The sequence below is a fragment of the Tiliqua scincoides genome, chromosome 3, assembly GCF_035046505.1.
Source record: "Tiliqua scincoides isolate rTilSci1 chromosome 3, rTilSci1.hap2, whole genome shotgun sequence".
NCBI lineage: Eukaryota > Metazoa > Chordata > Lepidosauria > Squamata > Scincidae > Tiliqua > Tiliqua scincoides.
In genome coordinates, this window is record NC_089823.1 from 112,921,548 (window position 1) to 113,043,443 (window position 121,896).

The 121,896-nt window shown below is 43.1% G+C and overlaps 1 protein-coding gene across 3 annotated transcripts; it reads left to right on the plus strand.

Moving 5' to 3' along the window:
• The first annotated feature begins 33,151 nt into the window (after positions 1-33,151).
• On the plus strand, positions 33,152-121,255 carry MBNL2 (muscleblind like splicing regulator 2). Of its 3 annotated transcripts, none has more exons than XM_066618887.1 (8): positions 33,152-33,256; positions 58,073-58,830; positions 82,993-83,157; positions 86,729-86,929; positions 88,077-88,340; positions 95,551-95,604; positions 96,223-96,376; positions 117,404-121,255. In XM_066618887.1, the coding sequence occupies exons 2-8, from the start codon at positions 58,657-58,659 to the stop codon at positions 117,529-117,531; spliced, it is 1,140 nt and encodes a 379-aa protein (XP_066474984.1). In that variant the 5' UTR covers positions 33,152-33,256; positions 58,073-58,656; the 3' UTR covers positions 117,532-121,255. The 3 variants fall into 3 exon arrangements, with proteins under 3 accessions (XP_066474984.1, XP_066474986.1, XP_066474985.1); XM_066618888.1 differs by lacking the exon at positions 33,152-33,256 and adding an exon at positions 46,499-46,693; XM_066618889.1 differs by lacking the exon at positions 95,551-95,604.
• Positions 121,256-121,896: the final 641 nt, after the last annotated feature.

The window sequence follows — 121,896 nt, forward strand, 5'->3', positions numbered from 1 at the left end:
TAGAAAAAAATGTGGGGGATCCTTAATGCTGAAGACTTCAGTAGGATATCTGGTGTATGCCTTGATAAATCTGTAAGACCTAATTACCAACAGTTTGGTAGCTAAATTGAGAATTTTAATTTTGTATTTTTTTTATGCCCTTGTCTGATAAGTTTGCCACTTCAAAGCTGAGGTTCAAGAGGCAGGGCCTTATGATGTCATATAGATGCCAACTATTTGCAACCATTTAAAATATACTGCCAGAGTGGAGCCCAGTAATAAAGGGATGAAGGACTTTGAGGGGTGAAGAGCCCGAGACACAGAGAAGTTTTTTGGGGGGACAGGGGCTGTTTCTTGCAATTAGACATAGGATGACTATATGCAACCTCTAGGTTTTCTAGGTAGCTTATCTCTGAATGGCAGGTGGCTTACAGAGGTACTTTGTAGTCTTGTGTGCTCCCTGAGGCATCTGGTGGGCCACTGAGGTACAGGAAGCTGGACTGGATAGGTCCTTATGATACGCATGCCTGCCTTCATCTGTGAAATGTTGGAGGATATGGTGTAGTTTTTTAGTTAGTTAACCTTTATTGGCATTATAAATATTACAGCAAACAACTGACAACAAAGTGAACAATACAACCATTATCCACTAGACTAGTTCAGAAAAACTAAATAGAGAAAAAAGAAAGAAATAGGGTCTAGAAAGAAAAGGAGCCAGAAGGGACAACCTTATCCTTTCAGTGAAACAGGTGTTAGATGGAGAAAGGTGACTACAAAAATTTTAAAGAAGATTTTATAGAACTAAAGTCCGGCGTTTTTTGTAATATATAGGCCAGAAAACTAGCCACTGAATACGTCAAGGGAGCAATAGAGTCTTCCAACAACTGGGGAAGGGGTGATACCTGAGGGGGGAAATTAGAAATCCAGGATTCTAAATAAATCCTACGATGAGAATCGTGAGAGGGACAAAAAAGCAAAATATGTAAAAGAGTATCCGGGGTCTCCCCACAGAATAAACATAATCGTTTCTCGCGAGGAACTCGCATGAAACGACCATAATGAACAGCTGAGGGAAATATGTTGAGTCTAGCGAGCATGAAGGCTCTCTTCAGTCTAGGATTAGTGAGGTGAAAAAAATAGTTTGAAGTGGCAACAACATGTTGAGGAAAAAGACCTAGGGAAAGGGGGGAACAGGTCAAATTAAGAGAATTTTTTAAAGTATTGAATTCAGCTAGGAAAAGATGGTCTTTGATAATTTTATAAGCTTGAGATAAGTTTAGATCAGCAAGTAATTCTACTGATAGGTTAATAGAGTGGAGTTTAGTTTCCACTATTTTAAACCAAATAAAGATATACGTGTCACTCATTAATTCTGTAATTAAAGAGTCAGGGGAAGGAGATAAATGAATCCTTAACCAAAACTTAAATGTAAAAAGCCAGGCATAAGTGGAGGGAAGGTGTAAACCAAGTTCTAAAAGAATAGTGGGCAACCGTATAAGATTAGGAATACCTAATAACTTTCTAAAAAAGGAAGAAGCAATATGATCCAAATCCTTAGAAACTGCCTGTATCCATATCGGGATACCGTATAATAAATGAGAAATAATTTTTGCTTTAAAAATTTGAATCGCTGCTGGGATGTATTGATTTCCTGCATTAAAATAAAAATTTGTTATAGCCAAAAGGTGGGTAGTTGTTGAAGAAATAACTGACTTTTTATGTTGAATCCATGATAAATTATAGTGAAAATGTAAACCTAGATATTTAAAAGATTTAACTTGAATGTAAGATTGGGAGTTGATTGACCATTTAGAAGGAGCCCAGGAGCGGGAAAAAACCATAATTTTTGTTTTGTTGGCATTAATTACAAGATCATTTGAATAGCAATAAACTTGAAATTTGGAAATGAGCTCACGAAGACCGGATTTTGTGAGTGAGAGAAGTACTGTATCATCGGCATAAAGAAGAATCGGAATTGGCTTTTTATTTATTACAGGAAAGGAATGAGAGGTGGTGGTTAAGCTGGCAGGAAGATCGGCAATGAATAGATTAAAAAGAAGAGGGGCAAGGATGCAACCTTGCCTCACTCCTTTATTGATAGGAAAACTAGAAGAGAGAATATTGGTAAAAGGAAGACGGATTTGACATTTATTATGGGAATGAAGTTGCTGTAACAAAAACAGAAGCCTCTGGTCAATGCCCCAGTTGGATAACTTTTTCCATAAAAGGGCTCTATTTATCGAGTCAAAAGCACCTTGTAGGTCGATAAAGGCTACATATAGATTTGATTTATAATGTATGGAATATTTCTGGGCTAGAAAAGAAAGTGCAAGGGCATGATCCAATATGGTGTATTATTAATCCAAACAAACCCACTAATGTTATCATGTCCAGGAAGCTGGACTGGATAGGTCCTTATGATACGCATGCCTGCCTTCATCTGTGAAATGTTGGAGGATATGGTGTATTATTAATCCAAACAAACCCACTAATGTTATCATGACTAACTTTACTCCTTTTTTAAGCCTGGATCTAGGAATCTTGTAACAGAGTAAATGACTATAATGCTATTTGTAAATAAATAAATAGGGTTTTTTTCCCTTGGAAAAATTATCTCACTCCATAGGAATGTTTTCATGATTTCCCCCTATGTTCTTGGGCCCTCACATTTCAACGGTCACTCCTTGTGGGGTACCTGCTGTAGTACCAGATTGTTCAAGGGCTTGCAGCCTCATGATATCAACAGGCCGTTTGCGGATGTTTCTGACTTTGCAACTCCAGATCATCATCTGTCAGGGCCCTGCAGACCTATGTTGCATGAATCAGCTCCTATTATAGTCAAACCTGAGGATTCTTGTTCTGGGATGTGATTTGTATGGGTTTAAGCTAGATCTCTACAGCTTGACCCATCAAGATGAGCACAGCCCACCTGCCATGTATCTTGAAATTATAGAGCAGGGGCTCTAGAGCAGGTGTATTTTAGAGCAGGGGCTCTATAATACACAAGAGTGAGTGCTGCTAATTACTTAGCAGACAGTGCATGATTGTGTGCTGTGTTTAGTGGAACACTGGTTGTGCAGGCCTAATCTAAATACTCATTTCATTCAGGAGATGCAACAGAAAATAAGTATTGATTAACACCATTTTAATAGGGTCTGCTGACATTATCACTGTATTTTAAATTAGCAATCAATAGAAACTTAAAATTGTAGGCTGTTTATTGAGGTGTATGTTGGTGTTAAGAACAGCAGGTCACTCTTCTCTTCCAGTATAGGTCTTCCAATATTTTTCTTGGATTAATGTCAGTCAACTACTTCTCATTCACCTAAGGAAGTAAGCTTTTCGACTGTGATTCTTGGGGTTTTTCAGTGCACTGAATTCACAAATGAGTACCCAAATACAGACTCATATGATGAGAAGCTTCCTTCCAGCTACCAGAATCTAAGGCTGTGTTCTTTTTTAAGTTAGAAGATATGAGGAAGTGACATTTTTAGCATGCTACTAGCATACTTTCTAGCAAGGTGCGATTCTGGCGAGGTTAATTTAAAAATGGAAGTTAAATAGTGCTGAATGTACTTTGGGGTGTTTGTGCAACATTTAATCATTGCCCTCAGTCAATAAAGGTACCTTAATGTTATTTACCTCTGTATACTGCTTTTACAGTCCAGAGAATGAATGGCTAGCATGAATGGTAGGCTGCTGTGAGCTACAGGAAGCTGGACTAGATGGGCCTATGGCCTGATCCAGTGGGGCTGTTCTTATGTTCTTATGGCTCCTTGTGTGCAAGTTCAAAACCCCCTCCTCCACTGTCTCCCCTACTTGCCGTACAAAATGGCTGTGACCTTGGAGCAGAGACATAAGATAACATTTCTAATTGTAGGCAGCCATTTTTTCTAGCTCCAAGCTTGCTAGGAAAAATTCTACTGTGACTAGCACATTTGAACCTAAAAAAGAATGCACCTATAGCATGCTAGAAGCTTAAAAAAAAAAAAAAGCTCTCTATTGCTTCTTGCTGCTAGCACTAGAAGCTAAAAAAAAGAACGCAGCTTAATGCAGTGGTTCCCAAACTCCTGGGGAGTTAGGAACCAACTAAGTACTTGCAGTGGCAGGGCTTATGGCAGTGACACAATACTAAGGACTGCGCAACTGCCAGGGATAGAGGGGGGGTTTCTGCCTTACCTGGCAGCAGTACCAGACTCCAGGTGGTGCGGGGAGCCTTGTGGATGCCTCCACAGGGTCCTCCAATTAACTGAAATAAGCAATTGGAAACCAGTTTCAGTTTTTTATTGCAAAACTGGAAGTGGTTTCTGATAGCTTTTTTCAGTTAATCAGAGGCTTGGGGAGCCCTGTGGATGCATCTGTGGGGCTCTCCAGACCCTGCGCTACTGCCAGGTAAGGCAGAAAACTTCCCTTTGTGCCTGGCAGCAGTGCAATCCTCAGGATTGAATTGCTCCATCCCTGCACAGCATGCAGCTTAAGGGGGAATGCCTTGCTTCTGGTTCCCCTGGTGGGTCGTGAACCACTGATCAAAAGTCCTGCTTGCATCTGTGAGAATTATTTATTTATTGTCTCTTATAAATGTATACCCCGCCCTTCTCCTTTTGGATTCCTTGTGACTTTCAAAAATTAAAAGCATACATATAAACAATAAACAACCAGCAGCATAAACTAAAAAGCATAACATAGAGAAAAATGAAAAACATACATCTAACAACATTTAGTGCCCAATCCTATACCCCCACCAATGGTGCCGATGCAGTTGCACTGGCCGAACATGCGGTGTATCCAATGCTGTGTGTGTGGAGGGGTGATCAGATAGGGCCCAATCCTATCCAACTTCCCAGCACCGATGCAGCTGCAATGCAGCCCTGAGGTAAGGGAACAAATGTTCCCATAGCTTGAAGAGGCCTCTATGACTGCCTCCCCACAGGACACAGTGCATGCCCCATTGGCACAGTTGCACTGGCACTGGAAAATTGGATAGGATTGGGCCCACAGTCAGCAGAAGGTAAGTAAAAATATTTGTAACCAACCTCCCAGGAGCCTGCCCAGTTGCTTATGGGTCTCTTTGGACATATAACAGCCATTTTCCTGGTGTATGTCTAAGGATAGAAAAGAGGCAGGACAGCTTGAAGAAGAGGCGATAAGATCTGGCATGCCAGTGCCACTGAGATCCATCTCCCTCCCTCCCTACCCACTTCTCTCCCCAATGTTCCCTGAAACTCCCCTGCCCTTCCCCTCCCTGCCCACAAAAGACCCCTGCCTCCAACTTACCAGCACTGACAGAGTCCTCTGGAGCGACTGCTTTGCACTGCTGCCTGTTTCTGGCAGTGGCCCAGAAGCTTGTGACAGTGGCCTGGCACTGCTGGAAAGCACTCTGCACTGCTGGAACATGAATTCTGGCAGTACAGGACGAGCATAGGATTAGGTTCTTATAATAGCATGGCACAACCTGACTGATAGAAGCTCACAGTGCCGGGAATTCCAAAGGGTAGGGGCCACCACTGAGAATGCCCTCCCATAGGGAACTGTGAAAATGATTGGGGAACTTTCACTTTAGCCTCATCAGTAAATGGGAGTGGGGTTTATTTATTTTATTGCAGTATTTATTTGCCGCCTTTCTCATCAGGTTCTTCTCTTTCTTTGTCTGAGAGTGGGAGGAGAAAATGCTGCCAAAACTGAAAATTCCCACCTCCCAATTTGCAGACAAGTATATTTGGAGGACTCATCACCTGCCAGTGATGTACTAAGGGGGTACAGGGGTACAAGGTACCATGGGAATACCATGGGTACAAGATACCAGTGGAGGATTTTGCCCTAGGGTTCCTGTGACTTTTCCCTCAGTTCCTGGCACTGAGCAAGGTTCTCCTTACCTCCTTATGTAAAGAAATTAAATGTACATTGGCAGCAGAATGAATGCTTCGGCTCTCCCAATCAGCACCTGAAGAGTTTCATATTCCTTTTCCCAATGGATCAGTTTATATCAGCATTTCTCAGCATTTGTCCCCGCTGTACTACTTTGAATGATCCAATTATTGGAAGTACCACTGGAAGTAAGTGGTGATGATATCATCACCAGTTACTTCTGGAGTGGGAGGTGAGATATGACGTGACAAACACTAGTAAGAGGCTCAGGGTTGATGGGGAGAGCCTTTTTCAAGCACGTGAAAAACTTGCTTTGGAGCTCTGCCTGCCAGTTCTCTTACTGCTGTTTTTTTGGTGTGTGTCATTGGTCTTGCTGCAGGGAAGCAGGTGTCTGGAGGTCCCACAAGTACCACCAGACAACACCTCACGTACCACTGGTTGAGAAACACTGGTTTATAGAATCAGCCAAATTAAGTGGTAAAGTGTTTCCAGGTCTGTACTTTTATAGGCTATGGGTTCTGTGTGGTCCCTGTACAGAAAAACTTCCTGCATGCAGAAAAATCGCATCTCAAGAAGAATGGGTCAGCCTGGACGTTCCCCTGACATGCTATGTATCTGTGCAAGGAGAAGTATTTTTGCATGTAGGAACACTGCAAAATGAGATTCTGCAGCCTGAAGTGATACAGGTCAAACGAAATGTTAAATTCAAGAAATTTGGAGTAGACCTTTACCAATTGTTCTAATGCCCAAATGCCCCATACAATCCTTCCTTGCATTTAAATACATTTTTCCTTCTTTTGCTTACATTCTCATGTTTCCTTTCTAACCATAGCTAAGCCTCATTTTGTTTTGATATCACTTGTTGATTAATCTTTCCCCAGAGATGCAATAAAAAAGATTCCTTTCGTTTGTCTGCATTATCATGATTTACAATAAGTTGTACTGTGAGTAATCCAGCCTAGAGAAATGAAACTCCACTTATCTTTGCATTCTTTCTCCATCCATCTGCAACAGTGTCTTTATGCTAATATGCTTTCAAGACAGCCTCTGCATAAAGGGGTAAATCCACATGGAAGGGAACTTGCTTTTATTACTTTATTTCCGCATACATTTACTAGTGAGAGAAATAATAGCATTTTCAAAACCATGGGAACAAATGGGGCAAATTGGCAACTAATATCGTAATAGATGTTTTCATCTGGCTACGAAAACATGTTAGCTATGCTTATAATAGTTGGAATGCTGAAAAATTGAGACTGGTAATGCACAAATGAAAAAGGACAAGCTTACAAAACTTCTGAAAATTGTAGCACTCTGGTTTTGAAAAAGAATCTATTTCTCCTACAAAGAGTACGAGCCTGTGCTATACTTTAAGCCTTTAAAAGGGGTCTCCAAACCTTTTGGCTGGACGGCCTCATCAAACATCCGGCAAGGTATCAAGGACCGCAAAAATAAATTTAAATACATTAAAGACAAAACTTAGGTGACTGAGGACCCAATCCTATACATTTTTCCAGTGCTGGTGCAACTGTGCTAACGGGGCATGCACTGCATCTTGTAGTGGGGCAGCAGTCACAGAGGCCTCCTTAAGATATGGGGACATTTGTTCCCTTACCATGGGGCTGCATTGTGATTGCACTGGGGCTGGAAAATGGGATAGGATTGGGCCCTGAATAAATGAATGGGCTCAAAGTTCCAGGTTTTCTCTAAAATCCAACACACCACAGAAATACACACTTAAATGGATCTCAATTCCCACCACCACCATCCCCCAGCAGCTTCCTTAAATGTGCATGAGTAAATATCTCAGAACCAGCAGATCACAGGCAATTTCTAGGACTTCTCCAAACCCCAACACACACCACAGAAAATAAAGAACATACTTAAATGGACTCCCATTCCCTCACCTCACAACCCCCCCCCCCCAGCAGCTTCCTTAAATGAAAAGAAATGAATCTCTCACAACACAATTCACTGAAGAATTGCAAACAACTGAGGGAGGGGGAAGCAAAGATCACTTGAAAAACCAGCCCAAAGCACTTTGAAAACAAGGGAGAGGGTGGAAGCAACCCTTAAATGTAGCCCTCTTGTGCAGCCTCTCCTCCTTCTGCCCACTCCTGCAGGCTCTCCAGCTTGACCCTTCAAAGGCAAGAGCAGCCCTGCTCCACCTGCAGCCTCATATCCCTGGCAAGCTTCTGGCCCTCCAGAGGCTCCTGGCATTGCTGTCAGTCAGGGCCATGTAATCCTCTGGAGGCGAGGCGAGCTCTCCTCTGGGACCTCTGGGAGACCTGAGAGATCTGGTTTTTCGGAAAAACCAGAAGTGATGTTTTAAAACCTTAAAAGCTCTTCAGCAAGCTAGAGAGGGCTTCCCTGGCCCTCCGAAGGCCTTTCAAGGCCTTAAAATGTCATCTCTGGTTTTTTATCTGAAAAACCAGAAGTAACCTTCTAAGGCCTCTGGACTTTGAGGGCCAGGGAGGTTGCGCACCAGAGGCAGAATATCCTCTGGAGGTGAGGGGAGCCTCCAGAGGATTACAGGGCCCTGACACTCGACAGGTGTGGGAGGTTCACCATGGGCTGGATGGAGGCTCGCTGCGGGCTCCATCTGGCCCATGGGCCAAAGTTTGGAGACCCCCACGTTAAACCAGTGATTCCCAAATACTGTCATGCGAAGGACTGAAATGTGCCTTGAGACAATGAGAGCGCAATCCTAACCAACTTTCGAACACTGGCTTAGCTGTGCCAGTGGGGTATGTACTGCATCCTGCAGTTGAGGGGCAGTCACAGAGGCCTCCTCAAGGTTAGGCAATGTTTGTTCCCTTACGTCATAGTTGCATTGCCCTTATGACAGTACTGGAAAGTGGCTTAGGATTGCGCCCTGAGCCATTATTTTGGATACCTCCATTGCTCTATGCCCAGAGGCCCCTTCCAGAATTTGTCATTCTCCCCCTCCCCATTATATGGAGAGTGAAATCATTCTGAGGAAAAAAGTAAAAGTGCACCTGGACTCTGTGATTTGACACCAGAACTGCAGCTGAATCCTATTCCCCAGCTCTGCAGCTCTGCATTCCTGCAGCTCTGGTCTGTGGTTGTAGGTTGGTAAGCAGTGGGATGTCCTCGCATAGCATAAGAGGCTCCAACAGAGATATCTCCTTGGTTGAAACTGATGCTAGAAGTGCTGCTCCTAAGGGCTCTCCACCTGGTGAGTCCGCAGAATGATGGGTATTTTTCAAGTATGGGTCATGCCTCTGGTTTTCTCCCCCAACTGTTCTGGGCCCATCACAGCTATCCCCTAATTGCAAAGAAGTCACCTGCTCATCATTCTGGGACCAGATAGAGAAAAAAAAAATGTTTTTCCCCCTGTCTAAGAGTGAAATGCATCTCCCATTCTGATTTTGGAAAATCTTATATGTTCAGTGTGAACAGCTGGGCTTTGTTGGTAAAAACTTAAGGAAGCTGGGGTTCTCCTCTAAGAAATGTACAGTACTTCCTTGAATGGGTGGTGAGCCTGATTTTACCTTGGCTTCAGGCATGTCTGAACATAAGGGCGCAAAAGGGCAATGAGTCCACACTCTGTATATTTGGTCAATAGCTTTCAGCAGCCAGATCCATCTCTTTCATGCTTTTAAGTGTAGTGAGATAGCCAAAGCAGACTATATTTTTTTGCTTTCCTTGTGCCAACCAAAACAGACAAAAAACAAGAGTGTGAACCTTCAAGAGATACATCTCTTCTTTCACATATCATTTTCTTCTCATTTGAACTCCCTATCTGCTTCTACTTCAGATTTTAGCCACAAATGCAGCAACTGTTACCCTGCACATGCCCAATCTTGTCTGATCTTGGAAGCTAAGCAGGGTCAGGCCTGGTTAGGACTTGGATGGGAGACCGCCTGGTAATACTGGGTGCTGTAGGCTTATACCATAGTCTTTCGAGACTGAAGGTTGCCAACCATTTTAGCCACAAGCTGAAAGTGCTTCTTAGGGAATTGCCTGAAATTGCCATCAGTTAACACAGTGGAATTAGCATGGATCTTAATAGAGCCCTTTGGGAATCCTAGAATAGAGAGACTAGAAGAACATCAAGCAAGAACCTGCCTCTGCCCCCACAAAGAAAACTGCATGTGTTCTACAAGCACAGAGATGTGCCTAGTTGCTACTAAAAGTTCTCCACCCTAGAGTATAAGGACTGTTAAATAATGTGAAATTATCTATTTGTCAGACTTCTATTTCCTGGCTGTCAATGCAAATTTGCTCTTCTCCCAACCCAAGGAAGGTTTGGAACACCCTACAATTACAGTATTTTCCTCCTATGCCTTGGTTTGCTCTGTGCTAGGGAACTGGTTGCTTTCATGATTCAGATTTCATGCCTTAAGTTTCAAAGGACAGAAGGAAAGACATTCAATATCCTGGTGTTTCTGCTAGCATTGATCAAGATCATGCCCCTTAGCTCTTTCTCAGAATTCCACCACCTCAAAGATCAAGTTTGCATGGAGTATTTAGAGGGGGGTAATCAGGGTCATTCCTGCCAACCTAGCAGTTCAAAAGCATATAAAAATGCAAGTAGTTAAATAGGTACCACCTCGGTGGGAAGGTAATGGCGTTCTGTGCGTTTAGTCATGCTGGCCACATGACCACAGAAACTGTCTATGGACAATGTTACATAAGAACAAAAGAAGAGCCCCACTGGATCAGGCCAAAGGCCCATCTAGTCCAGCTTCCTGGATCTCACAGTGGCCCACCAAATGCCCTACACAAGACAACAGACACAACCTGCATCCTGGTGCCCTCCCCTGCATCTGGCAATTAGAGGCAGCCTGCCTCTAAAACCAAGAGCTTGCACATACAATCCCCTCTTAAAGGCATCCAGGCAAGATGCCATCACTACTTCCTGTGGCAAAGAGTTCCACAACCTAATTACAAGCTGGGTAAAAAAATATTTTCTTCTGTCTGTCCTAACTGTCCCAACACTCAACTTTCATGGATGTCGCCTGGTTCTGGTGTTATGTGAGAGGGAAAAGAGCATCTCTCTCTATCCACTCTGTCCATCCCCTGCATGATTTTGTATGTCTCAATCATGTCCCCCTTCAGGCACCTCTTTTCTAGACTGAAGAGGCCCAAACGCTGTAGCCTTCTCTCATAGGGAAGGTGCCCCAGCCCAGTAGTCATTTTGGTTGCTCTCCTTTGCACCCTTTCCATCTCCACTATATCGTTTTTGAGATGTGGCGACCAGAACTGGACACTATACTCCAGATGTGGCCTTACCATCGATTTATACAATGGCATTACAATATTAGCTATCTTATTCTCAATGCCTTTCCTAATGATCCCAAGCATGGAATTAGCCCTCTTCACTGCCACCACACATTGGGTCGACACTTTCATCGAACTGTCCACAAGGACCCCAAGATCTCTCTCCTGATCTGTCTCAGACAGCTCAGAACCCATTAGCCTATATGTAAAGTCTTGATTCTTTGCCCCATTGTGCATGACGTTACACTTACTTACATTGAAATGCATCTGCCATTTTGCTGCCCAGTCTCCCAGTTTGGAGAGATCCTTCTGGAGCTCCTCACATTCGCTTCTGGTCTTCACCACTTGGAAAAGTTGGCCACCTTGCTGCTTAGCCCTGTCTCCTGGTCATTTATGAACAGGTTGAAAAGTACAGGATGAAATATTCTCTTTGGCTTAGAAATGGAGATGAGCACCGCCCCTAGAATCAGAAATGACGTAGGCTTAACGCCAGGGGGAACTTTTACCTTTACTTTTTTAATCAGGGTCATGCCTGCTGGTCCTTTTCCCCCAGTTCATGCATTCATGTTTGCATGGCAGTTACATGCAATCCAGTGCCCTGCAAATGAAGGTTCTGGATCAGGCACACAAGGAGTTGAACATGCTTGAAAGGGGAGGTGCCTAATGACCCTGATCTATACTGAAATAAACCACCTGGACAGGTCTAGAATTGCCTTGGACTGCATGTCAATTGAATTTCAGTTTTCAATAGGAAACTGCGTTTAGGATAAGCCTTTGAATAAAACGCAGACTGCAGCTGCAAAGAATGCAAGATGATCTATTATTTAGTTTCCAAAGTGCGGCTTAATCCAGTTGGCATTGAGGTCAATGAGAAACATTCCATTCCTGTCAACAAAAGCTGGATCATTCAAGAGCACCCGCATTGTTGCCAGTGATGAGAACATGCTGGTGTCTAAGATCTAACAGCAGAGTTACCAAAGGTCAAAATTTGCAAGTGCAGGTTTCGGTTGTCCTTTGCTGAACACATTTGGTCTAGAAATAGGCACAGCTGCATTTATAGTGCAACATGCAGCATTCTAGTTCAATTAATTCTGTGGGTAATTAAAATGCCTACTTTCATGATTTTGTTTTAAACAGCAGGTGTCTAGCTCCCATGATACTAGACCAATAGAGCACCTGTTGCATGCAGAAGGTTCCATGTTCAAGGCTCTGCATCTTCAGGTGGGACTGGGGGAAAATCCCTGAACCTGAAATCCTGGAGAGCCACTGCCAGTTAGGGTACACAGCTCTGACCTAGAGGGACCAACTACTCAATATAAGGCAGCTTCATGTGTTCACAAAGATGGTGGAGGACGGAGCGGTCACAGAATGAGGTGGTTTGACGAGGACGGTGGAATGGGAAGAAATGAGTGGAGGACAGGAGGCATGTTGGGGGCAGAAGGGGATGGAATATGCCATGGGTGACTTGCTCCAGATGCAGTTCCCTCCCTCCCTCCCTCTTATATATCTCTCAAGCCTCCCAGTCTTCCCCCCCCCCCCCCAAGGATACAGTGCAAGTCTTTTTGGCATGGCTGCATACGTGGGGAGGGGAAGGATAGAATTCGGCTGAAAAATACAGCTTTGCATAGTAGAATTAAGATGTTTACATTCATAGTAGGATTAAGATGTTTGCATACAGAGAACAAGGCCTCCTTCAAAGTTACGTTTTGTCTGAATCTTGATCATTGCGTGCTGCCATGGATTTGAGAAGTCTGGGATTTCAAGGTGGAAAAACAAGCATGCTTATGAAAGTGGCTATCTTACCTCTGTGAGTCAAGAGAGCTTTGACTGTTTCTTCTCTCCAGAGGTCATGCTCAGAGCAGAGGGTGCTTCTAAGTAATTAAAGTCAGTTGGGATGGATGTGACATTGCTGTAACTTTTAGAAGCCAGCTGCATAAGCACTATCAGATGCAGTTAAGGATGAGGTTTGCCAGCTTTGTCAGAGACTGAAACTGGAACCTTCTGCATGTTAAGCAAGTGCTCTAACATTGACAGCCCTTAAATGTGCCTGACTTGGAGCAAAATATCTAGTACTAGTTTAGTAGAAGTCCCCATGCAAGCAAGACTGTATCCTACCTATTCAGGATGAAATTCTGTAGTTCCAAGTTGAAAACCATTTCAACTTAAATAGAGAAGTCATTTAATCTGAAGGGCTGTCCTTACAAAGAAGGGGAGGACTTATACCCAGGACTTCTGTGGCTCCTGAGGGTAAGACAGGAATCAGTGGTTTGAAACTAACAGACCGATCCTATCCCCCCAGTACTCCGTAGCATGTAGGTATACCAACAGAGTGTGCACTGCATGCTAAGGTGAGGGGGGGCGATCAGATGGTCAGCGAGAGGTAAATAAAACACTTTTTACTGGTGGACTGCCTGCTTGCCTATGGGTCTCCTTGGAACCATGCCAGCTATTTTGCTTGTGTAAATTTTAGGAGAGGAAGGGAGCTTTGAGGGTTGGAGAATTGGGGATAGGATCCAATGTGCACTCTTGCAGTTGTGATCCACCTCCTGCTCCCCACCCCATGCGCTCCCCCTCCTCAACCTGAACGCTGCACACAAACCACTCCCTTTGCTGCCTTACCTGGGCTGGTGGAGTGTCTGTGCAATTCCGGTATGCATATGGAGCCACTGGCCATTTTCATCAGTGGCTCCATTGCATGCAACAATGGTGCAAGGTTTGCTCCATCATGGGACCTTTTACGACAGCAGATCAATAGAACTTCTGTTGTAAATGGCTCATAGAATTGGACTGCAAGGGAAACAGATTAGGTTAGACATGAAGAACTTCCTCATAGTAGGAGCTGTCTGGCACTGGAGCGCTCTGCCTTGTATAGTTATGGGCTCTCTTTGATTGAAGGTTTTTAAGCAGAGGCTGGATGGCCACCTGTGAGGGATGCTGTAGTTGTCTGTACTGAGCAGGGGGTTGGAACAGATGACCTCTAAGATACCTTCCAACTCTTAACATTCCATGATTCTATGATATTGTCTGGTTTGGCACTTCTAACGAAGCATGCATAGAGTACGGCTGCACAGGAAATGGAGCTAGATATGGTAACTGAAGAGCGAAGACATTATATGTCTTCTGTTACAGTACAGATATAGATGAAGGAAGAGAGCACAGTTTAGGGGATAATGGTACTTTTTTCTTTTTCAATAATCTTCTCAAGAAAGGACAAAGAGGAAGACCGGGGAGAGGAGCTTAAGAAGGAAACAGAATGTAGAGAGAGTTGACAGGAGATGGTCAGTAAGCTGATTAGAAAAGAAGAGGGCAGAGTTGAGAGTCAAGACTCTGAGCTTAAAGTGGCGGAAGCTGGCAAGGCCTCCAGACTTTCTCCAGAGACAGTGAATAAGAAGCACGTGTGGGCAGAGTAATTTTAGGACTGGCTATGGTTGTCTCTGAAAAGACACACACACAAAACGCATTTCAGTGTGAAGAATCATGAATCAAGCTATTCTCATTCTGTATAATTTAGGGGAGTATGTTTATTCAACCTTGAGTCCCATATTGATTTATTTTCAAACTGTGCGCCACACTCAGTTACTTCATGAGCTAGCAAGTTGTGATTGCTCGCACAAAGAAGGCGGCTGCTTGGCAAGTGTGTTTTTTTGGGGGGGGTGGACAGTTGTCACAACATATTTTCCCCTTTAAAGCCACAGAAATTAGAATTTTCTGAAATTGTGATATCAAAGAGACCTGATTAAGCCAATCATGTGTGTGTGTGTGTGGGGGGGGGTGTTTAATCTTTGCAATATCAGTGGTGGCATGATGCAACCTTTGAATAGAGAGTGACTAGGCCAAGTCTAGGCCAAGTCCCAAGGGACTAGGCCAAGTCCCAAGAAATTGGGAAAGGTAGGGTGATGGGATGTGATAGACGGTTTGGCACAATGAGAGGATGTGGGGACAAAGGAGCGAATAAGCAGCCCATCCTGGGGCATTCCGTGTATAAATGCTTTTATGCGAATGCCTGAAGTCTACGAGCAAAGGTGGGAGAACTGGAATGTCTGGTGACAAGGGAAAATATTGACATAGTGGGCATAACGGAAACCTGGTGGAATGCGGAGAATCAGTGGGATACCGCAATCCCGGGCTATAAACTCTACAGGAGGGACAGGCAGGGGCGTGTTGGAGGTGGGGTGGCCCTTTATGTTAAGGAAGGGATAGAATCCAGCAAAGTAGAGATTGAAGGTGGGTCCGACTCCACCGTAGAATCTCTGTGGGTTAAATTACCAGGCTTGTGCAGCAATGTAATACTGGGGGCGTGCTATCGTCCTCCAGACCAGAAATCTGATGGGGACCTTGAAATGAGGAAACAGATCAGGGAGGTGACAAGGAAGGACAGGGTTGTAATCATGGGGGACTTCAATTATCCTCATATTGACTGGGTCAATTTGTGTTCTGGTCACGATAAGGAAATCGGATTTCTTGACGTGCTGAATGACTGTGGCTTAGATCAGCTAGTCAAGGAGCCCACCAGAGGACAGGTGACTCTGGATTTAATTTTGTGCGGTACGCAGGACCTGGTTAGAGATGTAAACGTTACTGAGCCATTGGGGAACAGTGATCATGCTGCGATCCGTTTTGATGTGCACGTTGGGGGAAGAATACCAAGCAAATCTCTAACAAAAACCCTTGACTTCCGACGGGCGGACTTCCCTCAAATGAGGAGGCTGGTTAGAAGGAGGTTGAAAGGGAGGGTAAAAAGAGTCCAGTCTCTCCAGAGTGCATGGAGGCTGCTTAAAACAACAGTAATAGAGGCCCAGCAGAGGTGTATACCGCAAAGAAAGAAGGGTTCCACTAAATCCAGGAGAGTGCCCGCATGGCTAACCAGCCAAGTTAGAGAGGCTGTGAAGGGCAAGGATGCTTCCTTCCGTAAATGGAAGTCTTGCCCTAATGAAGAGAATAAAAAGGAACATAAACTGTGGCAAAAGAAATGTAAGAAGGTGATAGGGGAGGCCAAGCGAGACTATGAGGAACGCATGGCCAGCAACATTAAGGGGAATAATAAAAGCTTCTTCAAATATGTTAGAAGCAGGAAACCCGCCAGAGAAGCGGTTGGCCCTCTGGATGGTGAGGGAGGGAAAGGGGAGATAAAAGGAGACTTAGAGATGGCAGAGAAATTAAATGAGTTCTTTGCATCTGTCTTCACGGCAGAAGACCTCGGGCAGATACCGCTGCCCGAACGGCCCCTCCTAACCGAGGAGTTAAGTCAGATAGAGGTTAAAAGAGAAGATGTTTCAGACCTCATTGATAAATTAAAGATCAATAAGTCACCGGGCCCTGATGGCATACACCCAAGGGTTATTAAGGAATTGAAGAATGAAGTTGCAGATCTCTTGACTAAGGTATGCAACTTGTCCCTCAAAACGGCCACGGTACCAGAAGATTGGAGGATAGCAAATGTCACGCCTATTTTTAAAAAGGGAAAGAGGGGGGACCCGGGAAACTATAGGCCAGTCAGCCTAACATCCATACCGGGTAAGATGGTGGAATGCCTCATCAAAGATAGGATCTCAAAACACATAGACGAACAGGCCTTGCTGAGGGAGAGTCAGCATGGCTTCTGTAAGGGTAAGTCTTGCCTCACGAACCTTATAGAATTCTTTGAAAAGGTCAACAGGCATGTGGATGCGGGAGAACCCGTGGACATTATATATCTGGACTTTCAGAAGGCATTTGACACGGTCCCTCACCAAAGGCTACTGAAAAAACTCCACAGTCAGGGAATTAGAGGACAGGTCCTCTCATGGATTGAGAACTGGTTGGAGGCCAGGAAGCAGAGAGTGGGTGTCAATGGGCAATTTTCACAATGGAGAGAGGTGAAAAGCGGTGTGCCCCAAGGATCTGTCCTGGGACCGGTGCTTTTCAACCTCTTCATAAATGACCTGGAGACAGGGTTGAGCAGTGAAGTGGCTAAGTTTGCAGACGACACCAAACTTTTCCGAGTGGTAAAGACCAGAAGTGATTGTGAGGAGCTCCAGAAGGATCTCTCCAGACTGGCAGAATGGGCAGCAAAATGGCAGATGCGCTTCAATGTCAGTAAGTGTAAAGTCATGCACATTGGGGCAAAAAATCAAAACTTTAGATATAGGCTGATGGGTTCTGAGCTGTCTGTGACAGATCAGGAGAGAGATCTTGGGGTGGTGGTGGACAGGTCGATGAAAGTGTCGACCCAATGTGCGGCGGCAGTGAAGAAGGCCAATTCTATGCTTGGGATCATTAGGAAGGGTATTGAGAACAAAACGGCTAATATTATAATGCCGTTGTACAAATCTATGGTAAGGCCACACCTGGAGTATTGTGTCCAGTTCTGGTCGCCGCATCTCAAAAAAGACATAGTGGAAATGGAAAAGGTGCAAAAGAGAGCGACTAAGCTGATTACGGGGCTGAGGCACCTTCCTTATGAGGAAAGGCTACGGCGTTTGGGCCTCTTCAGCCTAGAAAAGAGACGCTTGAGGGGGGACATGATTGAGACATACAAAATTATGCAGGGGATGGACAGAGTGGATAGGGAGATGCTCTTTACACTCTCACATAATACCAGAACCAGGGGACATCCACTAAAATTGAGTGTTGGGCGGGTTAGGACAGACAAAAGAAAATATTTCTTTACTCAGCGCGTGGTCGGTCTGTGGAACTCCTTGCCACAGGATGTGGTGCTGGCGTCTAGCCTAGACGCCTTTAAAAGGGGATTGGACGAGTTTCTGGAGGAAAAATCCATTATGGGGTACAAGCCATGATGTGTATGCGCAACCTCCTGATTTTAGGAATGGGTTAAGTCAGAATGCCAGATGTAGGGGAGAGCACCAGGACGAGGTCTCTTGTTATCTGGTGTGCTCCCTGGGGCATTTGGTGGGCCGCTGTGAGATACAGGAAGCTGGACTAGATGGGCCTATGGCCTGATCCAGTGGGGCTGTTCTTATGTTCTTATGTTCTTATGCCCAATGAGATTGGAAACTGAGCAGGGATTTTAACCAGGTGGTACTGTTTAGTATTGTCTCCCAGTAAATTCCAAACTGTGGTGTTGGGCACACTGCTTCACTACAAGACAGCTGCTAATGTGCCTTGTGAAATTAATTCCTTACAAAAAACTTGATCCATTGCTCTGTCTTTTACTATTGTAGTAGTAGTAGTAGTAGTAGTAGTAGTAGTAGTAGTAGTAGTAGTAGTAACAATTATTATTATTATTATTATTAGTAGTAGTAGTAGTAGTAGTAGTAGTAGTAGTAGTGGTAGTAGTAGTTAGTATTCTTAGTATTCCTAGTCATCTCTAGACAAAAAAAGAAAAAAAAGGAAAGGTTGAAACGATTTGCCAGTGACAACACTGTTTCCCAGGTGATGCCTGAGTGCCCAAAAAGGTCAACTAAGGCAATCTTTGAGGGGGCTCCTTTCATGTTCCCCAGTGTGTTTGCCCCTATGTTGTTTAATATATATAGTGTATATATATACACTAATGATCAACCATTACCAGAAGCTACTAGAAGTTTTATTTATGCTGATGATCTGGCAATCACTACACAGAGTGCAACCTTTGAGGCCGTTGAGGAAAGACTGACTGAGGCTTTGAATCTACAGAATATATACCATAGGGATAATAGGTTAAAACCAAATTGTTTAAAGACACAGCCCTGTGTTTTCCATTTGAAAAACTGAGAGGCATCAAGAACATTGCAGGTACGGTGGAATGGAACTAGCCTAGATCATTGTGCCACCCCCAAATATTTCGGAGTAACTTTGGATTGTACACTTACTTTTAAGAATCATTGTTTTAACACCAAACAGAAAGTTTTTGCTGGAAATAGAATACTTTGAGGAAAATAACGGATACAAGATGGGTGCCCAACTACATATATTTAGGACTTCTGCATTAGCATTATGCTAATCAGCTGGAGTATATGTCAGCTTTGTCTGGTATAGATAGAAACATGCAAAACAGGTGGATGTGGCCTTAAATAAAACAGCAAGATTGGTCACAGGATGTCTAAAACTGACCTCAATACAAAAGGTGTATCATCTAGCAGACACCCTCCCCCCTAAATTTCATCAGGAAAGTGCAGTGCAGAAAGAGTGGGTTAAAGCAACATCCTTAGAAACACATCCACTATATAGCCATCAACTTCCACAGTCAAGAAACTTTGGATTGCGCCGCCGCCCCTCACAACCAGTTGTCACAGACTGCTCTGGAATTCTGGAAAGCAAGTAAGGAGCTGCAGAGTTAATGGGCACAAACATATGCCTGCCCACCGCCTGGCCAATTAAACCTTGGCCTGTACGGAAATCTTTAAACAGTTTGCTTGCTGGGGTAGGAAGATCAAGACAATTTGAGGAAGTGGAGTTTCCCCATAAAAGACACCTTTTGTAAGTGTGGAGAAGAACAAACCGCCTCACATATGTTACAGTGTATACGGTTCCCTTCATTATGTACGGAGGAAGATCTTATGTTGGCAAGGGGGAATGCTGTTGAAGTGGGCAAATGATATCTAGTTATAACCTTTTTATAGATATTGTTATTTTATATGTATAAGATTATACTTTTGTAGGTGCTTCTGACACACATAAAGAATTTACTGCTTTTCAAAAGGAATGGTTTACAAAACAGTCTACATAGTAAAATGAATCAGTAAATGGTTCCCTGGCCCCAAAGGCCTCACTATCTTAAAAAAATACAGAAGAGACACCAGCAACAGCCACTGGAAGAAACACCATGCTGGGGTGAAGAGGGACAGTTGCTTTCCCCCTACTAAATATAAGAGGACATCACTTTGAAAGATGCCTCTTGGCCCAATTAGCAAGGGTCTTGCTTCCTTCAGTTCGGGTCTTGCTTCCTTCAGTTCAGCTCTTGCTGGTGGTGAGTAACATACACCAGATGTGATTAAATCATTCAGTTACTTCTGACACCAAAGTGCAAGAGAAGGAGTCTGCATGCTGTGTCTTTGTATGAGTCACTGCTCAGAATTTGTCAACTTTCAGTCAGGTGTTATTCCCAGAACACGGGTACAGGGATTATAGGCATTTTCCAAATCCTTATGCCGTTGCAGATCCATTAAAAGAAGTGCTCATTTTGGCCTTGGCTTCAGTAGACTGCGCATTGCGCCCAACACATTTCCTCTAGGATTACCTACTATAAACATGATTTTTATGAGATTTATCAAGGATACGCCAGTTTCAGCATCACAAGCTGGCAGTGCTGCCGTTACATCATTTTGATAAAGACCCTCAACTACTCTGCTTAGGTGAACTGAAGTGTGGTTTGAATGGTGGCAACCTTCAGTCTCGAAAGACTATGGTATAAGCCTACAGCACCCGGTATTCCCAGGCGGTCTCCCATCCAAGTACTAACCAGGTCTGACCCTGCTTAGCTTCTGAGATCAGATGAGATTGGGCATGTGCAGGGTAACAGTTGTTACATAATACACAGTCATTAAAATAATTATACAATATTATTAATGACTGTGTATTATGTATTATAAAATACATAATACACAGTCATTAAAATATTAGTAGCTGTGTCTGTTCTGCCCATTATGGAATATCTCGTGCATTTAGAAACATTTTTAAGAACCGCAAGAATGATGCAGGAGGGGGAGGCAGAATGAGGAGGTAACAGGATGGGCAAATTGGATCTGGGAAGGGGCTGGGTTCAGCAGCAGCAACAGCATCAATTTCATTAGTGCAGGTCTGAGTTGATGCCCCCCCCCCCCCCCCCGCTGTGAAGGCTTACCTCCAAATAAGGGAACAATTGTTCTCTTAGCCAGAGGAGACATCTGCAACTGCCCTTGCTAACGGATCTTTGAAAGCAGCTTGCAATGCAAAATAATGACAAGATTATTTTTTCTGGCTTGAATGGGTTATTTAGAATTTAGCATGAAGCATAAAGATGTTAATTATGCTACCACTGAATCAGTTGCACAATGAAACATTTGAAAGTCAGAGCACTCTTTCCGAGAAGGCCGATGATGGTGGTAGATGATATTCCTCACCAACATTAAAATGACTTTTTGCCTTCTTTCACTTTCTTGGAGGAGAAAGAACAGAGAGCAAGAATGCTCTATACTTGACAGCCTGTCCTGGCCCATTGTTTGAGCACTTAAATACACTTAAATCACATGAATTGGGGGAATGAGCTAGCAGATAAAAAGTTTATGAATTATTTAACATACAGGAGGGGCCTCTACAGAAGAAACTAAATACAGTATGTGCTTGAGGTGACTGGGTTTTGATTTTAAAAAATAATGTTTAATGCCAGTAAGTAATAAAGAAGGGGAAATAGTACAGTGACTAGCAGCTCAGTTCTACTGGGCTTGTCTGCTTCTGGAGCAAGTATTTCGGAAGTGGAGACTGCCTTATGGGAGTCATAAAAACCACTGGCAATGCATGAAGCTGCAGACCGTTGGAACACTTGTAGAGAGGCCACAGAGGTCCACTCTACTCCAGAGGACAGAGCAGTGCCCACCGACAACAGTGAGTCAGGGACAGAAGTGGGGGGAAGGTGGAACAGGTGAGGGCAGGAGGCATGTAGTGAGGTGGGAGGGATGGCACCTTGCATAGGAAACTTGCACCGGATGCTATCCCCTTCCTTGCCTCCTGACATGTTCCCTTTCTCTCCTTAGACTTGCTCCTGCTGAACAGCTGGCACAGGTCCAGTGGGATCCACTGGTGAGCAGGAAGCTTGTGGGGGAGGTAAGAGAAATATTTTCCTTCACCTAAGTCTCCAGAACCTTTTTTGGTGTGGATGAATGGGGCGGAAGAGGGCAGGATTGGGCCCTAGGAGTTAATATTTAGTTGACTTATTTAAATCTTTAACAGAGCAATAGAGACCAGCAAGCATCAACCCAAGATGACCTTGTATTGGGTTGATACCTGTGTAACTATACAATTATTCAGGAAACAGGAAGGTGATACTGTAGCTAAGGGCACTCAAGGGATCTTCAAGGGTCCACTTCTGAATTTTCAGCACTGTTCTGGTAATAATAATACTTGCATCGTCTTTGCCCTGTTATCATAACTCTTGTCTGCTAACAGCCAGCTCTAGATTTGAGATTGTATTGTCACAGCTGAACTGTAGGCAGCTATCTGGTCAGCTGTTGAGTCAAACCAAGAGCTAGAAAAGACAACTTCCCCAGAAAAAGTCACAGCCAGAACAGGTAGGCTCTGTAGCTATCCTGTTGTAATATGAAAGGAGGAATTGCATACATGCATATACTTTTTTCAAAGTCATTTATGACCCAATCCTATCGAGGTCTTACGGAATCACAATGAGTGGGCTCCCAGTAGTCATTTTGGACCCGCCATCTGAAATGGTTGAACAGTAGTGGCCCATTCCAGCTCCTGGCTCTGCATGGGAGCATAGCTAAGCCGGCACGATGGACAGAACAGGGCTGATACTGCATATATCAGAAGGAGGTGGGGGCAGCCTTAAATTATCAACTTCTTACCAACCTTACCAATATAAATCTGATCTGGATGTGCAAGTGTTTTGATAAGTTGCTGCAGTCTTCTGGCCAGCACCATAGATAGAATTTCTGCATCCACATTCATTAACGATATTGGGGGGGGGGGTAATTTGCATAGTCAGTATGATCTTGGTCTGGTTTTGAAATAAGCATAATGTAAGCTTCTGCTGTGGAAGAGGATAAGACACTTGTAGCAAAAATCTCATTATAAAACAAAAGCAACTGTGGAGCTAAGATATCAGAAAACATTCTATACTATTCCACAGGAAATTTGCTGGGCCCTGGTGATTTACCTATTGAAAGTTTAAAAATAGCAGTCTTGGGACCCGATCCGGACCAGGCAGTGCAGGCACTGAATGTCACAAAACGTCTTGTAAAGCATGTCGCAATGCTCACTGCTGGCTTATTGTGGGCACTGACTGGGCGACCAGCGCTGGGTAGGAGACCAGCGAATGCCAGCTGGAGCTCCCGGTGAGTGCCGGGTGGCAGACTGGTAAGTCTGGGCAGGGGAAGGCATTCTGGGACAGGAGAAGGCATGGTGGGGGCGGAAGGGGGTGGAGATGGTGACAGGTGCTGCCGCCATATCCTAACTCCCAGCCTGTCCTGGGAGACCCAACATGGGTCTCCCCGAATGTGCAAATGGTGAGCGCAGATCTGAGGTGACCCATCGTAGGCTCCTTTGCCCTAAGTAGCCCCAGCGCTGCTTCCCAGCCCCTTAGGATGTCTTGGTAGCCATTTTGGTGCCACTGCAGCCCTGGCCACTAGGAAGCACAGGATTGGCAGTTGATTTCCTCTAGCTTAATTGATTTAGCCAGGAAATGTTGTTGGTCTGTATTTAACCCAGGCAACTTCAAGTTTAGAAAAAAAGTTTTTATCTTCATTCAAAGGTTCCTTGTCACATCTATACAGCTTAGAGTAAAATACTAAAAAAATTGCTTATTTATTCCATTGAGATTAGAACAAAGATTACCATCCTCATCCTTTACAATAGGAATGTAACTATTGAAACCTTGCTGCTTTAAATGATGAGATAGAATCTTGCCTGGTCTTCACCACTCTCCCAGTATTTCCAAGGTAAACAAATCATTGCTTATTCTACCTTCTCTGATATTATCTCTTCCAACTGAACTTTCACTTCTTGTAATTGAGCATAGGTATCAGGCGAGGGCAATATGGCCAATTGGCAGATTAACAGTTGCAATTTGTTTTTTTAATGTCTTGTCTTGCATTGCCTTAAATTTTTTCTTCTCGGAGGAATATGAAATAATTTTACCTCTCAGTGTTATCTTATATGCCTCCCATATACAAACTTGTGATGAAATGCTTCATTAAGTCCAAAAAAATCTTTAGTTTCATTATTTATCACAGGGGTGAACAAACATTTGGCAGGAGGGCCAAATCATCTCTTTGACACTGTGTCAGGGGCTGGGGAAAAAATAATTATACATTTCAAATCTGAATACATTTACATCAGTTTACATAATTGAATATATTAGAGAGGGAATTTATATGAATGAATGAATTTTACTGAGCTTATTTATAATAAACACGAAAATTATAATACAGGCATGTGGAACCATGGAAGAACTAGGAACTGTCTGCCACACAGCTCTTGCACAATGAAAACATACGGACCAAGCCATAAACACATGGAGACATGTGTTGTTCAGAGCCAATAAAGGGGAGGTTAAAATAATGCCCAGGGAAAAGCGGAAAACACATGGAGACTATAAAAGGAGTTGCTCTAACTTGGCCAGCAGCTCGCATCTGGTGGTTGCGACCTGTAGTCGCAGGCCAGCTCGGGCCTCCACATTTTCTAGTGGGCCAGAGGCTCTTTGGAGACAGGTGGCTTCTTATGGGCTGGATTGGGGACCCTGAGGGTTTGCCCTCCCCTGATAACATGTGCTTGAAGCTTTCATCATTTAAGGGTGTGATCCTAACTCCCCGTTAGGCTGGCGCAAGTCTCTTGCTCTGGAGAGTCACAAACATGCCGTAAAGCACATTCACTCTTCCTCGGAAATAGGTTGGGCCGGCGCAGGGACACATGCCAGCCTGCGGAGGTTGCATTCAGCCTCCACGCTGACTTGGAGAGGGAGGGTTGCGTTGGCTGAGCTTGGCCAATGCAGGGATCTGGGGAGGAGGTGTTCGAGGGCAGAGGGAGGATGGGTGGAGGGCAGTCCTGGGGGAAGGTGGGCAGGGAGTGGGAGGTAGGGCTGAAACCTGGCAGTTATGCAGGATCCCAACCCTGTTCCCTGAGCAGCGCGGAGCAGCTCGAAGCTGCTCTGTTCTCCTCGAATTTGCATCACCTCCTGAGGTGGCGCAAGCCCGAGGAGGCCCATCAGGGCTGTGGTGGCTTACCCGGGGGTAAGGGGAAGAATTTCCCCTTGTCTCTGACTGAGTCACTTCTGGCCCCAGTCTTGCACTGGATACAATGCAGGCCTGTTTCTGCACAATATAAGATTGTGTTGCATGGAGGATGTGTCTAAATGCCATGGTTTAAATAACTTCACCCAAGATTGTGAAAGATATCGAAACTGGAGAGTGGTCTAATATAATACAGCAAGGTCAATATCAGTCTGTGTAATCTTGGATTAAAAAAAGACTTGGATACCAGAAAATGACCTATTCTAGAACAAGTATGATGGACCAGGGAAACAAACGTGTATTCTCTAACTGAATACTGAATGCAATGTGCATTCTTGGTCAATCAAACCCAAGTCTTCAGTACATAGTTTAAGTGTTGACCTGACTTTAGTGTTAGTTCTTGAAGAGGAGATACTATGATCAAAATATGAATCCAAGACCATTAAAATCTCCAACTATATGCCAAAAATTATAGTCTACATTGGCCAGATATGTAAAACAATTGTGAAACACTTGAGGGTTATCTTGATTAAAACCGTATACACTGATAATAGTAAATATTACACCTTGCCACTCGACCACTAAGATTATATATCTACCTTCTGCATCTCTTATGGTCTGGAATACGAAGTGATAATCGTTGGTGAATCAGAATAGCCACATCTCTTGAACTCCTGGAATCACCTGCAAGATAAGCCTCACCCACCCATTTATGAATCAAAAAGTTTTTCTCTCCAGGAAAAAAAATGCATCTGTTGCAATAACACAGTTCCTGGTTGCATTTCCCAAAGCTTTTGATATTTTTGTGTATCTCTAATGCTCCTCACATTCCATGAGACCATTTTAAACCTGACTATCTATTACAATATCATTACAATATCATTTATATATTCTCTCCTGAAGTTGTCCCTAAAATTATAATGTAATGATAATTTGGAAAAATTGCCCATATTACATTTTTCATAATTTAGAAAAATTGTCCTTATTCCATTTATACATATTAAGTTATAAGTAATATCTAACAGCCCAATCCTGAACTACCTGGGGTGCGTGGCTGCAGCGGCACCAAGAACGGCTGCTGCTGCATCCTGTGCACCTCAGCCTGCCGCGGGAGGCTCCTTGGGAGAAGGGAACTTTCGTAAGAGAAGCAGCCCCGCAATGGGACTATTCGTTTCACCACTGACCAAAAGGTGAAGTGGTGGTGACCAAAAGGTCAGTGGTGAAGGAAGAGCGCTCGTGTCGGGTGGCGAGCCCCGCACAAACGCTTTGGATTTGGTAGAGGGGAGCCCCACCGGACCCGCCTCCCTGCCTCTCTGCTCCCACCCCCTGGCACACCTCCCGCTCGCCCTCACCCTGCCCTCCACCTTCCCTTCACGCCTCCTCCCCACCCTCTCTCTGCCCTCCACCAGCTGCCCCCTCCCCGTCATGGCTCCCCTCCTCACCTCTTCCCCGGCCCCGCTTTCCTCTTCATGGCTCGGCAGTCCGTGCGACCGCCGAGCAGCGGAGGCTGTGCACCTGCCAGGCACTAGCCCAGTGCCAGCCAGCGCTGGGCTAGCACAGGCGGTAGCCCAGTGGTAAGCCTCACACAGTGGGCTCCGGCGGCAAACCAGAGCGCCAAGCCTGCATGAAAATGTGTTATTTCAAAAAATACAAACTGCAAGTTGCTCTAATTGTTAATTTAGACTTCATTTAAAGAAATATAACAGAATATAGAAAAGAATATAACAAAAACTAAAATAAAATCTGTGTGTGTTAATAATAATAATAATAATAATAATAATAATAATAATAATAATAATAAAACTTTATTTTTATCCCGCCCTTCTCCCAAAAAGGGACCCAGGGCGGCTAACAACATATAAAACAAATTAAAACATAATTTCACAGATAAAAACATATTAAAAAACACATTAGCAGAACCCATAAAAACAGTAGTCAGAAGAGTCAGAATAAAAGAGCATAAAACAGCTTTAAACAAAGAGAAAAAGTAAAAACCTTAGGAAATAAAACCGGATAACACACCACCACCCAAAGTGAAAGAAAGGGAAAAAAAGAGAAAAAAATCATAATCTGAAGTCTTCTGTGTGAGCTGTCCGTACAGATAAGCACAAATGGCATCACCTCTATTGAAATTATGTACGGGAAGGACAGAGTGGATAGAGAGATGCTCTTTACACTCTCACATAACACCAGAACCAGGGGACATCCACTAAGGGCACAATCCTAACCCCTTATGTCAGTGTTTTCTAGCACTGACATAAGGGCAACGCAGCTCTGAGGTAAGGGAACAAACATTCCCTTTCTTTGGGGAGGCCTCCATGAGTGACACCCAAGTGCAGGGTGCAGCACAAGTCCCACTGGCTGGAAAGCACTGACATAAGGGGTTAGGATTGCACCCTAAAGTTGTGTGTTGGAAGAATTAGGACAGACAGAAGAAAATATTTATTTACTCAGCGTGTAGTTGGTCTGTGGAACTCCTCCTTGCCACAGAATGTGGTGATGGCGACTGGCATGGACGCCTTTAAAAGGGGATTGGACAAGTTTCTGGAGGAAAAATCCTTTACAGGTTACAAGCCATGATGTGTATGTGCAACTTCCTGATTTTAGAAATGGGCTATGTCAGAATGCCAGATGCAAGGGAGGGCACCAGGATGCAGGTCTCTTGTTGTCTTGTGTGCTCCCTGGGGCATTTGGTGGGCCACTGTGAGATACAGGAAGCTGGACTAGATGGGCCTATGGCCTGATCCAGTGGGGCTGTTCTTATGTTCTTAACAGATATGAAAAAAATAAAAGGACTAATAAAAAAAGATAAACTGCTTGTGATATGAGCTAAAAATAATATACTCAAATAATATACTCAAATTGTTGACGTATTTTGTTGGGCTGCTAAAGTTTAAGAAACGCTGCCTTAAGCTATATCGAACTCTGCCCATATTTTAGGCATCAACCCACAACTGACAAGGAAATCATCCCAGCCCACTATGACTGAACATAATTCCTTTCTTTCCTTGCCTGTTCATGCTAATAAAGGGATGAACACTTGTCTCTCAAGCGCTTGCCTACTTTTACTTGGCAGAGGCATAGAATAGTGGCATAGCTAGTGGGGCAGGGGATAGGCTGCTTTGGGTGCCACCCTCGGGGGACACACCACTCGTGTTCAAAATTGCAAAAATCACAGTTGATAGGAACAATACCATCATGTTATATATCATTCAATGTGATCTGATTTCCAGATGCATGGAAACTGGTCAGTAACTATTTGAGCAAGTTGGCAGTAGAAATGTCCAAAGAAGAGAAAAGCATTATGTGAGCTTTCCTATAATGAAAGGGAGACTCTTGGTTCTTGGTGCTGCCCAGTTTTAAGACTTTTCACTTTATTGGTGAAACAAATTAATGATTGAACAAACTGTGTGCATGTGTGCACACGCACATCAGAATTTGTGTATGCATGTACTTGCAGATCATTCATTTGCCGTGTGTGCATGCATGCAAACTAGTATAATAGCATGTACAAGGTGCAATTTGTAATATTTCAGAGAGCCAACTTTGACTATCCCTCCCCCAAGGCATGTAATCATTTGGAGCATGTTAGAAAATATCATTAAGACTGCTTAGCATTTAACTTCAATCACTTTGTATAATCCCATCTTCTACCTCCTAGTATGCCTAGAATATGCATTTCCACATACCCCAAGGAGTGCTCTTTTGAATTCTACCCATAAGACAAAAGGCCATTTCCATTAAATATTTCTGGGGCCAAAAACAAGCAAGCAGAAGATTGTGAAAGGACCAGCGTTCTGATCCACTGTTGGATTGAGAATATCAGCTGCCCATTTAATGTAAATTAGTAACATCTTCCTAAAATCTGGTTGATGCTGGATGAGAAACTCCACCTGAAAGCCACAAACAGCCCACAGGAGTGAAAACAGCAAGTAGCCATAGCTGAAGACCACCTGGTCCCAGGAACTACTTGGTAGAGCCAGGGAGCAGTCATCTGCCAACTCTGTGGGAGGGAAGACAGATATCCCTTCTTTTCAAGCCATGATAGTATTTAATAACCGAATACGAGAACACTTTTCAAACTTTTCATAACACTTTTTGTAAGAATAGCTTTGAATTAGTGAAGAATAACCACTCTAACATCAAGCAGTGCTGTAAAATACTGAACTGTTACAAAATGCATAACACGGTATCTCATCACTGAACCACACAATATTGATTAAAGGTGTAGGTATTGATTAGTTAAGATTTCTGCAAATAATAATGACAAGATAATAGGAAATGTTCTCTTGAGTTATAAGCACCACCATCAGCTGCTAAGCCAGCCATTTTCAACCACTGTGCCGTGACACACTGGTGTTCTGCGAGTGGTCCACAGGTGTGCCACCGGAATTTGGGGGAAGGTCATTTATTAATAAGGCCAATGGGAGATGCGAGCCCCCACTGGCAGTATGGTGTGCCCTGTCAATTGTCAAAAACCTGATGGTGTGCCTTGACCATTTTAGTGCCTTGCCAGTGTGCTGTGAGATGAAAAAGGTTGAAAATCACTGTGCTAAGCTGTGAAGTGATGTATCAGCAGAAGAGGCACTGCTGCATGTATGATGCTGGAAAAGCCCAATTATCATGCAGGCCACCTTTTCAGCAGTGCCACTTCTGCTGAAGTGTAACTGCTGAAAGGGGTGGCCTGTGCCTTCTAACTGGGAGGGAGAGAGAGGAGGAGGCCTCAGAACAGTAGGGGGGGGGAAGAGGCAGATCAGGAGGGGTAAGAGAGAAGCTGTCAATGGTACTAGAAGATCCCTTATCACATGGGCCACCCTTTCAGCAGTGCCAGTTCTTTCAAGGCATTACTTTGCAGAGCACCACTAAGCTGTCAAGTGATGCCCTGGAAGAAGCGGCAATGCTGAAAGGGTGGCCTGTGTCATAATTGGGCTCTCCCATATCTTGAAAACTTGATCAATATCTGCACATATTTTCTTCTGTCATTTGCAACTAATGAGTTCCTAAGTGAGAAAAAACGTGCTTATTTTTGGTCACCACCTGCTTAAGGATGTCACTTCCTGTTTAATGACATCACTGCCAGTCCTCAGCTGATGCCATGAATGCTAATTGGCCCACTGTATGAAACAAGTCTGACACTCTTAAGGTAGGTGGTAATGAAGTGTAACAGCTTTGTGTCAGCTATGAAAGATTTTTTTAAAATTTCATTTTGTACCTAGAACTAAAGCAGTGTTTCTCATTTGTCCCTCACTGTACCACTTTGTATGGTCCACCTATTGGAAGTACCACCAGAAATAAAGAGTGATGTCATCACCAGTTACTTCCAAATTGGGAGGCTATACACAATACAACGAACACCAGTACACTGTGCAGAGTGGAGGGGAAGGCTTTTTTTAGTGCACAAAATATACACACTAGAGCTCTGCCTGCTGACCTCCTACTGCTGACTGTCATGTTGCATTGCTGGACTTGATGCCAACTGGCAGGGGTCTGGGGGTCCCACAAGTACCACCAGACACTACCTCAAGTACCTACCACTAGTTGAGAAACACTGGATTAAAGACTTAAATAGCATGTTATGTCTTGAACTACTGCATGACATAAAGTGTATGTTGTGCTGGTCAGTCCTATGCATTTTTACTCAGAAGTAAGTTCCTCTGAGTTTAATGTATTCCCCTGTAAGTGTGAATGGCATTGCAACGTAAGAGCCCAATGTTATCCTTGCCTCCTCCCCACTGCTAGTGCAGCCATGCTGAAAAGATGTGTGCTATATCCAGCAGGGGAGGATTGGTAGGCTTCCAAGGGAAAGGGGATTTAAACCCCTTATCTCTCTGTAAGCCTCCTGGTTTGCAACAGGTCTCCTCGGACTTGTGCCAGCTCTTTAGCTGAGGCAAGTCTGAGAAAAGGGGTGGGGAAGCTGCAAAAAAGAAAAGGATCTGCCACATGCCCTGGCAGGTGGATCCAGCCCTCCTGCAACCTCTCCAACCTCTTCCTTCCTCCCTGCCCCCACCAATACCTCACCTGCTCCAGCAGGTCAAGACAGGTCCATCAGCAGCCTCACAGCCCAATCCTATGCATGTCTACTCAGAAGTCCCATTAAAGTCAATGGGGCTTACTCCCAGGAAAGTATGGATAGGATTGGGCTGTCTTGTCAGCAGCAGCACTTTACAACAGCTGAATTCAGTTCCTGAATTCAGGGCCACTGCTTCGCAGCCACACTGGCTGCCAGTTTGTTTTCCGGCTGAATTCAAAGTGCTAGTTTTGACATTTAAAGCCCTACGTGGCTTGGGTCCAGGGTATTTGAGGTACCGCCTCCTTCCATACCATCCGACCCATCCTCTCAGGTCATCAGAGGGGGCCCTTCTGAATATGCCATCACCAATGGTGAAGGGGGTGGCGGCAAGAAAGAGGGCCTTCTTGGTGGTGGCTCCCCATTTGTGGATCTCTCTTCCCCTAGAGCTGAGAACAGCTCCCTCTCTAGAGTCCTTTTGGCGGGGGCTTAAGACCTTTTTATTTACACAAACCTTTTAATGATGACACAAGGGGGCATGGCCTTTTCTTCTCCCTTTTTTTTGGGGGGGGAACCAATTGTTTTGTTTGTATTTATTGTTTTTAAATGTTTGATTTTTATACTTATTTATTTTTTCATGGTTTTCATATTTTATTTGTTAGCCACCTTGAGTGTTCCTTTCTGGAGTGGAAAGGCAGGATATAAATTCTTCTAATAAATAAATAAATAAATCCCTCTCAACAGCCCAGTCCTGGATAGGATATTGCCTGCCTTGAAGACTGAGATATTGGAAGTGCACAGGTATGTTCAGGTCAACTTTCTATGTTGCCTGCTCGAACATCTTTTGACAACCCACTGGTCATTTTCAAGAGGGAAGCTGTAACAACAAAATGCCATTGCATTCTTAAAAGCATAGAATAAAAATGAGGATTAGAAAGTGGCGTGTATGTTTCCAGTACTAGAAGCTACCTCAAAGGGAGCAGGAGTAAAGATGCAAAGTAGATTATAATACATGTGGTACAAACAGTAATACATAAGTAAAGCAAGGCCTCGGAAACACTGTACTTTACAAGAACCTTTTTCCAACCTGTGTTTTCCCTGTGAAGAGTGTGCCTTTACAGTAGTAGAAAGGGGAAGCAATTTCCATATATGGTTGTGTTTTTGCTTTTTATAAGGGGCCAAAAAATGTTAACCTTTTAAGGCAAGGACTGGATGTCCTCCTGCAGGGAAGCACCCAGGCTGCAATGTATTTTCACTTTCCTGGGAGTAAGTACCATTGAACACAGTAGGACTTACTTCTGAGTAGACCTGCATAGGATTGTGCCCCCAATCTTCTTTATGACATGTTAATGGCTAACCAAGCTGCTGAAGCAGGATCTGGGCTAGTTGGTGTCCTTCCCCCCCCCCTCATGTTTGCACCCCTTCAGAAACAATCCCCTGCACCCAGCTTGGCATTTTGTTTTCAGCTCAGCTAGGCAGACTTCTGCATTGTAAGAAGCATCGGCCACATCAGCAAATCTTCAGCCTTTTTGCATCTCCTGGCACACTGACAAGGCACAAAAATTGCCAAGGCACACCATGGGGTTTTTGACAATTGACCAGCCACACCAGGCTGCCAGTGAAGGCCATTGGCCCTACTCATAAACGACCTTCCCCCAAATTCCTGTGGAATACCTGTGGACTGCTTGTGCCACACCAGTGTGCCACGGCCCACTGGCTGAAAATGGCTGAGCTCCATGAAACAGAAGGGATTCTGTTTCTGCAGTACTTCACTCGCAGCCCAAGCTTATGCCTGTCTACTCAGAAGTAAGTCCCATCAGAGTCAATGGGGCTTCCTCCCAGGAAAGTGTGGCTAGGATTGGGCTGCCTGCCTCCTCCCCAGCACGGACCATGCCCTGCAGCGGCAAGCTGGCAACCCTTTCCGCAGCCTGCAGCCCACATAGCCGTGTGTGTGTGTGTGCAGCAGGCTGCGTGCGCGCGTCACGGCAGCGGTGCGGTGGCGCCCGGCTTGGCACGGAGAGAGGCGGTCGGAGCGCACTGGCGGCAGGACTGTCTCCGCCGCAGAGCAAGCTGTTCCTGGTTCACGCCGCACTGTGTCTCCCGGGCGGCCTTAGACGACGCGGAGGAGGAGGAGCGGGGAGGTGGCGCCACAGCTGGGCTCTGCCCTTTGGGGAGGGGCTCCTCCGGCCAGCCTGTGCTCGGCGGCCGCCCTCGCCGCGCCTGGAGAGCTGACAAGTTCCTGCCTTTCCCGCCGAGCCCCCCACCCCCTCCCCAGGCGCCGCCACAGCTCGGACTCCCCAGGCAGGTGAGAGCAGTCGCGGGGACTCTGCTGGGCTGTGCCAGCCCCTGCTGGAGGGGCGCCCTGCTTGGGCTCTGCCCGCTTTGGTGCGCGACCAGGTGTGGGTGGTGGGCTGGAGAGAGGAAGCACGTAGGGAACATTGGCGCCTGCCCGCGCGCGCTCGCGCGTGTGTGTGGAGCGAGTGATTGAGGCTGCAGTGCTGTCCACACTTTCCTGGGAGGAAGCCCCACTGACCCCAATGGGACTGACTTCTGAGGAGACAGGCACAGGATGGGGCTCTGAGGCTGCAGTCCTGTCCACTCTTTCCTGGGAGGAAGCCCCACTGACTCTAGTGGGACTGACTTCTGAGTACACAGGCATAGGATGTGGCTCTGAGGCTGCGGTGCTGTCCACACTTTCCTGGGAGTAAGCCCCATTGACTCTAGTGGGACTGACTTCTGAGTAGACATGCAGAGAATGGGGTGCTGAGGCTGCAGTGCTGTCCACTTTCCTGGGAGTAAGCCCCATTGACTCTAATGGGACTGACTTCTGAGTAGCCAGGCATAGGATTTTTGTGCCCTGAGTGTTGTCTCTTGGTCTACACCAGCGCGCAACGGGTGCTATGGAGATGAGTGCAGCAGGTTCCCTGCGTAATGGATGTGGCGAGGGCGAGCGGCGTTGCCAGGCGTCCTGTTTACCCTCTAGACTCTGCCTTCGCATTGATGTTCGTGCTGATGTGGTGCCGGGCTGGGAGGGCATTGGGGAAGCACAGTTCACGCCCAAGGTGCTGATGTGTTTAACCCCTGATTTGCCTGTGGATTTCTCCTACCCTGGAAACAGATATCCATTCAGTTAGCAACTAGAAACCAAACCCAGGGATATTTCTTGCCAGAAAATGTGCGGAGAAGAGGGGTGCCAGCCTTGGGGGAGGGGGGGAATTTCTACATAGAGAGCATGTTCAAATCTCAGTCAAAATCCGTGGGAACTCAGAGCTCAATCATTTACATATCTACTCCGAAGTAAGTCCAATTATAGTTAATGAGACTTACTCCTAGGAAAGTGTGGAAAGGATTGCAGCCTCATTCCCATAGCACCTTCCTTGATTGGGAAAAGCTCACTTACAATCCAATCTTATGCAAGTCTGCTCAGAAGTAAGTCCCATTATGTTCAATGAGGCTTACTCCCAAAAAAGAGTGAATAGGAGTGTGGCCTTGTTCTCTCCCACCATTGGGTTTGCCTACAAACAAACAACATCCAGCTCTTCAGAGGAGAGAAACTGAGGAAGGATTTCCTTTGTCCCTCTTCCCCCCCCCCCCCAAGTAATGAGTAGCATATGCAAGCTAAACTCTTTGGAATTGTTTGAGTGAAAGGCAGAAGCATTCAGCAATTCTCCAGGAAGTTAAGGATTATTCCGACTGTCCTTCTGTTTGGGTAAAGAAGGAAAGTTATGTGCTTGTCTGACCAGGATTGAATCAGCCTCCTGCTTCTTGAAAAGAAGAGAAAGAGAAAGAGAAAAGAGAAAGAGAAAGCAACTTACTGCTTCTGTGGAAACTCTGTGGAAAGAGAAAGCAACTTACTCCCCTATTACGTTTGGTTCAGTGCTGATTCATAGTTTTGTTAACTCAGCAGTTGGCAATCCGGTGGCTTTGGTAGGCAGCAGCAGTGAGCAGAACTAATGTTTGCGTTTCACTGAGTTCTTTCTGGCTAGGGAGGAAGCCTATTTGTAAGGTGTTTGCAAGGCAATCCTGTATGCAACTGTGTACAGAAGCGCTTCAGTGTTTCCCATTTTTGTAGCTCCACTTGATGGTGAGGTTGATGCAAAAAGTAACAATCTGTGAAACTCAGTGCTTACTGATTTGACAAATGTGAAATATGGAGGCAGAGGCAAACCACAGTATTTGACAGGAGGAGAAATTTCAAATGCAGTGTAAGAGGTAAAGGAATTATGTTTTAAAATACAGTTCCTTGATGGTGTGGAAATTTGCTAGCTAACACAAGATTGATATTTCTGGTTTTAGATCTAATTTACCATTTTTTAATTTTATGTTCTGTAGTTATCAAGGATAATTTTAGGCTTTGTTTAATCTTATAATCTGACATTGTTGTATAAAATTGTAAGAAGTCATTACCCTACTAGCAATACTTCTTGCTGGGTTGTTATTGGGGTGTATGCCAATAAAGGTGATTCTGATTCTGAAATACAGTTTCAGATGTTGAGGCATTGGAGGCTGTGGCTTTTCAGACTCTTGGAATTCATGAAATCCTGGTAGTGTCAAATACTGTATATTGTAAACAGTATAGTCTGGTTTTGAATGGAAAAAGATTATGGGCATGAAAATATAGTTAAAGTTGCAGTTCCGTATTCACTTTATATAGGAAAAAGGGCCCATCTAACTTTCCAGCGCTGATGTAGCTGTGCTAATGGGGTGTGCACTGCATCCTGTGGTGGTGGTGCAGTCATGGAACACATTTGTTTCCTTACCTGGGAGCTGCATTTGTGGCTGCACTGGTGCTGGAAAGTTGGATAGGATTAGGCCCTAAGTCTTGTTGGGGGGGGGGGTCACTGAGATTTCTTTCTACTTGCATAGGATTGTGCATCTCTCTCCCCCTCCCCACAATTTGAACACAGTACAGAAACTAACATTAGTTTTAGTGGAGATGATTTGCACCCTTTGTTCCAGTGCTGATACAAAGTTGCACGCAGCTAGTGGGCTAGAACAGTGGGTGTTTGATTCCTGTATGCCATGCAAGATGGATTGGAATGTGCACCACATCTCCACTATGTACTGTTGATAGGTGTCATACTGAATGCCTTGTACGTGGATATGTATCTGTATCCAGTCTGTCTGATGGTTCCTAGTCCAGCAAGAGCATCCATTTGTACATTAGACTCCTGCTTCTGTGATCAGTTGGGACAAAAAAGTGCAATCCTACCCATATGGAAATGGAAAACAAAGCTTCTGTTGAATTTTGTAGAATATGTTTGCTGTCTAGATATGCAGTGTTTCCCAAACTGTGGGTCAGGACCCACTAGGTGGGTTACGAGCCAATTTCAGGTGGTTTCCCATTCATTTCAATATTCTGTTTTTGATGCATTAGATGGTACCATGGTATGTGACTGCATCTGGGGAAATTTTACACATCTGTACTTCTAATATGTTACATGTTAAAATACATAGTATTTTACAACAGGGGTGCCCAAACCCCGACCTGGGGGCCACTTGCGGCCCTCAGGGACTCCCAATCCAGCCTATGGGAGACCCCCATTCTCCACTGAGCCTCTGGCCCTCCAGAGACTTGCTGGAGCCCATACTGGCCTGATGAAACTGCTCTCAGTGTGAGGGCGACTATTCAACCTCTCATGTGAGCTGCGGGATAAGGGCTCCCTTCACTGCTTGCTGTTCCACGCCTGGAAAGGCCGGCCTTGCTTTGTGCAAAGCCTTTTATAGGCCTTGAACTATTGCAGGACCTTCATTCATTCATATAAGTTCCATCTCTAAGATATTAATTTATGTAAATTTATGCAAACGTATTAAAATTAAAAATGTAAATTGATTCCTTTTTTCTTGGCCCCCGACACAGTGTCAGAGAGATGATGTGGTCATCCTGCCAAAAAGTTTGAACACCCCTGTTTTACAATGATAGTAAATGGGACTTACTCCTGGGTCAGTGTGGGTAGGATTGCAGCCTATGATTGTTAAAAAATTTCCTTTTTGATGATATCACTTCTGGTCATGACATCGCTTCCGGTGGGTCCTGACAGATTCTCATTCTAAAAAGTGGGTCCCAGTGCTAAAAGTTTGAGAACCACTGATCCAAGGAGATCTATTCGGGCAGTGAAAGCTTGCCAGGAGGAGACATCTGCAACTGATCCCACATTGTAGGATGAAGTGTGCTTTCTGTTAGTGTGGCTGCATTGGTGGGGGGGGGTAGTTAGAATTGGGCTGAAATGTAATATTTTAAGTTTTTATGCCAATAAAGGTTAAAATAAAATAAACATTTTAAGTGTCATACTAATGTGTGCTACAGAAACAGTCCTTCCTCAAGTTGGTAAGACAACTTTTGCTTCAGTAATGCTTAAACATGCCATCAAAACCTCAGATATATTCTTATCCAGGTTACAACTTGCTGCACACTTTTTTATTTCTAGATATTTCATTAAGTTTTTAAAACCACAAACACACCCTATCCACTGGCACTGGAAAATGTCAATGATGAAGAAGGAGTAGATTCTTATGCCAAGGAGATTCTTATGCTTCATTCCACATGTATTAACCTGTTCCTTTAAGCTGGTATCAGGGAATAGAACATTAAGCCATTTCTGCCCAATGTTGCATATACACAACGGGGATAAAATGTGTACACCTGTGGGCTGGGCAAAAATGGGTTAATGCCAGTTGCCAGATGCTACAAAAAGACAGACACCTTTTTTCCTTGAGCATCTTTAGAATTGCATAGATCCTAAAGATATTGTGTGGAAATAAGTCCTGTTGATTTAGTGAGATTTACTTCTTTGTGGTGTGTTGTGAAGATATGTGCACAATCAACCCAAAGTTTTGTCTTCTTGTCTGCATTTTCTCTGTTGCATCCTAATGTTGTACATCCTCTAGCTGGGACTGAATGTTAGTCTCTAAACTAGGTGTTGAAAAGGACACCAGGATTCCCATTTGAAAAAGTTGGCAAACTCTAGTAGCTTTAGCGTTCCAGTTCTAAACATATTTACTTGGAATCTGATGCTCTGCACTCACTCAGAAACAGGTGCTCTGGTTACTGGATATTACTTACAGTGCATAGTCCAAACTTCAGTTCTGAATGTTGAGAAAATAGCTCTAGCAAAGTTATACCATATACCAGGAGTGGCTACACTACAGCTTGTGAGCCACATGTGACTCTTTGACATATAATGTGCAGCTCTTGGAAATATGTTGGCTGAGCTCCTTTTTGCATTATAATTTATATACAGTAAAAGGTAAATAAGGAATTTTCAAGCTTTATAATCATTTAGCGGGTATAAACTTTACCAGGTATAATTATTTACCTGGGCAGAAACCAAGTCCAGCGGATTAAAACCAATTTAATGTTCATGGTGAATAAATATATTTGAGACTTCAAATGCTTTCTAAATATTGCAACTCTCAAACATCTCTCTTGAGGTTCTCAAACATGTGAAGTTTTAACTTATGTGGCTCTTAAGCAAGTTTGGCACCCTTGTCATATACCCTTCTATGGGTTCAAATCTTCCCTGCCTCTAAAGGGCATTGGACTTCTATTGAAATCCACCTTTTATGACTCTCACGCACATGCACAGTGTGCCATATTTGTGGCAGTGGTGGTGAACTCTCTTTGCTGTTAGACCATGTGCAAATTACTGTTCATTGGATCTCTTCCAGTTGGTGAAATGCCTAACGGCCTCAGCTGTTCTCATCCAGAGGTTGTTTCTTCCAGTTCACTGTGATGAATGTTCCAACCGCTTTGCAAACAGAATTACTTAGAGATTGAAGTTAATCATAGGACTGGTCATTTGAATACAGAGTAGAAATTTGACATGTTGTGCTATAGACCACGGCCAAAATTCTATGTACAGGTCATCCCGTTCCAGAACCCCAGTGGATAAAAAAAAATCTGTGGATTAAAAAAAAAGTGGAAAAATAGATTTAAAGGCCCACTTTCTGGTTTCTTGCTCTCCATTGCTCCTAATAAGGTTGTGGCTCAACATCTACAGGGGTTTGATTCTGGGACTCCCTGTTGATACCATAAAATAAAAGCAGTTTAAAAAAAAAAAGTGCATCCCTTTACAATTGTGGTTTAAAAACAGCTTTTCTTACTGTTGTAGAGAGGCAGGCAGCAATTAGAAATGCAAAGGATCCCCTGCCTTTGCCTGGCTCAGCTGAAGAATGGAATGATCACTTGCATGAGTGTCTCTACAACAGTAAGAAAAGCAGTTTTTTAAAAACTGTGATTTTAAAGAGATGCATTTTTCCCCTTCTCCTAGGATCAGCACATTCCTTCTCATTGTAGAGAGAAGACATTCCTTATCATTTGCAATGACATTCCTTGCAATGACATTCCAAATTACATTTGCAAAGACATTCTTTATCATTTGCAATGGCCATTCATGTTGAGTCAAATCCGTGAATAAAAAATCAGTGTATAACAAGGCTGTACCTGTATAGTTGCTTGTGAATTATTGCTCCATCTCAGTGGGAATTATTTAATAGGTGACATGCACAGGATCTGGCTGCACAGGCTTCTGCAGACGACAAAGACTTTTTCAGGGTGGTGAGTGGGGGTAATGCTGCTGGCTGCTAGTACAGTAATAACGGCAGCAGCAGTGATATTTGTAACTGTGTTTCACCACCACTGTTGCATCTGCACAATATCATCCAGCAAGCTTTTCAAAATTGTGAAGAATCTTTTACACTTGGGTCCAAGGGAGCAGTATGCTGAACCTTTTGTAGCTTGCTATCAGGGCCTCTGAGAGGAGTTTTATCAGGGAGTACAAAGTTTCTTTTGGGCCCCTTCCCAAAGAGGGAGGGGGTAAAACAGAGGGGGGGGGTTGGACAGAATGGGGGCAAAACAGGCAGGGGGAAAGTGGCAACAGCCAGAATAGTCTTTGGAGTCCAGGTCTACCAGTCTTCCCCATGCAGAGCTCAGATCTACCTGCCTTCCTGGCATTGGTAGCTAGATACAGCACCCCGCATGGACAGTGAGCTTGGTTAAGACTGGAAAATGGAAGATCCCAGGAAAATTCAGGGCCCCCTCCTTTGGCTCCTGGGCCCCCTTTCTGACCCTGGGCCCGGATACAAATTACCCTCTTTACCCCCCTCACCTAGGCCCTGCTTGCTGTGACTAGTTTGCAGTACATTTTGCAGATAAGAATGCTCACATCCATTCCAGCTTAGACTCTTATACTGGAAGAGTCAGAAGTGAATGTGTCAAGTGTGCCATCTGGTCTAATATCGATAGTTTTTGTTGTGTTCACACTGAATATGTGAACAGGCTGCTTAGACGTTTGGGGCCAGCCATCTTTGATCTTGAGCCTTGCTGTTCCAGATCTGTCAGAGGGTATTCAGGTCTTACGTAGCTAATGCCTCATCAAGGTTCCCACTCCTTTAAAATTTGCTTTTTAACTTGAGTTTCGGACAGAAACTGCCCTGGTTAGTGTGGTGGGTCCCAGGAGATAGAAAGGAGTGCAACTCTGTTGGTTCTTCTGGACCTCTCAGTGCCTTTTGACCCTGTAGTATCCTTCTGGATCATCTAGCTGGGTTGGGTTTGGAGGCGTGATGGTGGGTTGGTTCCTGTCCTTCCTGGAAGCTTGTACCTAGAAAATGGTCCTGGGGAGCTCAGCTTTCCTTCTTAATCTGATCCAAGAAAGTGGTAGCAATCTTGAACTAGTGTCTGGAGGCAATACTGAACTCAATGAGGGTGAATGAACTGAAATGTAATCCAGGTAAGCTTAGAGCTCTGCTGACCTGGTTGGAGTTGTGTTCCCCCAGAAGAACCAAATACACAAACTAATCACAGCATTATCTTTGGATATTTAGTCAAGGACCAGTTTCAGCTTGTTTGCCAGTTGTGATTTTACCTAGAGGAAATAGACCTAGCTTCAATTACAGAAGATTTTACCTAGAGGAAATAGACCTAGCTTCAATTACCCATGCACTGATCACATCCAGACTGGACCGCTTAAAGTGCTGTACAATGGACTACTTTTAAGGATAATTTGGAACTATAGTTGGTTCAAAATGTGGGTTATCAGGATGTTGGTAGGAGCGTGGCAATTTGCACACATTACACCAACTTTGTACCAGTTACATAGGTTGCCTGTTTGTTTCTGGGCTCAATTTAAAATGCTAGTATTGACCTTTAAAGCCTTAAGTGGTCTGGATTTAGGTTACTTTAAATATTGCCTTGCACATATGAACCTACCTGAGCTGTAAGGTTGGCATCTCCATCCCTTCTCCCTGACCTTCCTGTAATTCATTTGGCAGGTACCAGGGACAGGACCTTTTGGTGGTGGTGGGCCCAACTCTGGGATTCTCTCCCCAGGAAGACCTTTCTAGACTTCTAGATTTTGAAGATCTTATTTTGCAGAGTTTTTAAAAACAGAATTGAGACCAGTCTGGTCTTACGTGGAATATGTTGCTATGTTTTATTGATGCTGTGGTTTTGTTTTGTTTAAATTATTACTACATTGTATGTTTAATGTTGCACATTGTGTTGTGAGGATATAATTCTTAAGGACAGGATACAAATACAATATATTTAAAAAATAAATAATGAAAAGGATGAAAGTAGCCTTTTTACCTTGCTGCCGGGAGACAGAGCATTTTTAAAAATTCTAGGTGTATAGTTGAGTACTGAACAGGCTGAGTTCAGAGCCTTGGGGGAAAAATTTAAAGTATGGAGGACAAGCATTTTCCTATGACATGACACTCAGAATGGTAGAGGGAGACGACAGACTTGTTATGTGCTTAGCACTGATATAACAGGCAGCATCCATTAGGTGTCTGTGAAACTAGTGCAATCTTTCTCTGTACCAAAAGATGTGTACCAGCCTCACTCATTGGAGATACCAGTGCCTCTAAGTTAGTGGTACGATTGCTTGTAAACAGTAATTTCCCTAAGTGGGACTGTTTGATCGGTTATTGTCATCTGTGGATCATTGACTGGGAAAGGTTGATCTTGTCTGCTGTTCAGTTGTATGGCCTCAAAATACCTCCTTCTCTCTTCTCCTTCCCATCTTTTGATTTGCTTGCATAGCTACTTACTGATCCATTTCCAAATTTTGAAAGAAAGGTTATGGAATTGATAGTTCGCAATTTCAGGCATATCTGATGCTGCAAATATGCTGCTACTTACCAGTCTGGTTTTTAATTAGTGAATTACATTGAAATTGTACTTGCAGTTTTGACAAACAATTTTCACTAGTGACTGATACAAGTAATTGTGTACCAGTGGTCTTGTTGGGTATCTCTATGTGCTTTTGATACTTTCATTGTATGAGATCCCAAAGGTAATGAATGGGTGGCTGCTCGTTATTTTTCCATAAGGGGACCAGTATTGCCCCTTATTAAATGTATGTAAAGCTGTCAGATGACTTTATCAGAGTGGACTGGGACCCATATGACAGTGATGTCCATGACAGAATCCCCCATGTTACTCAGACTCATGTCACATTTTATACTGAGACAAATCCAGGTTTGCCAACAAGTGTATACATAACAGGACGTGCCAGTGTGTAATACACATTTGCAGATACTTGTTTGTCAAATTCACATTTTTAGCTGCACATATAAAATATTTTAGGTTTACCTTAAAATATAACATGTGAAGAAGTCTTCAGATCCTAAAATGTCATGTGCTTGCATTATTCTATCTGGCCACAGTGAAGAATTCCATGCTGTACTGCTTACCAAAGCAGTATCTAGATTAACTTGAAGTAATGATGATAGACAGGCATTGTGACCTTAGTGGGAATGATAGGGATACCCATCACAGATGGGAATCATCCTCCCCTTGTCACTCAGGTTTAAGACTTGGAGAACTTCAGAATCTACTTGTAGCTGTAACTGGTAACAGCAGACTGCTGGCCGGGAGTGTTTTCCTTGCAATTTCGTTCAGTTTTAGACCTACAACAGCTGTTCATGCCATTGTAATCTTGTGGTTGTGCTACTGTAATGCACTCTATGGGGGTTGCTTTTGAAGGCTCCTTAGGCTTTAGCTAGCATAGATTGCTGTGGTTCTTCAGCTGATGGGCCAGGTCATCAGAAGCAGAATATGCATGAACATTTCCATCTTCACATGTTTTCGCTAGCTATCAAGGCCCAATTATAGTACTGAAATCCTAGGTACTAAAATCCTTAATGGGAGTAAAGTATCTTTAAATTCCCAAATGTCTTGGATCTTCATACTGTTATAATGTTTAAGATTTCCCTACCCCTCCATTTCCTTTTGAGGAAGTTCAAGGATCTCATGCAATGATGGAACATGATCCCAGCGCAGATTTTAATTGTTGTGGGTGGTGTGCAGTAGGTATGTAGGAGCCATAAAGGGTTTAAAATGCTAAAAAACCAGCAAATTGAATTAACCTTGGAAGACAATCAATAGTTAGTGCAACTGCTGCAGAGTTGGTTATATATTTTCCTATCTTCCCACCTCATTTTAAACCTGATAAGTTTCTATGTTTTCTTCAAGAGCAGTTTCATGTAGTATGTTGCAGTAGTTGGCTTGAGAGGTTATGATGCAATGTATAAAGGTATGAGGAATGTAGTCTATGCAGTAGATGTGTGATAGGACACCTCTGCCATTGCTGTCATATGCACCACCAGACAGAGCATTATGTCCAGCAAAATCCCTAGGCCAGTGGTTCTCAAACTTAGAGGGAGGGAGCATTACTCCCTCATTAAGTTCTTGCGGGGGAGGGGCTAGGGCAGCGACACAAACCCTGGGATCATGTCACGAGGGGGGGCAAGAGCGAGTGCTTTGCACTTTTTACAATGTAGGGCTTCAGCAGGCTGCAGCAGCTGCGGGGAGTCCTGCGCAGCCCTTTGCAGTGCTCCCCGACGCTTGGAACCTGCAATCAAAGTGGACGCAAAGCACCTCCTGCAAAATGGAAGTGCTTTGCACCCACTTTGATTGCAGTTTTCAAGCATCAGGGAGCGCTGCACAGGGCTCTCCGCAGCTCCTGCAGTCTGCTGAAGCCCTACATTGTAAAAAGTAAGTTCAAAGCATCCCGCCTTCCCCCCTTAGCAACACGATCCTGGGGATCACATCACTGCCTCCCTCCCCTTCCCCTTAAAGGGACGGGGGAAGTGTTACACGAGCTGGTGGGTTGTGACCGACCAGTTTGAGAACCACTGCCCTAGGCTATGAGCTCTTTTTGATCAGCTCACCCATTTACCAAAGCAAAATCAACTTTTCTGAAGCATCTGGTATTTCCATGAACTTGAGCTTTATATTTGTCTAGATCAGTGGTCTTTAAACTGCAGCTGGGGAGCAACATTCGTCTCCCCCAATTTTATCTGTCCTGCAGCAACTTAAAATATTGTTAATTTTTTTTGCTAATTTTTCACATTTTTACTTGTTATCATTTCTCAGTTAAATGTGTCCTTCTGTTTAAGACTGGAACCACTCAAGTCCAGTAACCCTCACCAGATGTTATAATCACCACAGCAAGATATTAAGTTCACAGTTCTGAAAGATCTAGAAATACCAACTAGGACAGATTGCCTACCAGGGCTACCAAAGTTGTCTCAGTACCATAGCCTCACTAGAAGCAGCATTGAAAAGGGTCAGGAAAGGCTTTGAAGTGGCATTGAAAAGGCTACATTCACTTATGACAGAAATTGCTTTGCCACCATGTTTTCAAAACTTTACCTCAAAATGGGAAGTTGTAAAGTCTAGAGATAGGTCTGAAGTTTGCCACACCATATCTGCTCAACAATGTTTTTTAAGTAGAGGCTTGACTGCTGTCTCATTTACAAAAGTTCAGTCCATATGTCAAATTATGATGATGGCAGTTAGGAACAGGGCCTTCAGTGGCCCCTGGTTCTCTTTATTGTAGTAGCCTCCACTAGCAGCCTCTGCTTGAGGAAGTGAAGAATTATTATTGAGGAAGTGTTATTATTATTATAATCTGTGGGATGACAAGTTGCACCTGCTGAAATTCTCTCTTCTATACACTTGTTAAAGGTCCAGCATCCCTAAAGTTGAAAGTTTGAGCACCCCTGTTATAAAGAAATCCAGATCCATATTAGAATTGTATAATCTTCTCTTGATACAGGCATTTGGAAGAAGTAGTGACTTACATGTGCGTAGTGATGTGAGTGCACATCTGTGTGTGTGTTTATTACCATTGCTCCAATGCATTTGGAGTTGTTGGAATAGTGCTCCATAACAGTGCAATCCTATGCATGTCTACTCAGAAGTAAGTTCAGTTGTATGCAATAGGGCTTACTCCCAGGAAAGTGTATATAGGAGTTTATCATAAATGTGTTAAACAATCATAAACAAATGATTTGTTTTTTCCATGTTGCACATTGCTTGTTGTGCTTAAGCAAACTTAAAGGGGTGTGATATTGGGGAAAACGGAGTGTTTTTAAGTGTGAAGTTAAGTGAATTTGCATTGTAGGGGACTAAGCAAATGCCAATGTGATAAATTGCATGTTTATATGAAAGAAGTTAGAACTTCTGGAGGAAAACTCCATTATGGTTTACAAGCCATGATGTGTATGTGCAACCTCCTCATTTTAGAAATGGGCTATGTCAGATGCAAGGCAGGGCACCAGGATGCAGGTCTCTTGTATCTGGTGTGCTCCCTGGGGCATTTGGTGGGGCTGTGAGATACAGGAAGCTGGACTAGATGGACCTAAGGCCTGATCCAGTGGGGCTGTTCTTATATTCTTATGTTCTTAACTTCTGGAAAGAATTCCAGGCCCATTTATATTATGCCACAGAAATTTTACTTCAACCTTAGTATTTCATACAGAAAATTATTTACTGTATTTTGTAGATGCCTCTCCCTTTTACTACCTCATGTTTCCCAGATAACTTAAAAATATTGTAATTAGCATCTTTTTAACATTTGGGAAGAAGCAAGTGAATTGAATGGATGACACACTGGCAAAATTATATTTCTAAGGTAGAAATGCATTTGCCACAACAGTGTGAAGATTATGAACTTAGAGTTTGAATTCATCTGTATCAACTCGGTAGCTTTTATTTAGTGAATGTTACAGTACTTAGATTAATATACATGAACAAATCTCTGCACCAACAGATGGTATCCAGTTAACCACAACCTTTTTACTCCAGAGTAGTTCTATGATTGCCAATGGGACTGCTTCTGAGAAAATGATTAGTGGATTGTATTTGAATCCTCACAAATAAATTTAGTATATATTTTCTTCAGTTATGGATAGGTTTGTCTTTACATGTTTTCTTTTAAAGCTATCTAAAATTGCCTTACAAATGAATCAGTGCAGCATCATTTAGTGACATTGTTTTCTGATATTTCTGTTTTTTGTAGGTGTTATTTTACCTTCTCAGAAACACCATTTTCCAAGGAGAGGGTGATTTCCTTTTTCATTGGCATGGATGCATTGTTTTTGCACATTAGGCAAGCTGTACTGCCTTGTCAATCACTGTATTCTGACCAGTTTAAGACCAGTAGAGCTGCTGAACTTTTGTGTGATTGGTTACAGTTTTCTGGGAGGAGTTTTGCTAGAAGGAAGGGCTGCAGTTGTTCACCAACAGAGTTCAGGCTGTCTTTGCTTCATCATCTAAAGGAAAATCCCCAGATAAGGCATACGGCTTTCAGAGAGGCAGGAGAAAATAAGCAGCAATAATTATTTCACAGTAGACTTAGTCACCTTCATCATGCAATTGAAAAGATATGGCCACTGTTACGTTAGAGGTTTCTGTTTGTGTGATTAAAGTGTCGACTAGGCAGAGCTATACAAGGTACGTAGGAGGCTGGTTTTCTTTTACTGAATCTTTAAAGAGTTTGCTGCAGTATGTTGCATACCATATGTGTTGCTTAGGCGAGTAAGGGAAATGACATTTTTTCCCCTGTGTCTGAAGAGTAGGTGTTTGTATGTGTGTGTTGTTGCTTTTTTAAAGTGAATTCAGTTTAAAGCAATTTCAGTTGTTGTGTCTGAATAGATCACAATGAAGGCAAGTGTCCCATTTAACTCTCTCTCTCTCTCTCTCTCTCTCTCTCTCTCTCTCTCTCTCTCTCTCTCTCTCTCATGTAAAGCAAAGGGCTGCTGATATTATCTAAAAAGTATTACTTGTCTGAATGAATTCAGAGAACTGTACCTGGGGGGGAAAATCAATGAACTGTGCAACAGACAGGTTGGAAGGGAGTTCGTGGAATTAAAATATTTTGTCCTTAGGGACTCAAACTACTTGTAATGGTCTTAACAAAGCTCTCCAGTAAAATTTAATAAACATCTTTCTTGTTCTTCTATAAAAGAAATAAGAAATAGTAATGTTAATAGTGAACATTAACAGAATGTGATGTTGCAGAATGTGAATGTGATGTTACCAAGTTGCTGGCCATTTTCAAACTTATAACTACTGTGGAACCCTTATATAAAAGCTGAAAAAGCTAGACTGGTGGTAGTTACTGCAGTTTTCTGATCTATATACATTTTTAATGAGAACACACAGCCAACAGAATAATTTAATGAGTAGGTCTGGCTTTTAAAACAGTTGTTTCACCATGCTGAAATGTGATGGCATATTTGATAAGAACTGGCTGTGAGCAGCAACAGAGGGGATTTATGCTGAATACCACTTATGAAAGAGGCAGAAGCTGCAGTTGGGATGGTAGTCTTTTGATTTCACAAGGAATAGTAAGTTGGCCTCAGAAAGAAAGAATTTGTAGTTCATTTCACTGTCATCAACCTTTCTTTCAATCAGAAGTTAGTCAGTGGTAATCAAAGAACATTTCTCTTACATGACTTAATCTTTTTAAAAAAATTATTCTGAATGAAGAATGATTCTATGGATGAGTTCTACTCTCTTGAGAGCTCACTGGGCTGGAAGGGAGGTTTCTACTAGGTCAATTAAACTGGATAGCATTGGGAGTTCCATTTCTGTGTAGCACAGCCATTTTCAACCACTGTGCCATGGCACATTGGTGTGCCGCGAATGGTCCCCAAATGCGCCTCAGGAATTTGGGAGAAGGTCATTTGTTAGTTGGGGCATTGGGGATGTGAGCCCCCAGCCGGCAGCATGGTGTGCCTTATGAGTTGTAAAAAAAACTGATGGTGTGCCTTGCCCATTTTAGTGCCTTGCCCATGTGCCATGAGATGAAAAAGGTTGAAAATCACTGGTGTGGCATGTGCCTCAGACCTCTTGCTAATTGTCCACAACTGTTCAGTCTGTAAGTAGTTGTGTTCAGCTCTCTGCTTGTGAGAGCTCTCAGCTTACCAAGACAGATGATGACTGAATAGTCCTGTCATTAGGCAAAAGACTAGGCTAGAACACTTGTGGTAACTTTCATCTCCATGATTGCCAAGATGGGAACCCTTTCTGTTATGTATCTGTTAACTACAGAGGCAATAAATTCTTTCTGTATAGAAAACACTTGAGGTTATCTTCATATTACTTCCCTGAGTGGAATCTACTTTCAGAAAATGGGAAAAAATGTACTATTAATAATGTTTGAGCAGTATAAAAGTAATATGTGGCATCCTGAAGGGGAAAAAAAACTCTATAGAAGTATTTAACTCTGTTTGTCTTTATTCATCTGGTTGTAGAATATAATTATTCTGGATGGAGAAGAGTAGTGCAAATATCGGTCATTTTGCTAACTTATGAATATATCTGGCAATCCTGAACATTCCTTTATGCACTGATTACTAGAAAGGGGTTAGAAATATCTATTATACTGTGCTTCACTATTTTGAGTGGAATCTTGTGGTATGATGGTCCAGCATATAGAAAGCACTTTTGCATCCCATTGATTTTAACTGGGGACTTGCAGTCCAATGCTATTGAATGGAGGCGCCAGCACTGGGTGTCGTAAAAGTGCCGTAAAGCACTTTCACGACACCCTGCAAGTAAGCAGCACCGTGCCGCCCTATGGGTACAGTATCCTGCCAGATGACTGCTGGGGCAGATGCCAGGCGGCAAATGGGCAGGGGAACAGGATGGTTCAGGCCCAGGAGGGGGGCAGGGACAGTGGAGCAGGCCTCCACCGCATCCTATCCTGCATCCCAGGCCTGTCAGTATTACATGAGGCTAGTTGATTGGCGCAGATCTGAGTAGCCCCATTGAGCAGGCTGGGTCACTACACGGGGTAAGGGAACAAATGTTACTTCACTCCGAGGAGACCTTCCACCTGCTGTAATCCAACACTGGATATAGTGTGGGCCCAGTGGCCCCACTCCACCAGCGGTGGATTGGGCTGTTAATCATTTGTTTAAATACCTTCTGTTGGTTTCAATAAAATTTAAATGTATTTAACTTTGGCTGGATCATGCCCTTGGTTTGTCTTCTACTGTTCATTAACTTCAAAAACTGGAGAGTCAATTTTTTTTTAAAAGAGGCAGTTCTACATCTTAAAAATATAACCCATGCATATATGTCCTATTTATCTTAAAGGGCTTTACATGCCTATAAATTTATAATAAATGTCTGTTCTAGCTCTGTTATTATTATTGTTATTATTATTATTAGGTGATATTTATGTGGTATTGATTTAGAATAAAATACATTGTATGGATACTTGTGAATGGCACTGGTATAATACTTTTGATTTTAAACAGAAAATTGCCTGTTGCAGAAAGATGACCTGAAACATGATTAGTGCCACTGTTTCAGAATGTCACAAATCTCATACAGTTATTGTTACATAATTCCATATTTACAGTTTTAGTTCCTGAGTTAATTAACAAAGGCCCAAATCCAAACCAACTTTCCAATGCTGGCATAGCTGTTGGACGTTTGCTGGATGTTTGCTGCATCTTGCAGTTGGGGAGTACTCACAGAGGCCTCCTCAAAGTAAGGCAGTGTTTGTTCCCTTACCTCGGAGCTGCATTGCCCTTATGTCAGTGCTGGAAAAAGGGTTAGGATTGCGCCCAAAGTGAACTTTTAATCTTTGTGATATATTTTTCTTAGCTGTTCTTCTCTTGATAACATTGATCTTAGTTTCTAGTGTTTTGCTAATGGAAATTCATAGAACATTAATTCCTCTGTGTTCTTACACTTTCTCTTAAGATAATACAAGATTCTTTCCTGATCTCACTCATTTCAAAACGATTGGCCTAGCTGAGATATCACAGATTGCCTCCAAATCCAGTTTTGAAGCTATGGTTTGACATGGGTTTGCAAACAGTTGGTTGGAGGCCTTCCTGGTTAGTGCTAATCTGCCTGACTTGCATGTAGTGGCAAATTATAGTTATTGCAAATCATGGAAAGGAAGGGTGAATCTGCACTCAAGGGAGGAAAGAAGAATCCGCACATTTCCTATCTCCATACTGTTGCTAGATCAGATTAGCATGAGATCTGAACCATGGAGTGTTAAGAATCTTAACACCTGAAGAATGTTAAAGAATTAACTTGAAAGTCTTGACTTTTCAGCATGCAAATTGATGAATAGAACATAATTTCTCAATTATCTTGCACTGGTTTCAGTGATCAAACTTATATAGACATCCCCCATCCCTCTGTCCACAGATATCAGCAATTTCATTTATCCACAGTTCTCAAATCTCCCCTCCCTTTGCACTCGTGACTCACCTCTCTTCATTTACAAATACAGTACTTTTTAAAGGCAGCTTTTTCTTTCATTTCCTTTGGAATGCTTTGGAAAAGAAAGCAAACAGTGAGAATCTAGACTTGTAGCTGCTAGAAGAAAGCTAAAGGAGGTAACAGTGAGAGGTAATGTTGGGTATAGGAAACTGAACTTTGAATTTGCTTAATCTATTCAATTTGTGGGTAGTGTTGACCAAGGAACACTGCTAATGAGAATAATAGCCCACAATTCTGGTTGTTGATCAGCACAGATTTGTTTTGAAGAATTATCCCCCCCACCCGCATTCAGTTCTTAAGGGAGGGAAGAAAGGTTTGTAAGTGGAAGAGGAGCAGACCTTCAAAGGTAATCACTGGAGGTTATAAAGAACTGGTTAATCTAGTTTCCTAGAGTAATCTCTAGTTCATCATGTTTGACATCTTGGTTTGTTAAACAACTAGAGTTAGAACAAAACCCAGTATCCTAGGTTCGCATGTAGCATGAAATTGTGCTTTGTTCTAATGTGAAAGCAAAAGCAAAAGCATTTACTCCATCTCTTCCTATATGCAAGACAGAAGGAGAAATGAATTGCATAACTCTCCAATATTCATTCATATAACTGTAAACCAGTAGTTCCCAAACTGTGGACTATGGCCCACCAGTGGGTCCAGACTCAATTTTTGGTGGGTCACAAAACTGACAATTAGACTAGCTATGACTAGACAATAGGATAAGACTAAGGTTAAACAATCCGCTACTTGGGGGGAGCACTATGGCCAAATAGCCTTTATAGCCACTGAGGCTTGAGTGGTTGGTGTAAAGTTTTTTTAAGGTGTGTCACAAAGCTAAAAAGAACCACTGTTCTAAACCATGATTGAGTGTTACATTTGAATTGAGCCAATGTGAAGAGAGTTAACTACACATGTTGGGAGAGCCGAATTATAATGGGACTGGAGAAATTGCTTCCATGGGCCACATCTGGCCCTCAGGTCTTATGTTGAATACCATTGCTCAATAAAGTTTTCTTAGGGCACAATCAGACAGACAGATGACCTTTATTAGGCATAGAACTTGGCAGCTGCCTGAGCAACTTACACAAAGGATTGCATTCAAGCAGGTCATCAGAACAAAAATAATTATAGATTCAAATAAAATTTCCCTCCATTTTACATTTAGTTAAAATCTCATATAAAAAGTCTGCCATTGGTTTTACCATTTTCTCATTTGTAAGTAATAACTGTAATTTCAATTCACCATGACAGTCAAAGTGATTGACAAGAAATGAGTCCAAATAAAGCGGGCAGTGGAGCACTATGTGAATCAGAAACTCCCTGGATCTCAACTCACAGGAACATGTCAATCACTGTTGCGTAGTTTTATTAAATTTCAGATCCAGTTCCTGGGAAGGGAACACATTACATCTGGCGAGCGTAAAAGCACGACGAGATAAAGGATTATCTAAAATATATAAAAATCTAGAACACTGGCCCAAAGAGGGAAAAATCTGAAAATGCAAAGGTCAGTGGGTTTTTTTTGCTCAGCAAGGAGTCCCTGATATTCAGCATCTTTCAATCTAGAGATTATGATCTTTCTGGCCTGCATCAAAGAGTCATTACCTACCAAATCCTCTGGTACACCAATCGATCGTAGCTTACTAAAAAGGCGAATATAGCCCGAGTAAGTCCAAGAATCAGAAAGCAAATCCTGAATCAGTGAGTTATTTCACCTATTAAAACAAATACTTATCCAAAAACTAATGAATCTACACCAAGCTGTACATTCAAGTCTTTGTTGTCCTGCTTCTAAGCAAAGTGCGGTGTAAGGGACACAATGGGGTATGCCAAAAATCTTATAAAGAAAATTTGAAAGTACTCTTTCCATTTCCTTATTGAAAACAGCAATCCAAATTGGTATCCCATAGAATAATTGGGCTACAACTTTGGCTTTAAAGATACGCAAGGCTGCAGGAATGTAAGAATTTCTCCTTGTGTAGAAAAAGCGTAAGATGCCCTGTAAAGATAGTCTAGCAGATTTGAGAGCGGCTGTGCGCTGCGGAACCTAGGACAGACTATGATGAAAGGTCAAACCCAAATATTTAAAGGTTTTCACCTGTTGAATAGCCTTGCTATTAAAGACCCAAGAATGCTGTTTCCATTGCCTTTCAAAAACTAAAATTTTAGATTTCGAGTAATTTAGCTGTAGAGCATTGTCTGAAAAATATTGGGTACACCTAGAAATCAAGCGCCCTAGGCCAACTCACGTTCGCGAGAGTAACACCATGTCATCAGCGTAAAGTAAAAGGAAAATAGGGCGTTGATTAAGTCTTAGGCAGTGGGAATCAGTCTCTAACAAAAAAGAGTAGAAATTCATTCTACATTAATGAATAAATTAAATAAAGAGGGGGCAAAGACGCAGCCTTGCTTAACCCCCTTATTAGCTGGAAAAGGATCTGTTAAATCACCCTCAGAGTTCACCCTGACCTGGCATGAGGTGTTTGAATAAAGCTTCCTAATTAGGAAGAGTAACCAGGGGTCAGTATTTAATTTATCGAGTTTGGACCACAAGTCTCTTTTAATAGAATCAAAAGCTGCCTTTAAATCTAGGAAGGCTACATACAATTTGGAATGTGCTTTATCCAGATATTTTTCGGCTAAGTGGGCTAGGACTAAACAATGGTCTAACCCAGATTTGCCGGCTCAAAAGCCTGCTTGCTCATCCCCAAGGATGTCATTTTCTGTTATCCAAGACGTCAGTCTGTTCAATAAAAGAGAGCCATATAGTTTCCCAGGTAGGGAAAATAGGCTTATAGGGCGATAATCTGAGGGTAAATTCTTATCCCCTTTTTTGAAAATTGGTACAGTCAAAGACTGTCCATTTTGATGGCATAAGGCCAGTTTTGTCAATCCAATTGAATAGTTTGACTAAATGACAAGCCCAGCACTGTGGCGCTGCCTTGATCATATCCAATGGAATATAATCAGGCCCAGTGGCTTTATAGGGTGCAGTCTAAAAGAGCCCTTGGGTTGGTGCAAGTCCCTTGTGCCAGCCTGGGATTGTTGCATACGTGCCATAAGGCACATTTGCACCGACTTGTAAGTCAGGGAGGCTCGCGCAAGAATGCATTGTCGGCTTTCCCGTGCCAATGCAGGCCCCAGGTAAGGTAAGTTTGTGCTGGCCTTTCTAGGTCAGCGTGGGGGTCTGTGAGGGCGTTGGGAAGGTTGAGGGAGGTGCTTCAGGGCAGGGTGAGGGTGGGTGGTGAATAGACCCATGGACAGGAGGGTGGGGAGCGGGAGGCAGGGCCAGAATCTGGCGCTTATGCCTGATTCTAGACCCGATCCCAGGCAGCCCGGGGCAGTTCTGGGCTGCTCTGGCCTAAATGCCTGCCTATTCCAGTGCAAGTAAGAATTGCACTGTTAGTGTAATTTTGCATGTCCACTGTGTGAGCAGTTAGCATTTCTTACTGAGTGAGATTTCTAATCTCTCCACTCAAAGCAAACTTTGTGAGCTATATCTGGTAGAAGCTTGAAAACAGAAAGGTGCACTGGATGCAGTGTGATCTGTTTTAATTTCGTGATAGACAGAATACAAAAGTAGATGCTTAGGCTGTATTTTGTTTTGTCTTTGTAAAATAGCACATGAAAGAGGCAATCTTGATTGGAAGTATGGCTGAGGGGAGGGGGCCTGAATAGCCCCCCCCCCCAGTCACACTAAGGTCTCCTGTTGCTGTTATGTGACCAGTGGCCAACCCTATGCAACTTTCCAGCACTGCTGCAGCTAGGATGTGGCCCTGAGGCAAGGGAACTTAAGAAGTCTTGCATGACTGCCCCCTCATAGGATGGAAAGCACACCCCATTGGCACAGCTGAATCACCACTGGAAAGTTGGATAGTGTTGGGTCCAAGTGATGGAAATACATATGGGAGCAGCTTAAATCCATAAGTAAACAGAAGCAAAAACAAATACAGGCAGGAGATCTGCAGGAGATCTTTCCCAGCACGCCTACTGTGGATAGGTAAACAGTGGATAAAGGGGGACACTATGTACAGTGTTTCCCCTACACACACATTGTTTTTTATTTTCTTATTTAACAAACAGAAATAAGATGTTGCTTTTATAGATGCTACAACACGACAAGCAGGCAGCCTGCACAGTAGGGGGACACAATCAGAATGTTAACAGAAAGCAGGAACTGTCCTGCTTCTTGTTAATGTTCACTTAGTCTCCTCTCCCTAGTGTGCAGGCTGCCTGCTTGCTTGTTGCATTGCACTGATAGCATCTGTAAAAGCAAGAAACATGCCTGATAATGGGCTGGGGAGGGTGTGGTGGCACAGAGAACTGTGGATACTGAATCTATGGATATGGCAGCATATGTACTTCAGGGGGCATCCCAAATAGTACTGCAGTGACCTCTTGTAGTGACCTCTTTCTGCAAAATAGAAAGGACCCCTTCTTTCGTTCACAAAGAAAGCTTCAATTTGTGGAGAGAAATCCCAACAGCGGCAGTCCAGATGTCACTTTTAGTAATCAACAGCCTACCTTATCCAAAATGCTTTGTGAAATAGTCATGCCTTCACCAAATGCTAGAAAGAGACTAAGGTCAGACCAAAAGGCCTTCCAATGGGAGAGAGTTCAATTTTGTTTGAACTAGCAAACTTTGGTTCCTACTTGCAATTTCAAATCTTAACTTTCAATCCTGATTTTTATAGCAAGTTCAAACCGCAGTTTTCAAGTTCAGAAAAATAGCAAATCATGATTTGCTAGAAACCAGGGGAGAGAAAGAATGGCCACGTGTGAGAGGAGGAAGTACATGAACCTGAGGTTCTCTCATTAATAGAACACCAAACCTTAGTTTTCCATTTTTTTTTTAATTATCCCAGTGTTGCAATGAGAGCAAAATGAATATTAAAGACTTTTTTATTTCACACCCCCTTCACGCACCACGCATTTCCCCATTACTACCAACATTGCCCTGAAGTGCCCTGAATAGAAGCAGATCAGGAGATGCCAAGTTCACCAAGAGGAGTAGCACTATATAGGCCATATTGTTAGATACCTGAAGTTGCTAGTGTAGCAGCAAGAAATTTGGGTGAGATAGTTGTAAATAATATGGTCTACAATGGGCAGGAGGGGTAGTTTGGAGGTAGTCTGCCTTGCCCGAAGAAGCTAAGTAGGAGTAACCCTGACCATGATTTAGAAGAGAGACCAATGCAACTGATAAATCATAGTGAGTAGATGGAGTCAAGAGGAGTTGCTGTCGCTGCTGATCACTGGGCTGTGAGAGGGCAGTCAGGGCGATAAGACACAAGGTGGAGGAGTGTTGAGGTCTGCTGGCAAGAATGAATAACACCTGGCTGATTTGTGGCTGCTCCTGCTGAAAGCTTGGATGATGTGTCAGCAAAAAGAATGATGACCACACCATGAGGGAAATGAGGAGTTCTATGAGTTTCTCATAGAACATTAATTGTAAAAACACCATTTATAAAAAACAAATGGTGATTGGTGGTAACCTGCCTATGTAAACCACCTTGAGTCTTTAAGACTCTCACTCATTGTGAGAGTCAGTGAGAAAGACAATATTATAATAATAATTAATAATAATACAATGTGGGGACACAGAAGTATTGGTGGTTAAAAACAAGTGAGGGTACTGGAAATGCTCACGTTCATCATCTAACAAATGCAGATAACAGAAATCAGTAGATGCCTACTGGTTAGTGCTAGATGCGCAGGGAGCCTTGAACCTACCTCCTAGTTCACCTTGAAGGAAGAGAGTACCCGGGGGACCCACTGTGAGTGATGAGGACCATCAGCCTGATAGCCAAGCATGGAACATCTTCATATTCCATCCACCTAGAGGGATAAACAAGTGAAGTAGGGATGTCACAACCCCAAATCTCCTAGAAAAGCATTCAGTTTGATGAGTAGATTGCAGAGGCCTGAACACTACACACTGTTCCTTTGACAGGTCAGCACTCTTTGTGGGGCCACACATAAGAACACCATAGCCTAATGCAGGGGTGTCCAAAGTTTTTGGCAGGAGGGCCACATCATCTCTCTGACACTGTGTTGGGGGCCAGGGGGAAAAAAGAATTAATTTACATTTAAAATTTGAATAAATTTACGTAAGTTTACATAAATGAATATCTTAAAGATGAACTTATATGAATGAATGAAGGTCTTGCAATAGCTCAAGACCTATTAAAGGCCTTTCCTTTGCTGCTGCTACAGTATCACAGACATGAAACAACAAGCAGTGGAGGGAGCCCTCATCCCACAGCTCACGCGACAGGTCAAACAGTTGCCCTCACACTGAGAGCAGTTGCATCGGGACGGTGTGGGCTCCAACAAATCTCCGGAGGGCCAGAGGCTTATTGGAGACTGGGGGCTCCCTGAGGGACGCATTGAGAGGCCTCGAGGGCTGCAGGCGGCCCCAGGGCCGGGGTTTGGGCACCCCTGGCCTAATGCAACCTGGAAGGCCCTGGTCTAGTATAGAGAGGTGTGCAGCCTTCCTGCCCTCTGTGTTAGGCACCACATGAGGGCTTTAGCCATGGTGAGAAGTGTGGAGGAAATAATCTATGATATCCAAACATTCATTACTGGGGCAGAAGGGGTGCCTGTCTCTATCATAGCAGATTTCAGAATACACTCACTATGCTGACCCAGTACACAATTACCCAGTCTTGCATAAAGGAATTCTAGTCTGAGTTTCTGCCTTGTAGCTGCGTGAGGCTACTTCCTTTGCAGCTGGTGGTATACTTTTCCTCCTGCTTTCCCTCATGGCCTAAGTATCACCAGTGCTATTATAATATAAAGCCAGCTTTAAAGTAAACCCAATAGATTTCCTTAATAAGCTCATTGCTATCCTGTAAATAGCATGAGGCACATTAAAAAACTTGAACCTCACTTATAGTAGCTAATGGATCAGGATATCAGATTAAGTAATCCTGGCAAAGCAGTTACGATTCATTTTAATGAAATTGTTATTTTTAGGAGGTTGTAGTCATGAAGAAGAAATTAAATTTAAAAAAATACTTGATCAGGATTTAAGGAAAATAACTTTGTAAAGTAGTTTTGTCCAGTTGATTTCTTGCACAATCTTTGTCATCTTCTTGTTTTTGTATAAGCTGATCTTAATTTCAGTGGCACTGAAAGAAAGTAACTGAGTCCTTGCCAGATCTGTCTCAGGACTTTCAAACAGGCATGTGATCAGGTGCTTAGATCTTTTGATCTTAGTTCTGTGAGGTCAGTTTCATATAATTCTTCAATGAAATGTTGCAAATGCCAGTTCTGCTAAAGGGAAGAAGCCTTACTTCTAAAAGAACGTAAATTCAAAGAGCTGAAAACTGTTGTCTGAAAACAGAGGCTCTGGGTGCGGAGGAGCGGAGTTCCACTGGTTCTGCCTCCCTCCTACTCTGCTCCCTCCCCTGGCATGCCTTCTCCCTGCCTTCTCCCTGCCTCCCTCCGCCCCAGAATGCTGCCTTTTTGATCAGATTTTTAGATTTTACATCTGTAGCCTACGGCAGCATTCAGCTAAGTAGCTTTCTAGAAAAACAGTAATTTTAATTTTTTTTGTAACATTTCTCTTTTTTTCCTTTACAGGTCCTTACATTGAAGTGCCTTGTGAAGTCACTTGCACAAGAGACATCTGCTTTTTTCCAAGATTTGATCGCTACCAGCTAGCTGTACCCTTACTTTATATGTCATCTGTTTGCCAGCTGTTTGAAAGGAAACTTACTCCAGCATTTATAGAGCCTGAGAAAACATTTGGTTGGGCACGAAAACTGCTGAATGTGTAGTTATACCTATGTAATCAAGGCCAACAAAGAGGACAAGGCTGGCTAAAATGTTATCAAGGAGTACAGTTGCATGAAAATACATTTCACAAAGTTGTGTCAACAAAACAGTCAAGGGGCTCATGTTGCTTAATAACCAGAAATGCTACTGAACATGAACACTGTTACATGCAAAAGTCTACCAGTGGCACATATTCATGACTGACATGCTTTTTGATATAAATAGCTCTTCGCTCAGTTTTGTGTGTATTGGACTCTGTAAAGCAGTTATTACATCATTGCTGCCAGGAGCTATTTGAATTGAAAGGGTTTCCTTGAATTATTGGAATACTTCACTGGAGGTGATTTCATTAATAGTCACTCTCAAAAAATCTAAGCCACTGTAACATCATGGCTTTGAATGTTGCTCCTGTAAGAGATACAAAATGGCTGACGTTAGAAGTGTGCAGACAGTTTCAGAGGGGAACTTGCTCACGTTCTGATGAGGAATGTAAATTTGCACATCCACCCAAAAGCTGCCAGGTTGAAAATGGAAGAGTTATTGCCTGCTTTGATTCTCTAAAGGTAAGAAGAAAATGTTACATGCCCTAGTTATTGCAAGAAGGAAAGATACAGCTAATTGTTCGAAGATATTTTTTATGACAAATATAATAGGTTGTCTAGATAGGTGCTTTTCAAGCCATATTATGAATATCACCAGTGGTACTTCACAGTATGTCAGGTGATACTTGGTCCTGCTGCATGATAATACTCCACCAGACCTGACTGTACTGGAAGTGGAGGTGGCTGTGCTGGCCAGTGTACTGACATCAAAGTGTTGCTGTCCAGTGGTTACGAGTCAGAAAAGCAAAGAGTGGAGGAGAGATCAGGAGGTGGCGGCAGCTGAAAATACTTCTCCCTCGCTGCAGGGATGACTATAGGGAAAGCCACCCACTCCTGCGCACAGCTGCTATCTTAGGTTGCAGCAGTGGTATTCATAAAAGTGGTAATCACAGAGGTGGTACTGGGATGGGGGCTGGTACTTGCCAAAAAAAAAAAAAAAAAAAAAAAACTGCTGAAAACTCCTGGCCTAGATTGTCAGTTTGAAAAATGGTGTATAATTTTTTTTTTGTCAAGTTGGTTGAAGCCTTGGTGGGGGGGGGGGAACCATGTACTGTACTGCTTGCATACTTGTATATGCGTAACCTTGGGTCTTAGACTCAATGACTTGGTTTGAGGCTGGGGTATTCTACTAAAGGGTTATGCGTGCTCACCTTCGGATCCCTCTTCAGTCACAAAAGAGAATAAAAGTATGATCTGACCCTGTTAACACATTTAACATCAATAAAAGAGTCATTTTTGCATGGGCACGCATATATCTTTACATACATACACTTTCTGAAAAGGTGTGCAGTGTTGCAACTTTCACTGAAAGAAGCGAAAGCCTGTTTCTGAAAAGAAACTTTTCATGCTAGATTGGCACAATTGTTGAACATCAATTTGAAGAAGCCTATATAAACGTATTTAACCAGGAAGCTAGTCTCTTTGAACTCTGTGGAGTGTGTTTCTGAGTAAACATGCATAGAATGAGGCTGCATATCCATACACAAAGTAGTAACAGAGGGGAAAATACAAAACTATACCTAAGGTTCAGTTAGGTTCCAGTAGAACCATGAGAGTGTAGCTGTTGATTTCATTTTAAAACAGCCCAATCCAACGTAACTCCCTGTGTGCTGATGCAGTGGTGGTAACACAGCTTCCACTGTACCGTGGGGAAGTTTTGGCTTGTTGAAGCCTCCTCGGGGTAAGCCACCACGGGTCAGCTTGGAGTTGCACAAGCTCTATAGCTGGTACAAGGGTGCATTGACCCATGAAGGTGGATCAGGCCTAGGAAGGGGGGTTAGAATGTGGCAGGCACCGCTGTTGCCAAACCTGCCCCATTCCTGGGCCCAGTTTGTTCACTCTCACCTTGTTCCACCCTCCCAGCCTACCTTGCACCCTTGGGGCAGAGTGTGGGTCAGGGTGGGAGGGGGAAGATATTGGTGGCAGCCATGCACCCAGAGATCCTGTTCTCCCCTTCCTGGTCTGGTCCTTCTCCCAGGAGTCTTTTCAGACTCATGCCAGCAAAAGAGCTGGTGTCAGTCTAAAGAAATCCATTAGAGACCAGGCTGTCTATGGAGAGATAAGTACACATATTTTTAGTTACCTCTCTAGACTGTCTGTTGCCCCCACCATAGCATGCAGTGTGGGCTGTGTCAGCAGTGCTTCATGCTCCGGGTTGGTGGATAGGACTGTGCCCTTGATTAAGAATGGTAGAAATATTAAAAGATTAAACCATATCCTTTTGGAGCAAGACCACAGATTCTGGCAATATCTTCTTAATGTCAGTCTATCCCTATCCATACCATACCGATTTGTATTAGATCATATTTTTGCAGTTAAATTGGGACCAAGCAAACCATGACGTGTGCAAACCATAGTTTGTCTCCAAACAAGATTTGTAACAAGGTTTGTCATGAATCTGGAAGTTGGGTAGGGTATAGGAACATATGAAGGGAGGGGGCTTGTAAGCCCAAGACATACTACCAATACCCAAGTCATGGTGTGGCCACTAAATCTGAGTGGACCATAGTTAAGTTTCTTTAAACCATAGTTTGAGGTGATGTTGGAATTTAACCTTTGCAAATAAATTAATATTTCTAAATCTTACCAAGTGTTGGCCCAGACTACAATTATATTAAATCGTATATCATTCTCTGGGAAGGAAGGCTATCATTCCTACTGCTAGGGATGCCCCTCCTCCTGGAAGGTAGGATTGGAACCTCTATGAACGAATACTCCTCCCACCTTCGGGGCGTCCCATGGTATTCCCCAGTTCTGGTTACCTTCTAGGATTGAGGACAGACCTCACCCACGCCAGCAGCTGCAGCAGCAGCAAGGAGCACCGGAGCCACATGGCGGGTGCCATCTTCGGCCCCCCTTTCCCTGTGGGAGTGGCAGCCCAGCAGTGGTGCGCTCCGCAGAGGCTCGCCGGGGCGGTGAAGCGCCCATTGGTTGCTGCTCCCCCCCAAGCGGCAGCTGAGCGGTGGCAAGGAGGCGGCAGGCAGCGGGGTCCCCCTCAACCGGCACAGCCCCCGCAGACCTCCAGTAGGCAGCTCCGCAGGCCCCAGTGACGCTGCGCCCTGCAGGAGGCCCACCGGGGTGGTGAAGCACCCATCGGTTGCCGCTCCCCCAAGCAGCAGTGGAGCGGTGGCAGCGAGGAGGCGGCAGGCAGTGGGGTCCCCCCTCAACCAGCGTGGCCCCCCGCAGACCTCCAGTAATGGCAGCTCCGCAGGCCCCAGCGATGCTGCGCCCCGCAGGAGGCCCACCGGGGCGGCAAAGCTCCCATCGGTCGCTGCTCCCCCCAAGTGGCAGTGGAGTGGCTGCAGCGGCGAGGAGGTGGCAGGTGGCGGGTTCCCCCCTCAACTGGCGCAGCCCCCCGCAGATCTCCAGTAACAGTAGCAGCGGATCTGGTAAGCCCCCAGATAGCGCGGCCACCCCTTTTCTGCAGCGGTGGGCAAGCGCAGGGGGGAGCAGGAACAGCAACGGGTAGCGCGCCAGGCGGGAGGCCCTACCGCACTCCTCACAGCATGATTACCGCAGGGGAGGCACCCCTCCCAGGCTGGTCGTGGTGAACGCCCCCCCAGGCAGCACCTCCCACATGGGCTACCTGCCCTACCCCGCAAGACAGGCTTGCTAGGCAAGGGGGGAAGTCCGGCAGACTGAGCTGACACCCTCACCTTTTCCAGTTTTTCAACTTTGCAGGCCCCCCCCATGGAGGACGGGAACCTGCAGCACCCGCAGCCAGAGCCCCAAGGTGGACGGGGGGCGTTCCAGGACTCACCTGGCACCGCAGTTACCCCGGGGGGTCATGGGCCTACCATAAGCCAGTATGGGCCAGTCCAGGGGGGGATGTCTGTGCTGCCCCAGGTCCAAATTGAGGCCATGGTGCGACGGATTCTGGGGGAAACCAGCAGCCCCGGGCCCACGGGGGGCAAAAGGAAGCGTAAATGCCCCCCATCCTCATCCTGCTCCGATTCCAGCAGCCCCAAGAAGGAGCCCCCCCCACGCAAGCGGCATAAGGCCAGGGGTACAAAGGGCGAGTCAGACAAGCCCAACCGCCACAAGCGGACCAAGGAACCCAGCAGGGCAGTCTCCTCAGCCCCCTGGGAGTCAGTCACCCCCGACCTGTCTGAGGACTCCAGGGAGGAGGGGGAGCTCACTGGTGATGATGAAGGGCCTCCAGAGGAAAGTGGGGGCAAGCTTTTCCCTTTGGACTTGTACCCACGCCTACTGGCCAAGGCAGCAGGCATCTTGGACTTGGGTAACGAAGGGGAAACTGAGGCAAGTGAAGCTTCAGAGCCTCGCAGACCCAGCTCCAAGTTCCTCCATCCCCAGAAGGCCACCACCAAGGCTGTGGTTCCCTTCCCAGACCCCTTCAGGCAGGCCCTAGAGGCTGAATGGGGGGCACCCACCAGGTCCAGGCGTACCCCACGCTCTGCAATAAACTCTGCCAGCTGACGTTATGGAGCAGCTGAAGGTCCCGGGCATGGACTCCCCGGTGGCAGCACTATCTTCCTCAGCTGTGCTGCCCTCAGAGGGGGAGGGGGGCCCCAGGGACCCTTGCAACTGACGGGTGGAGAGCGCCCTCAAGAGGGATTTTGAGGACTCTGCTTTAGCCATTAGGGCATCAGCTGCCACCTCCCTTATGACAAGGGCTCTTATGGTCTGGGTGGAGGACCTGATGACCTCAGACAAGTCCCTGTCTAGGCCCACACATAACACCCTCAAGAAGTTGTCGCTAGCAGCAGCCTCCTCAACAGATGCATCCCTGCAGGCCATGCAGTTCAGCGCTAGAGCGGTGGCTGCAAATGTAGTGGCTAGAAGTGGCTACGTTCCGACACTGGACGTAGACCAGGGCTCCCAGGCACGTCTGGTAGCTTTCCCCTTCACGGTGTCCATACTGTTTGGTCAGGCCCTTGACCCCTTGCTGGTAGAAAGCAGGGACAAGCATGAGGTGCTGACCTCAGCACACAAGGAGGCAGGCAAGTCAACAAGGCCAGGCCGGCCCTTTCGTTCACAACGCCCACATTCAGATCTAGAGGCTAATTCAGGGACTCCTCCCCCCCCCCGCAAATCCCGATGGACCAAGTTGAAATTCTTCCCTAAGTCTCGCCCCCCCCGCGGGAGGAGATTCTTCTTCCTCTTCCCACGGGGCTGCCAAGCCCACCCACTCCGCACGATGCCAGACCATGGACGGAGGGCCCCCAGATCGGAGGACGCTTCCAGCACTTCACAGTGTATTGAAGCAAGGTCACCACAGACGCCTGGGTGCTGAAGATAGTGACCAAGGGCTACTCTTTGGAGTCCAAGACCAAGCCCAGGAACCGCTTCTGGAGGGCGCCTCGGTACAAGGTGCTGGAGAAGTACCAGCGCATGCGAGTGGCGATTCGCCACCTGCTGGACATCAAAGCAGTCAAGCCAGTCCTGCCGGCACAGAGGGGCAAGGGAGTCTACTCCACCTTCTTCCTGGTCCCAAAGAATAACGGCAGCACGAGATTGATCCTCGACCTCAAGTGGCTGAACCAGTTCCTCTGGAAGTGCAGTTTCAAAAGGGCATGTGGGCCTGCTCCTGGACACTACCGAGTACACTACAGGGTCTCTCTGTCCCCGGAGAGGCGCGAGAAGATGTGGCAACTTCTGGAGACGCTGCTCGCGACCCAGCAACAGGATGTGTTGATGCTAGTCAGGCTGTTGGGCATGATGGTGTCTTGCCAGGACGTTATACCATGCCTGGCATGCTTTCGTGCCAGGGCGCTTCAGCGATTCCTTCTGTGCTTTCAGCAAGAGATAGAGAACAATGTCCACTATAAGACCTCCATCCCTCCCAAGGTCAGGAAGGAGCTGGCATGGTGGAGGAGCCACTCCAAACTGGCAGAGGGTTCCTCACTCTGCAACCCGGAGTGGATAGTGATCACCATGGATGCCAGCCTTCTGGGGTGGGGATCCCACACAAGGGGGGTGGTCGCCCAGGAAGCCTGGTCCAGGGAGGAGTCCCGCATGCACATCAACCTGCTGGAACTTAGAGCCATCTGTCTGGCACTGGGCAAATTTGCCCGCCTGATCCAAGGCCAGCAAGTTCTATAGTGAGGATGGACAATGTAACCGCCAAGGCTTACATGAACAAACGAGGTCTACGATCCATGGCCCTCCACAAAGAGGCGGCAGCCATCATCACTTGGGCTGAAGCCCATCTTGTAGCCATACGGGCAGAGCATGTGGCCGGAGTGGACAATGCCGCAGCGGATTGGCTAAGCAGGTGGCGGATCCTGGGGACAGAGTGGCAGCTAAACCCGCGGGTCTTCAGCCTGGTGAGAGAGAGGTTCGGGACCCCACTCATGGACCTTATTGCCACAAGAGAGAATGCGCAAATCCAAAGATTCTTCGCAAGGGTTCCACAAGAGGGGGCAGAGGCCATAGACGCTCTAAGCAACCCCTGGCCTCAGGGTCTTCTGTATGCCTTTCCACCAGTACTCCAGTGTCTCCTCCACAGAATCAAGCAGCTCCGGGCTGAAGTCATTCTGATCACTTCCAAGTGGCCCAGACGTCCGTGGTTCCCAGAGCTCCTACGCCTGTCAACACAGAACCATTGGACATTTCCACTACAGCAGGACCTCCTGCTCCAGGGCCCGATGGCGTGTCCTCAGCCACACCTCTTCAGTCTGACAGCAGGGAGGTTGAGCAGAGCATGCTAGTCAGGCTGGGGTATTCTTATAGGGTCACTGCCACCTTGCTGGCCTCATGTAAATCCTCCACTAGGAAGATGCCAGTCCACCTGGCGCACCTTTATTAGGTGGGCAGAGGCTAGGGGGGTCATGGCTGTCATGGCTGGGGTAAAGCACGTCTTGGCCTTCCTGCAGGAGGGCCTGGACAAGGGTCTGCCCGCCAACACACTCAAGAGGCAGGTGGTGGCCCTCGGCAGCATCCTGAGAGCGGGCTCAGGGGAATCCCTATCATCCCATCCTTACGTCTGCAGGTTCCTGAGGGGGTGGCACTGCTGAACCCTCTGACAGTACACAGGTTCCCTAGCTGGGACCTGAACAAGGTTCTGGAGGCCCTCACTCTGGCCTCAGTTACCATTAGGGAACTCACGTTCAAGGTTCTCTTCCTGGTGGCGATTACCTCAGCCAGGAGGATTTCGGAGCTTGGGGCCTTGTCCATAACCCCAAGCTGTGCATTTTCCATAAGGACCAGGTGGTACTCTGCCTGGATCGGACCTTTGTCCCAAAGGTCAACTCCCTATTTCACAGGGCCCAGGAACTGATTCTCCCATCCTTCTGATCCAAGCCGGTGCACCCCAGGGAGAAAACATGGCACACTCTGGACATGCGTAGGGCCTTACATTATTACACTAGGCGCACTAGAGACTTTAGGAAGTCAGAGTCCCTGTTTGTAACCTACAAGGGCTCCAACCAAGGCCACAAGACCTCAGTCAGTTCGCTAGCGTGCTGGCTAAAGGCGCGCATATGACTGGCCTACCAGGCCAGAGCGGATGTTCCCCCAGAAGGGATCACGGCCCATTCCCTCAGGAGTGCTGTCACCTCGGCGGCGTTCAATGGGTACGCATCCCTCATTGAAATCTGTAGGGCGGCTTTCTGCTGAAATCTGTGGTCTTTGGTCCACACCTTCACCAAGCACTACCGGATAACCACAGCCGCTTCATCGGATGCCGCTATGGGGCGCAAGGTGCTGCAAAAGGTGGTGAGGCTGTGAATGACCCCTCGCTGGACCACCCTTCTGGTTGGTTCTGGTATATCCCAGCAGTAGGAATGCCAGCCTTCCTACCCAGAGAAAATAGGAATTTCTTACCTGAGAATTCCAGTTCTGGGAAAGGAAGGATGGCATTCCACCCGCCACTTCTTCAGCTCAGGGGTTTCACTGCTACTTCAGGCCTCCCCATGGGGGGGGGCAGGAAACCCTAGCGGGTATTCTTTGCAAGGTTTTTGGGCTTGGTTGGTTGTTGTGGTTGTTTGTAGTTACTCCTACAGTCGGCTAGGTACTCCTACAGTTGGCTAGGTATTGCCATAGTCAACCCTCATGGTGGACACGCCACAAATCAAGGGCCAGGCCACTGCGGAGGAGCAGGGGGGCATCAGGTCTTTTCCTGCTTGTTGAGTCTGAACTGGGGAATACCATGGGACTCCCCCAACATGGGAGGAGTATTCGTTCATAGAGGTTCCGATCCTACCTTCCAGGAGGAGGGGCATCCCTAGCAGTAGGAATTCCATCCTTCCTTTCCCAGAACTGGAATTCTCAGGTAAGAAATTCCTACTTTTGATGCTCCTTGTGTGTATTTATTAGTTAAACAGCTGTGGGGGATGCATTCAGGATTGGGACAATGGCATGAGGGGAGAGAGCATTTCCTGGTATAGCACAGTCCTGATAAAAATTGTCCTTCTCCACCCCCTCTGTAGTGGTTATCTACACAGGCGCTAGCCTTAGCCTTAGTATGTTGGCAATAAAGCAAAGCATACTTTGCACATGCGCAGAGCAAACTTGCGTGGCCTTGGCGACATGCTGAGTCTGAGGCTCTGTGGCCTGTCAACAAGGCGATGTTATAAAGAATCATATCTAGGAATGTGATTGTGGTTAAGCTAGAAAGTCAGCTGGTTACAGCCAGTGTGAGTCTCAGCTTCCTCTTGGAAATTTCCCTATTACGCAGACTATTGACTCATGGTTTAGTATTGTAAACAAGATCAGAGAATGGAAAACCCCAGCCTGTTGTGAATTGTATGAGAAGGAATAAAAGGCAGAGAAGGCTGAATCCCAGAAGCTTTTCTTCTGCAACTGGCCTTCCTTCTGCATCTCGCTACTATACTTGTCTGTTGTTTTATTCATTGCTCTAATGCTTTGCTGCCTCGAGATCTAACTTTCAAACCCTCAGAGTGCTTCTGCTTTTAGCACTCTCCCATCAGGCCACAAGATATAGTCTTGTGTGTCTCCCACCAAGCACCAAGGCCCTGAAAAGCCTTGGGTGCTCCCCAGAGCAGCATCTTGCGCTGCTACACCCCTCTCCATTGCTATTACACCTGTAAGGGAAGCTTTGATTGACTGCTTTCCTTCTGATGCTAACAGCAGTTTGAGGATGTGATTTTTGTTGAGATCACAGCAGAAAATGGTCAGATAACGCCTCTCACCTGCACTATAATCCAGAATCTAATTCCATCCCTGCTGCAGCTGCTTTTTTTGTTTAACACACACACACATAGCCAAACTGCAGGTATAATGGACCTTAGGGGGTCATACTAGGGTGCTATGAGAAATAAATTGATGAAATAATTAAAAGCTCTTCTGAGCCCACAATTCTCAGCTCAGACACGAAGCCCAATGTATGTACAATTCACCAGCCATGCCACTTTCCCAGCAGCCTCCAGTAGGGGCATGGAATTCTTATATATTGTCTTATACATTGTGATCAAATTCATTAAGACCACTTTCACAAATGAGGCTTAAACTGGTTTTGCATTTAAATCTTTCCTCAGTGCAAATATAAAAATTGCATTGACTGGAATATATGTTCAGTTATTGTTCTGGAATCTCTCCTGCATTAACATGAATTTCAGAAAGCGCAAGAGGCTTCTTACTGTCATATATATAAAAACACATACTTTAATGTTAATGGTGAGTAAGTATGAGTATATTTAAGAAATGCTTCTTAAGTATTGCAGCTCTCAAACATCTGGTGTTTATCGTGTGTGGCTCTTATGTTAAGCAAGTTTGTCCACCCCTGATCCAGTGGGTTTTCAGGAACCCCACTGCCCTTAGCATGGACGTGAGCAACCAAAGAAGGGAATTATGGCTCTTTCCAGGGTCTGGCAGCAATTGATTATCGCACTTAAGCAAACTACAGAGATGAGTTGGAATTTATAGAGAACTTAGGGAAGCAGGTGAGAAGTGGCTTAGCTCAAACTTGCATATTCGTGGCTGGCTGATTTTGATAGGATAAGGTGATGAAATGCAGTGACAAAACCTCAACTCCATTACTCAAGATTCATTTTCCTCTCTGGGAATCTGTGGGTGAAAACTTACTTTTTAATGTAGTGGGCTCTCAGTTTATATCTGGTAAATAATTATAAAGCTTGATTTTTTAAAATTTGATATAAAAATAATTGTGATGCAAAAAGAAGCTCAGCCAATATATTTCCACGAGTCGCGCATTATATGTCAATGAGCCATATGTGGCTTGTGAGCTGTGGTTTGGCCATATCTGCATGAGATTATATCCCCTGCTCTCAGATCATCTAAGTTTTAAGATCAGTATGTAGTAAGAATATGCTCATTCCTATACATGCTGTTTTTATTGTAATGGTTGTTTGTACAAGTTTTTAAGAGTCAGATTCTTAGTTTTTTTCCTTCACACATCCTGTTTAACTTTTAAATAATGTAATAAAAGGCTCAAAAGGTTTGATTCTAGTTTAGTTTGGTCCTTTGGTTAGTATGTAGTTCTGTCATGTTTTCAAGGAATTGCAAGCACTTTGCCTTCCTTGCGCGCTTCTCTCTCTTTGCCACACTCCCAGGATTAGGGGTTTATCTGTTATGTGTTTTTCCTCTCCTAAAGACTAAGGTTGCAATCCTATCCACACTTACTTGGGAGTAAGCCCCACAGACTACAATGGGACTTACTTCTGAGTATAGACATGAATAGGATTGGTCTGTGAAGTGTTTAGATTCATTTATCAGTTATTGTGCATGTATTTATGTTACTGTTACGATGCATGTTGGGGAAAACCCTGGAAGCCAGTCGATTTCTAAAATGTAGGGGCAGAGAATAGGCTCATGATAACCTTCCTTTAGGAGATTTCTGAGTGTGTCTAGTCTGAAGTGTGTGTATGTTTAAAAGGAACCTCAAAAATGGCTCTCAGAAGAAGAAAAGGTCCCTTAAGGAAAAGATATCAGCTTTATACACGGCAAATCCTTAACACAAACAATTGCCTTGTCATTGTGCACTATTAATGACCTTAATCCCTGGATTATTGTATTGAATTGTAACATCTTCTTTGGAGATGCTCTAGTTCTGCACAGGCAATGGAAATGAACATCTTTGAATAATGCTGCACACCTGCCCTTGGCTCTCAGCCCCCATGAGCTGCATATAAGCTCTTTACTGTTCAAAGTGCTATGTCTTTCTACCCATGCACCACCTTAACATCATCAACTTGCCAATTCCCATTACCCTCTTTTTGACCTGTCCTCCTTTGTTCATCTATTGTGATTTGAAGAGCAACCTTGCCTCTTTTGTGTTCTCCTACAGCATAGGAGAAGAGTTGGCACAATTAAAGAGTAAATTGTTGGCACAATTAAAGAGTTGGCACAATTAAAGTATTTATTAACAGTAAAAATATCCAAATGAATGAACCGGGGGTCATCATAACCATAGTGCGCATGCACATGCACAGAATTGTTTTCTTTATCTTTCCTATAAGTAAATTTGAATGAGGATTGCAAACTTGGGGAAATCTGGGCTCAAATCACTCTTCCTGGTCAAACAAGGTCTGGAAGGAGCAGTCACATTTGTTTGGGTCTGTGAAAAAAACAAGAAAAATCTGCACATCATATAGAGTGATTTGATGAACTGGGGTGATAGAATTCTAGAATCTTCTGATTCAGACCACAGGTATGAAGTCACATTTCAGAATATTTCCATACCCCCCCCCCAAAAAAAAACACCTTGTTACATACAGCAAAAGAGCATCCTGAAGAAACTGTTTCATCGATACATTTCCTTGATTTGCTAGTTTACTACAGGAAGGGTGTTTTCTGCATGAGGAGGATTCAAAAGTATGACTCCCCATTTGCAGTCTGGAGTAGGTCAGAATTCTACCACTTCAGCTTGCCACCTTGATCTGGGTAATATGTAGATTGTAAAGAGAGAGATGGAAGTTTAAAACAAAGAGATTCACATTGTCCTCTCCCTTATCTTACTTTCTCACTCTTTGCTGCTTTGGATAGTGGTGAGGATTCAGCAACTCTCACTTGCATACATGCTGATATAATTATTATTATTAACAGTATTTATATACCGCTTTTCAATGAAAATATATGTGAATAGCAAACATGGATATCCTGTAACATGTCTAGTTTGGCGCTTAGTTATGAATTCCCTGGATAGCTTTGGAAAGTTACCATATTTTAAAGGCTTTTCAAACTGGGGCATTGTGATGCCCCAGCCTGTGGGCCCTGGCCTATTTCTCCTTAAGGGGCAGGGGCAGTGTGGAGGCAGGGAGGAGGCAGCGGTGCAATCCCCAGGATCAGGATCCCTGAGCGGTGCAATGCCGCTCAGGGACAGGCGCTTGAGTCCATTTACCCAAGTCTCCTGCAGCCTCCTGGGGGTACGGGGAGCCCTGCGTGAACTTCTTCAGGGCTTCCCGCAGCTTTGAAAGCGAAAGAGGAGCAGTTGCACTCCGCTAAAGTGGAAGTGGAGCGCGATCACTCCGCTTTTACTTCTGAAGCTGCAGGGAGCCCTGCAGAAGGTCGTGCAGGTCTCCCCTCACCCCCAGGAGGCTCGGATAAGTGGACTCAAGCCCCTGCAGCCCCCCTGAGCGGCTTTCCCCCGCCCCGCTGCCTCCTCCCTGCCCCCACAAGAACTTAGAGTGGCTCAAACTCTTCCTGAGAGTTTGAAAACCGCTGCCATATTTCAATCTCAGTCTCTTGCCTGTAAAATGGAAACACTAGCTAACCATAAAGTGAACAAGATGGAGATTTGTCAAATCACTTGAGGGTTATAATTACTTGCCCACTGCTCAATATCTGCTTTAATTAGTTTCTTTTCACAGAAAAGAGAGTAGGCGTAGGCTGCTGTTGAAAATATAAAAAATATAAAAGTACAGAAAGGCCCTCGTATTCACAAGTGTCCGTTCCAGGACCCACCATGGATATGAAACTGTAGATATAGGAGAACACCATCTCCGTGGCCCATGAATGCACCCCTGTGCACATCCATTAATGTTGTTGTAAGGTTTACCAGGGCAGAAGTGTTCTTGCTTGTACAGGTTGCTTATAGCAACACTCAGGCAGGCTGTTGGCAGCCTGAATGCTTGAAAAAACTAGATCAATGCTAACATTCACACATCTAGTTTTTTCAAGCATTCAGCCTGCCTGCAGCCTGCCTAAGTATTGCTAGAAGTGTGAATGCTTATAGCAACCTGTACAAACAAGAACATTCTCACCCTGGTAAGCCTTTTGATTTTAATGGATAACCCCCCCCCCAATCCATAGATAACTGAATCCACAGAAAGGGATTTACTCTTAAATTTAAGGTTAATAACTGCTCGCCATTCCAAAATGAATTGAAACATTATAAATTCATTTTGGCTTGCATTAGGTGGTGAAGTGCATTAGGTGGTGAGTCCCATGAGTACCACCAGACACCACTTCAAGTACCACTGGTGATACCCATACCACTAGCTGAGAAACACTGATTTAGATCAAGAAGCCTACTGTGCAAGCCACAGAGGCCACACTAGTCTCTGCCAGCTGTGTAGAAAGATACTAGTGTGAATTGAGGTTTTGGGAAATGGAATATGAAATAAGCAATGTTTAGACTTGTCCTATATCTGTTTCCCTGAATATGGCTCAGGGGCCACTTGCGGCCCTTGGGGACTCCCAGTCCGGCCCGCAGGGAGCCCCCCTTCTCAAATGAACCTCTGGCCCTCCAGATACTTGCTGCAGCCCATGCTGGCCCAACAGAACTGCTCTTAGCATGAGGGTGACTGTTTGACCTCTTGCCTGAGCTGCAGGCCTAGGGCTTCCTACCCTGCTTGCTGTTTCACGTGTGTGATGCAGCAACGGCAGCGAAGGCCAGGCCTTTTATAGACTTGAGCTATTGCAAGACCTTCATTCATTCATATAAGTTCCATCTCTAATATATTCATTTATGTAAATTTATTCAAATTTAAATTGTAAATTAATTCTTTTTTTTTCCTGGCCCTCGACACAGTGACAGAGAGATGATGTGGCCCTCCTGCCAAAAGATTTGGACACCCTTGCTCCAGGGTGTTCCATTACAACAGAACCATTTGAAAATTAAACTTTATTAGAAACTTCAAAATGATGGTAGCAATTGTAGACTTGGAAGATATGAACTCCTTTGAAAAAAGGGGACATGGAAACAAGATGAAGTGGTTTGAAAGGGGATATGCATCCCATCTGCTAAGTCTGCTTTGGGAACAGGTTAGGAGTTTTGGCTGTGTATAAGGCTCACATTTGAACCTCGTCACATTTGAAATTGTATGACTAACGCTAGTTTTTCAAGATATTGCATATCTTTCTCAATCACACCTTCAAGTACATCATCAGCAAATACATATACAAAAAAATATATAATTTGCATATGAAAATTTTAAAACCATTGCATATTTTCTACAATTCAGACTAATTCAATAATAACCAATAATTTTTATTGTACAAATAAATTTTTAAAACATTTCTTGGTAAACTATTTTTTGCATGAATACTATTTTTCTATAAGAATATTTATACAAATGATTATATATTACATAATTATTTAGTAGGACATAGTTTGGGTTGGTTTTTTGTTTCCTTTTTTGCAGCTGTTGCAGCTCTTGAAGTAGAAACTTCAAGATGTAAGGAGAAATCAACTGGCTTGTAACAGCTTGTCTTAGTAATTATAGATTTGTTTCAAATTGTAGCCTTCTAACAGCAGAGTCTGTCATCTTGTATTGAAATGAGCAATTAAGGGTGCAACTTGTAATAAATTCAGTTGTTTAAAGAGAACCATAAAATACAACAATATGTGGTCTCTTCTTTTAAGTCTGAGATTGTAACTTTTTGTTTAATCTGAACATTCATTAAGTCAAATGATATAATCCATCAAATGTTTCCTAATTATTACAGTAATGGATTTAAAGATATTTTAGATCATTCATTTTTCTCAGAGCAAATCATATAGAAAAAAATAGGGATTGGGACTACACATGAGCAGACACATATACCTTCATATCCAAACAGTCAGAAAGGAGACTTGTTGAAATTTGGAAATGTTAGGAATATTAATATACCACAGGAATGTCTACATTCTATTTGGAAACTTGTGATGAAGTCCAGATTACACAGTGATTATACCAGGCATTATGTTTCCTAGGTTGTACTGAATATTTCAGAAATTAAGAACTATAGGGGTTGGTGGTGCATTAGGTAGCTATGTTGCCAGCATTTATTACATGCTGGTGAACCAGCTTCATGGTCATTTGTGTAAAGAGATAGTTCTTCCACTATGTTAGGAATAATCTGTAGTAATTATTTGCAATTATATGTTAATGAAGCGATTCTTCCTCACTCTCTATGGAACATCAAGTATACAATTACTTTTTTTTAAAAGTCAAATTCCTTAAAATCCTTCCTAAAATCCGTACTGAAGTAGAGTTGGTTTAGCCCTACCCCCAATTCAAAGGTTGCTTAGTGATCAAGTTGTGTGAATATTTCTTCTGATGAATGATACTTATCCATCATAATTTTACTACCATACTATCTCACTCCTATGTGAGATAGGAAAAGAATGATATCATGCCTGAGTAAATCAGTTATTTTTAGAATAGATATAATTTCAAAAGCTTTATGAAAAAATTGTGAGATCAAAGGACAAATAATGAATCATAGTTTAAGCCTTCTCATATTTTTACCCTAAATGTCTTTTGGATTTGTAGTACCAAGGTAATTTTATCACTGTATGAGTGAGGTAAATGTGAGAAAGCAGCTTGAAACAAATAATTGGCTCTTCTTGGTTTTAAGAGATCAGTTCTAGCTATGGCCATCTTAAATGTAGAAGTATCCATTTTGGCTGCAAAACTTGAGTTTGGTAGAAAGGGTCTCATTTCCAGCCCAGTCTAGTTTTTGATTTGGTATGTCTGTTGAGAACAAATCTGGTGTCTCCTTAACCACTCTCTCGTCTTCCTTCTGGACAGTTTTGTAAGTAGTTTCAGAAATGAGAAAAATTGCTTTAATCATATCTCTACCAGCAACTTTCTTTCTTACCACGCTCCTACACTATTTTGATGAGGTACCAATAATACAGATTGCCCCTAAGCATGTTGGACACTATGTGTCTTGCAGCGTGATAAAAAAACTAGGAGATGCCAAGCAGGCATGCCAGTGGGTGGGTATGAATGAACTGAGATTTAACTGAGTAACTGCTGCATACCTCTGATGGTCATCGTCAAGGAAATTCTGGAACTACAAGAGAACTTTCACAATACATGGGAGAAATGAGATACAAAGATGAGTTTCAGTAAAAATTCTCTTCTCTACCTTTTGCTCATTTGCTTAATATGCAGATGAGAATTAGTAGGAAAACTTTGCTTACCTTCTTTTTTTCTTCTTTCTTATGTGCTGGTGAACTGTACTTGAGAAAGAATATTTCTTCAAACACTTTCTGAGGGACTACATACATACATAAGACCTTTATTGGCATAGATAATGGAAATACGAAACAACAACCAAACATTAAACATTCAGAACACACACACAATAAAATAAAACACTCGTAATCATCCAATACCCCCTCCCCCCATTCACCATAATATAGCGGAAGACCCAGAATTCCGTCCTGCCAGAATCCCAGAAACAAAGTTGGCAACCTTGTCAAGAGAGTCAGTTTCCTCTATGGAAAGAAGAGTTTGTAATTTAAATGAATCCTCCCAGACATCTGAGGGACTAAAGGCCCAATCCTAACTGGTCCTTGGGCTTGCGCCGGCCTGAAGGTGTCATGAAAGTGCCATAAGGCACTTTTGTACCACTGGGAGAGAAGGGAGGCTCACATGGGTCCTAAGGAACTGGGGCATCAGTCAGTAAGTGCTGGCTGAGTCAGGCTGATTATGGGGCTTGGGGAGGACAGGGGGGGTGGAATGAGGGTGTTTCAGGGTGGGTGGCAGGCAGACGTGTGGGCAGGCCAGGGCTCAGTTGGGTGTGTGGTCAGGATCCAGTACTTAAACTGGATCCTGACCTCACTCCCGGTAACCTGGTGCAGTACTGGGCTGCTTGGATTGCAGATCTGAGTAGCTTCATTGGGGCTGCTGCCATGTTACCTGGGGTAAGGGGAATAAATTCCCCTTGCCCCAGGCTGAGTCACAGGCTGCCGCAACCCGTGCTAGATACGGGACAGGCCAGTTGGCCTGCCCATTCCAGCGCAGGTTAGGATTGGTCACATGGTCATTGGGGACACACACCTCAAGCCTCCAAAAGTAAGGAGGGCTGCTCCCCTCTCCTCCGGAGGGTTGTCTGAGCTTCCTAGAGGCAGCGCATGTCTGCATGCTGCCTCTGCAAGGCCCAGTCTGAGGGAAATGTCTCTCACGCGAGTCATGCGATTTCCCTCGGTTTGAGCTCCACAGAGGCAGGAAGTGGACGCACGCTGCCTCTGGAAAGCTCAGACAACCCTCTGTAGAGGAGTGGAGCATCCCCTTCCCTGTGGAGGGTCCGAACAGCATCAAGCGCCGCTTGATGACAGATTGCAGTCCCGATCCCTGTCGTTAAGTGGCACATGACTGTACTTTTAAAACCTCCATAATGTAAAAAAAAAAAATCTCACATTCATCCACTTACTTTATATAGATTAACTTATTTAGATAGTCTACATACAGTTAAATCCTAACTCAGGCTGCAATCCTATCCATTCCTGGGTGTAAGTCTCATTGAACACAATGGGACTTACTTCTGAGCAGACATGCCTAGGATTGGGTTGTTGCTCACTGTGTGATGATGCAGCGGCACCAACACAACTCCTGCAGTATTCTGCAGAGGACTTTTAGCCTCTGGAGGCTTCCTTGGGGTAAGAGAACATTTCTTCCCCTGCCCAGTTGTAAGCTCCTGTCCACCTGCTGGGGCAACCTGGCCCAAAGTCAGCTATATCACTGGCCCAAGTCTACAGGGACCTGGGAAGATGGATTGAGCCTGGGAGCGAGTTTTGGATTCGGCAGGCACTACCAACGCCAAACTCACTCATTTCCCAGTCCTGATCCACTGTCCTCTCCATTCCCATCGCTTCCTGGTTCCACCCGCCTCTCTCTCACCCCCTGCCTGTACTTACCGGGGCAGGCAGATGTCCAGATTGGAACTGACCGCTCACCACTTGCAGCAATGGCCAGCCTGTGTGTTACAGCATTTCACCTTTTACAATAGCCAGAAAGTGCCCTATGCCACTGGAACACTCATTCCTGTGGCCTATGGTGCCAATAATAATAATAACAATAATAACTAGGTATTTATATATAGAGTAATCTGGTCATCGGATTAATCCTCTGACTTTATTCAAGGCGGTTTACATAGGCAGGAGTTTCTAAATCCCTCAAGGGGATTTTTACAATCATAGAGGTTCTCTCTTTCAAGAACCAACAACATTTCAGATGGATCTTCCTGGTTTGGTCTCACTTCTGGCCTCCAGTTCTCCCAGGCAGGCTGACAAGTAGCTCCATCTCTCACATAGAGGGCAGCCAAGATGCTTCTTGCTCACACCAAGAGCAGGTGGAATCACTCAGCTGGGCTTGTCAGCTGCTTCAATGTCTCGCCATTCTCAGCCGTTCAGGGAGCTGCTGGTGTCCTCGAACTGGCGACTTTCTGATGTTATCTTCAGGCTAACGGAGGCTCTACCCTCTAGACCAGACCTCCTGCCCTGGATTGAACCAATGATTACGGTTGGTGTAGTATAGCGGTTAAGAGGCTGCATTGCAAAATGGGACTTCCTTAGTTCAAATCTCACCTTTGTCATGAATCCTCACTAGGTGGCCTAAAGCAAGCCACTCAGGCTTAGCGTCCCTACAGCAATATAGGGATAATAGTACTTGCGGACCTTACAGAGTTGTTGCACAGACAATACCAGGATGTGCTTTGCACACAGAAAGCACTATATTAATGTTAAGTGTCATTATTACTTGGATATTTTACCAAAATGTTGCTTTCTTCCCTTTGTTTGAAAAGACATTTTCTGCCTAGATAATGAAGGGCGCATCCAATAAAAGAGAGCCTCTGTATATTGTTCATAATACAGTAATGCTCAGAGACTGTCAATGAAATCACACTTGCATTGTGCCAGGCACTTGCTACATATGTAGGAAAAATTGGAAATCTTTCCTCAGAGAAAGCATAGCTATTAGTATTCACAATTCAGCCAAAGTTAAGCACTTCCAAGACCCACAGAAACAAACAAGACTTAAAAGTACAGTATTTAACTTAAGCTGAGTTGTGTGCTCTGTAACTCATATTGCTTTAATCATGCATCGCATTTTACTATCTCCTTCCTTTTATCTTCCTTATAACATTAAAAAGGTGGCAGAGCAGCTTTTAAAGTGATCCCTGGGGGAAGGCTGACAGGAGCCGAGGGGCATCCGGTTCGGGACTCCTCATCCCTATGGGACGAGGATGGGGAGGTTAGAAAACAACAAGACAAAGGCAGAGTAGGAGAAGAAATTGGGAATGGTAGCGTGATGGGATGTGATAGATGCTTTGGCACAGTGAGAGGATGCGGGGACAAAGGAGCGAATAAGCAGCCCATCCTGGGGCATTCCATGTACAAATGCTTTTATGCGAGTGCCCGAAGTCTCCAAGCAAAGATGGGAGAACTGGAATGTCTGGTGACAAAGGAAAACATTGACATAGTGGGCATAATGGAAACCTGGTGGAATGCAGAGAATCAGTGGGATACTGCAATCTATAACTCTACAGGAGGGATATAAACTCTACAGGAGGGACAGGGAGGGGCTTGTTGGAGGTGGGGTGAATGTTAAGGAAGGGATAGAATCCAGCAAAGTAGAGATTCAAGGCAGATCCGACTCCACCGTAGAATCTCTGTGGGTTAAATTACCAGACCTGTTGAGCGATGTAATACTGGGGGCATACTATCGTCCTCCAGACGAGAAATCGGAAGGGGACCTTGAAATGAGGAGACAGATCAGGGAGGTGACAAGGAGGGACAGGGTCGTAATCATGGGGGACTTCAATTATCCTCATATAGACTGGGTCAATTTGTGTTCTGGTCACGAAAAGGAGACCGGATTCCTTGACGTACTAAATGACTGTGCCTTAGAGCAGCTGGTCATGGAGCCCACCAGAGGACAGGTGACTCTGGATTTAATAATACACAGGACCTGGTTAGAGATGTCAATGTTACGGAGCCATTGGGGAACAGTGATCATGCTGCGATCCGTTTCGACGTGCACGTCGGGGGAAGAATACCGGGCAAATCTCTCACAAAAACCCTTGACTTCCAACGGGTGGACTTCCCTCAAATGAGGAGGCTGGTTAGAAGGAGGTTGAAAGGGAAGGTAAAAAGAGTCCAATCTCTACAGAGTGCATGGAGGCTGCTTAAAACAACAGTAATAGAGGCCCAGCAGAGGTGTATACCACAAAGAAAGAAGGGTTCCACTAAATCCAGGAGGGTGCCCGCATGGCTAACGAGCCAAGTTAGAGAGGCTGTAAAGGGCAAGGAAGCTTCCTTCCATAAATGGAAGTCTTGCCCTAATAAAAAGGAACATAAACTGTGGCAAAAGAAATGTAAGAAGGTGATACGGGAGGCCAAGCGAGACTATGAGGAACACATGGCCAGCAACATTAAGGGGAATAATAAAAGCTTCTTCAAATATGTTAGAAGCAGGAAACCCGCCAGAGAAGCGGTTGGCCCTCTGGATGGTGAGGGAAGGAAAGGGGAGATAAAAGGAGACTTAGAGATGGCAGAGAAATTGAATGAGTTCTTTGCATCTGTCTTCACGGCAGAAGACCTCAGGCAGATACCGCTGCCCGAACGGCCCCTCCTGACCAAGGAATTAAGTCAGATAGAAGTTAAAAGAGAAGATGTTTCAGACCTCATTGATAAATTAAAGATCAATAAGTCACTGGGCCCTGATGGCATACACCCAAGAGTTATTAAGGAACTGAAGAATGAAGTTGCTGATCTCTTGACTAAGATATGCAACTTGTCCCTCAAAACAGCCACGGTGCCAGAATTTTGGTGGATAGCAAATGTCACGCCTATCTTTAAAAAAGGAAAGAGGGGGGACCTGGGAAACTATAGGCCAGTCGGTCTAACATCTATACTGGGTAAGATGGTGGAATGCCTCATCAAAGATAGGATCTCAAAACACATAGACGAACAGGTCTTGCTGAGGGAGAATCAGCATGGCTTCTGTAAGGGTAAGTCTTGCCTCACGAACCTTATAGAATTCTTTGAAAAGGTCAACAGGCATGTGGATGCGGGAGAACCCGTAGACATTATATATCTGGACTTTCAGAAGGCGTTTGACACAGTCCCTCACCAAACGCTACTAAAAAAACTCCACAGTCAGGGAATTAGAGGACAGGTCCTCTCATGGATTAAGAACAGGTTGAAGACCAGGAAACAGAGAGTGGGTGTCAATGGGCAATTTTCACAATGGAGAGAAGTGAAAAGTGGTGTGCCCCAAGGATCTGTCCTGTGACCGGTGCTTTTCAACCTCTTCATAAATGACCTGGAGACAGGGTTGAGCAGTGAGGTGGCAAAGTCTGCAGACGACACCAAACTTTTCCGAGTGGTGAAGACAAGAAGTGATTGTGAGGAGCTCCAGAAGGATCTCTCCAGACTGGCAGAATGGGCAGCAAAATGGCAGATGCGCTTCAATGTCACTAAGCGTAAGGTCATGCACATTGGGGCAAAAAATCAAAACTTCACATATAGGCTGATGGGTTTTGAGCTGGCTGTGACAGATCAGGAGAGAGATCTTGGGGTGGTGGTGGACAGGTCGATGAAAGTGTCAACCCAATGTGCGGCGGCAGTGAAGTAGGCCAATTCTATGCTTGGGATCATTAGGAAGGGTATTGAGAACAAAACGGCTAATATTATAATGCCGTTGTACCAATCGATGGTAAAGCCACACCTGGACTATTGTGTCCAGTTCTGGTTGCCGCATCTCAAAAAAGACATAGTGGAAATGGAAAAGGTGCAAAAGAGAGTGACTAAGATGATTACTGGGCTGGGGCACCTTCCTTATGAGGAAAGGCTACAGCGTTTGGGCCTCTTCAGCCTAGAAAAGAGGCGCCTGAGGGGGGACATGGTTGAGACATACAAAATTATGCAGGGGATGGACAGAGTGGATAGGGAGATGCTCTTTACACTCTCACATAACACCAGAACCAGGGGTCATCCGCTAAAATCGAGTGTTGGGAGAGTTAGAACAGACAAAAGAAAATATTTCTTTACTCAGCGTGTGGTTGGTCTGTGGAACTCCTTGTCACAGGATGTGGTGATGGCATCTGGCCTGGATGCCTTTAAAAGGGGATTGGACAAGTTTCTGGAGGAAAAATCCATTACGGGTTACAAGCCATGATGTACATGTACAACCTCCTGATTTTAGAAATGGGCTATGTCAGAATGCCAGATGCAAGGGAGGGCATCAGGATGAGGTCTCTTGTTATGTCTCTTGTCCCTTTAGGCTGCAGCAGCCATTTACATACACGTTTACTAGTGAGTAGGCAAACATGCCTCAGCTCTTATTAAAGACCAGGCTGGGGGAATGCAAAGCCACCAGAATGGTACCAGTCCAATGAACATTCCAGAAGGTGGCCCCTCCATCATAGTAAACAGGATAAAAACAGGCTTAAGCAGCTGGTAAATTGAAACACTATTGTTTTTGGCTTGCAAAGCTAGGTGGGTCCCGATAGAGTGTTGTTTTAAAAAGTGGGTCCTGGTGCTAAAACATTTGGGAACCACAGTTCTACAGCATTTTTCAGTTTACATCCTGCTTTCCTACAACTCTGCAAGCTAAATTAGGCCCCTGTTACTAAGCATATATTTCATGCTAACAGTGTGCTTGGCTAAAAGCTTGTGCTTTTTAGCAGATATTAAAGAGATAGGAATATAAAAAATTCCTACGCCGGCACTGAGTGTCACAAACACACCTGCAACACTCAGCGCTGCTGCTGGAGCTGGCTCAGTCTGTACTGAGCCCAACACCAGCCGGAAGCCTGTCACACACCGCCTGGAGCAAGGGAAGAGCTCTGGGAAACAGAGAGGTCAGTTGGGATGTGGGGGGGGCAGGGGGGAGGAACCAGGATTGGCGGAGCAACATGGCTGGTGCAGACTTGAGCAGCCCCATTGTGGGGCCTGTGTCCTACCCAGGGGAGTGGGATGAATGTCCCCTTCCCCTGAGGAGACACCTGTAGCCATTTTGGCACTATGGTGTCCATGCTATGGTTTAAATCCCCACCACCAGCCTTTATAGGAAATCAATATGACTTGCATTTTGACACATGGGATATGCTGCAAAATCAGCTGGTAACAGGAAACTGGTTTCCCATTATGAGAAGGAACCTCAGAGAGCCCGTCATCTCTTCTTCTCCTTTGTATAGGAGAGTGGAAGCTTCCATGTTTATTTTAAAAACAAGTTGCAGATCCACATTATATATGAACCTGGGGATTGTTAACTAGAGGGTTAATAGATGTTACTCCTGCTAACTGGGCAAAGAGGCACTTTTTAAAAGTGGTGTCTTTATATATAGTAGGGAAAGAGCAATTGTCCATCTGCACACTTCAACATGGCATCTTTTCCAGTGGGGGCTGTTAGTGTTTATTTTGCACACTTTTCTAGATTGTGCGCTATTTGGGGACAGGGAACAATTTATTTAGCTATGTAAACTGATTTGTGAACTACTTTTTGTTGAAAAGCAGTATAAGCATCTTATATCCGTGGGGGGTATGTTCCCCCCCCCACTGGATACCAAAACAGCAAATAAAAAGGGACCCTATACTTACTGTGGTGCCAAGTACTCATGTCTCTTCCTTTGCAACCAGTTATAGCAGGGGTGTCAAACATAAGGCCCGGAGGCCGGATGTGGCCCGCAGATGCTTTATATCCAGCCCTCAGGCTCTCAGCTGCTGATCAGTGCTGAGATGTTACTGCTGAAAGGGCAGCCCACATGAAAATTGTGCTCTCCTGTCTCTTGAAATATGATCAAGATATGCACAATTCCATTTTAGATGAGAGTTCCACTTACGGAAGTGACCGTAAGTAGCACAAAGTGCTCTTGACCGTGAGAGGTCAAACAATTGGCTGGCATGTTAAGAGCAGTTACTTCAGGCCAGCACGGGCTCCAGCAACTCTCCGGAGGGCCAGAGGCTCATTGGAGACTGGGGGCTCCCTGAGGGCCGGATTAGGAGTCCTCGAAGGTTGCAAGTGGCCCCAAGGCTGGGATTTGGGCACCCCTGCTCTAGGGGATAGACCAGAGAAATGTAGTTCTACTCTGTCCATCATCAGATGCCTTTGAATGTCAATGGAACAGAGGCAGGACATGACTGATTGCATTTCTGCAGCAAATAGGCAGCTCCTAACCTTCAGCTCTCTCTTCCTTCACACTACATGTCACAGCCAAGGCTCCACTGTCTTGGTATTTCATTTCTGCTTCTCCATTGGCTGAAGTATTATTTTGTTATGCAACTGTTTATCAACTCCATAAACCTAAACATGATACAAGAAAATAAGTCCTATTGATTTTAATGGAACAAGTAGTGTGATGAGGATAGGGATTTGCCTTGAACAGAAGATGTGCATCCAGACAGTCATTTGATTTCTGTGAAACACTCAAGCACTGCCTTTTTTATTTTTTTAATATTTTGCTGTATAGCACCAGGCTGTTGTAAAATTTCCACAAATTAAATAAGAATATAACATTTTGCAGGGTCGTTGCACGAGGGAGAATTGCAAATATCTTCATCCACCAACACATTTGAAAACGCAACTAGAAATTAATGGTAGGAACAACCTGATTCAACAGAAAACTGCAGCAGCAATGCTAGCACAGCAGATGCAATTTATGTTCCCAGGAACACCACTTCAGCCAATGGTAAGTACCTTTAATGAATGACAACCAATCAGTACCACCTTCCATAACCCAGTCCCAACTAACTTGACAAATGCACTTTCAACACTTTTCCCTCTTTTGCAGTACAAAATTGCTGTTGTAAAAGATCCTGGATAAAACTTGCCAGATTATTCTGTACTTTTAAGAAAAGCTATATCTTCTATATATCTTCCATCAACTGATTATATTAAAAGTTTTTGTTCTGTGAACCAAAGTCTCTTCCATTTTAGATGAGAGTTCCACGTACGGAAGAGGTTCTTCCATGAATGCAGCTCTACTTCTGTGAATGGAATCACCTTCTATTTACAAAGCCAGTTGGATTTAACTTATTAATGTCTTGCAACTGTTTGGGAATCTTTCAATTTCAGAACAATGCAATTTGTTCGTAATTATGTTACTACGAAATCATATACACTGTAGTCTAAACCACAGAGCTGCAGCTAATCTGCAAAATTTAGTGATGACAATCTGCATAAGTTAGGGCCTGATCCTATCTTGAGTCAGCGCCGGTGATAAACCAGCTGGGTAAGTGAGTAGGTGCTGGGCCTCAGCAACAGGAAGATTACGCTGGAGTGACTCCAGCTGTAAGTCCTCCTGCCAGCTGGTGATGAAACTTTTCAGGGTGGGGGATGGGCAAGGGAGGCAGGGAGGGGTGAAACTGGGCAGAGAAAGTGGGCCAGAGGGAGGATCGGGCCTGGGAGGGAAGTGGGGATAGCAGACCAAATCCTATGCCCTCTTCCTGACTGGAAAGACCGACACGGGATTCCTGGGTTCTGTACCAACTAAATAGCTTGTGCAGCTCCCAGGAGATGTATTGCCTCTGACTGCATTCTACCCCGGGTAAGGGAGCAAATGTAACCTTACCCCAAGGGGACTTCAGCGGGCCCCATAGGATGCAGTGGCAGTTATTTTGGTGTTGCTCCTCTGGGAGCCACCGGGATTTAGGATTGGGCTGTTCAGCTCTAACCCTTTACACATATACATAGGAGTAATGGCCATTGAAGTCACAGGAATACACCTTTGAGTAGACATATATAGGATTATGCTTATAATGTATGTGATTAGTATAATTTGCATGTATTCTTTATTAAAGTAATGTATATTGTTAGTTTTGTTGCTCTTATTTCTGAATCCTTTTTTTTTTAAATTATACCAGAAGATGAAAATTCTAAGCTGATTCAGAAAAATGTTGATTAAAATCTTTTCACATAAAGGTAAAAACACACACACAAACACAACCAATTAGCAACTTTTTCCTTGCTTCTTTGTAGTTTGTTTTGTAGCATTTTTGTCATCACAATTTCAGACACATTTTATAGATTTGATTTATTAAATTTAGATACTACTTCCCAGACCAAGTCTGCAGTCCTATATATACTTACTTTGGTTCATTGCATCCCATCAAATGCAGTGGGATTTACTTCTGCGTAGATATGCATAAGATCACACTCAAGCTCTGTGAAACAAGTATGAAGACCTAACAGCTTGGAGTTCATTATTTTAAATGCTATTTTATTTACCCAGGAGAAACTGAATTTGGAAAATCAAGGGGAAATGCGTCTTTTAAAATTTAGAATATAATTTAAAAACTCATACATTTGGGGCAGCTGCAGTGGGGTTACTTAGTAGTGGATATATGTGCCGATTTACAGAACCGTGATCATTCCTGTTGTGATACAAGTATATAAATTGGCACAGATGTTCTTCTAGGCATCATGAACAATTTCAGATGTGGAACCGTTATCAGTTCTCATTATTTCCATTCATTGTTAAAATAGCTGTCAAATTAATGATGATATGTACCAATTTACACCAGGATTGTTCTGTGATACAGATGAAACAAACATCATCTATTTGTAACCTAATTTTATTCTGGCATAACATAATAAATCTGATTATAATCTTATAAATAATCTCAGATGTGGAATCAAAGCCAACTCTGAATAAGTCATTTTTCAATATGACTGCCAGGATGAGACACATCATCCCATGCAATAGACCTAAAAATTGTGATTCTTATGAAACTCTGTGTACTAAAAGTGACAAGATTATTCTGAATGTATGTATATGGAATACCCTATGCAAGGAAATGGCTCATTCACCAGAGAATGTATACAGCATAGTCATGAAGATTGCTGATAATCCAAAATATGCTTTTCAGTATCTACCACCTTTCCTCCAATTATATTGTATACAAAAGCTACTATATGAGTCCTTTAGCCTAACTGGAAGCACTCAAGTTTTGGTACCATCACGTGTAATAAACTGCAGCTCTGCTTAATTTCCTAACTTTAAAATATTCCTTGCTGATTTCCACAAGGGCAATGCCAAATATGTTCTGCTGTGACAACTACATTTGGTGATTTATAGTTGTTTACTTTGCTGCATGTAAACATATCCAACCATTCAATATTTTTTTAATGTGATAATTTACACTCAGTCACTACCAGTGCAATCCTATGCATGTCTACTCAAAACAAAACCCCATTAAGATCATTAGGACTAACTTTGAAATGTATGTGTATAGGCTTCAATTCTATCCATACTAGCTTGGGAGTATGTTCCTTTAAACTTTGCTGGGCTTACTTCTGAGTATAGGATTGCATTGTCTATTAACTCCAAGAATCTTTATGCTGAGCCGTTTATAAAATGTGAACCTTTCTCTATTTCTAATGGCAACAACTTCTGGAGGGGTTTCCATGTTAGTCTATTGCAGTGCCAAATTTTTTTAAAAAACCACTACTGTGCAACTTGAGACGCCTTCAAGACTGACACATTTATTTCAGCACAGGCTTTTGTGATCAAGAGTCCACTTCATGAGAAATGCAATTCTGTATTGTAACCACTAATCTTGTGCACACTGACTACTATCTTCTTCCAGCTCCTAAAGGGTACATCACTTGGAAAACATGGCTACCACCTTTATCACATTGTTAGATCATCTTTTTTTCTCAAGAGACTACCCAGGAGGCTTAAGCTTTCAATCCTTCAGTGTATTTTTTAACCCAGTTAATCTGCATATTTTTTAATACCTTGACAATTATAATTTGCCTTATAGTAGTCATCAGTATTAAGGGTCTACAAATTGCCTCTCCAATTCTAATACTACAGAGATCTCAAACAGTACATGCAAGGCAGAACTATATTGCAAGAACGATATTCTTGCAAGAGTTCTGTGCGTGCAAACTGTATGCCATCGAATGCAGCAATATTTGTATTGAATGAATAACCTATCATTGTAGACCCAATGAGTGCCAGTTAGATTTCAATCTAATTTTTTTTTTAAATACTTATCTCCAAGATTTGTGACAAAGCTTCAAGTGGCAAGGAAGAGGCTGAATTAGGCCGCAATCCTATCCACAATTTCCTGGGAGTAAGCTCTATTGACTATAATGGGACTTAAGTAGGCAGGCATAGGATTGAGCTCACGCTGTGAGTAACTTTGAGGTATTCCAAATTGGAAAGTGACAATGCGCATCCAAGTTAAACAAGTGAATTTTATTATTTTTAAGGCAGGTTTTCATGTTTATTTTGCATCTGTTCTCTTTCTTAGCCCTCATTTCCTGTTGCGCCAACAATAGGATCCAACACGGCACTGAGCTTTGCACCGTATCTAACACCTGTCACTGCTGGGGTCGGATTAGTTCCAACTGAAATTGTTCCCACGCCACCTGTCATTGTTCCTGGAAGTCCCCCTGTCACAGTCCCTGGGTCTACTACGACACAGAAACTCCTCAGGACAGATAAACTGGAGGTATGGTGGATAATACTGGACTGGTGCATACAGCTCCTTGATACTTGATATGTGAGGATTATGATTGCCTCACCTTTTTTAGTGGGACAGTTACCTAGTCTTAGTTATTGCTGAGCAATACTGTCAGTACTGACAGCCCAATCCTAACCAACTTTCCAGCACCAATGCAACTGCAATAGAGCCCCAAAGTAAGGGAACAAAAGCTTCCTTTCCTTGAGGAGGCCTCTGTGACTGTCCACCACCACCACAGAATGCAGAACATGCCCCTTTGGCATGGCTGTATCAGCACTGGAAAGTTGATTAGGATTGGACTGAGTCAGATACTCTGCTTATGCTGCACTAACAGTGTAGTAGTAATGAAATTAGTTCTGTCACATTTTTATGTAATGTGATTTTAGTGTTGGCTGCTTTACATAAAGTTCCTAATAAATATAGAAGGTAAATTCAGTGAAAGCTCTGAGATTTGGTTCTTTATTGATCTCTGTTGTTAATTAAACATATAGCATTGTTTGCATATCCTACCCTCAGATAGTTTAACCAGCAGTTTGAGATACAATGCCTTTTTTTGAGAAGGCTGAATATCAATATTCTCCTCATAATGTTTGAAAACTGGGTTAAAATGGTCTGTTATGTGCTAAAGGAGTGCTTTGAATATATTAAAGTGCTTTGAATATACGTATATAGAACTGCTTTGAATATATTAAAATCAGAAATAGGTAAAAAAGAGAAGAGTTCCATCCCTTTGTTCTCTTTCTGATGATTGTCAATACTGTTACTATTGTGTATACAAAAAAAGGCTCACCTGTTTGTGTTGTCCATGCCCATTTCTAATGGACCCTACCAGCACCAAAGGAAAGCACATATCTGAAAAGAGTGAGAAAACATGTTTGTAAAAATGGGAATAATATATATGTAAGATACAAAATAAAAAGTAGGGCCCATTTTGTAGGTTGCAGTTAAAGGTAGATCCTATAAGGGTTAAATGTCACTGGTCAAAAGTTAATTTGCTTTATTTGTGCGTTTGCTTCTTGTTTATTTTTGTTCGGTGCATAACTGTTCCATCATTAACCTATTGATCTATGCATTATTGATGCATACTATAATGCATCATTATAGTATGCATAATGAATATTGTTTTGAACACCAGGTTTGCAGGGAGTTCCAGCGAGGAAACTGTGCACGGGGCGAAACTGACTGCCGCTTTGCTCATCCTGCAGACAGCACAATGATTGATACAAATGACAACACCGTAACTGTTTGTATGGATTACATAAAGGGGCGCTGCATGAGGGAGAAATGCAAATATTTTCACCCTCCTGCTCACTTGCAGGCCAAAATCAAAGCTGCGCAGCACCAAGCCAACCAGGCTGCCGTGGCAGCTCAAGCAGCTGCGGCAGCTGCTACAGTGATGGTAAGTGCAAGAATGCAAGGCTGCATACTTCCTGATTTTGTGGTCAGCATTGCTTAAGAATATAATTTAGCTTCAATGCTTTTCCAGAAATATGATTTTCTGTTTATTCCTTTTTTAAAGTTTTTTTTTAAGCCAGCAATCCAGCACCCCTTTATTCATTCAGTTAGTTCAGCACAATAGGTACCTTCATGGAGTACAGCTCATCATGATTGTCCCTATGTACTCTTGCTTGGTACAGTTTTTCATTTTTAAGAAAATCAATGCCTTTACATAGACAGCTTTGCTACTTACGTGATGTTCTCTGGAATACATAGTAAGAATGTGACTGTATAGGAGTTCCAGAACTTTTATTGCTATTTTTCTAGGTAAAAGTACTAGGAAAAAAGTTAGGAAGGAGGAAGAGAGGGACTGACCCAATCACAAGGGCCCCTTTATGTGCGCTTGAAGGGTTTATGCATGCTCAACCAGGCTTTTGACACTTCCTAAAGCAGCTCTTTGCAACTGTTGCAAACTGTCTTTGAAACTTCTCTAAATTTTAAAAGCAAAGTTGAAAGCACCATTATGTAAACAAAGTTAATAGCACTGTTTATTGCTGCCCTTAAGGCTGTCATGGAAATAACTAGATAAGTGTTCTGGAATGTGTTGAAAACTTGTATTCCTAGCAATTGGTTGCTATAGTGGTTGATGGGAGCAAATTCCATCCAGCAATGGGATTGAATAGATAAAATAAGCAGAATTCTCAGCTTGAGACTAGGAGCATGCATAGTACACAGAACAAAGAACCATTGTCCTTATTCTTAGCACTGAATAAATAATTGAACACAGTAACTGTGATTTGTGGCTACTGTATATGATCGATACAGACAGTCATCCAATTTCTGTGTAAAATGCCTTCCAGAAGTATAGCATGTTACAGAACAGTGTTTTCCAATCTCTGTCAGTGGATCCCAAGCCAATTTTTGGTGGGCCGTGAAATGTTTTTAAAACATTAAAAAAAAACAACTTTGCAAGTATCCTTGACCAATTTGCAGAAGAAAATCATTAGCTGGAATACTCACCTATGATATGAGGTAATCTTCATATCTCCAAATTAAAATGTCACATTTTCTGACTTTCTCTTGTAATTGATGCACATGCAAACTGTTTCAGTCTTCTGTCTGGCCTGAAAGTCCATGACAGCACATCTTGCTCTCTAGTTCAGTCTTCTTCATACCCTGGAATGACTGTAAAGGTTTGGGAGAACAGTCCTTGAACTCAATTTCTAGGGACAGTATAACAAATGTCTATACACACATACTATATGTAAGGTCACTAGCAGCCTCAAGAGCACATAACCCTGATTATTAATAATTATTTCTTTCTAGATCCTTTTTTGGTCTAGTGGGTCACAATAGATTGTCATTTTAAAAAATGGGTCCCAGTGCTAAAAGGTTTGGGAAGCACTATAGAATGTTCCTAATGGTTAGCCCCATCCTGAGCTTCCCAGTGTGTGAGGCTGCAGCGGTGCCGAAAGTGGCTGCTGCAGCATCCTGTGCTCACCAGTCAGCCTCTGCCACCTCCTCGGGAGAAGGGGATTTTCATCCCCTTCCCCGGGTAAACTGTGTAGCCCCACAATGAGTGATCCAAGGGTCGGTGTAGAAGTAAGTGGTTCTGTGTTGGGTGGCCAGCCCGACACAGGTGCTCTGGATCTGGTACAGCAAAGCTCCACTGGTCCTGCCTCCCTCCTGCTCTGCTCCCTCCCCCCCAGTACTCCTCCTCTCCGCCCTCTCCCTACCCCAGAATGCCTCCTCCCCACCTCACCCCCATGCCCCCACCTTCCTCTCTGCTGCTCGGCAGTCCGCACGACCTCTGAGTAGCAGAACTCTGGTGCTCCACTGGTGCTAGCCCAGCACTGGCCAGCACTGGGCTTGCACCAGTGGAGCACTGGTGCTAGGGCCCGCAAATGTGCCTTATGGTGCATTTGCAACAGTGCACATCGGGGGTGAGCCAGCGCATAAAGCATGGGATTTGGCTCTTCTGCAGTGGGAGCCTACCTAACCCTATCGGGTATACCAAAAAATTCCAAGGCCAAAGTCAAGCTTCTGTTTGAAAAAAAAGATGTTTTCCAATTAGCATTTGTTATTACAGCATGTCCAGAATACTATAATATGCAATAATTATGGCTACAATTCAGAGGCACCAGTGGTTTACCTGTGGTGTCACCCAAGGGCTTGTGGTGCAAAGCACTGAGTTATTTTAATGTTTTGTATGTCAGCATCTCCTCATAGCTGCTGTGTAAACTCTTGTTTATTTAAAAAAGTCATGTGAGGCTTGGGTGTGAGAGCAGCTGATAAGGAAACCATCTCAGGAGTCAATGCACTCCTTATTCAATGCACTCCATAAGAAAGTGGCTTTTCTTACTAACAGTTCTTGAAAACTGAGGGCTTAGGAACAGTTTGAAGGTTGATGTTGGGAGATTGGATGGTTTTTAAGCCATTTCTCTTTTGATAGCTTTTACAATCAAACTATGTTACAGTGTTTTATCCAATAATGGACAAGCTGCCTGAGTTCCAGATATATACTGGGTGCATCTAGAAAATGTATACATGCTTTATAGCAGTGGTTCCCAAACTAGGAGCTATGACTTCCTGGGGAGCCACAGAAACCAGCCAGGGGAGAAGTACAATCATCATGAAAAATTCGCCACTCTATACAATGTATAGGATTGTAGCCCTAATAGGGAGCCATGGCCAATGGACCATGGGAGCCGCCAGTTAAAAAGTTTGGGAGCAACTGGTTTATATTGTCACATTTATCATGCTCTAATTCACACATATTCTATGACTACACGTATACTTTGTATGGTGTGCAAACAATCAGTTCTTTGACCCAGTTAATTAATTAGTTAACGAATTAGACCAGGGGTGTCAAACATAAGGCTCGTAGGCTGGATGCGGCCCTTGGAAGTTCTTTATCTGGCTTTCAGGCTCTCCTGGAACCACCATTAGCTGCTCTCAGCTGCTGAGCTGTTCTGAGGTGTCACTGCTGAAAGGGCAGTCTGCGTGACAGTTGGGCTCTCCCGTATCTCGAAAAATATGATGATTTGTATTTTTTCTCCTCTGTCATTTGCAACTAATGAGTCCCCTGAGAGAAAACAGTGTGTGTTTCTGGTCATGACCTGCTTAACAATGTCACTTCCTGCTTAATGACATCACTTATGGCCCTCAGCAAATGCCATGAATGCTATTCAGCCCTCTGTATGAAATGAGTTTGATACCCCTGAATTATACTAAGTACTTGAAATGTTCCCCCTGGCGCCTATACACCCCTGATATTATTGACTAAGGGCTCCAGCAATGCTTGTGCTGGGATGGTTCCACACATCTCTTCAGCTGTTTCCCTTAGCTTAGATCTGGGGTGATCAAAGTTTTTGGCAGGAGGGCCACATCATGACACCGTGTCAGGGGCCAGGAAAAAAAAGAATTAATTTACTTTTCAAATTATTATACATAAACTCAGTAAAATTCATACATTCATATAATTTCTGTCTCTAATTATATAAATATATGCATTGGAGATGGAAATTATATGAATGAATGAATTTTACTGAGCTTATTTATAAGAATATTCTTATAATATAAGAATATACTTATAATATAAGATACTTATATTATACTTATAAGAATATATATTCTTATAAGAATATACATAAGAACTATGAACTGTTTGCCACGCACACCTCTTGCAAAGTGAAAACATACAGACCAAACCAGAAATACATGGAGACGTAAGTTGTTGGAGTCAATGCGGAGGTTTAAATAATGCCCTGGGAAAAGCAGAAACGCCTGGAGACATTAATTGATGCACTCAGGACAATTATGGCTGTGCTTTTGCCAGACATGCACAGGAAAGCCAGAAAAATGAAGGGGGGGTATAAATAACTCCAAAGCACACACCTCCAACATAAAGCACAGTTGCGGACCAGTGCAGGCTCAAACTGGCTGGACAGGCCAGAGGCTCATTGGAGACTGGAGGCTCTTTGCAGATCAAATTGGGGGTCCCTGAGGGCCGCAAATGGCCCCCAGGCCAGGGTTTGCCCACCCCTGGCTTGAGTGCTGCAAGTTTTCTACAGTGAAGTATGTATGAATTAGAGCTCATTAAAATGTGTGTACTTTTTTTGAGGCACCCTATATATGAACACACGCACGCACTGAGATGTCGCAATGCCCTAGCCAGGGAAACCCTGTCTCTGCTTCCTTCAGGGACAAGGTGATGGCAAAGGCAGAGACTTGGTAGTCACAATTGCACCACTGTCAGGGACAAAATTGATTTTTTACTTACCGCTGGCAGTGCTAGGGAGGGTGTGGGGAGGGTGTGGGGAGCCTATGGACTCCTCTGCAGGGTTCCCCAAGCCTCGAAAATAGCAATCCCAACACACTTCTGGTTTTGCAATAGCTACTTTTAGCTTTTCTGAAGTTTGCAGAGAGGTCCGTAGGCTACCTGTACCCATCAGTGGATTGGTGCTGCCAGGGGTAAATAAAAAATCCCTTGTGTCCCCAGAAGTGGCGCAATTGTGGCAATTGCATTGCTGTCTTCACCCCTCCCCCACAAGCACTTACAACCCCTGATCTAAAGTATGTTTCTGAGCGATTAATCATGCTGTTTGGTATCCTATTTCTTTTAAGTACAGACTGGAAGGGACCAAAAGACTACTGTATCTACCTGCTACTTGGCAGGAACAACCATACAGCAGCTTCCCATTGATCAGCCCACTTTTTTTGTGGACCTTTGCAAGCAAACAGCAGGTGCACCTCAGTACAGTGCTAACAGAGTAAAATGCCTGTAGCTGCACTTGACTCAAGCAAGTGAATTAAATCTGATGATTGTAGGAAAACTTTCCATTAAGCAGTATGTAAACAGGGAAACACTAAATATTTTAGGAAGTAGGATGAGAGTAAAAGTTTGTTGTCGTAAATAGTATCCTACATAAAGAAACTGAGAATCAGCTAGTATTTAAATAGCGATAACTTGAATTATCCCAGGATTAGTGGCTTTGCATTGGTGGAAGTAAAATGTAGGTTAAAAGGGTTTATATTGCAGTATTGCAATTTCCACCTAACGCTGCAGATCAAAATAAGAAATACTACGGAAACAGGAATATGAACTCCCTAGCCATCCCACCGAGCAACAACCTGCCCCTCCCACTTCATGCATTTCTTCAGGAGCCCCTGCAAAAGAGTCTGAAAATAGACAGTCCTTTCCCTTTAAAGTGTTCTTGTGCTGGATCTCCAAATTGTTTTTTGAAGTGTATTTATTTATTCACATTTTAATACCACCCTTCCTCCAAGAAGTCCAGAGTAATGTACAGTTCCTCACCTCCTTTTGTCCTCACCACATTCCTGTGAGGTTGGGGAGGCTGAGAGATAGTGGCTGGCCAAAGGTCACCCAGGAAGCTTCATGGCTGAGCAAGGATTTGAACCTAAATCTTTCAGATCTAAGTCCAGTGCCAGAGCCACTATAACATGCTAGCTTTCAGATGGGGAGGGGGACTCTCCTCCTCCTCCCATGCACACCTTTTAGTGTAGAATAGCCTCATGCAAGGCCTTCTGGGGTTCTACCCATATGGTACATTAGTTGCCTCATCCATGCATACCGGAACATGGCATACAGGCACCCCACCGCTGATAGGGAACTGCATCCTTGCCACCCCCACAGTGGCACAGGAACCAGCAAGCAAAGGAGGCCCTGCAGTGCTTCCCCCCTGGACCAAGGCCAAATTGGAATGGTGTATTGGAAGGGGGAAGGGCTGCCCCAGCTGTGATTCCCCATGTGACACGTCGCAACCCCTGGGTTGAGGAACACTGTTTTAGAAGACTGTGTGCTAGCAATGCTGTAAGGATCATGCTATGCTTCCAAGTGCAAAATTATGGCAAGAAAATGTGGCCCTGAATTTTAATGTCTCCTGAGGAACAATCTGTTGTTCTAAGTTTGTACACAAAGTCCAAATTTATTAAACTTTTCCATTGTTTTCAGCTAAGCTTTATTGACTGCTTAGAAAAACTGCACATGAAAAATATTTTGTTTCAGAATACAGTCAATCTATCCCTCTTTTCTTGTTACTTAAAATATTACCGCCATAGCTTGGTGGTAAGAGCACTTGCTTAGCATCCTGAAGGCCCCCAGTTCAATTCCTGGCATCTCTGGTTTAAAAATGTTCAAGTAATACAGCTGGAAATAACTGCTTGGAAGCCTTGACAGTCACTGCTGGCCAGAGCAGATAATAGTGGTCTAGAACTATAGATGGACTGAAGATAACTTCATATGCTTTTGTACTTACATTAGTTAAAGATTTTATTTAAATATTTACACTGTGGTGTTAGTAGCATGCTTTATGTTGTGAAGTTTATTTGCAAGGAAAAGTGTTACTATATCTTCTTAAAATTTGATATAGATTTTGAGGCTAAAGATTAAAAAAAACAAAACCTTAATTCAAACTGATGTGCAGTTTTACTCTTTTATGGGGTAAGTTCACAGAAACAAACCTAAGCTATTATTCCCCAGCATAAAAAAAAAACCAAACCCATACTGAATTTGATGATAAGTTAGCCATCAGATATAACATTTATTAAACATACCAAAAAAGAAACAGATTGCAACATTAATGCTTATTCAGAAGATCTGTTTCTAATATTAAACACATGTGCTCATTGCATTAAATTGCTTAAATTATTTTTAAATGGCTTGGATTTTGAATGTTAGTTTTGAAAGTCAACTTATGCTTTTTCATATGGCATAACTAACTTATCAGAAATTCTTTTAGAAAACCCCCTGAAATAACTGTGCTTTTCTATGTAGCATAAAAGCTTACTGGTGCTTATAAATGCTTAATGGTGTCTGCAAGCTGCTGTTTTAATCAACTTTCCTAAATTTCAAACATCTATATTTTACTCTCTTATATGCTTTTAACTAAGGTATAGTAGATGCATTTTTGCTTCAGTACTAATTCAAGGTGTAATATTCATCTCGATAGAAAACAAAACATTTTTGTTGTTGTGCATGCCTAGTGTTTTGTATGTTGTATATTGCATTCAGAATATTTTTTTCCTTCTCACCTATCCACAATGCAATGCCGTTCCCATGATGCACCTCTGCTTGCTGTTTACCTGTATGTTAATTCGCTTGAATCCCATTGGCCCACTGCCATCATGTGCTCGCTGCCTGTTATTAAAAGACTCAGTCGACTGCCAAAGTAATGAAGCGACCTCTCGAAGCAACTGTAGACCTGGTACTTTGACCTTTCACCTTTTGCTTTGCATGTAGCTTTTCCAAGATGCAAATAGTTTTTAATGTTAACTGAATTCTCTTGTATTATTAATTTTTACAAAAATAAATTCAGTATTTAGCCATCTCATTTTCACATATAGTTATTGCAAAGCAGCTTAATTTCTTTCCTAACAAGGTTTCATTTTAAAATATGTTTGTGTAAAAGTTGGTGAGGGAAAAAAACTGCTTTTGTAATTAAATATGCTTATTCGGTACTAATTAATGTAGTTAACAATGCAGAGATATTTAATTTTAAAAAAATTATGATGAAATAACCTTGTACTATATTAAGTCCTATTTAAAGAGAGCTCTTTTCTTTTTGTTTTAACTCCCTTTTGTCTTGAAAAGCTTTTCTTTTTCAGTTTAGTTATTGTGGTGCTATAATTTTAGTTTAATTGTACCATGCTTTTATTATAAATAACAAAAAAATGCCATCCATTCAACATTGCCGCTGTTTTGAACTAATGTGCATGGCAAGGCATCTTCTACAGTTTTTTAGTAACAACGATGTAATGTGCTAAAAGAATTTAATAATTAGAACACAGATTTTATCAATCTTACTAATCTTGTTCACTTACAGGCCTTTCCTCCTGGTGTACTTCACCCTTTACCAAAGAGACAAGCACTTGAGAAAAGCAATGGTGCCAGTGCTGTTTTTAATCCCAGTTTCTTGCACTACCAACAGGCTCTTGCTAGTGCACAGTTGCAGCAACACGCAGCATTTATTCCAACAGGTATGTCAATCTTAAGAGTATAGAAATACTGTGAGATTCTGCACAGCAGAAAGCGTTTTTTGTGTGTGTGTTACAGTTATCATTGTGTGTTCAACCAGGTGAATTTGTCACTTTCTCACCTCTCTGCGATAAAGGTGGAATATTAGCAGTACACTTTGTTTGTAATATTTTTGAAAAATATTTGGATTTCAGAAATGTTTGCCAATGCTGTCAAAAGCCTTTGTTCAAACATCTCAGGAATGTTGTATCACTTGTCTTTTTTATGTATCATAGCAGCTTCTTGAAACAGAGTGTACTCTGTTCTTGTCTCAATAGCTTTTCAGTCTTCGTGAAGTGTGTTCTACTACACACCTTTCTACCATAAATGTTTTAGGAATTAAGGAGAAAGACCCTGAGGAAGAAAGCAAACTTATTCAGATGCACTAGGAAGATGTGAAGAACATATAATTACTACCTCTGTCCTTCATGTGCATCTCGCATGACTTATTTTGCCGTTTTCTTGACCAGAGTCAGATTCCAGCTCCATACCACTTCCCTGCTAATACTCAGACTCCTTGTAAAGTTGCGACAAAATGCAAAAGTGATGGTTACCCTTTCATATCGAAAAGTATAGACAAGTGTGCTTTTAAGAGGCCATTAGCTTCACGAAGGCAAAATCTGGAATTTGGCACAGAATGTAACTTGTTGAGAATCCCCATCTAACTCCATGCCTTGAATTTCTTCCATTTCCATCCCTCCTTGCCTTCTGCAGCCTCATTGCTTGCAAAACAAATTCTCAATTATTTGAAAGCCACAATTTTGGAATCAGAATAAATTATGAAAAAAAATACATGGTAATTCACCCAGCTTGCATAGTTTATTTTGAAAGAAGAATCTGAGTTGTCTATTGGCACAAAATTCAGCTTTCATTTGTGAATCACACACCTCTGATCCTGACAATGGATAAAGGAAAAATGGAAAGGGGTTCTTTAATATGAAAAATTATGCTGAGTCATGTGTCAATGTTGTTTTTAAAACAATGTATTTTCTTATGCAAATATCTCACAGATCATCAATAACTTGTGTTAAAAACATGTTTCTGACAAATTTTATATGTAATTGAATACTAAGTGTTTCACTATCACTTTGAACTTTAGAGCTGGTCCAAATGCAGACAGTCTTAATGGCTTGCAAGAGTGGACTACTTTTGATGTGATGACACATGGAAGATTGCAGCAGCTGCCTCCATAACAAAAAAAAATGCACAATATCATTTTTCTAGTTATGGCAGTAGCTGCTATAATTGTCTGTGTATTCTACTAAAGCTGTTAATTTGTACATCAAAACACAAGTGGAAAATCTTCCAAAGTATAATGTTAGCATTGACTGTTAGAGGGAAGCTAGGCCAATATAACCTTATTGGCAGCACTATCAACCATTTCTACTGGCAGTTACTGCTAGCTGTGTAGGAATATCTTGTATGATAATCTACACGTTCCCTTCTAAAGTTGGACAAACTCATTCTGGATGAAGTAATGTTGTGCAGGATTGCATTCTTTGTGTAATGCATTTGAATCAACCATAAGGAATTAAAGTGTATATATATACTGCTTAAGTATATATTACTGATTATCAGGCTATTTGTTCTTTTTAGAAAAAGCTTTCTTATTGCATATGACTGTATTTTTAGCTCACAAGTTGCTTACCTAGGGGGGGAAATGCCCCAGTTGCCAGGCTTAGGAGGCAGCACCGTGACCAGATCCTCCTCCACCAGTGGTTTTTTTGCTGTGGTTGGGACCCCCACTGACAGTGGCTGCAGGAGCACAGTCACTGTCGGCACAGTTTCACACTGATTTGAGGGCCCATCTTCTCCCATTTAAAGAAAGAAGAGAGCATCCTCAGATTGGTGGGGAATCATGCTGATGATGGCTGTGCTCCTGCAGCCAATGTTGGTGCGGTTCCTGACCGCATCTAAAGGCTGCCCTCTCTCCTCCCCTTTTAAGAAAAGGGAGGAGAAGAGGGCAGCCCACAGAACGGCCAAGTAGCTGGACGGAAGCAGCATTTGCCTCCTATTTCAGAGGAGGCTTGCCCATTTTCTAGCTCCAAAGGTGCCTTTCTTGTCACTGCTAAGTAGTGCAAAAGGCTGGATAGGAGCTTTTTGGCACCACTAGAAGCAGCGGCCAGGAGGCTCCGATGGAGCCTTTCACACCACTCAGCAGCGATACGAAAGGCTCCATTGGAGCCTGGGCTGCCTCCTTCCTCCCTGCTTTTTTCTCAAAGGGGGACCTGAAAGTAATTGTAGTGCTATGACATCACTGCAATTACTTCCATGTCAGGAAAAGCGCCAAGACAGCCACTGTTATCTCATGCTCCTGCCAGCCTGCTAAATAACATAATAAGAATTATTAGGCTACTGGACTATAAGTTGTTCTGATAAGGAAAATGTCCCCATAGATTTCATTCACAGGCTTATGCACAACATAAGTGTACATAGTAGCTTTTAAAGCTAATCAGATTCCGCTGAATAGCTTATCCTTGTTTTTCCCCCCAATTAAGAAGAATACCCTTGCTTTTCCTCAGTTGGTATAAAAGAGAAGCCCCCATGTCTCAGACAATTTAGAGGCAATATTGTGAATTGTCAGAATGGGAAAGCAGGCAAAGCAGTACAGCCGTTTCTCCCAGAACCTTATAAAGTGGCTGTTGAAAAGTGTATATAGGCATGCCCCTGTATCCACAGGGGTTCTGTTCCAGACTCTCCTCCCCCCCACCCCGCAGATACCTGAAACCACAGTTTCAGGCAAATACCTGCCCCCCATCTTCCAGAGGCAATCCTTTACACACATACCTGGGAGTAGTCCACTGAACACAGAGGGACTTGCTTCTAAGTTGAGACAGATAGGATTGTTGAGCCCAGCAGAGTTGAGCCCAGCAGAGGCTGCTGACAGGGTTCCCCCACACTCTCTGGGGCTTCCCTGGGCCTCCTAAGTCATGAGTTTAGAGCTGCCTAGCTCAGCCTGAGCCCAGCAGAGGCCATGGACAGAAGTCCACAGCCTCTGCTGGGCTCAGAGGGGGTGCACGCAGGGGGCCTCGTGGACCCAATCTGCAGATAATCTGTATATATGGGATTCACTGATGTGACCCCCCTCCTCTGTATTCATACTGTGTAAGAACTGGGCTTGCCCGTTATTACTAACATAAGTAAAAAGGGAATAAAGAAGAATATGTCCTGGCCACAACTTTTGCTCAGATCCATAGTGACAGACTTGTAGAAGGGAACTAAAGAAGGGTGTTTTCTATACTTGGGAAAACAATTTAGAATACACAAAAACTGTCAGTTTTGTTTCTGCCTCATTTGTACCTTCCCACTCTGGATTTTGGCTGTTTCCCTGTTTTATCCCTGGGAACAGCAATAGGAATGTGACTAATGTGTTACCATTGCTTCTTGCTGGTGTTCTTGTTATGTTGGCCTGCATGACACAAGTAGTTCTTGGCACTGAGAAGAGGGAACTCGTCTCTGAAGGGGCACTCATTTCTAGAAGGGAGGAATTGTAGCTTCAGAATCCTGATCCTTAGCACTGTGAGGTAGTTAAAATCACATATCCGACCAGTAGATACACCAGTAAGAAGTTAGGAATGGCTTCCTGAAATGCTGTTGCTTACTTTCCCATGCCTCACATGTTTGGGAGAAATAAGCATTCCACATCAATATAAATAATAATGTGAAGGTGATGTTTTGCCAAATTCCCAGTCCAAGCTGTGCCTAGAGAACCTATGCCCACTTTTAGCTAATTAGCTCCCCTGTGTTCCCCAACAATGGCCCTAGTTCTGTACTGCTGGACCCCATCACCAGGGTATCTGGCCTGTTCAACCTGCAGAGGTCCTCCTTCCTCCCTTCTCCTGCCAGCAGCTTCTCCAGCCACCACAGCAACAACTTAGTCCTCAGCACATCTTGGGAGTGGCAGCCACAAACCAATCTCTAGTGACTCCAGCTGTTCCAGCGATCCTCAGAAGTCCATTTGCCCATCTGTCCATTAGTCCATCGGTCAGTCAGCAGGTCCAGTAGTCCATTAGCCAGTCCATTAGTTCTTCAATCCATTAATCCATCAGTTTAGTTCTCTCTCCTCCAAGCTCATGCCTTCTGCTCTCCAAGCTTTCTTCCTTCTACTACCCAAACCTCTACTACTACACCTCTGAACTTCCTTGTGAACAACATAAAACATTTTTCATCACACTAGTATGGTTTCTTTAGCACTAAATAAATGTTAAAATTAACAAAAGTGGTTCCACCACTCCCCCCCCTTTATTTTTTGAGTGCTTTGGTGCCACTGATGGTAGTTCAGTATTTTTACAGCCAATTAACATTCTTATATTAGAATCACATTGAGGTGAGAAGAATCACTCCCTTACGGTTTCCAAAAACTGTAGGATTCCCCCAAAGCAGAACCCTTTTGTGAACTTGCTGACAAAATACTACAAACAGAAAATAAAACCCTAACACAGTCTAACTCTTTTACTGACTAGCCAGAATTAATTTAGCTTCCCTTATTTACTCACAAAACCAGAGTGAGGCTAATTTTCCCTTAAGTCTCATTCACCAGCCAGGAAGGCAACAAAGTTCCATTCTCTAAAGGTTTTAATCCACTTCACTAATGAACCCAACCATTCTCACCTGAATCTTTTACACCCAAAGAACCCAAGCTACTCTAATACCAATGCAAGAGAAAGTAAGAACCCACATACAAGTAAACAAAGGCAAGCATAATGAAGAAAATTATAGGCTGTGAGGGCCCAATCCTATCCAACTTTCCAATGCCAGTGCAGCCACAAGGCAGCTCCCAGGAAAGGAGACAAACATTCCCTTTCCTGGAGGAGCCCTCTGTGACTGCCCCACCACCACCACAGGATGCAGCACAAGCCCTATTGCAGGGCTTTTCAAACTGGGGCATCGCGACATCCCAGCCTGCGGGCCCTGGCCCATGCCCCCTTAAGCCTGGAGGAAGGGAGGAGGCAGCGGCCCGCGATTGCTCCGCATCTACTTTCACTGCTGCGGGGAGCCCTGCTGCAGGTTGTGCCGGGCTCCCCGCACCCCCTTGAGGCTGCAGGGGCTTGGGTACGTGTACCCAAGCCCCTGAAGCCCCCCTGAGCAGTGCGATCCTGGGGATTGTGCCGCTGCCTTCCCCTGCTGCCTCCCCCCTCCTGCCCACGCAAGAACTTAGTGGCTCTCAAACTCTCCCAGAGAGTTTGAGAACCACTGCCCTATTGGTATGGCTGCACCAGTGCTGGAAAATTGGATAGGATTTGGCCCTCATTCTCTGGTGGGTATTCCTTTATGATAAGGTTAAGCACAGTTAAATAGCTATAGGTGTTTTTTTTTTTTCCTCTTTTTAACAGAAAAGGGATTATGAGGCTGAAATCCTTTACACACATACCTGGGAGTAGTCCACTGAACACAGAGGGACTTGCTTCTAAGTTGAGACAGATAGGATTGTGCCTCAAAAGCGATTTTTTTGTTCTTGCCAAATCAGTTAATGAAACATTTTGTGTACCAGACTGTGATTTCAAAATACTGTGTGGATGAAACATTATTTTTCTCCTACCCCAGGAAGTGCAGGGCTTAGAATAAATTAGTTAATGCAATTCAATAGGTCAGAGATGAAATCCACATTAAAGTGTAAAACAGTCATGAACTTGTTGAGGTAGAGAATTAATAGTTTTGAGATTGTATGGATAAAGCCTCAGATGTTCTTCTTTTGTTAAACAAGTATTTAAAATGTTCCAGAAAATCAGTGGAAAAACCTAATTTGCTTTACTGGTGTGTAATTGGTCTGAATATATTCATTGGGCAGCCAAATGCTACTATGCCTATTTGTTTGGAGGTTAATTCCACAGAATTCATTTTGACCTAACCTGAAGGATTAGTTCAGTGATTTTCAATCTTTTTCATCTCTTGGCACACTGACAAGGTACTAAAATTATCAAGGCACACCATCAGTTTTTTGACAATTGACAAGGCACACCATGCTGTTGGTTGGGGGTTCACATCCCCCAATGCCCCTACTAATAAATGATCCTCCCCCAAATTCCCACACCTGCAGACCATTCACGGCACACCACTGTGCCACGGCACAGTGGTTGAAAATGGCTGGATTAGTTCATAGGGTTGAAGAATATTCACTATGTAATTAAACTAACTGAACATAATAGAAAACTTCCGAATAAATAGATTTAAAATTGAAAGCTGTAACGTAGATTATAGTTAGATTCATCTAACAATGAATGCAGCTCGTTGTTATATTATTCAAGGTGATAGTTTTTTAAGGGCTAGTTTCTATTGCTGAAAGAAAATAATTAGTGAAATTTTTGGTGTGTGACTTTGTATTAACAATGTGGTACATATTTAGAAAGATTTGTATTACGAAATGCTTTAAAATAGCAAAGAAGCTGTGAATTACTTTCTGTAGTATTTAACTAACTTTGGCTTATCCTTGGGGATGCTTGGATCTCACTTTGAATGTTAACTCTAAACAGCTAACCTGTTTCTTCCCTTTATTCACTTTTTTTCACCTATCATTGCATGACACACAGGGTCAGTTTTGTGCATGACACCCGCTACCAGTATTGGTAGGTTTCAAACTTTATTGATCTTTTTTCTTACTGTATTCTGTCACTTCCTTTGTCTGGAGGAATTTAAACATAATTTAGATAATTTCTTCGATTTGATGGTTCATTTGGACATCAGTTTAAATGGTTAAAATTTTCAATATGTTTCTTTTTTAAAAAGAGGAATAAAAAACCTGCTGCTTAGGTGCGACATCACTTGCTATAACAATTCCACTGCAAAAAGCACAAATACCATGAATTCCAATCTGCTTTTCTGTTTTCAAAATTTTTCTCTTTCTATATTTTATATTGCTAGCATTATTAAATCATAAAATATCGAAAAAGCAGGCTAATTTCATCAGTGTTTTAAAGTGTCGTAGTGGTGTGCCTATTTCTCCTTTTTGCTGTGTTGTAAGAAAGTTTTATCAGCGTTTCCCAGAAGCACTCATCTAAAATTTTCAATAAAAAGTAATAACAAGTCTTAGACCTGATGAATATTGCACTTTGGTATCCCAATCCTATGCATGTCTACTCACAAGTAAGTCCCATTGTGTTCAGTGGGCCTTACTCCCAGGAAAGTGTGCATAGAATTGCAGCATAAATGACATTAAAGGCAGTTGTGTTAAAACATTGAAAGCTCATCTTTTCTAATTAAAAAACAGAATCTGTCCAACAGGTATTTTCTAAATTAATGTTTATGCATTTAATTAAGCTGATTTCTTATAGTTTTTCATTATCTGTTAACTTTGAACCACTCCTCTGTAGTGAATGTAGACTTTTGCTGTGTGTTTTGTAATGCTCCCAACACACAAATCAATGTATTCATAAAACTTAATAAAAATTAATTAATTTTATCTTTGGAATCAAATAATATTAGTTAAATTAACTAATAATATTAGTTAATATTAGTTAATATTATTAGTTAATAACATTATAAATAAATAATATTATAATAATATTATAAATAAATAATATTAACAAATAATATTAGTTAAATTAACTAATATAAATGACAACACTTTGTCTCAGAACAGACATTAAAATGAATCAGATGACATTTATCATTTAGAGCTGAAGAGACACATCTACAGAAAGAAAAAAGCATTACTTGACTTTTCAAAAGTATGACCAAAATTTATGCTTAAAATAAGAAGATATGAAATTAAAATCGGATTACTTTTAATAATTATATCTTTTCAGTTACCAGATTGAAAAAAGAACTTCCCTGCACTCATATTTGAGTGCAAGGTTGTTAGTGTAAACTCCTTCTGTCTGATGTTAATTGTAATCAATTGCAAATGATTGCCAATTTTAACGTAACTGTCCAAGCATGTGATGTAAATGAACTGCAGTGTCACAAGCTTTTTTTTTTTTTAGAAATTGTCCATCAAAATAGGGGCAGGGACAACATTCATATATATATAAGGCTGCATTCCTGTACCTCTGAGGTATTCAAACTGGGGCATCATGACACCCCTGCCTGAGAGCTTCATCCCCTGGTCCCTTAAGGGACAGGGGAAGGTGAGAGGCAGCGATGCAATTCCCAGGGTCGCATCACTAACAGGCGTTAAGGAGGGTGTTTTTACTTACAGAAGGCTGGCACAAGGTCCAGGAGTTCCAGGAAGCCCCGCACATTCCTCCGCACAGCTTCCTGAGTCTTAGACTTCTGAAAAAAGCAATTACAAACCACTTCGGGTTTGTAATTGTGAAACCGGAAGTGGTCTGTGATAGTTTTTTCAGTATTCTAAGACTTGGGGGGCCCTATGGAGGGCTGCACAGGGCTCTCCGCAATTCTAGGACCTTGTTTCCTTGTCCCTGGGGATCGCCTTCGCTACCTCCCCCACAAAGACTTACCTCGGGAGTTTTACTCCTGAAAAGTCTGAGAACCTCTGCTGTACCTCCTTGCTTAGGACTAAGCTCCACTGAACACAATGTGTATTCCTTTCTAGGAAATATGCATAGGATTACTCTGTAAAATTCCTTCATCCAAATGGCCAGCAAAACACAAATATTAGTGGATTTTTTAAAAAAATACATAGAAGATGAGTTTATATATTACTTTTTGTTACTGTGTCATTTGAGGACTTTACACTAGAAATATGTGTTGAAAAATTTAAAAGGGGGATTATTTGATTAGTGAAGGCAAAAGCATCTAGAAGAAAATGTAAGGAAAGAATCAAGGAAGGGAATCAAACTATGTCAGGAATCTGTACAGAGCCAAAGGAACAAGGAGATTATTAAACAGGTATCGGTGGGTTTAGTATGCTGAAATGCCTAAATACAGTGGTTCTCAAACTGGTGAGTTGCAACCCATCGGTTTGTGCAAAGGATCCCCAGATCCTTTAAGTGGCAGGGGATAGACAGGGAAGCAATTCCCATGATTATGTTCCTGTGGCGGCAAAAGGGGGTGCTTCCACTTACTTTTAAGTAGGTAGGGCTGCTGGAAGCTGCAGAAGGTGCAGGGGGTCCTGTGCAGCCCTCCGCAGTGTTCCCTGAGGCTTGGAATCTCAGGCGCAAAGCACTTTTGTTTTGCAGGAGGTGCTTTGTGCTCACTTTTACTAAATGTTCCAATACTTGGGGAGCGCTGCAGAGGGCTGCTCAGGGCTCCCCTCATCTCCTACAGCCTCCAGCAGCTGTAGGAGTAAGTGAAAGTAAGTAAGTGAGAGCACACTCCCTGGCCCCCCCTTAGCGATCCAATCCTGGGGATTGTGTCACTGCCCCAGCCTCTCCGCAAAGACTTACTGAGGGAGTAAAGCTCCCTCAAATTTTGAGAACCACTGCCTTAATATAGTGGTTCCCAAACTGCAATGTGGCGCACTCACAGGGGCACTGTCTCACCTGGGCAGCGCATTCTTGGCTGGCCCAGGATTGTGTGAGATCTTGGGGATGTGCTGGCAGCCATCTCATACTGACACAGTGCCACCGCAACTGGGTGCAGTGAAAACCTGCAACACTGAGGGCACTGTGAACAGAATAAGTTTGTGAACCGCAACCTTAATAGATAACCTCTTGCATATACTGTGCATTGTGTGTGTGCCTTTGCAGTGTTGATGTGCCCAGGGTTGCTTCTGAGGAAATTGAGGAACAGGAAACTAGGACTTTTGAAGTATCAGAATTGATTCAGTCTATTCTTCTGTCACCTTCAAGAATCAAGTCTCTTGTTCCACAGTAGGTGTTTCAGAAGCAGCAGAGATGAGAATGAACAACTATCTTAGCAGAAAATTTCTTCATTGACTGAAGTGAAAAAGATTACAGAAATAGAAATGAAATGAGTAAAGAGGAGTTTTCAGTGATCTAAGACAGGGGTGCCCAAACCCCGGCCCTGGGACCACTTGCGGCCCCACTTGCGACCTCTCAATGCGGCCCTCAGGGAGCCCGCAGTCTCCAATGAGCCTCTGGCCCTCCAGAGATTTGTTAGAGCCCATGCTGGCCCAGGTTAACTGCTCTCAGTGTGAGGGTGACTGTTTGACCTCTTGCGTGAGCTGTGAGATGAGGGCTCCCTCCACTGCTTGCTGTTTCACATCTGTGATGCAGTAGCAGCAGCAAAGGAAAGGCCAGCCTTACTTTGTGCAAAGCCTTTTTATAGGCCTTGAGCTATTGCAAGACTTTCATTCATTCATATAAGTTCATCCTTAATATATTCGTTTATGTAAACTTATGTAAATTTATTCAAATTTTAAATGCAAATTAATTCCTTTTCCCCGGCCCCTGACACAATGTCAGAGAGCTGATGTGGCCCTCCTGCCAAAAACTTCGGACACCCCTGGTCTAAGACTAAGATTATCATGGAATGCTTGAGAGTTATGTTACTAGCTGCCAAAAAGAAAGGGTGGGTTTTGAAAATACAGGCAGGTCTGGTATCTGCTGTTTCATGTATCCACTGTTTGGGAGGCCACACCCATTAACTTTGTTTTTAGTCTTACTCATACCGCCAAGGATGAATGTGTCTTGCTTTTATGGTCACTATTAGCATGAAGCTTATAGACAGACAAGCAGGCAGGAAGCCTGCACACTAGAGGAGGCAACTCAGAAAACAACTGGAAGCAGGCAGCTAGAAGTAGGAAGCAGGCAGCAGGTTACCTCAGAGTGCCAGATGCAAGTGAGTGGCACCAGGATGCAAGTCTCTTGTTGTATTGTGTGCTCCCTGAGGCATCTGGTGGGCCACTGTGAGCCACAGGAAGCTGGACTAGATGGACCTTTGGCCTCATTCAGCGAAACTCTTCTTATGTTTCTGCTTCCTGTTAACATTCTCTTAATTGTCCCCTCTATGGTACAGGCTTCCTGCCTGCTTATCACCTTCATGCTTATAGTGATCTGTAAAAGCAAGACATGTTCAACCTTGGCACTAGTGGTAAGACTAGCTAAAAACATAATGAGCACAGGGGGCTCGGAGATAGGGAACCCTGGAACACATCCTCCACGAATATGGGGGGATGCCTATAATAACAAGGTGTGTATATATGCCTAATAAAGGTTTGTTATATGTTGAACAAGGTGTGTAAATGTCAGGACATGGCAACATGTTGTATGGAGGCAGCCAGGAAGTCAGAATAGATGGGCCCAAGTTTAAGTGTCTTGGAAAACTGTAGTATGTAGTACAGTGGCACACATTGGGGAAAGTGTGCCATGGTGGAAAATTTGAGAACTCAGTGTGAGAAAATAGTTATCCAGGAAAAAATAACTCCCAACAGAAAGATTAAATGTTAGAGATATTTCATTGGTAAATAATGGCTTGGCCATAATAGTGAAACCATGAAGCAAATGAAATGCAGGCAGATTGTAAACAATTGCATTATGCTTGCAGGACAGGGCTTTCCTACCTGTTCTTACATACTGCAGGTCCCTTAGGACCTGAAAACAGGGGACAATGACCTGAAGCTTTAAGCCACTATGGTTTCAGAAAAACAGGATCAAAAACTATATATAAGGTTATATTAAAAGAAAGTTAGTGATGACTAAGAGCCATTGAAATAAATGACATTTAATTTCATCATGACGAACCTGTCTTATTGATTGTAGTGGTGCTTTTTCATGATTAACTTTCTTTGGATGCAACCCATATAATTGCATTCCAAATTCCAGTAGTTGTACTGTGTTTGGCTTTTAAATTCTGGGAGGCAACATTTACTAGGCTACTTCTGTAAAGATAGCTATCATTTTAGGGGAAAAAGTTAGTTTTTACATCCACAAACTGGCCATTTTCATGAAAGCACGATTTGAACATCACAATATTATACACAAATTCCAAAAAATAAAGTTTAATGTGCTTTGTTTTTTCTGGGAATCGCCGATAACTGTGACAAACTTCCTTTAAATTGTACTTGTAATAAGCTATTTTCCCTTTTGTTTTATTTCTCTGCCACGCTTTCTTGCTTTGCATTGTGATTGCATGCCATCTGCTGGTTTAACCCATGATGGCTTGCTGCTCTGATATTCACCATGCCAAAATTCCACTTCCATTACCATAATGCTACACACTCCTGTTCATTGCTTCCATGGCTCCCCTCCTGAAAGTACCCATGATGCACAGCGCTACGTCTGCTACTGTCTCTGCAGCAACAACTCCTGCAACAAGTGTCCCCTTCGCCGCAACAGCCACAGCCAATCAGGTTTGCTCCTTTTAAAGCTTTCTTTCACAAATCCCAAACTCTAAATGAGTGCTGGTACTTATTAAAAAAAATTCTCCTGGAGAATTTTTTTCTTCATGTTTTTATCCATCAAACTTTATTTTGAAGTAGTTCTGTAGCAAGTATTTATGGACAGGTTGCACTTATTTAGAGTTAACATTTATTGCAAATAATGGTGTAGCTATATCTAGAGTTGCACTGTTTGTTTTTTGTTTCTAACACCATATAATTAACCCAACTGATGTAGAATCATTTTAGTGGTGTTTTAGCGATAGAGAAATCATCCCATGAACTTCTGAAATCAAGAGGGGAAAAATGTGTCAAATCAGGTTTCAAATGTTTATTTTCCTTCATACAGTAAGTATAAATAACTAACTGATCTTTTCCTGAAGTCTGAAACAAATGGACATAGTCAGCTGGACATAACAGCTGGAAGATAAGGGATCATTTATATTTGTGCTTAGCATCGTTATGTGGAAAGCTGTACAATATCATCCTGAGGTCTTAAGGGAATCCCATCACTCTTTACACACTATCATTTTCTGTCATAGAATTTTATATCTACAAGTAATCCACAAGATTGCTGAAAATTGTTCTTCTTTATCTGTGTACATATTTGTGTATTTCTAAATATTTGCAGAATCTGTTCATCAGGAATTACAATCATAAAGTGCCCTCAGTGGGATTTGAGTCCAAATAGATAGGAAGCAGCCTGATAATGTTTGAATTTTCTGCCCATGGTAAAATGGATAAGTTGCATCTAAGATTTGAAGTAAAGCCATTCCTAATCAAATTTGGAAGTTCTACTTTTCCATTGCTGTTTCATGCACCATGTTATTGCTGTCTTAGCACTCTCTCTCTCTCTCTCTCTCTCTCCCAAATCTGCATAGTATGTAGATAGATAACTCTTGTGTAAGAAGTGAAGGAATACAGATAGTTAGAGCAAAAGCAATGGGAGAGCAGGTGAAACCTACAGGCATTTTCAAAGTAGAAAAAAAAATTGTTGCATACATAGTTCCCCCCAAAAAGTCAATTTAATGTGGCAATTAAAAAAAAGGTCTTATTTTTATTTTTATAATAATACATTTGGATCTATTAAGGTTTGGCAAGAGTCCCCATTAACTTCCATGGGGTTGAGGAGAAGAAAAGTTGATAGAGCAACCTATGCACTAAATTCAGTCCAGTCCAACCAATTGCTTAAACATATTTGTTTTCCTAAGGAAAGGTTACACAACCTGGTTGTCTTTTCATAAGGTGTTTGTCTTTCCTACTGCTATTCTGTTGCTTGTGGCTTACTCCTTTTGATGGCAAATGTTCTATACTGCAAGCAATTTTCAAAGCTAGCTTTATTAAAGAGGGAAATGTTAACAGATCATGTTAAGAATATAAGGATGCTGAAATTTCTATGATGTGTTCATCCAAAGCAGCAAAAATGCCAAGAAAACCCCCCTACCAATGGTAATTTTTTTTGTACATGCTCTTACAATTACAGAACCACGTGAGCCAAGTAAAGCTTTACTTATGTGGAACTTTCAAATCAATCTCCCCCCACCCCAAATGCATTATATCCCACTACCCAGTGTGCAAAGAAGTGAATCATTTTTCCAATAATTTTTTCCAATGCCAATTTCTAGTGCTGCTGGACCAGTGTTCTGAAATGTCACTATGAATCTGTCACCGCATCTGAGATGTTATCAGTGTGGTCCTGTAGCACCCAAGGAACTTTCTAGTACTAGTCCAAGTTTAGATCCTAAAGCAGTTTGGGTTCAGAAACAAGGCTGTGCCGTAAAAGGATAAGATGCAAAAATTTGAGAATGCTGCAACCATTTCATGAAACAGTTGAGATTGACCACACAACCTAGGCATTTCTATTCAGAAATAAGTATCTTTGAGTCTTTGGATTCAGTGTATAAATGGAATTGCAACAATGACTAAGTCTGAAGAAGAGGAGGTGACTCTTACGCAGTGGTGTCACTGGCAATGACTAAGAGCCAAATTCTATCCAACTTTCCAGCACTTGTGTAGCTGTGCCAGTTGGGTGTGTGCTGCATCCTGTGGTGGGAGGGCAGTTATAGAGGCCTCCACAAGGTAAGGGAATGTTCCAGGATAAGGAGCTGCTTTGCAGCTGCACCAGTGCTGGAAAGTTGGATAGGATTGGGCCCTAAGAACCCAAACCTCATGATTCCACCCCCAACTGATGCAGTGTGCCAAAATGGCTACTGCTGCATCCTGTAGGAGGGGGAAGTCCAGGAGATCTCCTCTGTGTAGGGGAACAATCATTCCTTTACCTAGGATAAAGCCTCTGCAGTGCGGGGTGGGTCTATTTATGAATAGATAATACCTAAATAGCTGGTACAGGCCTGCATGGATCTGCGCCATGCAATCTGGTATAGGAAGGGGATTAGAATTAGTCAGCAGCTACTGCTGTCAAACTCACCCCATTCCCAGACTTGATCTGCCCATCCCCCACTCCGCCGCTGTCCTGTTCCACCCCCCCACACTATCTCCAGCTGAACTCGCGAACTTACCCCCATCATCATCTTCATGCTGCTCCAGAGCATGTAGGAAGGCTCCCGCCTTCCAGCCTGGACTCCAGCAATATGCAAAGTCACACTGCCTGAATGCCTTTTAGGATGGGCACTGTCTGCTTTATGGCAGTCAGTGCCAGTGGAAGAAGAGTTCTGCCAGTGGCTGGTGAGTACATGACTGGGACATAAGTGTGAGGTCAGCAACTGAAATCCAAGTGGGCTCTCATTTCACACATAAGCAATAAAATTAGCAAGAGGCGTTTATAACTCTAGCCACAGATGGGGCAAAAATGATATTGAGCATACTAGAAAATAGAATTCAGGCATTCCTTTTGGAGGTGTGGCCTCTTGACATTGAAAAGTGCGATAATTTGTCAAAGTAAGAACTAGGTTGAATATTTGAAAATAACATCATCTCTTGCAAATGAGCCTTTCACATATTGCACTTTGTTGCCTAGGCGTTTAATCTCAGTTAGCAATTTAGTATTAGTTGTGAAAAGGATGCCTAGCCAATCATCCCCAAAGGGCATGTCAGTATTTGATAGTTAACATTAAAAAGATGTAAATATGAAGAACTTGCTTTTGGAGTATGACATTAATTCAGATGGCCCAGAGAATTAGAGAAATGTATGAATAATTTTGGTTTACAGTGTCAAGTCTGATTACAGTGGACCAAATACTTCTGTGAAATGCACATACAGGTTGGCCCTTTTTATCCGTGGATTTGATGCCCATGGATATAATTATTCGCAGGTTCTGAACCTGTGGGGTGGCCTGACCTAGATCCTCCAAAAGTAACAGGAGCCAAGGACTTCCTTCCATGTAAAGGCATAAAAAAGTCACTTCCGGTTTCCCCCAAGAAACTAGAAGTTGCTTTCACCCCCCCCCCCAAACAGGCATTCTGAGGGTCAGAGAAACTGTGTGTGGCCTTCCCAGCCCTCAGAACACCCTCCTGTCACAACTGGAGTATCGCTGCAGTTGTGTTAGGAGGATTTTTGGTGCCCTGAGCTGTGGATTTGATCACCCATGGATTTCAGTATCTGTGGGGGTTCTGGGAACAGAGCCCCCACAGATAATGAGGGCCCACTGTATTTCTGTATCATCCCTCCCTGTAAAGACCCTTGGATGCACCACCATGTTTAGTTATCTTGTTTCTCTGATTTAAATCAGATAAGCAACCACTTTGTTTATTGTACTCATTGAGAAAGGCAGCTTGTGCGTACACAATACCACTAGTGTGCATGTATGCACACAGGTACACCATCAGCAGTGGCAACATCCTAGTACTCCATCACCTTTTCCTTGTAGCCAAACATCAGGGGTATTTTTTCATAAATGATACTGTAAGTAATATTACAGTGGTCGTAATTGTAGCGGGGAAGGGACAAAAGTAGTGCAAGAGAAGGTTATGGCTTGATGCAAGGCCTCAGAATATTGCATTCTGAACCTAATATTACTAAGGACGCAATCCTAAGGGGGAGTTGGGCCAGTATAAGTCCCTTGCACTGGCCCAAGAGTGTTGCAAAAGTACCGTAAAGCACTCCTGAGGTGGCTCAGATACAAGTAAGACCCATTGGGACCACTGCAGCACGACACGGGGTAAGGGGAAGTGATTTCTCCTTGCCTCAAGCTGCACTGCTTTAGGCCCCAAATTTGCGTTGGATACAGTGCAGGCATACCAGCCTGCTTGTTTCCAGCGCAAGTTAGGATTGGGCTGTAAAATAGTGCTGTGGTTGCTATTGCACCATAAGGTAACAAAATATAGATATCAACAAGTGTGTTCCAAAAAGTATCCCAATAAATACATGAAATTTTTCAGGTTTTGTCTGCAGGCAGTTGGAATATAGGAATTCAGTGTTGTGCTATATTTTGACTATTTGTCAGTCCTGGGACTCTAGTGAATTTTTTGATTTTTACAGAGTCAGTGGCCCTGAAAGTCTTTTATAGTATACCATCTATCTGATTGGAATGAGCCATTTTCTAGTGCATGTCAATGTATTTTTTATTTTGATAGCGTGTGGGTCAGAGGTTTTGCTCCAGTTAGTCAATCTTCTGTTTTGCACAAATATACACTTATGTGATGAGCACTAGCACTAGCAACAGACTAGCATTCTGATTAAGGCTGCCTTATTTTAACAGGAATGCTCTTTGAAAACTTTGTTAATGTGCAGAAAAAAGTTACAAATGTATATTTATTTTTAGGTTTGAGGGGCAGACTCCATGCTAGTATATTGTCACATGACCCCAGTGATAACAGTGTACAATTGGAACTATACATACTAAACATTAAAAATCACTGTGGATCATCTTAGAGTAGTGGTTCTCAAATTCTCTGGGAGTCTGAGAAGCACTGATAAGTCTTGACGAGTGTGGGGACTGGGATGGGGGGATGTCCTGACGGCATTGCAGTGGTCGCGGCACTGTGGGCACCCAGGCACATTTCGGTGTAGCTGGGGGGACTGTGCCACCTCCCGGGGGGTCCTAAAGGCTCGCAGCCCCCTTCACAAGCCTCCCCTCCATTGCAGTGGATTGCAATCTGCAGTTGGAACCCACTTTCAGTTTGAGGTCAGAGCTCTGGAGCACAGAGTTTCTGAAACCAGAAGTGGGCTCCAACTGCAGATCAGAGCCCACTGCAGTGGAGGGGAGCCCCCTTGCAGAGGGGGCTGTGAGCCTCTAGGACCCTTTGGAAGGCTGCACAGTCCCCCCAGGTATGTTGAAACACACCTGGGTGCCCACAGTGCTGCAATCATTGTGATGCCATAGGGACACTTACTTATGGGTCATTCCCGTTCAGGGGAAAGTGACCCATTTCAGTTCCAATGTTGGGTTGCGACCCACCACTTTGAGAATCACTGTCTTAGAGCATTGTGTGACCCAGTGGGGCGAGGGCACTCCATGGCTGCTGCACAGGTCTGCAAGAAGTCATTGTGGCTTCTCTGTTGCCTCGGTAATGATGTCATCTCTGGGTGATAGGGAGGAACAGAATGCTGTTCAGTGACATTGCTGGCAGTGATCCAAAAGGGACAGGGCTGCAGTGGTGGTGGGAGCCTTTAAAAGAGACCAGAAGGACAGAGAAAAGGAGAGAGAGAGAGTGGGGAACAACAAGAGCAACAAGTGGGGAAGAGAGATCAAGAAGAAGGAAAGCAAAAGGTAGGCAGAAGGAGCAGAGAGAAATTGGGAAGAATGAACAGTAAGAGAGAAAATAGCTGAATTGGAAGTGAGAGAAAGTGACTGAGGGTCAGTGTTGGAGGAAAACACGGGAACTGTGAGGAAGAAGCCTGGAACTAGGAGAAGGGATGAGGCAATGCCAAGAGAAGGGGTAGGACTAAGAGATGAGGAGGAGACAGGAAGGTGCTCCCTGGGAGGGATAAGGTCCCTCAGCAGGGGGTGCCATCCATGTAAAGACGCCTTCTGGTGACCTCACAGAGGCCTTCTAACATTACTCTTCCAAGTTGTTATTCGGGACCAAAGACTGAGACCCCTTGAGATTTGATGGCCTTCTCCCCCAGTACCTATAGCTAGGAGCTTAAACATTTAAGCCAGTACATGAGTAGCATGACTAAGTGGCACGACTACAGAATTGGGCAATACTTGAACTTAGGAGTGATAGTACCTTTTAAAACTATTCTTCTTCTTTCTTAACCCATAGTGTACTTGTCTCAATAACTCTTTATCTATGAAGCAAATCTGCTGTCATCCCCATTTTTGTGAACTGACTCTCCACACACATGTCCTTTCCCATACCCTGTGATGTGGCTTCCCCCCAGGGGGTAGCGGAGCCACAGGTATCCTGAATTAAATTTCCACACTGCACACATATAACCTTCATATTCTCTAGTATATTTTTTTCCAGGATATACCTATCCTACTTCATATTCAGTTACTACAAATTAACTGGCAAACAGTTTAACAGAGTTGTTTAATGGGAAGCCACAGGTCAGCCGAGATAGAGGTTTTTGTTGTTGTTGTTGTTGTTGTTTTAAACCCTTTTTATATCAATTAACAATTTTTGTAAGTAAATCTGCTTTACAAATAATTTCACAAAAATTACTAACTCACAAAATTTTTTATTAGCCTGTGATACTTGTATTAGGGTACAATCCTGTCCTTCCCCCTGCCAATGCAGCAGTGCCAAAAGCAAATGTGCTGTATCCTTGAAAGGTGGGGGGGATTTGGAGGCTTTGGAAGGGAAAGGGGAATTATTTCTGTAAGCCTCCTGCTCCACAGTGGTTCTCCTCAGACCTGTGCCAGCTCTGCAGCTGGCACAAGTCTAAGGAGAAGAAAGCAGCTGGGAGGCTGCTACAAGAGGGCAAAGGATCCAGTGCATACCATTGCCACCAGATCCACCCCCTCCTGCAGCCTCCCTACACCCATTCCCCCTCTGTGCCCAGTTTCGCCCCCTTCCTGCCCACTCCGCTTTTCCTGCTCTGGCAGGCAGGAACTGGTGATGGCCACAGAGAGCTGTTGCCTCCTGTGTTGACGCTCCTAAAATGGCTGCTGACGGAGCACTCCTTATGCTGTTGGTGGCCATTTTGCAACAGCAGAAAGTGTCTTCCACTCTTGCAACACACTTCAGCTGGCAACCCAATCCTGGACAGGATAGTCATTTGTGACCTGCAAGAAAAGAACCACCAATCTTTTGTACCTGAAAGCAGTTTTGTTAACCCCAAGCAACTAGGAGAGTAGTCTGAAGTAAATTCCTAATCAGAGGCATTGTTTTTCATTTCCTAGCTGATACTTTATTGTTTCTGAACACTGTTATGTATATTGGTAGTATATTAGGCAAGTATTATTTCCCAAGCCTCCTTTTCTTTCCCTTTCCTTATGTGTCTGTCTATTCAGATTGTAAGCTTGCGGGCAGGGTTTTGTCAATGTTAATTTTATGTTTGTACAGACCCTTGATTTTTAGGTACTTATTAAGTGAAACCACTTATAGGAAATGTGCCTGTGGAATCACATGGCAAAAGATAATCTCAGATTGGCATGGTACCTTGGTTCATTCAGAGAGGGCAGCCTGAGCTTACACAACTTTCAGCAGTATCAGTCAAACCAGTGGGCAAGGAATTGGCACAGGCACAGTTTAGGAGATATGTAGCTTACGAAGGACCAAGGTACTAATACTGTATATCTGGGCACATTCCACCAGAAAATTATTTTGCATATACTGCACTAAAATGAACAGGACTGTGCAAGAGTGGTACTATAGTACAGGGACGGGAACTCGAGTCAGGTGACTCAAATTCAAGTTGCAAAAACAAGTGTTTTTCGCTGACTCATCCAGACTCAAGTCACCTGTGTTGATGATTTGGGCATTGACTTGAGTCTCAGGCCACAGCACTTGGTCCCCACACATGCAGACTTGAGTCTGTCTCTGTCTGGGTGTGCTTGCTTACTTTTTTGCAGCGTGAAAGAGCTTATGGGCCCTCATTCAGACTGGGCAAGCAGCAGGGACGTTTTTGCCAGGAAGCAGGAAAGGGTTAATGATTTGCTTTTGCATCGAGTTTGAAAGGGGAGGCAGAAGCGGGCTGTCTTGTCCATCTCTGAAGGAGCCAATGATCATTGGATGGGCAGTCTGATTTTTTTCTTTGGATGAGGTAGAGCAGAAGGAGGAGACCAAGGGGATTCTTGCCTTAGAATTGGCCCAGGGAGGGGGAGGTGGTTTGTAGTGATCACATTTTCCAACCTCATGGCTCCGTTTTTATTTGGGAGGAGGAAGCTTCAATGAATGACATGCGCAAATGGGACTACTTCTGAGTAGAGCTGCAAAGGACTGGGTCATACCGGTAAGCCTCCAGCTGCTGCAAGTGACCTTCCTCCCTCTTGCCACTTCCATTCCCGCTCTCATGCAGTCTGTTCCACCCCCTCCCATCTTGTTTACAGATGGAATGGGGGCAGCAGGGGAATGTTTAAAGAGAACTCCCACACACACACACACACACACGCACTCACACCGGCAGCAGCCCTGTTTTTTTTCCATGGAGCTGAAGCTGGCTTTTTAAAGGGAAAGACTCAAGTCTTTTCAAGTCATGAAAATACTCTGGGAGACTCAGAAAGTCCCCTGTTTAGACTCGTTTTTGACTTGAGTCGAGGGGGCAAAGACTCATGACTCGACTCAAGTCAAGCCACACTGGACTTTCCCATCCCTGCTATAGTACCGTAAGAGACCTAAATATTTGGTTGGTAAAATTCTGACAGGACTCTTATTTTTTTTTAGGAAGTAATGCAAAAGAAAAATAGTATTCTTAAAAAAAATTCCAATAGTGGATCCAACAGTTGTTTTTTTTTCCTAACAGATAATCCTGAAATAGCCAACAGGAATGGAATGGAATGTCAAGAGGCCTCATTGAGAACAGCAAAGCATTGTTACTGTACATACTACCCTGTCTCTTCCTCAATAGAACTGCCACAAACTGCATGCTGAGTAAAGAGTTTGTCTGGACAAATCACAACACTAAAGAGCTAGTGCTGCTATATCATATATGAATATTAAATATGGTATGCTTAGTATATTCCAAACTAATCTAGTTAACTACCTGATACCAGCTGGGATGATTCAAGACATAAAAGGGTAACATTTTACTTTAAAAGGTTTTATACAGCACTGTTTACTTCTTAGGAATATTGTCTTACCACCATAACTATAGCTAATGTAAGTAGTCCTAATCATGTATTATTGTAGGGTTCACAACTTTATAAATCTTTCAATGTTAGCAATAAATGATTTACATTGGCCACTAAACCCAGAATCCAAAGAAGCACATGATTGATTCTACATGGCTAAAGCCACTTTGGATGTGTCCTCAAATGGCAGCCCCACCTGTTCTGCCTGGCAAACAACTTTTGAAATTATGTTTTGAAGTTTCAAAAGTAGCTTGTGATAGGGCAAAAGAGTTTGCTACTCAAAGAGGTGTGTGTGTCACATATCACACTGAGCATGTGCAAGTCCTTGGGTACACCAGGTTAGCTCTTTGGATCATGGCCAATATACACCAACAACAGATTTAACTTTTAACCCACTGACAATTTTGCACTCTTAAAAAGCTCACTAGGCAGTTGATGCCAAGAGAAAGGAAGTCAGGGAAAAGCAGAACCCTACATTCCTGCACTTCACCACCTCAAAATCCCAAATAGAAAATCCAAGGCAAAGCACAAATTGTGGAAATGCACATGACACTAGAAGCTGGACCAGAATCATGGCATACTAGAACTAAAATTAAACCTTTGCACGGTATGACTTTCATACCCCTAACCAAGTCTTGACTATGTTATTCTACAGAGAGAAAATATTTTTTAAAAAAAGCCTTTGCAGAAGTGCCTAAAGTGCCACATCAAACTTGAAACTTAGTGATGCTAAGGTCTATAATTGAACCTATACCAAGTGATTAAGCTTTCAGATTTGCAATCAGGTTACCAAAAAGAACTTGTTATGAAATAACTTCTTCCCAGCTAAGCAAACGGGGCTATAGCTGAAAAGATTAGCAGGATATTCTAATTTAACTAAAACTGAATGCAGTCATTGAAAACCTGATAAGTGACTTTAATCTAGATGATGAGGAAAATATTGAACAGAATGTAGAGGGAGCTTCAGTTTAATCCATTGTTACTGTTGCCGTACTTTGAAAATCGGGTTAAAGAAGTTGTAACCGGATTACAGCACAGAGAAAAAAATTAGTTCTTTTAACCTTTTTCTTTAAAAGCTTATTTTATGTCACAGAAATATGAAGATATCTTTAATACAGCTATATACATATTATATATACATATATATGGACAAAACAGATTTTAATGTTTACTTTTTTAAATACTGTGTTGATTTACAAGGTAATTATATACATTTGATTAATGTAGGAGGTTTGTTTTTAAGATTTGTTTCCTACATTGTTGTACCAAATATGTCACACTTCACGTTTTATATGTTACACATATATCACATAAGTACATAATTTTTAAATTATTGTTTATAAAACAGAAAAGCAGCTGTTCTATGGAAATATGTATAATTCTTTGAAACATCTGTTTTCCATGTGAACATTATGAATGATTGCAGTATTTTAACTTAGCCTTTTCAGATTCATTCTAAGCTCTTTAACTTTGGTAGCACTGCCTGTTCTGAAAGACCAGAAGCACTAATTGATTATTGTTAATGAAATTATTTTTCAGTGTTAATCTGGTTTTTCAGATGTCTGTTTATATTAAAACTGTAGATTTTATTCACCTAAATGGGGAAAAAATCCCAAAATCTGATGGTAAACATAGTGCTTGTAATCTTGCATTTGTTTCCATTTGTAAGGAATATGTATTTCTTTTATTTTTACTTGTAAATTTTCTCAGTCATAACTACTTTTCTGACATCTGTAACATTCTTTTAATGATCCATCTAAACATTTGGTAGTTTACTGGACAATACTAAATGGCAATTTATGTATGTTGTTTAAATATTTAAACTGTAGGAAGCAAACATCTTAGTGAATATATGATTATGTTTAAGCATTTATTTTCTTAGAATCACCCTAATATTATTTTCTATTCATTAATGATTACATTTCAGTATATATGAGTTTTCCTCCTGAACTAAGAAAGAAAATGTATTTTTTAAAAAAGAGATTCGCTGTATTGGTGTATATGTTTGTTTTGTTCCTTCAAAATTTTAATACTTACATCAGCCCTTAAACCATTTGCTCCACAATAGCCATGTTGGGGTCAACAGAGCTATGCTGGAGTAAGTTTATGAAACACAGTTTAAGAGCATGAGACACAGAGATTGTGCAGACAGATATACTAGCATCAGCAGGTAACCCATGCAACCCAGTCTTGAATGTAGTTGCTTTCCTTAGAAAGTTATCTGATAGCTTTAACAGAGTGCTTAACTAAATTCTTATGATTTCCCAATAACACATTAATCCACTATTCCCCAGCACTTCCTGATTGACTACTTTATTTCTAAGTTGTTGGCTTTTTTTCACCAGTGCAGTCAACCAGCACCAACCTGTCTATCTTTAAACATTTGTATTTCTTCCAGAGTCTACTCCTGCCTTAGCACCTTTCTAAGGATCTATTTACTGTTCCTTCTCTGTTCATATACTGACCAGATTTCTTCTTTATCTGCTCTTCAGCCACCTAATAGCTTTCCACATAGTGTTCCTCTATTCCAGCCCCACCTTGTTGTTCTAACCCTCCAGCAATACACAGATGAGTTCTTGTGTTGACCTGCTTTTTCATTTCATACCTCTGGTATCTACACCAAATATACTGCTTTAATTCGACTGGTTTGTTGCTTGTCTCACCTTGTCCTGGCTTGAATGCTTGGCCAGAAGCCTGGCCTTGTGTTCAGGTTCTAGCAGAATGTGTCTCTCTGTAGAACTTACAGTATGATCCCAATCTTGCATACCAGTTCTAATCTGAACCTGCAAAGCCTGTTCCTGTTCATTTCACTAAGGCTAACTAAAATAGCAACAAGTAGAACTAATGCAACCTTGTTCCAATTGTAGAGATGGGTTTGCTATCTCTGTAAAAGCCAGCTTGTCACCAGCCCCCACTCTCTTCTGCCCATGCTCAACTGTGCTCTGTTTGCTTATGTTTCTGTGCTTCTCATTTTGATCTGTGCTAATAAGGAAACAGCTAGCATAAATATAAAAATATTAAGTATACAAAAACATGCTTTTTATTTATTATAGAGTAATTTTGTAGAATGCATTGAATTTGGGAAGATCTAAAACTATTTTTGTGTATAAATATTATTTGCCAAAACTTCATTTATATTTTGGAAAAGAATGTCTAATGATGGTAACTGAACCTTAAGTTGGTTTAATTTTTATTTTTAAATAATTCCCTTGAAGCAACCATGAAATGGGCCAATATAGTCAGTGAGTAGAGAAGCCGGGACATAATTTCAAGTTACTTGAGATGTCTCTGTATTTATTTTCTATAAAAGCACTTCACCAAAATACCTTAATTTGCCCATACAAAGTGGTCGATGGCAACATTTACACTGCATACTTTCACTAACAGTTAAATAAATCCCTTCTGTCTTTCCATGTACTGTAACTATTTAGCAGCCTGTTAAATACCCATTTATGAGTTTGTTGAGATATTATTTAATTACCCAATGTACAACCATGGAAATAAAAAGAAGCATTTTAAAATTATTCTGGTATTTCAGCAGTACTTTATTGTTGTGACGTTTTGAAAAGCAAAATTGTTGTAATGGGAACAGCAGCTTTGAAAATCTGCTGTGTAAGAGCAGATAAATACTTGGCAGTTATATAGTGCTTTTGAGTGTTCAGAGCATTGCACCTGTATTGTTTTGATATATCCTTACAACAATCCTGTATTTATTATCCTCATGGTGCAAATGGGGGCACAGTTTGAGGCTGAGAGAAGCACTAGCCTAAAGCCTCCTAGTGCAGTGTTTCTCAGTCTGTGGGTCGAGACCCACTAGGTGGGTCATGAACCAATTTCAAGTGGGTCCCCATTCATTTCAATATTTTATTTTTAATATATTAGACTTGATGCTACCATCAAATGCTACTGCATTTGGGGAAGTGTTATAGACCTGTGCTTTTAACAAGCTACTATGTATATTCTTTTAACAATGATAGTCAATGGGACTTACTCCTGGGTAAGTATGGGTGGGATAGCAGCCTAGGATTCATCAAAGGAAAATCATCATCAAAGGAAAAAGCCTAGGAAAATCATCAAAATTTTCTGCTTGATGATATCACTTCCAGGCATGACATCACTTCCAGTGGGTCCTGGCAGATTCTCATTCTAAAAAGTGGGTCCTGGT

Excerpts from the sequence above, each read along its gene's own strand:
- MBNL2 (XM_066618887.1), top strand. The coding sequence starts at position 58,657 with ATGGCTTTGAATGTTGCTCCTGTAAGAGATACAAAATGGCTGACGTTA. Across the intron at positions 58,831-82,992 it reads CCTGCTTTGATTCTCTAAAG|GGTCGTTGCACGAGGGAGAA; the intron begins GTAAGAAGAAAA and ends AACATTTTGCAG. Across the intron at positions 86,930-88,076 it reads TCAGGACAGATAAACTGGAG|GTTTGCAGGGAGTTCCAGCG; the intron begins GTATGGTGGATA and ends TTTGAACACCAG.